General features: G+C 49.3%; 1 protein-coding gene across 2 annotated transcripts; it reads right to left on the reverse strand.

Annotated features, from left to right (window-relative positions):
• Positions 1-29,280: 29,280 nt before the first annotated feature.
• LOC140411238 (uncharacterized) lies at positions 29,281-119,492 on the reverse strand. Of its 2 annotated transcripts, none has more exons than XM_072500352.1 (4): positions 119,282-119,492; positions 46,640-46,769; positions 32,152-32,326; positions 29,281-29,787 (listed from the first exon to the last, which is right to left on the reverse strand). In XM_072500352.1, the coding sequence occupies exons 1-4, from the start codon at positions 119,411-119,413 to the stop codon at positions 29,622-29,624; spliced, it is 603 nt and encodes a 200-aa protein (XP_072356453.1). In that variant the 5' UTR covers positions 119,414-119,492; the 3' UTR covers positions 29,281-29,621. The 2 variants fall into 2 exon arrangements, with proteins under 2 accessions (XP_072356453.1, XP_072356452.1); XM_072500351.1 differs by lacking the exons at positions 29,281-29,787; positions 32,152-32,326; positions 46,640-46,769 and adding exons at positions 106,325-107,904; positions 109,964-110,138; positions 115,932-116,061 and having other exon boundaries at positions 119,282-119,490.
• Between the last annotated feature and the right edge of the window lie 24,687 nt (positions 119,493-144,179).

Genomic DNA, 144,179 nt, shown 5'->3' on the forward strand with positions numbered 1-144,179 from the left:
ACTGCAGTACCGCTCCTGGCCACTGCAGTACTGCTCCTGGGCACTGCAGTACCGCTCCTGGCCACTGCAGTACTGCTCCTGTCCACTGCAGTACTGCTCCTGGCCACTGAAGTACCGTGCCTGGCCACTGCAGTACCGCGCCTGGCCACTGCAGCGCCGCTCCTGGCCACTGCAGTACCGCTCCTGGCCACTGCAGTACCCCTCCTGGCCACTGCAGTACCGCTCCTGTCCACTGCAGTACCGCTCCTGGCCACTGCAGCGCCACTCCGGGCCACTGCAGTACCGCTCCTGGCCACTGCAGCGCCACTCCGAGCCGGGTTGGAGATCTGGTGACCAATCCCACAGGCAGGACTTCCTTTGAAGGGTAGGACGGGAATGCCGTCCTCTACCAAGTCGGCCAAAGCTCACTGTCCAGTGGGAATTCGAGAGTCAGCGGGAGCCCCTTTCCTTAAAATCCTCCCCACTGTCTCTTTCCAGTCTGGAACTAACACAGCGAGAGCTCAGGGACAATCCAGCAGCTGGTTTAGCACAGGGCTAAATCGCGGGCTATGAAAGCAGACCAGGCCAGCAGCACGGTTCAATTCCCGTACCAGCCTCCCCGAACAGGTGCCGGAATGTGGCGACTAGGGGCTTTTCACAGTAACTTCATTTGAAGCCTCCTTGTGACAATAAGTGATTTTCATTTTTTCATTTCATCCCACACGGACCTCTCCGTGATTTCACATTGAACAACTTCGATACTCTGCGCTCTGTGTCGAGGGCAGCAAAACGCCTGCAGCCGCACACTGTGACCGTTCTATATAAACCCAGATGGAAACGGGGTAGTGTGGACACCGTGGATCCTCTCGTGGTGGCAGATTGCTTTTTCTGGGTCCAGGGGTCCCATTAATCCTTTCTTCCATCGGGAGAATTTCAGTGGGAGCACAGTTCGGGACACAGCCAGAAGCAGAAAGCGTATTCCCGCCAGTGAATTTGGATGAATCCTAATCGCAGAGGTCCTCCCACCAGTAGACAATTGGGTCCCAATTTCTTGTAGATTTTCGGGCAGAAGTGTATCAACTTTTTAAAGTACTTCCCCAAAGTCTGTCTAAATTCCTGGCTACGTTTCTCAGTGTTTTCTCTCTCCTGTGTGTGTCCACCAACTCAACTAATCCAATCAAAGAACAAAGAACAAAGAAAAGTACAGCACAGGAACAGGCCCTTCGGCCCTCCAAGCCTGTGCCGACCATGCTGCCCGTCTAAACTAAAATCTTCCACACTTCCGGGGTCCGTATCCCTCTATTCCCATCCTATTCATGTATTTGTCAAACATAAGAACATAAAAACTAGGAGCAGGAGTAGGCCATCTGGCACCTCGAGCCTCGGGCCATTCAATGAGACCATGGCTGATTTTTTGTGGACTCAGCTCCACTTTCCGGCCCGAATACCATAACCCTTAATCCCTTTATTCTTCAAAAAACTGTCTGTCTTTATCTTAAAAACATTTAATGAAGGAGCCTCTGCTGCTTCACTGGGCAAGGAATTCCATAGATTCACAACCCTTTGGGTGAAGAAGTTCCTCCTAAACTCAGTCCTAAATCTACTTCCCCTTATTTTGAGGCTATGCCCCCTAGTTCTGCTTTCACCCGCCAGTGGAAACAACCTTCCCGCATCTATCCTACCTATTCTCTTCATAATTTTATATGTTTCTATAAGATCCCCCCTCATCCTTCTAAATTCCAACGAGTACAGTCCCAGTCTACTCAACCTCTCCTCGTAATCCAACCCCTTCAGCTCTGGGATTAACCTAGTGAATCTCCTCTGCACACCCTCCAGTGCCAGTACGTCCTTTCTCAAGTAAGGAGACTAAAACTGAACACAATACTGCAGGTGTGGCCTCACTAACACCTGATACAATTGCAGCAGAACCTCCCTAGTCTTAAACTCCTTCCCTCTAGCAATGAAGGACAACACTCCATTTGCCTTCTTAATCACCTGTTGCATCTGAAAACCAACTTTTTGCGACTCATGCACGAGCACACCCAGGTCTCTCTGCACAGCAGCCTGTTTTAATATTTTATCATTTAAATAATAATCCCTTTTGCTGTTATTCCTACTAAAATGGATAACCTCACATTTGTCAACATTGTATTCCATCTGCCAGACCCTAGCCCATTCACTTAGCCTATCCAAATCCCTCTGCAGACTTCCAGTATCCTCTGCACTTTTTGCTTTACCACTTATCTTAGTGTCGTCTGCAAACTTGGACACATTGCCCTTGGTCCCCAACTCCAAATCATCTATGTAAATTGGTGAACAGTTGTGGGCCCAACACTGATCCCTGAGGGACACCACTAGCTACTGATTGCCAACCAGAGAAACACCCATTAATCCCCACTCTTTGCTTTCTATTAATTAACCAATCCTCTATCCATGCTACTACTTTCCCCTTAATGCCATGCATCTTGATCTTATGCAACAACCTTTTGTGTGGCACCTAGTCAAAGGCTTTCTGGAAATCCAGATATACCACATCCATTGGCTCCCTGTTACCTACTGCACTGTTAATGTCCTCAAAAAATTCCACTAAATTAGTTAGGCACGACCTGCCCTTTATGAACCCATGCTGCGTCTGTCCAATGGGACAATTTCCATCCAGATGCCTCGCTATTTCTTCCTTGATGATAGATTCCAGCATCTTCCCTACTACCGAAGTTAAGCTCACTGGCCTATAATTACCCGCTTTCTGCCTACCTCATTTTTTAAACAGTGGTGTCACGTTTGCTAATTTCCAATCTGCCGGGACCACCCCAGAGTCTAGTGAATTTTGGTAAATTATCACTAGTGCATTTGCAATTTCCCTAGCCATCTCTTTTAGCACTCTGGGATGCATTCCATCAGGTCCAGGAGACTTGTCTACCTTTAGCCCCATTAGCTTGCCCATCACTACCTCCTTGGTGATAACAATCCTCTCAAGGTCCTCACCTGTCATAGCCTCATTTCCATCAGTCACTGGCATGTTATTTGTGTCTTCCACTGTGAAGACCGACCCAAAAAACCTGTTCAGTTCCTCAGCCATTTCCTCATCTCCCATTATTAAATCTCCCTTCTCATCCTCTAAAGGACCAATATTTACCTTAGCCACTCTTTTTTGTTTTATGTATTTGTAGAAACTTTTACTATCTGTTTTTATATTCTGAGCAAGTTTACTCTCGTAATCTATCTTACTCTTCTTTATAGCTTTTTTAGTAGCTTTCTGTTGCCCCCTAAAGATTTCCCAGTCCTCTAGTCTCCCACTGATCTTTGCTACTTTGTATGTTTTTTCCTTCAATTTGATACTCTCCCTTATTTCCTTAGATATCCACGGTCGATTTTCCCTCTTTTTACCGTCCTTCCTTTTTGTTGGTATAAACCTTTGCTGGGCACTGTGAAAAATCACTTGGAAGGTTCTCCACTGTTCCTCAACTGTTTCACCATAAAGTCTTTGCTCCCAGTCTACCTTAGCTAGTTCTTCTCTCATCCCATTGTAATCTCCTTTCTTTAAGCACAAAACACTAGTGCTTGATTTTACCTTCTCACCCTCCATCTGTATTTTAAATTCCACCATATTGTGATCGCTCCTTCCAAGAGGATCCCTAACTATGAGATCCTGAATCAATCCTGTCTCATTACACAGGACCAGATCTAGGACCGCTTGTTCCCTCGTAGGTTCCATTACATACTGTTCAAGGAAACTATCATGGATATATTCTATAAATTCCTCCTCAAGGCTGCCTTGACCGACCTGGTTAAACCAATCGACATGTAGATTAAAATCCCCCATGATAACTGCTGTACCATTTCTACATGCATCTGTGATTTCTTTGTTTATTTCCTGCCCCACCATAATGTTACTATTTGGTGGCCTATAGATTACTCCTATCAGTGACTTTTTCACCTTACTATTCCTGATTTCCACCCAAATGGATTCAACCTTATCCTCCATAGCACCGATGTCATCCCTTACTGTTGCCCGGATGTCATCCTTAAATAACAGAGCTACACCACCTCCCTTACCATCCACTCTGTCCTTCCGAAAAGTTTGATACCCTCGGATATTTAACTCCCAGTCGTGACCATCCTTTAACCATGTTTCAGTAATGGCCATTAAATCATAGTCATTCACGATGATCAACTCATTTACCTTATTCCGAATACTACGAGCATTCAGGTAAAGTACACTTATGTTGGCTTTTTTACCTCTGTTCTTAATCTTAACACCTCGATCAGTAACCTCTCCTAAGTTATATTTCCTCTAAACCTTTCTCCTAATTTTCCTTGTCGTCGAACCCATATCTTCCTGTAACAACCTGCCGCGTCGCTTACCAATAATGTTTTCACTTCCCGTTTTATTTCTTTTAGTATTCCTGGTCCTATTCACTGAGCTCCCCTCAGTCACTGTACCTTGTACTGTCGCCCTTTTGGATTTTTGACTATGGCTTCTCTGCCTTACACTTTCCCCCTTACTGCCTTTTATTTCTGTCCCTGTTTTACTACCTTCCAACTTCCTGCATCGGTTCCCATCCCCCTGCCACATTAGTTTAAACTCTCCCCAACAGCTCTAGCAAACACCCCCCCAAGACATCGGTTCCAGTCCTGCCCAGGTGCAGACCGTCCGGTTTGTACTGGTCCCACTTAAGATGCCCCTTAAACGTCACTATCGTCCCTGCTTCCACCGCCTCCTCCGGCAGCGAGTTCCAGGCACCCACTACCCTCTGTGTAAAACACGTTAAAAAGAAGCAAAGAAAGGCCTTCCAGCATGACAGGAAAACACAAAATATCAAAATGCCTGACACCTGTAAGGCTGATAAATTTCCCAGCGATACAGATAGAACTTTGGTGAAGGGTCAGGAGGGGCTTGTTCTCTATCTGACTTTTCAAACACACACAACAAATCCCACTCCCTATTGTCAGTGTAACAGGCAGCTCCCAGTATATGAGATGGAGACAAGGTGATAAAAGGTGTGGATAAAGTAGACATGGAGCATATGCTTCCTCTTATGGGGAATTCGAAAACGAGACGTCACAGACTTTAGATCAGAGGAAGAAAGTTTAAAACAGATTTGAGGTGAAACTACTTCTCCCAAAGTGTTGTGAATCTGTGGAATTCGCTCCCACACCCAAAGATGTGCAGGTTCGGTGAATTGGCCACACTAAATTGCCTCTAAATTGGAAAAAATGAATTGGGTACTCTAAACGTATTTATTTTATTAAATTTAAGGGGGAGTTAGACAGATTTTCAATTGGTAATGGGGTGAAGGGTTATGGAGAACGGGCAGGACGGTGGAGTTGAGGTCAGGATGGCATCAGCCATGATCGAATGGCGGAACAGGTTCAAAGGGCAGATGCCCAAATTCTGCTCCTTTATATCTGATCGAATCTTATTAGCAACGCCACCCCTCAGGGAGATGAAATGAAATGAAAATCCCTTATTGTCACAAGTAGGCTTCAAATGAAGTTACTGTGAAAAGCCCCTAGTCGCCACATTCCGGCGCCTGTTTGTGGAGGCTGTTACGGGAATTGAACCGTGCTGCTGGCCTGCCTTGGTCTGCTTTAAAAGCCGGCTCTTTAGCCCTGTGCTAAACCAGCCCCAATGTGGACATTGGGGGATTGTGTGCAATGGGCTCCGTCAGCTCAGTTGCATCTCTTCAATATTCAAACTGTCTCAATGTGTCTCTGAAATCCAGCCCGGTCCCAGTTAGTGAGTTGTCCTGTGATGTGGACCAGTGTCATGGAGACCAGGATAGAGCCATGGGGAGGGGGTTGTTTTGGGCAGTACGACAGATTGGGTGATAGTGGATCAGGGCCTGATTTACACTCCAATCCATTCCACCAGAGTCAATGGGAATGAAAATGGAGCTGCTGCCCAGGATGGGTTTCAGGCCCTGCTTTACCCTCCAGCCTGTGCTGTCTTATTGGATCTCAGCTGGCCCAATAGGTGGCTGGTGTACGCTCACACATTGGTGCTCCTGTCCAAGACACATTTAAACTGCTGCTGGAATCTTCACTGAGTTATCCAATCACACCTCGCTGTCAATGAGGCTACAACAGGCAGATTAACCTCGCAGGTCTGGGAAGTGGGAACAATCCACGTTCCTCTCCAAAAACTCAATCTCCATTTTCCCACTGCCGCTGGCTTGAAATCCTGGAACTGACAACTTAACGATGTTGGTGTATCTGCACCACATGGAACGCAGCGTTTAAAAACAGGGCTCACCGCCATCTTAGAACACCAAGGAAAGGGTCATAAAAACCAACCTTGTCGACAACTCCCACATCCCAAGAAGCAATAATAAATACCATGTGACCACAATCTGCAATGACTCAACCAAATATGTTCCTGGTTAAAGTTTTTTTACAGCTTCATGTTTCTACAGGATTGAGGAGCAATGGAACAATTTCAAATATAAAAATCAGCTCCACCTATTGCTCTGAAATGTGGGCCCTGTAAATGTCCCGATGGACAATTGAAATGAGGTTTCAGATCTGCCTTTGGGGCAGTTTTACTTCAGTGGTCAGTGGGTGCCCCAGATCTCCCGGACATTTCCAATGACCTTGTTATTGAGTGAGGCACTCAGCTGATGTGATGACTTTGCATTGACAGAGCCACACACCATCGCCTGGCCTCTCTTCACAGTAACATTTACATGGTGCTTTGCAACTTCTGATGTTGAACTCATGGGAGACGAAGAAAAACATTGTCACAAGCTCAAAGTGACTTCACCTGCACCTGGACAAACTAAATTGCTGGATTTTCTACCCTGATATTCAAAATGGAGCTGTAATTCTCTCTGACTCTTTATTCCCGGGATTAGTTACACAGATTGTCACAAGCCAGTAGCTGACAGGAATGAGGAGGTGGGTGGTGGGTGTGAGTGTGATTCCTCACAGCAGAGACTGGAGGGAATGATCCCGGGCATCCGGAAAGGCGGCAGGGAAAATATCTGGAAGTTATTGCAGCTGGGAAAGGTGAAGGGAATTCTGCACCAAAGAATGGCCAAGAGTTTCGATTGTGCCCTGGAGTGACTCAAATAGACCAGGGGCTCTGATTGGACAGATAGTCGGCGGGGATTGAACTATCTGTTCCTGCCCCCCTGTCCAATAGGAGCCCTTCACAACATTAAAAAGATGTGTTGGAGGGCATTTTGTGATACTGGACTATGATATAAATTATAGGTGGCCCTGTCACTACACTTGTGCTCCTATATTACTTTTGAATAGTTCTGATGAAACAAAAGGTACTCATTGGCTTTGATGCCTGTTTAGAAGAGGCAATGTGTAGAAATAGAGAGTGTATTCACAATGCTGTTAATATCAGAAAAGACACGAAAAGGCCGTTAGCTATTTCCGCGTATCCGGTGTGACGAGGCGACTGTGCTCAGAGGCTTTACCGATCGTCCACTCCCGTTGGGTGGCGGTCCTGGCTTGGCACTGTGTCACGATAAATTTCACCACCCGTTATTCACTCAACAGTCTGTGCGCCTCGGATTCCCAACTAACTCTGGCCGTCACGTGAGAGCTCAATTGCCCCCTTAATTCAGGCTCAGCATGGGGCCTCGAGCCGCCAATTAGTACGAAAGAAAATGGTATCGCGGACCAACAAAACAAAACCATAAAAATAAATTTTAAACTGAGTCTGTTACTCACTTTGCCTTGATACCAGATTCGTTGGATGTGACCTCACCGTCCGTCCGCCTCGCCGTGTGACTCTAATTTCTGGCGGTCAACGGTTTGACTACTCGCCTTGTCCACCGGCTCGAGCGGCGTCCGGCTCAGCAACATCCCGCCAGACTACGCCAAGTGTTAGAGGTGAAAATATTCCCACGAAGGCCTGAGTATCAGTAAAAAAAAGCAGTTTATGTCAGAATTCTGGGAGACAAGGGGACAAGGGGACTCCGCAGCCTATTGACAGCACCCTTTCTCACTTGAGCTAAGGCTCACACGGGTTAATATACAGATTGAAGGGGAGGAATTAGTTGTTTTCTCATTTACATACAATCAATCAACTATATTCGTGTCACACTTATTACATGCGGTCAATCAATTTTCCAAGCATCCCCAATTATCACATATATGATTAAAGTGGGTGTTGTCTTACCCACCCCTAACTTCAGACAGAAGTCATTGAAAACTAACATCATGATGTGTCCTGTCTACAGCTGTAGACCTTGAGCTTATCAAGGATACATTGCAAGTCTTGTTCTGTGAAGCTGTTATCAGCGGCTGTTGGGACACTCTCTATACAGACCCACGCTTGGCTCTCATGAGACAGTTTACAGGGAATGAGGCTTGTTCAGCCATTTTATATCAGGGTGACAGAGACGACACGGTTAACACATCATGGAAAATAGAGGCACAAGGCCGCTTTTCTGGGGTCCCCCCGGGGAGCCATGAGTCTGGCGTTCGGGTAAGAGCAAAATACTCTGGTAGAAAATAAACACTGGTGAAAGACGGGTGGGATCCCGTGCAGCCCCTGTGGAACAGAGACAATGGTGAGATACACAGAAGTGAGATCAGACAAATAAAACAGGAGTCATCTTAGTTCACCAGTTAGAAGAACAAATGACTGAAATGAAGCCTTCACACCGTTGGGAAAACAGGCTAGTTTCAAGGAATTGAGCTCTGACTCCTTTAAGCACAGCAATAAAGCGAGTAAAGATAGCGGCAGTACAGACTGTGCAAACTGGCAACGACATCACAGAAAACTGCTCCAATTACGGCTAAAGACTGTCCTGGAATGTCTCAAGGAGAGGGGAAAGAATTAGGCTCCCTGGAAATGGACATTTTAAATCAACTAAAAGTTTAGACATGTCCAAAGGACAGGGAGGGGAAAAAATCAAATAAAGTAAAGTCCAAAAGATCAGAAAGGGGCTGAAACGCTCAATCAGCTTTTGTTCAGAAATATCTGAGGTTGACAAATCCCCCTCCCAAAACGGAAAATGGGGAGTAAAGTCAATACAAGATTATGGTTCGAAACGTAACAATGGATTCTTGTCCAGAATAACTTCAGATCGTTTCGAGCCGTCCAGATAAACTCGGCAGTAACTCAATTCAATTGAAGCAAAAATAACCATCCAGTCACATCTCTTTCAAACACTGGTTAAATAGCGAACATTGAAAATTGAATTCAGTTTGAAGACCAAGAAAGAAATTTGAGTAACATTGAAGGAAAGAATAAATAAAATTTGAGGTCACGTACCAGATAAAAATGGCATCATGCCAAGTTCTCCGCCTCTTTCGATTCTGCACAAAAATGTAACCATTTCAGCAAGCAGGTCACCTGTACAAAGAAATATACGTCTCTAAGAATAGCTAATGCCCAGAAAGTTAATCAGTGGCAATCGACTGAAATGGAATAACATAGATAAAGTTTCATGCCGAATGAGAATGGTAGATTTTGTTCAGTATTTTAATGAAGCGATTGTGAAATTGCTGTCTCTTTACGCTGATATTTGCGACCTGCGAGAATGTGTGTGTTTGGTCTGTGAATGTTAATTTCTCTCTGCTAAGGTTTATCTTCGAAGAAAGTAACCTTGGGTTTATAATCTGGAATTTTAGAATAGGCTCCAGAAGGATTGTTACCTAACTTATTTTGGTGTGTCGGCTGACATTGTGATTTAAAAGATCATAGTTTGAGTGTAGTTAGCAATGACATTTCCAGGGTAATTTTGATACACAAGGGATTTTAATCAGGGTACAAAATCAAGTATGTAAGAATAATATTAGTTTTATGGTGTTCATTGGAAGTTCGGACAGTTGAAATACATATGACAGCTGCAATACATATGACATATGACCAAGCCGGTGTTTCATTAGTTCAGGGTTAAAACTTCCCTGACACAAATACTTTGTGATCATCAGTAGGGTGAAACTAACCTGTCTCACAACGGAGATGTTTTAATTCTGAGACTGCAGGATTAGGTGTAAAGGACAGATGGGTAAATAAAATATGTCCATGATCATGTTTCTTGTTTAAACAAAAGTAGGCTGGTGACAACATGCCGTCTGGTAGAGAGCCCCGATACAGCGCAAAATTGGTTCAGTCATATATTCAACAACTTACTGTGTTTGATAATTTAAAATAAATGTTTAAAATTAGCTTGGAAATTAAAACTGCAGACAATGTGGAAGCTGGTTTTAAAAGGAAAAACACCCAACTCTGATTGAAAGCAAATCTATATTCCAAAAAACACATCGTTCTCAGATACTTGATCGCAGGAACTTGGCAGCAATCCAACTTTTACTCCACCCCCTTTTCAAACCAGCAGAGAATTGCCCCGGGCTGGGTTTGCCTGTCCACACTCTGAGCTCAGGCTTCGTCATTCTGATAAAGTAATAAAAGACAAAACAGCTGAAGATGTATTTTTAACTGGAACTGACAAATCTTAAGTTTTGAATTGTCAGATATATTCAGATGAGTTAAGCCACTCTGTCCCATGCAGAATGGATCTTTGGTGTTAGAACATAGACACAGAACATGCAGTGCGGAACTTTACAAGTAACTATAAGTGCCTGGATATTTGCAGCAGCTTCAGGAATTTGAGACAGTTGAGTTATTGTAAACGGGCTAATTAACCAGGCAAATGCACGTCAACGTTGGGTTCAAACCCAACAGAACGAGGAAAATGGATATGAACGGGTTGGAATATATATAAGGACAACTAACCCCTGCATAACCCACGTGTTCGCCCAGACAGGAAAAGCTTTATACGGACAACACCTGGTGACGACCAGGACACTTTTCCACTTTTCCTTTAAATTTTGAGGTTAAACATTCAAGAAGGGCTGGAACGGCAGCAGCAGCTGTGGGGACTCGTGAGGGCTCTTGAGACCTCAGAACAACTACAAGCACTTCAAGGCGCTTGAACATCATTGGCTTGACAACGTACACAGGATGCACGTAGATATATGAACTATGGTGCTTTATATAATTTTATTGACGGGATGTGCATCCCAGCAGCCAGAGACTGGACCAATGATATAGTTTATTTGAATGTTTGGTTACAGCTACATTCGGGGAAAGACATCAGATGCGAATACAACTTGTGTCTGTACTTCTCGCGCGTTCCGGTATTGTTTATAACATGAAATAAATCTGCGCAGTGTTTTTAGTAAGGTTGGTATGAAGCAGGCTGCCAATGACACGGGCTAGATTTTTCGGGCATGACAACCTACACAGGGTTAGAAGAGGCAGAATCAACGATGCAGTGACTTGACTGAACACAGAAACTTCGATGGTAAAGTCACCGGACAGACGGAGGTTAAATGCGAAGGTGGAACAACTTACAGGAATAAAGAAGAGAATATTAGGGAAAGCAGAGAAAGGTCTAGCCAGCTTGGGGAAGAGGGCCTGGATATACAATTGAATAGGACAACAGTGTTAGGTACACACACTGAGACATTCAACAATAATTAACAAACACATCGACCGAGAGAGGGAGACAGCCGGAAGGCTCTGACAGGGGCAGCTAAGACACAACCTTGATCTGATCTAAAGGGGGGAGGTGCCTGATTGAATAGACAGCCCGCTACTGGCTAAGCTAGCCAAATGACAAGGGACGCTGGACAACCGTACTCTGAAGGGAGTAACCAGAGTATACTCAGCGATCCCCGACTGTAAAATGGACGAGATGACGGGGGTACAGATGGTCCTGATGATCCCGATCATCACACTGGACTCAGGGCCATACCCTCACAACCAACTGGAGGACATTGGAATGGTACAGGCTAACCCCTCCCTCAGGTACTATCTCATCGAGACCATAAAACCATGAGACATAGGAATGGAAGTAAGGCCATTCGGCCCATTCAGTCCACTCCACCATTCAATCATGGCTGATTTCAACTCCATTTACCCGCTCTCTCTCCGTTGCCCTTAATTCCTCGAGAAATCAAGAATTTATCAACTTCTGTCTTAAAGACACTCAACATCCCGGCCTCCACCGCCCTCTGTGGCAATGAATTCCACAGACCCACCACTCTCTGGCTGAAGAAATTTCTCCTCATCTCTGTTCTAAAGTGACTCCCTTTTATTCTCAGGCTGTGCCTTCGGGTCCTAGTCTCCCCTGCTAATGGAAACAACTTCCCTACGTCCATCCTATCTAAGCCATTCATTATCTTGTAAGTTTCTATTAGATCTCCCCTCAACCTCCTAAACTCCAATGAATATAATCCCAGGATCCTCAGACATTCATCGTATGTTAGGCCTACCATTCCTGGGATCATCCGTGTGAATCTCCGCTGGACCCGCTCCAGTGCCAGTATGTCCTTCCTGAGGTGTGGGGCCCAAAATTGCTCACCGTATTCTAAATGGGGCCGAACTAATGCCTTATAAAGCTTCAGAAGTACATCCCTGCTTTTATATTCCAAGCCTCTTGAGATAAATTACAACATTGCATTTGCTTTCTTAATTACAGACTCAACCTGCAAGTTTACCTTTAGAGAATCCTGGACTAGGACTCTCAAGTCCCTTTGCACTTCAGCATTATGGTGGTATACAAAGAACAAAGAACAAAGAAATGTACAGCACAGGAACAGGCCCTTCGGCCCTCCAAGCCCGTGCCGACCATGCTGCCCGACTAAACTTCCTGGGTCCGTATCCCTATATTCCCATCCTATTCATGTATTTGTCAAGATGCCCCTTAAATGTCACTATCGTCCCTGCTTCCACCACCTCCTCCGGTAGCGGGTTCCAGGCACCCACTACCCTCTGCGTAAAAAACTTGCCTCGTACATCTACTCTAAACCTTGCCCCTCTCACCTTAAACCTATGCCCCCTAATAATTGACCCCTCTACCCTGGGGAAAAGCCTCTGACTATCCACTCTGTCTATGCCCCTCATAATTTTGTATACCTCTATCAGGTCTCCCCTCAACCTCCTTCGTTCCATGAGAACAAACCAAGTTTATTCAACCGCTCCTCATAGCTAATGCCCTCCATACCAGGCAACATTCTGGTAAATCTCTTCTGCACCCTCTCTAAAGCCTCCACATCCTTCTGGTAGTGTGGCGACCAGAATTGAACACTATACTCCAAGTGTGGCCTAACTAAGGTTCGATACAGCTGCAACATGACTTGCCAATTCTTATACTCAATGCCCCGGCCAATGAAGGCAAGCATGCCGTATGCCTTCTTGACTACCTTCTCCACCTGTGTTGCCCCTTTCAATGACCTGTGGACCTGTACTCCTAGATCTCTTTGACTTTCAATACTCTTGAGGGTTCTACCATTCACTGTATATTCCCTACCTGCATTAGACATTCCAAAATGCATTACCTCACATTTGTCCGGATTAAACTCCATCTGCCATCTCTCCGCCCAAGTCTCCAAACAATCTTAATCCTGCTGTATCCTCTGACAGTCCTCATCGCTATCCGCAATTCCACCAACCTTTGTGTCATCTGCAAACTTATTAATCAGACCAGTTACATTTTCCTCCAAATCATTTATATATACTACAAAAAGCAAAGGTCCCAGCACTGATCCCTGTGGAACACCACTGGTCACAGCCCTCCAATTAGAAAAGCATCCTTCCATTGCTACGCTCTACCTTCTATGACCTAGCCAGTTCTGTATCCACCTTGCCAGCTCACCCCTGATCCCGTGTGACTTCACCTTTTGACTAGTCTACCATGCGGGACCTTGTCAAAGGCCTTACTGAAGTCCATATAGACAACATCCACTGCCCTACCTGCATCAATCATCTTAGTGACCTCCTCGAAAAACCCTATCAAGTTAGTGAGACACGACCTCCCCTTCACAAAACCATGCTGCCTCTCACTAATACGTCCATTTGCTTCCAAATGGGAGTAGATCCTGTCTCGAAGAATTCTCTCCAGTAATTTCCCTACCACTGAAGTAAGGCTCACCGGCCTGTAGTTCCCTGGATTAACCTTGCTACCCTTCTTAAACAGAGGAACAACATTGGCTATTCTCCAGTCCTCCGGGACATCCCCTGAAGACAGTGAGGATCCAAAGATTTCTGTCAAGGCCTCAGCAATTTCCTCTCCAGCCTCCTTCAGTATTCTGGGGTAGATCCGATCAGGCCCTGGGGACTTATCTACCTTAATATTTTTTAAGACACCCAACACCTCGTCTTTTTGGATCTCAATGTGACCCAGGCTATCTACACACCCTTCTCCAGACTCAACATCTACCAATTTCTTCTCTTTGGTGAATACTGATGCAAAGTATTCATTTAGTACCTCGCCCATTTCCTCTGGCTCCACACATAGATTCCCTTGCCTATCCTTCAGTGGGCCAACCCTTTCCCTGGCTACCCTCTTGCTTTTTATGTACGTGTAAAAAGCCTTTGGATTTTCCTTAACCCTATTTGCCAATGACTTTTTGTGACCCCTTCTAGCCCTCCTGACTCCTTGCTTAAGTTCCTTCCTACTTTCCTTATATTCCACGCAGGCATCGTCTGTTCCCAGCCTTTTAGCCCTTGACAAATGCCTCCTTTTTCTTTTTGACAAGGCCTACAATATCTCTCGTTATCCAAGGTTCCCGAAAATTGCCGTATTTATCCTTCTTCCTCACAGGAACATGCCGGTCCTGAATTCCTTTCAACTGCCACTTGAAAGCCTCCCACATGTCAGATGTTGATTTGCCCTCAAACATCTGCCCCCAATCTATGTTCTTCAGTTCCCGCCTAATATTGTTATAATTAGCCTTCCCCCAATTTAGCACATTCATCCTAGGACCACTCTTATCCTTGTCCACCAGTACTTTAAAACTTACTGAATTGTGGTCACTGTTACCGAAATGCTCCCCTACTGAAACATCTACCACCTGGCCGGGCTCATTTCCCAATACCAGGTCCAGTACCGCCCCTTCCCTAGTTGGACTGTCTACATATTGTTTTAAGAAGCCCTCCTGGATGCTCCTTACAAACTCCGCCCTGTCTAAGCCCCGGGACTAAGTGAGTCCCAGTCAATGTTGGGGAAGTTGAAGTCTCCCATCACCACAACCCTGTTGTTTTTACTCTTTTCCAAAATCTGTCTACCTATCTGCTCCTCTATCTCCCGCTGGCTGTTGGGAGGCCTGTAATAAACCCCCAACATTGTGACTGCACCCTTCTTATTCCTGATCTCTACCCATATAGCCTCACTGCCCTCTGAGGTGTCCTCCCGCAGTACAGCTATGATATTCTCCCGAACCAGTAGCGCAACTCCGCCTCCCCTTTTACATCCCCCTCTATCCCGCCTGAAACATCTAAATCCTGGAACGTTTAGCTGCCAATCCTACCCTTCCCTCAACCAGGTCTCTGTAATGGCAACATCATAGTTCCAAGTACTAATCCAAGCTCTAAGTTCATCTGCCTTACCCGTAATACTTCTTGCATTAAAACATATGCACTTCAGGCCACCAGACCCGCTGTGTTCAGCAACTTCTCCCTGTCTTCTCTGCCTCAGAGCCACACTGTCCCTATTCCCCAGTTCTCCCTCAATGCTCTCACCTGCTGACCTATTGCTCCCGTACCCACCTCCCTGCCATACTAGTTTAAACCAGTATGGTATGTATTAGGGGTAATACGGTACACGACGAGTCGACAGGCTATTGGTGGAGGGATGCCAGGTCCTGATAGGATCTGCCACCTACTGGACTCCACCCACAAATGCCGGTATAAGAATCCAGTTTTTCCCTCCATTTCCCTCAGCAGTTGCATTCTGTAACCACGCTGCTGGGGATAAAGTTCTGCTTAATAAAGCCTTCAATTGACATAACCTCAACCAGCCTCGCGTCATATTGATGGTGCTACAAGCATTATGAATTTTGTCACCGTTTAGAAAATAGTCCATGCCTCTATTCTTTTTTCCAAAGTGCAAGACCTCGCACTTGCCCACGTTGAATTTCATCAGCCATTTCTTGGACCACTCTCCTAAACTGTCTAAATCTTTCTGAAGACTCCCCACCCCCTCCATACTACCTGCCCCTCCACCTATCTTTGTATCATCGGCAAACTTAGCCAGAATGCCCCCAGTCCCGTCATCTAGATCGTTAATATATAAAGAGAACAGGTGCGGCCCCAACACTGAACCCTGCGGGACACCACTAGTCACCGGTTGCCATTCCGAAAAAGAACCTTTTATCCCAACTCTCTGCCTTCTGCCTGACAGCCAATCGTCAATCCATGTTAGTACCTTGCCTCGAATACCATGGGCCCTTATTTTACTCAGCAGTCTCCCGTGAGGCACCTTATCAAAGGCATTTTGGAAGTCAAGATCGATAACATCCATTGGCTCTCCTTGGTCTAACCTATTTGTTATCTCTTCAAAGAACTCTAACAGGTTTGTCAGGCACGACCTCCCCTTACTAAATCCATGCTGACTTGTCCTAATCCGACCCTGGGCGTCCAAGAATTTAGAAACCTCATCCTTAACAATGGATTCTAGAATCTTGCCAACATCCGAGGTTAGGCTAATTGGCCTATAATTTTCCATCTTGTTCCTTGTTCCCTTCTTGAACAGGGGGGTTACAACAGCGATTTTCCAATCCTCTGGGACTTTCCCTGACTCCTGTGACTTTTGAAAGATCATAACTAACGCCTCCACTATTTCTTCAGCTATCTCCTTTACAACTCTAGGATGTAGCCCATCTGGGCCCGGAGATTTATCAATTTTTGGACCTCTTAGTTTCTCTAGCACTTTCTCCTTTGTGATGGCTACCATATTCAACTCTGCCCCCTGACTCTCCTGAAATGTTGGGATATTACTCATGTCTTCTACTGTAAAGACTGACGCAAAGTACTTATTTAGTTCCTCAGCTATTTCCTTGTCTCCCATCACAAGATTACAAGCGTCATTTTGGAGTGGCCCAATGTCTACTTTTGCCTCCCGTTTGTTTTTAATGTATTTAAATAAACTTTTACGATCATTCCTAATGTTACTGGCTAGCCTACCTTCATATTTGATCCTCTCTTTCCTTATTTCTCTCTTTGTTATCCTCTGTTTGTTTTTGTAGCCTTCCCAATCTTCTGACTTCCCACTACTCTTTGCCACATTATAGGCTTTCTCTTTTGCTTTGATGCATTCCCTAACTTCCTTTGTCAGCCATGGCTGCCTAATCCCCCCTCTGATAACCTTTCTTTTCTTTGGGATGAACCTCTGTACTATGTCCTCAATTACTCCCAGAAACTCCTGCCATTGCTGTTCTACTGTCTTTCCCACTAGGGTCTGCTCCCAGTCGATTTTTGTCAGTTCCTCCCTCATGCCCCTGTAGTTACCTTTATTTAACTGTAACTCCTTTACATCTGATTCTACCTTCTTTCTTTCAAATTGGAGATTGAATTTCGACCATAATATGATCACTGCCTCCTAAGTGCTCCCTTACTTTTACATAACACTAAGTCCAGAATGGCCTGTTCCCTCGTGGGCTCCATCACAAGCTGTTCCAAAAAGCCCTCCTGTAAACATTCAATGAATTCCCTTTCCTTGGGTCCACTGGCAGCATTATTTACCCAGTCCACCTGCATACTGAAGTCCCCCATGATCACTGTGACCTTGCCTTTCTGACATGCACTTTCTATTTCGTGGTGCATTTTGTGCCCCTGATCCTGACCACTGTTAGGAGGCCTGTACATAACTCCCATTATGGTTTTTTTGCCTTTGTGGTTCCTCAACTCTACCCACACAGACTCCACATCATCTGACCCTATGTCGTTTAGTGCTATTGATTTAATTTCATTCCTAATTAACAAGGCAACCCCGCCCCCTCTGCCCACCTCTCTGTCTTTTTGATAGGTTGTGAATCTCTGGATGTTTAAATGCCAGTCCTGAACCCCCTGCAACCACGTCTCTGTGATGCGAACCACATCATACCTGCCAGTCACAATCTGGGCCACAAGCTCATCTATTATTTTGTGTCTTTCATGTTTTTTCTTTTCTTGAAAATAAATGTTCAAATTTAGTTTTCAAAATAGTGGCAAGTGGTTTGAAATGCGTCCTCTGACTTCAGACACCTTCTCAGTAAATACAAATTAAAAATTGTTGTGATAACTTGTTCAAGTTTCCCTTTGGGATTTGGGTAGCCTGGCACTTACTACCTGTCACATCATAACAAGAGAAAGAAGCATCAAACATCATCAGTTTCTGAATGAGGGAAGACTCCAATCATTTGGGTGATGTTACTATGAAAATTCAATTACCAGAGTCCCCACATCCGATCTCGGGACTTAATCCTGGAATTCTATGTCTGTCTCCCAGGGGAGGAACATCACAGAGCAGGACACCTGCCTCTATATTGGTTACACAGTTGGCCCCATCTCAAATCCCAGGATCTGGAAGATTAGAATGTTTTGAGGATGTGGTTGCGATTGTATATCTAATTGAGCTGTCGGACTGAGAGAGGTTTGGAGGGATGTCACTGTGTTATCTTGCTGCAATATCAGTGGGACCACGGATGGATCTCTGTGTCTATTCGGAACTCCAGATATGCGTTATCCCTTCTTAGTTCCCAAATAATAGAGATTCAAACTGCTTTTTGGCAAAGTTTTGTTGAACTTTATTGTCAGCTTTAGTGTCCACTGGTAAACTTTGGTTCCAATACAGACTGAGGTCAGGTTAATTGTCTTTAGCGAATACAGTGGTTGAGTTTAAAATACAAATCGTGGTAATTCTTCAAATCATCATACACAGTACAAAATGAGGGATTGATTTAAACAAAAGAAAATTGGCGATTGAGCAAAAGCAAGCAGCAAAGAAATAGGTTTCAGAAAGAGATTGACTGATCCCGGAATGGATTATTCCATCCCGACAAGTGATTTTTAAGGAGATTATGATCTTAAAGTCTCACCTTCTTTTCATCTCTGATTGGTTTTACCTAATTTATAATCCACTCAATTCGACCGAAGTGTCTGTCTGTCAATTTTGAGAGAGAGATATGTATTTAGTCAGTTGGTGTGAATTTTCCATTCCATCGCCTGCCAATTTTCCAACTTATCCACAAACACATCCCAACATTATTGGAGAACATATTGTTTGCTGAGAAAGTATCTCTCTCGACTGGCTGTTTCCACAGAAATGGACCGGCCGGTTCTTTCACACAATGGGGCCTTTCAGCCAGCTGACGTCACTGCTCCTTCAGTCTCCAGTGATTCTCGAGCAATTTGCTAAATGTTCCCAGCTATTCGGCTTTCCTCCCTCTCATGGTTAATATGATTCAGTTAATTACTCTCAATGAGTTCTCAATTAAACCTTTTATCTCTGTCATCGATAGCTCACAAAATATTTTCTGAAACGTTTTCCTACATGTGATTTAAATGTTGTGTTTTTGGGGAAGCGTCCTTTCGATGGGCAGCAGGTCTGACTTCAGCCAGGACCTGCCCCTGGAACGCTGGTCTCCCAGTTTCCTGCAGGTAGAAGCAGCTTTCACACCATGGAGAGGCAACTGGCAGCAATCCCGCTCAGCGACATTACCCCCTCAGTTCACCCTCTTCCTGTCACCCCCTGCAATGTAAAGTGTGGAGCGAAGGAGTTCCCCATCCCCCTGAGTGGAAATTAGAAGGTGTGAGGAAAGGAGAATGAGACCCGGGTCGGCACGGTGACACAGTGGTTAGCACTGCTGCCTCACAGCACCAGGGACCCGGGTCAGCACGGTGACACAGTGGTTAGCACTGCTGCCTCACAGCACCAGGCACCTGGGTCGGCACGGTGACACAGTGGTTAGCACTGCTGCCTCACAGCACCAGGACCCGGGTCAGCACAGTGACACAGTGGTTAGCACTGCTGTTACACAGTGGCAGGGACCCGGGTCAGCACGGTGACACAGTGGTTAGCACTGCTGCCTCACAGCGCCAGCGACCCGGGTCAGCACGGTGACACAGTGGTTAGCACTGCTGCCACAAGGCACCAGGGACCCGGGTCAGCACGGTGACACAGTGGTTAGCACTGCTGCCTCACAGCACCAGGGCCCCGGGTCAGCACGGTGACACAGTGGTTAGCACTGCTGCCTCAAAGCACCAGTGACCCGGGTCAACACGGTGACACAGTGGTTAGCACTGCTGTCTCACAGCACCAGGGACCCGGGTCGGCACGGTGACACAGTGGTTAGCACTGCTGCCTCACAGAACCAGGGACCCGGGGCTGCACGGTGGCACAGTGGTTAGCACTGCTGCCTCACAGCACCAGCGACCCGGGTCAGCACGGTGACACAGTGGTTAGCACTGCTGCCTCACAGCACCAGGGACACGGGGCAGCACGGTGGCACAGTGGTTAGCACTGCTGCCTCACAGTGCCAGGGACCCGGGTCAGCACGGTGACACAGTGGTTAGCACTGCTACCCCACAGCACCAGGGACCCGGGGCAGCACAGTGACACAGTGGTTAGCACTGCTGCCTCACATCACCAGGGACCCGGGTCAGCACGGTGACACAGTGGTTAGCACTGCTGCTTCACAGCACCAGGGACCCGGGTCAGCACGGTGACACAATGGTTAGCACTGCTGCCTCACAGCACCAGGACCCGGGTCAACACGGTGACACAGTGGTTAGCACTGCTGCCTCACAGCACCAGGGACCTGGGTCGGCACGGTGACACAGTGGTTAGCACTGCTGCCTCACAGCACCAGGGACCTGGGTCCGCATGGTAACACAGTGGTTAGCACTGCAGCTTCACAGCGCCAGGGACCCGAGTTCAATTCCGACATTGGGTGTCTGTGCGGAGTCTGCGCGTTCTCCCTGTGTCTGCGTGGGTTTCCTCCGGGTGCTCCGGTTTCCTCCCACAGTCCAAAGATGTGCAGCTTAGTTGGATTGGCCGTGCTAAATTGCCCCTTATTGTCCGAAGGTTAGGTGCGGTTACATGTTTGCCGGGCCTGGGACTAGCCAGATAGGGTGCTCTGTCAGAGGGTCGGTACAGACTCGGTGGGCCGAATGGCCTCCTTCTGACTTGTAGATGGGGGAACAGATAGCCATTTCTGTGGCAGCAAACGGGAATCCAGCAGAGTGTGTTGCCTCCTTGGTGCTGGGGGCAAGGGTGTCTCGGAGTGGGTACAGGACATTCTGGAGGGGGCGGGGGAACAGTCAGTGGCCGTGGTGCACATCGGTACCAGCGTCATAGGTACAAACAGGGATGAGGGCCTGGAATGTGAGCTTCAAAGCAGAATGTAGGGAGTTAGGAAGCAAGTTGAGAAATCGGACCTCAAAGGCAGTGATCTCAGGATTACTCCCAGTACCACGTGCTCGTCAGAGTCGAAATAGCAGGATATATCGGATAAATCTGTGGCTGGAGAGATGGTGTCAGGGGGAGGGGTTCAGATTCCTGGGGCATTGGGACTGGTTCTGGGGGAGGTGGGACCTGTACAAACTGGATGGGTGACACCTGGGCAGGACTGGGACTGATGTCCTTGTGGGGGGTACTTGCTGGAGCGGTTGGGGAGGGTTTAAGCTAATATGCCAGGGTATTGGGAACCTCTGGTCAGATTCAGAGCAGGGGGAAATCAAGGACTAGGGAGAAAGGCAGCAAGGTGAATAAGGAAACAATCGGCATTGAAATCAAGGGCCTGTATCAGATAATAAATATAATTATTAATAATAATCTTTATTATTGTCACAAGCTGGCTTACACTAACACTGCAATGAAGTTACTGTGTAACCCCCTCGTCGCCACATTCCGGCGCCTGTTCGGGTCACAGAGGGAGAATTCAGAATGTCCGATTCACCTAACAGCACGTCTTTCGGGACTTGTGGGAGGAAACCGGAGCACCCGGAGGAAACCCACGCAGACACGAGGAGAACATAGAACATAGAACATTACAGCGCAGTACGGGCCCTTCGGCCCTCGATGTTGCGCCAACCTGGGAAACCACTCTAAATCCCATCTACACTATTCCCTTATCATCCATATGTCTATCAAATGACCATTTAAATTATCTTAATGTTGGCGAGTCCACTACTGTTGCAGGCAGGACATTCCACGCCCTTACTACTCTCGGAGTAAAGAACCTACCTCTGACATCTGCCATATATCTATCTCCCCTCAATTTGAAGCTATGTCCCCTCGTGCGAGACATCACCATCCGAGGAAAAAGGCTCTCACTGCCCACCTGTGCAGACTCCACACAGACAGTGACCCAAGTCAGGAAACGAACCTGGGTCCCTGGCGCTGTGAAACAACTGTGCTAACCACTGTGCTACCGTGCTGCCCGGCGTCAGGCTCACCATAAGACCATAAGACATCGGAGCAGAATTAGGCCACTCGGCCCATCGAGTCTGCTCCGCCATTCTATCATGGCTGATATTTTCTCATCCCCATTCTCCTGCCTTCTCCCCCAATCCGCTGATCCCCTTATTAATCAAGAACCTATCTATCTCTGTCTTAAAGACACTCAGTGATTTGGCCTCCACAGCCTTCTGCAGCAAAGAGTTCCACAGATTCACCACCCTCTGGCTGAAGAAATTCCTCCTCATCTCTGTTTTAAAGGATCGTCCCTTTAGTCTGAGATGGTGTCCTCTGGTTCTGGTTTTTCTGACAAGTGGAAACATCCTCTCCATGTCCACTCTATCCAGGTCTCGCAGTATCCTGTAAGTTTCAATAAGAACAAAGAACAAAGAAAAGTACAGCACAGGAACAGGCCCTTCGGCCCTCCAAGCCTGTGCCGACCATGCTGCCCGTCTAAACTAAAATTTTCTACACTTCCTGGGTCCGTATCCCTCTATTCCAATCCTATTCATGTATTTGTCAAGATGCCCCTTAAATGTCACTATTGTCCCTGCTTCCACCACCTCCTCCGGCAGCGAGTTCCAGGCACCCACTACCCTCTGTGTCATAATCCCTCCTCATCCTTCTAAACTCCAACGAGTACAGACCCAGAGTCCTCAACCGTTCCTCATACGACAAGTTCTACATTCCAGGGGTCATTCTTGTGAATCTCCTCTGGACCCTTTCCAAGGTCAGCATATCCTTCCTTAGATACGGGGTCCAAAACTGATCCCAATACTCCAAATGGGGTCTGACCAGAGCCTTATATAGCCTCAGAAGTACATCCCTGGTCTTGTATTCTAGCCCTATTGACAGGAATGCTAACATTGCATTTGCCTTCCTACCTGCCGACTGAACCTGCACGTTAACCTTAAGAGAATTGTGAACAAGGACTCCCAAGTCCCTTTGTGCTTCTGATTTCCGAAGCATTTCTCCATTTAGAAAATAGACTGCCAAAATTCCCCCTTCCAAAGTGCTTAACCTCACACTTTTCCACATTGTATTTCATCTGCCACTTCATTGCCCGCTCTCCTAGCCTGTCCAAGTCCTTCTGCAGTCCCCTTGCTTCCTCAATACTACCTGTCCCTCTACAGATCTTTGCATCATCTGCAAACTTAGCAACAGAGCCTTCAGTTCCTTCTTCCAGATCATTAATGTATATTGTGAAAAGTTGTGGTCCCAGCACAGACCCCTGAGGCACACCACTAGTCACCGGCTGCCATCCTGAAAAAGACCCCTTTATCCCCACTCTCTGCATTCTGCCAGTCAGCCAATCCTCTATCCATGCCAGAATCTTACCCTGAACACCACGGGCTCTTAACTTATTTAACAGTCTCCTATGTACAACCTTGTCAAAAGCCTTCTGGAAATCTAAATAAATCATGTCCACTGGTTCTCCTTTGTCTAACTTCCTTGTTACCTCCTCAAAGAACTCTAACAGATTTGTCAGACATGACCTTCCCTTGACGAAGCTGTGCTGACTCAGTCCTATTTTACCATGCACTTCCAAGTACTCCGCGATCTCATCTTTAATAACAGACCAATCTTACCAATGGCCGAAGTCAGGCTAACCGGCCTATAATTTCCCATCTTCTGCCTCCCTCCCTTCTTAAACACGGTGTTACATTAGCCACTTTCCAGTCCTCTGGGACCCTTCCTGCTCCACAATCTCCTCAGCTATCTCTTTTAGAATCCTGGGGTGTAGTCCATCCGGGCCAGGTGACTTATCCACCTTCAGACCTTTCAGTTTCCCCAGAACCTTCTCCTTAGTAATGGTCACTGCACTCACCTCTGCCCCCTGGTTCTGGAGCTCCGGCATCCCACTGGTGTCTTCCACTGTGAAGACTGATGCAAAGTAACTATTCAGTTCCTCTGCCATTTTTTTGTTTCCTATTATCACTTCTCCAGCCACGTTTTCAATGGTCCAATGTCTATTTTTGCTTCACTCTTACCTTTTATATATTGAAAGAAACTCTTCCTATCTTCTTTTATATTACTAGCTAACTTGCACTCATATTTCATCTTCTTTCCTCTTATTGCATTTTTAGTTGTCCTCTGCTCGCTTTTAAATGATTCCCAATCCTCTGGCTTCCCCTAATACTTGCCACTTTGTCTGCTTTTTCTTTAGCTTTTATGCTGTCCTTGACTTCCCTCGTCAACCATGGATGCCTTGTCCTCCCCTGAGCATGTTTCCTCCTCCTTGGGATGAATTTCTGTTGTGCCTCCCTCATAACCCCCAAAAACTCCTGCCATTGCTGTTCCACTGTCTTCCCTGCTCGGCTCCTTTTCCAATCAACTCTGGCCAGCTCCTCCCTCATGTCTTTGTAGTTACCCTTATTTAATTGTCATCCCGTTACATCTGATTGCAGCTTCTCCCTCTCAAACTTCAGGGTAAATTCTATCATATTGTGGTCACTGCTCCCTAAGAGTTCCTTCACCTTAAGTTCCCGAATCAAGTCTGCCTCACTACACATCACCAAATCCAGAATTGCCTGTTCCCTAGTGGTCTCTGTCACAAGCTGCTCAAAAAACCCATCTCTTAAACATTCCACAAATTCCTTTTCTTGGGATCCACGACCAACCTGATTTCCCAGTCCGCCTGCATATTGAAGTCCCCATGATTATTGTAATATTGCCTTTTTTACATGCTTTCTCTATCTCTTGATTTATTTTCTGCCCCACATCCTGACTACTGCTCGGGGGCCTGTACATAACTCCCATCAGGGTCTTTTTACCTTTGCGATTCCCCAACTCTACCCACAGAGATTCTATGCCTTCTGATCCTATATCGCTCCTTGCTATCGATTTAACTTCACTCCTTACTAACAATGCAACCCCGCTCCCTTTGCCCATCTGCCTGTCCTTTCGATAGGACACATATCTTGGATATTTAGATCCCAGCCCTGATCCCCTTGCAGCCACGTCTCTGTGATGCCCACAACATCGTACCGGCCAATTTCAATATGTGCAACAAGCTCATTTACCATGTTCCGTATACTGCGCGCATTTAGGTCCAACATCCTCAGTCCTGCATTGACCACCTCCCGTCTCACACTCGTCACCTTTTCTGCTCTGCCTGAGGGTGATGTTCTATTATTTTTGTTCTCTATTTCCCCTTCAGTTATGACACCTTCTAAGCTCACGCTCTGGTTCCCGCCCCCCATAATAGTTTAAATGATGTGGAGATACCGCCGTTGGACTGGGGTGAGCACAGTGAGAAGTCTTACAGCACAAGGTTAAAGTCCAACAGGTTTGTTTCAAATCACTAGCTTTCGGAGCACTGCTCCTTCCTCAGGTGAATATTAGTTTAAATCCTCCCGAGTGACACTAGCAAACCTCCCAGCCAGGATATTGTTGCCTCCTGAGTTTAGATGTAACCCGTCCTTCTTGTAGGTCATACCTACCCCAGAAGAGATCCCAATGGTCCAGAAATCTGAATCACACTGGTCTATACTTCCCTGTTTTCTCTCTACCTCCCGTTTTGAATAGCGCTGGAGTGTGGTGACTAGGGGCTTTTCACAGTAATATCATTGCAGTGTTAATGTAAGCCTACTTGTGACAATAAAGATTATTATTATTATCATTATAGTAGCGAAGTTGCTGGAGTCCATTCTCAAGGATTTGATAGCACAGCATTTGGAAAGCAGTGGTGTAATCAGACAAAGTCAGCATGGATTTACAAAAGGGAAATCAGGCTTGACAAATCTACCAGAATTCTTTGAGGACGTAATGAGAAGGGTTGACCAGGGAGAACTGGTGGATGTGGTTTATTTAGATTTTCAGAAGACTTTCTACAACGTTTCACAAAGCAGATTACTATGTATAGTTTTTGCCCATGGGATTATGGGTAGTGCCTTGAGATGGATAGAAAGCTGGTCAGCAGACAGGAAGCAAAAAGTTGGAACGAATGGGTCTTTTTCTGATTGTCAGGCAGTGACTAGTGGGGTATCGCAGGGATCTGTGCTCAGACCCCAACTGTTCACATTGTATATTAATGATTTGGACAAGAGAAAGAAATGTTTTATCTCAACATTTACAGCTGATAATTAGTTACAGGGGGGGAGAGTGAGCTGTGAGGAGGATACAGAGATACTTCAGCGGGATTTGGACAGGCTGAGTGAGTGGCCACATGCACGGCCGATGCAGTATAATGTGGACAAATGTGAGACTATCCGCTTCGGGAGCAAAAATAGGAAGGCAGATTATTATTTGAATGGGTGTAAATTGAGAGAGGCGGACACTCAGCGAGACCTTGCTGTCTTCGTGCATCAGTCGCTGAAAGTAAGCGCGCAGGTACAGCAGGCAGTAAAGAAGGCAAATGGTATGTTGGCCTTCATAGCGAGAGGATTGGAGTCTAGGAATAGAGATGTTTTACTGCAATTGTATCGGGCATTGGTGAGGCCACACCTGGAGTATTGTGCCCAGTTTTGGTGCCCTGATCTGAGGAAGGATGTTCTTGCTATGGAGGGAGAGCAGTGAAGGTTAACCAGGCTGATTCCTGGGATGGCGGGACTGTCATATGAGGAGAGACTGAGTCGGTTAGGATTATATTCATTTGAGTTTAGAGAATGAGGGGGTCTCATAGAAACGTACAAAATTCTAACAGGATTAGACTGGGTAGATTCAGAAAGAACGTTCCCGATGGTGGGGGAGTCCAGAACTAGGGGTCATAGTTTGAGGATAAGGGGTAAACCTTTTAGGACTGAGGTGAGGAGACATTTCTTCACCCAGAGAGCGGTGAATCTGTGGAATTCACTCCCACAGAAAGTAGTTGAGGCCAAAACGTTGTGTAATTTGAGGAAGGAATTAGATTTGCTCTCGGGGCGAAAGGGCTCGAGGGATATGGGGGAAGGCGGGATCAGGGTATTGAACTTGATGATCAGCCATGATCACAATGATTAGCGGAGCAGGCTCGAAGGGCCGAATGGCCTCCTCCTGGATCTCTGTCTGTTTCTATGTCGGAATTCTATGAACCAGATCCCAAATTAAATTCCTCCCCGCCCCACCCAGATTGGGAAGATTTTCCAAACAGGGAAGAAATTCCCAACACCAGGTCGATGATTGATCCATGAATTGTTGAGTGTTAGCCTCTATCTCTCCAGTGATATCCCATTGACAGAGTTAGAAAGACTGCTCAGAGTGGAGTGTGACAGATTGAAGTGTCGGACTGCACGCGGTGTGAGCTGTCACCTGACCAATATGGAGCTCGCTCTCCAAGTGTCACATCTCCCAATAAATTACTCTCCGTCTCTTCATTCTTTCTCATTCTTTAACTTTACATCTCAACATCTTCACAGAATCATTTCATTGAAATGTGGAGAGTTTATCTGATTTGAAAGTAGTGATGTGATCAGTGACCCAGATTTATTTGTGAGGAAGAATCTAACACGAGACCAAATGTGTAAATGCATCACCCTCTTTATTTCACAGTGAGAATCCATTCCCAGCAGTTTGAAAAACAAAAGACAAACAAAGACTCGAAGACGATGGATTATTTACTGCACCAGACAAACCTGTGAATGGGTCACCTGTTAACGGGAGTCAGATCTGAATCGATCATTTTCTCAGTCACAGATTCAGTCTGTCGATATTCCCAAAGTCAGCTCCCAGTGTGGGTTTGAGGAGATCTGAATGGAAACTTTATTCCATCTTCAGTCTCTGGATTCTAATTTTAAACTGGGATTCTTTCTCCGGTTTAAGGACCAGTTTTCAGCTGCTTCACACCTGGGTCACAAAACTCCCACTTTCACTTTCCTGACCTGGGCCCATCTGTTTCCTGAACTTGGACTGATCTGAGTCAGACCAAACCGGATTGAGAAACAACCTTTTTAATCATCCCCACCACAATGTCCAGTGTTTGATTCTCAGGACTGGCAGGAAAAGGGAATATTTTACTGCCCACACAGGGTGTGGTCTCCATTAGCAGGTTTCTCCAGCGAGTGACGTGTTCTTCCTACAGTGTCCAGTGTCTATTCCACACAGTCTGTTATATGGTCCATTCCCATTATATTTCAGAGCACAGGACACAGAACTATTCAAACATTGAAGGAAAATCTTCCAGATGATGTGATGAAAATCTCATTATTTTACAAATGGTGAACACACTGTCTCTTTACAGTTTAAACATTCCCTTGTAAATAAATAATTCCATCTGGAACTAACTCCGAGTGAGAGAGCCCGGGAACAGTCCCACATCTGATCACTCCATGATTTCACATTTAACAGCTTCAATACTCTGTGCTCTGTAACAAATCCCAACTCTTTTCACATCAACTTGAAACATTCTCGGCAGTATGATGGATAAGTATGAATATTCTCCATGGCTGTGTGAAGATAGAAAATTCTGGAACTATATCTGTCACTAGGACCATCTCAGTCTCAGTCTCACAATTCATTGAAAGCAAGATTACAGAAAAAGCAAATTAGTGCAGTGATTAATCTCCGTTCCCCAATAGAGGGCCCACCACCCGGTACAATTGAGTTTTGCCCTGTATCTGTGCAGTGTGGAGACGTGTTCAGCAATGAATTTCAGACGTTGAAGGGAGACTTAATTATAAATAATATTAACGGGAAATAGAGCAGGCGGGACTCAGAGACAGTCAAATATATCAGGGCTGGAGTCACATGTACGGTTCACGTGTGGGTGGACGATCACGTGTTTGCTCCACATTTGGTTGGTTAAGTGAGTGGTTAAGAACATGGCAGGTAGAATATGATGTGGTGATGTTTGGGCTCCTTAGTTAAGGGTGGATGAACCGAGTTTTGTGGGAGTGCATTCCCTGTTTATCAGACAGATTACACACTCGAGGGACAGTGTGGGAAGGTGGAGTTCAGGTCGAAGATCAGCCATGATCTTCCTGAATGGTGGGGTGGATTGACGAGTCTCTGTTTTTATTTAATTTTGAGCAGACAAAACGGCCCAGCCCCAGGTGAGAACCAAGATGACCGAACAATGTGGGGAGAAACTGGTTATGAAAAGAACATTGTTTAGAATCATTGAGCTAAATAATCAATGGGACAGTGTATGGAAATGAGGAAGAAATGTTCACTGTTGATATGAATGTCGCTGAATAATTTTGAATCGAGAATAAATGCTGCAGTGTGTGTGTGGGAGTCATAATTACTAACTGCCAGTAGAGGGCAATATTTCTAAACAGGGTCACAGGGATTTGGAGATGGACATTGGTGGAATTGTCCAAAATGCCAATATTGACTCAGAGACGTAACCTGTCTGATGAGCAGACATTGCGTTCCCTCAAAGGTAAATATAACCGTCTTGAGGTAAGGAGATTAAAACTATGCTCAGTATTCCAGATTAAACCCAATGGAAAGTTAAACAGTTTTAGAATAGAGTGAAGCACATCTCACTGTTTCATGTTCAGAACGGTAACAGAACGTTCCAGAAAACCTTCATTCTCCTATCTTTTCAAAACCCATTCCCATTAGCCCGTCTATGGTAAAAATATCCATGATGAAATATGTGCTATCGAAGGATTGGTTGTCCTGTTCCAGATCCTTCATTATTTGAAACAGGTGTTCTTCCATTTGTTGTTCATCAACTTTCGTGTCAAAAGCCCTGCAACAGGATTAAGAACAGAGGAATTTAATTTTTACCCTCCTGACAAAACCTGTTTGGAAAGACGGTTGCCAGGACAACAGGGACAGGAGTTGACCATTCAGCCCATTGAGGCGTCTGCACCAGTCAGTTAGTCCACAGCTGGGGTAAGACCATCGAGAAGCTGGCCAAATGGGCAGACAAGTGGCAGATAGAGTTTAACACAGAGAAATGTGAGGTGATGCATTTTACAGAAAGGGTGGAGAGAGTCTATTCAGACTTATTGGCTCAGTTCTAAAGAGAGTGCAGTAGCAGAGGGACCTCGGGGTGCCCCCCCAGGATAGATTCTCTGCCATTCCGGCGGGAAAAACGCCAGTGTGAGAAACATTCTTCACAATGTAGTGTGCCAAAGTCCGGATGCCTGGCGCTGCCCACAGAGTTGAGGATGGAGAGCGCCCACAACCCTGGACCCTGGAGCACCACAGCAGTGGGTTGGGGGAGATTGGGACCATGGATCTTCCGTATTATGTGTTCTGGAGGGGGTCCTTCTGCTGGCCTGTTTCTGGGTGACCAATGTTGCTGGAAATCGATCTGCATTTTCAGGAGGTCCACCTTCTTTTGTCAACATGGCTCAGTGTTGTTGGACATCTTTTCAATATGACACCCGGGCAGGAGGGCGGACTACACACCATCCAGGCCTGACCCACTGCTGAAAACAGTGGAAAACACCCAGGGGAATAATTAATGATGGGTGGGAAGATTCGGAGTGTTTTCCGGCAAGCGGCCATGTTCCTGCCCACGTTCCTGCCCACGCTCCTGCCCACGCTCCTGCCCACGTTCCTGCCCACATTCCTGCCCACATTCCTGCCCATTTTCCTGCCCACATTCCTGCCCCAGATCCTGCCCACGTTCCTGCTCACGCTCCTGCCCACGTTCCTGCCCACGTTCCTGCCCACGCTCCTGCCCACGTTCCTGCCCACATTCCTACCCACGCTCCTGCGCACGCTCCTGCTCACGCTCCTGCCCACGTTCCTGCCCATGTTCCTGCCCACGCTCCTGCCCATGTTCCTGCCCATTTTCCTGCCCACGTTCCTGCCCACGTTCCTGCCCTCGTTCCTGCCCACATTCCAGCCCCTGTTTAGCACAGGGCTAAATCGCTGGCTTTGTACGCAGACGAAGGCAGGCCAGCAGCACAGTTCAATTCCCGTTACAACCTCCCCGAACAGGCGCCATAATGTGGCGACTAGGGGCTTTTCACAGTAACTTCATGAAGAATACTTGTGACAATAAGCGATTTTCATTTTATTTCATTTCATTTCCTGCCAATGTTCCTACCCACATTCCTGCCCACATTCCTGCCCACATTCCTGCCCTCGTTCCTGCCCACGGTCCTGCCCACATTCCTGCCCACATTCCTGCCCACATTCATAAGAACATAAGAACTAGGAGCAGGAGTAGGCCATGTGGCCCCTCGAGCCTCGGGCCATTCAATGAGATCATGGCTGATCTTTTGTGGACTCAGCTCCAATTTCCGGCCCAAACACCATAACCCTTAATCCTTTTATTCTTCAAAAAACTATCGACCTTTATCTTAAAAACATTTAATGAAGGAGCCTCTACTGCTTCACTGGGCAAGGAATTCCATAGATTCACAACCCTTTGGGTGAAGAAGTTCCTCCTAAACTCAGTCCTAAATCTACTTCCCCTTATTTTGAGGCTATGCCCCTAGTTCTGCTTTCACCCGCCAGTGGAAACAACCTGCCCGCATCTATCCTATCTATTCCCTTCATAATTTTATATATTTCTATAAGATCCCCCCTCATCCTTCTAAATTCCAACGAGTACAGTCCCAGTCTACTCAACCTCTCCTCGTAATGCAACCCCTTCAGCTCTGGGATTAAGCTTGTGCCCACATTCCTGTCCCAGTTCCTGCCCACGTTCCTGCCCACATTCCTGCCCCAGTTCCTGCTCATGTTCCTGCCCCATTTCCTGCCCACATTACTGCCCATGCATTCCCACACTCCTGCCCCAGTTCCTGCCCACGTACAAGCCCCAGATCCTGCCCACATTCCTGCCCCAGTTCCTGCCCACGTTCCTGCCCTCGTTCCTGCCAATGTTGCTGTCCCAGTTCCTGCCCATGTTCCTGCCCCAGTTCATACCCACATTCCTGCCCACGCTCCTGCCCCCATTCCTGCCCCAGTTCCTGCCCACGTTCCTGCCCCAGTTCCTGCCCAAGTTCCTGCCCCAGTTCCTGCCCATGTTCCTCTCCCAGTTCCTGCCCACAGCACTTAGTCTCAAAATGGGAGAATTGCTCCCCGGGCTGATGTTGCTACAAGATCTGACAGAAAGGAACATCAATCACAATATATCAGTCACTAAACCCACCTGCCATAGTACCAAACAGGAGGGGCTGTCACTATTTCAACTGTTGGATCTGTTGGTTGAGGCGGGTTGATGACTTGAGGAACTATCACAAGAAATACTCGGAATCTCTGCTGTATTTTGCCATTTTTCAAGTATCCAAAAACTCCCCAAGGTGCAGAGAGAGGAACAATAGTACCTGTGGACAGAGACACTGTTACAGCATTTAACTGGGTGATCAGCTGATAGATAGTCAGAGGTTACAGGTCAGGGGGCAGGGTCACTTTGGTGACATGTGGAAAATGTTGTGATGTCACTTTAAGGGAATATGCAAATGCCCAAGTTGCCAGGATGGAGAGCAGCATGTGACCAGCATGGTCCCACTTGCAGTGTGAGTGCCGACTGTTGTGTTCTGCTTCTTCATGTAGCATAAGCTGCTTCCTTGATGTCGGCTCTGACAAAGGAAGGTTCAGACTTGGAGATGGTTTAACACATTTATTGAACGGTTAACAATTCTCCTACTTGAGTTTGACTCTCCTGCTAATCTTGCTATAGGAACTCAGTCTAACTAACCAGTCTGCTCTCAGCCATGCGGTGAGTGTGATGCTTCCTGATCTGCCCCTGTCTCTCTGAGTGTCCTTTTATATGGGTACCTTGTGGTAGTGTCACCTCTGGGTGTCTTGACTGCTCATTGGACGTGTCCTATCTTATTGACCTATCGGTTGAATGTCTGTGTGTCATGATGTCTCTGGTGCTCCCTCTAGTGTTTATTTAGTTGCAGTGTGTTTACATTAACCCCTTGTGTATTTACAGTGATGCACATCACCACACCGACACCATATTGAAATGTCCGTCCCGCTCACTCATATCACTCTGTGCAGCCCCCTCCCTTCACCAGACTGTGCAGCACGTTAACACCACTCTGGGAAAGTCTCACAGCCTCGAGGGACAGTCTGTTCCTCAATCTACCCCCTGCTGCCCCCCTCCCGTGGCCTATCCCCCACAAACTCGTCACTGCCGCCCGAGCGCTACCGCCCCCACAATCCCCCTGCCAACACGAGCCCTTACACCCCCCCGACACCCGTTGCACAACCCTCCTTCCACATTGCCCCTCTCGTCTTTGTCAAGCCATCAGGACTCTCTGGACAGCACAGAGCTGTCCAGATAGACACTGGTGTGTGTCACTGCTGGAAGGGACAGACAGCACAGAGCTGTCCAGATAGACACTGGTGTGTGTCACTGCTGGAAGGGACAGACAGCACAGAGCTGTCCAGATAGACACTGGTGTGTGTCACTGCTGGAAGGGACAGACAGCACAGAGCTGTCCAGATCGACACTGGTGTGTGTCACTGCTGGAAGGGACAGACAGCACAGAGCTGTCCAGATAGACACTGGTGTGTGTCACTGCTGGAAGGGACAGACAGCACAGAGCTGTCCAGATAGACACTGGTGTGTGTCACTGCTGGAAGGGACAGACAGCACAGAGCTGTCCAGATAGACACTGGTGTGTGTCACTGCTGGAAGGGACAGACAGCACAGAGCTGTCCAGATCGACACTGGTGTGTGTCACTGCTGGAAGGGACAGACAGCACAGAGCTGTCCAGATAGACACTGGTGTGTGTCACTGCTGGAAGGGACAGACAGCACAGAGCTGTCCAGATAGACACTGGTGTGTGTCACTGCTGGAAGGGACAGACAGCACAGAGCTGTCCAGATCGACACTGGTGTGTGTCACTGCTGTAAGGGACAGACAGCACAGAGCTGTCCAGATAGACACTGGCGTGAGTCACTGCTGGAAGGGACAGACAGCACAGAGCTGTCCAGATAGACACTGGTGTGTGTCACTGCTGGAAGGGACAGACAGCACAGAGCTGTCCTGATAGACACTGGTGTGTGTCACTGCTGGAAGGGGGAGACAGCACAGAGCTGTCCAGATAGACACTGGTGTTTGTCACTGCTGGAAGGGACAGACAGCACAGAGCTGTCCAGATAGACACTGGTGTGTGTCACTGCTGGAAGGGACAGACAGCACAGAGCTGTCCAGATAGACACTGGTGTGTGTCACTGCTGGAAGGGACAGACAGCACAGAGCTGTCCTGATAGACACTGGTGTGTGTCACTGCTGGAAGGGGGAGACAGCACAGAGCTGTCCAGATAGACACTGGTGTTTGTCACTGCTGGAAGGGACAGACAGCACAGAGCTGTCCAGATCGACACTGGTGTGTGTCACTGCTGGAAGGGACAGACAGCACAGAGCTGTCCAGATAGACACTGGTGTGTGTCACTGCTGGAAGGGACAGACAGCACAGAGCTGTCCAGATAGACACTGGTGTGTGTCACTGCTGTAAGGGACAGACAGCACAGAGCTGTCCAGATAGACACTGGTGTGTGTCACTGCTGGAAGGGACAGACAGCACAGAGCTGTCCAGATAGACACTGGTGTGTGTCACTGCTGGAAGGGACAGACAGCACAGAGCTGTCCAGATAGACACTGGTGTGTGTCACTGCTGGAAGGGACAGACAGCACAGAGCTGTCCAGATCGACACTGGTGTGTGTCACTGCTGTAAGGGACAGACAGCACAGAGCTGTCCAGATAGACACTGGTGTGTGTCACTGCTGGAAGGGGGAGACAGCACAGAGCTGTCCAGATAGACACTGGCGTGAGTCACTGCTGGAAGGGACAGACAGCACAGAGCTGTCCAGATAGACACTGGTGTGTGTCACTGCTGGAAGGGGGAGACAGCACAGAGCTGTCCAGACAGACACTGGTGTGTGTCGCTGCTGGAAGGGACAGACAGCACAGAGCTGTCCAGATAGACACTGGTGTGTGTCGCTGCTGGAAGGGACAGACAGCACCGATCTGTCCAGATAGACACTGGTGTGTATCACTGCTGGAAGGGGGAGACAGCACAGAGCTGTCCAGATAGACACTGGTGTGTGTCACTGCTGGAAGGGACAGACAGCACAGAGCTGTCCTGATAGACACTGGTGTTTGTCACGGCTGGAAGGGACATACAGCACAGAGCTGTCCAGATAGACACTGGTGTGTGTCGCTGCTGGAAGGGACAGACAGCACAGAGCTGTCCAGATAGACACTGGTGTGTGTCGCTGCTGGAAGGGACAGACAGCACAGAGCTGTCCAGATAGACACTGGTGTGTGTCGCTGCTGGAAGGGACAGACAGCACAGAGCTGTCCAGATAGACACTGGTGTGTGTCGCTGCTGGAAGGGACAGACAGCACAGAGCTGTCCAGATAGACACTGGTGTGTGTCACTGCTGGAAGGGACAGACAGCACAGAGCTGTCCAGATAGACACTGGTGTGTGTCGCTGCTGGAAGGGACAGACAGCACCGATCTGTCCAGATAGACACTGGTGTGTATCACTGCTGGAAGGGGGAGACAGCACAGAGCTGTCCAGATAGACACTGGTGTGTGTCACTGCTGGAAGGGACAGACAGCACAGAGCTGTCCAGATAGACACTGGTGTGTATCACTGCTGGAAGGGACAAACAGCACAGAGCTGTCCAGATAGACACTGGTGTGTGTCACTGCTGGAAGGGACAGACAGCACCGAGCTGTCCAGATAGACACTGGTGTGTGTCACTGCTGGAGGGGGAGACAGCACAGAGCTGTCCAGATAGACACTGGTCTATGTCACTGCTGGAAGGGGGAGACAGCACAGAGCTGCCCAGATAGACACTGGTGTGTGTCACTGCTGGAAGGGACAGACAGCACAGAGCTGTCCAGATAGACACTGGTGTGTGTCACTGCTGGAAGGGGGAGACAGCACAGAGCTGTCCAGATAGACACTGGTGTGTGTCACTGCTGGAAGGGACAGACAGCACAGAGCTGTCCTGATAGACACTGGTATGTGTCACTGCTGGAAGGGACAGACAGCACAGAGCTGTCCAGATAGACACTGGTGTGTGTCACTGCTGGAAGGGACAGACAGCACAGAGCTGTCCTGATAGACACTGGTGTGTGTCACTGCTGGAAGTGGGAGACAGCACAGAGCTGTCCAGATAGACACTGGTGTGTGTCACTGCTGGAAGGGACAGACAGCACAGAGCTGTCCAGATAGACACTGGTGTGTGTCACTGCTGGAAGGGACAGACAGCACAGAGCTGTCCTGATAGACACTGGTGTGTGTCACTGCTGGAAGGGACATACAGCACAGAGCTGTCCAGATAGACACTGGTGTGTGTCACTGCTGGAAGGGACAGACAGCACAGAGCTGTCCAGATAGACACTGGTATGTGTCACTGCTGGAAGGGACATACAGCACAGAGCTGTCCAGATAGACACTGGTGTGTGTCACTGCTGGAAGGGACAGACAGCACAGAGCTGTCCAGATAGACACTGGTATGTGTCACTGCTGGAAGGGACAGACAGCACAGAGCTGTCCAGATAGACACTGGTGTGTGTCACTGCTGGAAGGGACAGACAGCACAGAGCTGTCCTGATAGACACTGGTGTGTGTCACTGCTGGAAGTGGGAGACAGCACAGAGCTGTCCAGATAGACACTGGTGTGTGTCACTGCTGGAAGGGACAGACAGCACAGAGCTGTCCAGATAGACACTGGTGTGTGTCACTGCTGGAAGGGACAGACAGCACAGAGCTGTCCTGATAGACACTGGTGTGTGTCACTGCTGGAAGGGACATACAGCACAGAGCTGTCCAGATAGACACTGGTGTGTGTCACTGCTGGAAGGGACAGACAGCACAGAGCTGTCCAGATAGACACTGGTGTGTGTCACTGCTGGAAGGGACATACAGCACAGAGCTGTCCAGATAGACACTGGTGTGTGTCACTGCTGGAAGGGACAGACAGCACAGAGCTGTCCAGATAGACACTGGTGTGTGTCACTGCTGGAAGGGACGGACAGCACAGAGCTGTCCAGATAGACACTGGTGTGTGTCACTGCTGGAAGGGACAGACAGCACAGAGCTGTCCAGATAGACACTGGTGTGTGTCACTGCTGGAAGGGACAGACAGCACAGAGCTGTCCAGATAGACACTGGTGTGTGTCGCTGCTGGAAGGGACAGACAGCACAGAGCTGTCCAGATAGACACTGGTGTGTGTCACTGCTGGAAGGGACGGACAGCACAGAGCTGTCCAGATAGACACTGGTGTGTGTCACTGCTGGAAGGGACAGACAGCACAGAGCTGTCCAGATAGACACTGGTGTGTGTCACTGCTGGAAGGGACAGACAGCACAGAGCTGTCCAGATAGACACTGGTGTGTGTCGCTGCTGGAAGGGACATACAGCACAGAGCTGTCCAGATAGACACTGGTGTGTGTCACTGCTGGAAGGGACATACAGCACAGAGCTGTCCAGATAGACACTGGTGTGTGTCACTGCTGGAAGGGACGGACAGCACAGAGCTGTCCAGATAGACACTGGTGTGTGTCACTGCTGGAAGGGACAGACAGCACAGAGCTGTCCAGATAGACACTGGTGTGTGTCACTGCTGGAAGGGACAGACAGCACAGAGCTGTCCTGATAGAAACTGGTGTGTGTCACTGCTGGAAGGGACATACAGCACAGAGCTGTCCAGATAGACACTGGTGTGTGTCACTGCTGGAAGGGACAGACAGCACAGAGCTGTCCAGATAGACACTGGTGTGTGTCACTGCTGGAAGGGACAGACAGCACAGAGCTGTCCAGATAGACACTGGTGTGTGTCACTGCTGGATGGGGGAGACAGCACAGAGCTGTCCAGATAGACACTGGTGTGTGTCACTGCTGGAAGGGCCAGACAGCACAGAGCTGTCCAGATAGACACTGGTGTGTGTCACTGCTGGAAGGGACAGACAGCACAGAGCTGTACTGATAGACACTGGTGTTTGTCACTGCTGGAAGGGACAGACAGCACAGAGCTGTCGAGATAGACACTGTCCCTTCCAGCAGTGACACACACCAGACAGCACAGAGCTGTCCAGATAGACACTGGTGTGTGTCACTACTGGAAGGGGGAGACAGCACAGAGCTGTCCAGATGGACACTGGTGTGTGTCGCTGCTGGAAGTGGGAGACAGCACAGAGCTGTCCAGATAGACACTGGTGTGTGTCACTGCTGGAAGGGACAGACAGCACAGAGCTGTCCAGATAGACACTGGTGTGTTTCACTGCTGGAAGGGACAGACAGCACAGAGCTGTCCTGATAGACACTGGTGTGTGTCACTGCTGGAAGGGACAGACAGCACAGAGCTGTCCAGATAGACACTGGTGTGTGTCACTGCTGGAAGGGAAAGACAGCACAGAGCTGTCCAGATAGACACTGGTGTGTGTCACTGCTGGAAGGGACAGACAGCACAGAGCTGTCCAGATAGACACTGGTGTGTGTCACTGCTGGAAGTGACAGACAGCACAGAGCTGTCCAGATAGACACAGGTGTGTGTCACTGCTGGAAGGGACATATAGCACAGAGCTGTCCAGATAGACACTGGTGTGTGTCACTGCTGGAAGGGACAGACAGCACAGAGCTGTCCAGATAGACACTGGTGTGTGTCACTGCTGGAAGGGACAGACAGCCAGAGCTGTCCAGATAGACACTGGTGTGTGTCACTGCTGGAAGTGGGAGACAGCGCAGAGCTGTCCAGATAGACACTGGTGTGTGTCACTGCTGGAAGGGACAGACAGCACAGAGCTGTCCAGATAGACACTGGTGTGTGTCACTGCTGGAAGGGACAGACAGCACAGAGCTGTCCAGATAGACACTGGTGTGTGTCACTGCTGGAAGGGACAGACAGCACAGAGCTGTCCAGATAGACACTGGTGTGTGTCACTGCTGGAAGGGACAGACAGCACAGAGCTGTCCAGATAGACACTGGTGTGTGTCACTGCTGGAAGGGACAGACAGCACAGAGCTGTCCAGATAGACACTGGTGTGTGTCACTGCTGGAAGGGACATACAGCACAGAGCTGTCCAGATAGACACTGGTGTGTGTCACTGCTGGAAGGGACATACAGCACAGAACTGTCCAGATAGACACTGGTGTGTGTCACTGCTGGAAGGGACAGACAGCACAGAGCTGTCCAGATAGACACTGGTGTGTGTCACTGCTGGAAGGGACAGACAGCACAGAGCTGTCCAGATCGGCACTGGTGTGTGTCACTTCTGGAAGGGGGAGACAGCACAGAGCTGTCCAGATAGACACTGGTGTGTGTCACTGCTGGAAGGGGGAGACAGCACAGAGCTGTCCAGATAGACACTGGTGTGTGTCACTGCTGGAAGGGACAGACAGCCAGAGCTGTCCAGATAGACACTGGTGTGTGTCACTGCTGGAAGTGGGAGACAGCACAGAGCTGTCCAGATAGACACTGGTGTGAGTCACTGCTGGAAGGGACAGACAGCACAGAGCTGTCCAGATAGACACTGGTGTGTGTCACTGCTGGAAGGGACAGACAGCACAGAGCTGTCCAGATAGACACTGGTGTGTGTCACTGCTGGAAGGGACATACAGCACAGAGCTGTCCAGATAGACACTGGTGTGTGTCACTGCTGGAAGGGACAGACAGCACAGAGCTGTCCAGATAGACACTGGTGTGTGTCACTGCTGGAAGGGACAGACAGCACGGAGCTGTCCAGATAGGCACTGGTGTGTGTCACTGCTGGAAGGGGGAGACAGCACAGAGCTGTCCAGATAGACACTGGTGTGTGTCACTGCTGGAAGTGGGAGACAGCACAGAGCTGTCCAGATAGACACTGGTGTGTGTCCCTGCTGGAAGGGACAGACAGCACAGAGCTGTCCAGATGGACACTGGTGTGTGTCACTGCTGGAAGGGACAGACAGCACAGAGCTGTCCAGATGGACACTGGTGTGTGTCACTGCTGGAAGTGGGAGACAGCACAGAGCTGTCCAGATAGACACTGGTGTGTGTCACTGCTGGAAGGGACATACAGCACAGAGCTGTCCAGAGAGACACTGGTGTGTGTCACTGCTGGAAGGGACAGACAGCACATAGCTGTCCAGATAGGCACTGGTGTGTGTCACTTCTGGAAGGGGGAGACAGCACAGAGCTGTCCAGATAGACACTGGTGTGTGTCACTGCTGGAAGGGGGAGACAGCACAGAGCTGTCCAGATAGACACTGGTGTGTGTCACTGCTGGAAGTGGGAGACAGCACAGAGCTGTCCAGATAGACACTGGTGTGTGTCACTGCTGGAAGGGACAGACAGCACAGAGCTGTCCAAATAGACACAGGTGTGTGTCACTGCTGGAAGGGACAGACAGCACAGAGCTGTCCAGATAGACACTGGTGTGTGTCACTGCTGGAAGGGACAGACAGCACAGAGCTGTCCAAATAGACACTGGTGTGTGTCACTGCTGGAAGGGACAGACAGCACAGAGCTGTCCAGATAGACACTGGTGTGTGTCACAGCTGGAAGGGACAGACAGCACAGAGCTGTCCAGATAGACACTGGTGTGTGTCACTGCTGGAAGTGGGAGACAGCACAGAGCTGTCCAGATAGACACTGGTGTGTGTCCCTGCTGGAAGGGACAGACAGCACAGAGCTGTCCAGATAGACACTGGTGTGTGTCACTGCTGGAAGGGACAGACAGCACAGAGCTGTCCAGATAGACACTGGTGTGTGTCACTGCTGGAAGGGACAGACAGCACAGAGCTGTCCAGATAGACACTGGTGTGTGTCACTGCTGGAAGGGACAGACAGCACAGAGCTGTCCAGATAGACACTGGTTGGTGTGTGTCACTGCTGGAAGTGGGAGACAGCACAGAGCTGTCCAGATAGACACTGGTGTGTGTCCCTGCTGGAGGGGGAGACAGCACAGAGCTGTCCAGATAGACACTGGTGTGTGTCACTGCTGGAAGGGGGAGACAGCACAGAGCTGTCCAGATAGACACTGGTGTGTGTCACTGCTGGAAGGGACAGACAGCACAGAGCTGTCCAGATAGACACTGGTGTGTGTCACTGCTGGAAGGGACATACAGCACAGAGCTGTCCAGATAGACACTGGTTTGTGTCACTGCTGGAAGGGACAGACAGCACAGAGCTGTCCAGATAGACACTGGTGTGTGTCACTGCTGGAAGGGACAGACAGCACAGAGCTGACCAGATAGACACTGGTGTGTGTCACTGCTGGAAGGGACAGACAGCACAGAGCTGTCCAGATAGACACTGGTGTGTGTCACTGCTGGAAGTGGGAGACAGCACAGAGCTGTCCAGATAGACACTGGTGTGTGTCCCTGCTGGAAGGGACAGACAGCACAGAGCTGTCCAGATGGACACTGGTGTGTGTCACTGCTGGAAGTGGGAGACAGCACAGAGCTGTCCAGATAGACACTGGTGTGTGTCACTGCTGGAAGGGACAGACAGCACAGAGCTGTCCAGATAGACACTGGTGTGTGTCGCTGCTGGAAGGGACAGGCAGCACAGAGCTGTCCAGATAGACACTGGTAAGTGTCACTGCTGGAAGGGACAGACAGCACAGAGCTGTCCAGATAGACACTGCTGTGTGTCACTTCTGGAAGGGGGAGACAGCACAGAGTTGTCCAGATAGATACTGGTCTGTGTCACTGCTGGAAGTGGGAGACAGCACAGAGCTGTCCAGATAGACACTGGTGTGTGTCACTGCTGGAAGGGACAGACAGCACAGAGCTGTCCAGATAGACACTGGTGTGTGTCACTGCTGGAAGGGACAGACAGCACAGAGCTGTCCAGATAGACACTGGTGTGTGTCACTGCTGGAAGGGACAGACAGCACAGAGCTGTCCAGATAGACACTGGTGTGTGTCACTTCTGGAAGGGGGAGACAGCACAGAGTTGTCCAGATAGATACTGGTGTGTGTCACTGCTGGAAGGGGGAGACAGCACAGAGCTGTCCAGATAGACACTGGTGTGTGTCACTGCTGGAAGGGACAGTCAGCACAGAGCTGTCCTGATAGACACTGGTGTGTGTCACTGCTGGAAGGGACAGACAGCACAGAGCTGTCCAGATAGACACTGGTGTGTGTCACTGCTGGAAGGGGGAGACAGCACAGAGCTGTCCAGAAAGACACTGGTGTGTGTCACTGCTGGAAGGGACAGTCAGCACAGAGCTGTCCTGATAGACACTGGTGTGTGTCACTGCTGGAAGGGACAGACAGCACAGAGCTGTCCAGATAGACACTGGTGTGAGTCACTGCTGGAAGGGACAAACAGCACAGAGCTGTCCAGATAGACACTGGTGTGTGTCACTGCTGGAAGGGACATATAGCACAGAGCTGTCCTGATAGACACTGGTGTGTGTCACTGCTGGAAGGGGGAGACAGCACAGAGCTGTCCAGATAGACACTGGTGTGTGTCACTGCTGGAAGGGAAAGAGAGCACAGAGCTGTCCAGATAGACACTGGTGTGTGTCACTGCTGGAAGGGACAGACAGCACAGAGCTGTCCAGATAGACACTGGTGTGTGTCACTGCTGGAAGGGTGAGACAGCACAGAGCTGTCCAGATAGACACTGGTGTGTGTCACTGCTGGAAGGGACAGACAGCACAGAGCTGTCCAGATAGACACTGGTGTGTGTCACTGCTGGAAGTGGGAGACAGCACAGAGCTGTCCAGATAGACACTGGTGTGTGTCACTGCTGGAAGGGACAGACAGCACAGAGCTGTCCAGATAGACAATGGTGTGTGTCGCTGCTGGAAGGGGGAGACAGCACAGAGCTGTCCTGATAGACACTGGTGTGTGTCACTGCTGGAAGGGACATACAGCACAGAGCTGTCCAGATAGACACTGGTGTGTGTCACTGCTGGAAGGGACAGACAGCACAGAGCTGTCCAGATAGACACTGGTGTGTGTCACTGCTGGAAGTGGGAAACAGCACAGAGCTGTCCAGATAGACACTGGTGTGTGTCACTCCTGGAAGGGACAGACAGCACAGAGCTGTCCTGATAGACACTGGTGTGTGTCACTGCTGGAAGGGACATACAGCACAGAGCTGTCCAGATAGACACTGGTTTGTGTCACTGCTGGAAGGGACAGACAGCACAGAGCTGTCCAGATAGACACTGGTGTGTGTCACTGCTGGAAGGGACAGACAGCACAGAGCTGACCAGATAGACACTGGTGTGTGTCACTGCTGGAAGGGACAGACAGCACAGAGCTGTCCAGATAGACACTGGTGTGTGTCACTGCTGGAAGTGGGAGACAGCACAGAGCTGTCCAGATAGACACTGGTGTGTGTCCCTGCTGGAAGGGACAGACAGCACAGAGCTGTCCAGATGGACACTGGTGTGTGTCACTGCTGGAAGTGGGAGACAGCACAGAGCTGTCCAGATAGACACTGGTGTGTGTCACTGCTGGAAGGGACAGACAGCACAGAGCTGTCCAGATAGACACTGGTGTGTGTCGCTGCTGGAAGGGACAGGCAGCACAGAGCTGTCCAGATAGACACTGGTAAGTGTCACTGCTGGAAGGGACAGACAGCACAGAGCTGTCCAGATAGACACTGCTGTGTGTCACTTCTGGAAGGGGGAGACAGCACAGAGTTGTCCAGATAGATACTGGTCTGTGTCACTGCTGGAAGTGGGAGACAGCACAGAGCTGTCCAGATAGACACTGGTGTGTGTCACTGCTGGAAGGGACAGACAGCACAGAGCTGTCCAGATAGACACTGGTGTGTGTCACTGCTGGAAGGGACAGACAGCACAGAGCTGTCCAGATAGACACTGGTGTGTGTCACTGCTGGAAGGGACAGACAGCACAGAGCTGTCCAGATAGACACTGGTGTGTGTCACTTCTGGAAGGGGGAGACAGCACAGAGTTGTCCAGATAGATACTGGTGTGTGTCACTGCTGGAAGGGGGAGACAGCACAGAGCTGTCCAGATAGACACTGGTGTGTGTCACTGCTGGAAGGGACAGTCAGCACAGAGCTGTCCTGATAGACACTGGTGTGTGTCACTGCTGGAAGGGACAGACAGCACAGAGCTGTCCAGATAGACACTGGTGTGTGTCACTGCTGGAAGGGGGAGACAGCACAGAGCTGTCCAGAAAGACACTGGTGTGTGTCACTGCTGGAAGGGACAGTCAGCACAGAGCTGTCCTGATAGACACTGGTGTGTGTCACTGCTGGAAGGGACAGACAGCACAGAGCTGTCCAGATAGACACTGGTGTGAGTCACTGCTGGAAGGGACAAACAGCACAGAGCTGTCCAGATAGACACTGGTGTGTGTCACTGCTGGAAGGGACATATAGCACAGAGCTGTCCTGATAGACACTGGTGTGTGTCACTGCTGGAAGGGGGAGACAGCACAGAGCTGTCCAGATAGACACTGGTGTGTGTCACTGCTGGAAGGGAAAGAGAGCACAGAGCTGTCCAGATAGACACTGGTGTGTGTCACTGCTGGAAGGGACAGACAGCACAGAGCTGTCCAGATAGACACTGGTGTGTGTCACTGCTGGAAGGGTGAGACAGCACAGAGCTGTCCAGATAGACACTGGTGTGTGTCACTGCTGGAAGGGACAGACAGCACAGAGCTGTCCAGATAGACACTGGTGTGTGTCACTGCTGGAAGTGGGAGACAGCACAGAGCTGTCCAGATAGACACTGGTGTGTGTCACTGCTGGAAGGGACAGACAGCACAGAGCTGTCCAGATAGACAATGGTGTGTGTCGCTGCTGGAAGGGGGAGACAGCACAGAGCTGTCCTGATAGACACTGGTGTGTGTCACTGCTGGAAGGGACATACAGCACAGAGCTGTCCAGATAGACACTGGTGTGTGTCACTGCTGGAAGGGACAGACAGCACAGAGCTGTCCAGATAGACACTGGTGTGTGTCACTGCTGGAAGTGGGAAACAGCACAGAGCTGTCCAGATAGACACTGGTGTGTGTCACTCCTGGAAGGGACAGACAGCACAGAGCTGTCCTGATAGACACTGGTGTGTGTCACTGCTGGAAGGGACATACAGCACAGAGCTGTCCAGATAGACACTGGTGTGTGTCGCTGCTGGAATGGACAGACAGCATAGAGCTGTCCTGATAGACACTGGTGTGTGTCACTGCTGGAAGGGACATACAGCACAGAGCTGTCCAGATAGACACTGGGGTGTGTCACTGCTGGAAGGGACAGACAGCACAGAGCTGTCCAGATAGACACTGGTGTGTGACACTGCTGGAAGGGGGAGACAGCACAGAGCTGTCCAGATAGACACTGGTGTGTGTCACTGCTGGAAGGGACATACAGCACAGAGCTGTCCAGATAGACACTGGTGTGTGTCACTGCTGGAAGGGACAGACAGCACAGAGCTGTCCAGATAGACACTGGTGTGTGTCACTGCTGGAAGGGACAGACAGCACAGAGCTGTCCAGATAGACACTGGTGTGTGTCACTGCTGGAAGGGACAGACAGCACAGAGCTGTCCAGATAGACACTGGTGTGTGTCACTGCTGGAAGGGACAGACAGCACAGAGCTGCCCAGATAGACACCGGTGTGTGTCACTGCTGGAAGGGACATACAGCACAGAGCTGTCCAGATAGACACTGGTGTGTGTCGCTGCTGGAGGGGGAGAAGGAGACTCCTGTACTCGCAGCCCTGGCACAATACTGAACGGGAAACGGTGGCACAGGCGTGTCCATGTGTCCAGCAGCACGGTGCTGCCCATGAAGACGAGCTGGGCATGGAGACGGAGGGCAGGAAGTGTGGTGAACGATGCATCAGAAGCGGCGCAGCACTGTGGCAGTGTTGCATTCACCTCAAATATCGGGTGAACCGAGAGCCCCCTGTTCACGCCAGCCTTCATCACCATTAACCCGCCATTGGGAGACTTGCAACGGAATTTTACACCAGCGGCTATTCGACGGTCTGGCTCCCACCAGATTCACCGCATCCAGCCGGCACTAAGAGAATTGGGAGAATGGGGTCCCTGGTTTAACAGAGCTGTGAGTGAGGTCGGTCTCATTGCTCTATTGGACTGATCCATTTAATTGCACGGACCCTCTCTTCACTTTCCCCATTCGTTAAACATTTCTCTGTTGAATTTTAGCCTTGCATTTGTTTCCAGTTCATTCCCGTGACTTCCGGCCTCCCCAGAGTTGGATTTGGAGCGGGTTTTCCAAAGATGTTACATTCGCGCCACACAAGTGCCCGGCAATGACCATCTCCGACAAGAGAGGGTCTCACCCTCGCCCCAGAGAGCGGGGAATCTGTGGAATTTGAAGAAGGAATTAGATTTGCTCTCGGGGCGAAAGGGATCGAGGGAGATGGGGAAGATGGGATCAGGGTATTGAACTTGATGATCAGCCATGATCAGAATGAATGGCGGGGCAGGCTCGAAGGGCCGAATGGCCTCCTCCTGCTTCTATTTTCCCGGTTTGTTTCTATGTGTGTAAGTAGCCCAAATAGCGCCTCAACCCACTGGTCACATGTGACCGCGGAACGCTCTGGGATTGACAATTCTTTGCTCAGTGTGTCAGTCTGTACAGAAAGTTCCAAACGTGACAGGTTAAAGAGTGAGTGGCTGTTTTAGAATCTGTTGTTACTTTGAAGGAACATCTGACATACCTGCAACATTCCCACAACGTGCATAACTGAATAGTTTGTCCAGACCGATCGCCAGCGCACTTTTAATATCCACGGCATCAACTTCAGTTTGAACCCTCAGGCGTTTTTTGAATTGTGCCTCAAGATAATTCTAAAACAAGAAAATAAAATCCATCACCATGTGACACAACTGAACTCGCACCAAAACACATCAGTGTTGAGGGAACTGTCCTCGGTTCCCAGGTGTGGGAGCAGTATTCATGTCCTGTGATAGGGAGACCCCCACACAGATACCCCAGTGATAGGGAGACCCACCCCACGGGGACCCCAGTGATAGGGCGACCCCCCCCCACAGAGACCCCAGTGATAGGGAGACCCGCCCCACAGAGACCCCTGTGATAGGGAGACCCGCCCCACAGAGACCCCTGTGATAGGGCGAACCCCACACAGAGACCCCTGTGATAGGGAGACCCCCCCACAAAGACCCCTGTGATAGGGAGAACCCCACACAGAGACCCCTGTGAGAGGGAGACCCCCCTCAGAGATCCCTGTGATAGGGAGACCTTCACAGAGACCCCTGTGATAGGGAGAACCCCACACAGAGACCCCTGTGATAGGGAGACCCCCACAGAGACCCCTGTGATAGGGAGAACCCCACACAGAGACCCCTGTGAGAGGGAGACCCCCCCACAGAGACCCCTGTGATAGGGAGACCCCCACAGAGACCCCTGTGATAGGGAGAACCCCACACAGAGACCCCTGTGAGAGGGAGACCCCCCCACAGAGGCCCCTGTGATAGGGAGACCTCCTTAGCACAGGGCTAAATAGCGGGCTTTGAAAGCAGACCAAGGCAGGCCAGCAGCACGGTTCAATTCCCGTAACAGCCTCCCCGAACAGGCGCCGGAATGTGGCGACTAGGGGCTTTTCACAGTAACTTCATTTGAAGCCTACTTGTGACAAAAAGCGATTTTCATATTTGTCAAGAAAGACCTTCCACGCTGACTATTCCTGATTAATCCGTGTCTAAAGTACAGATAGATTCTGCTCCTCAGAATACTTTCCTGATCCCAGCCTTGAATTTAGAAATCATTAACTGTGTGAGTGCCGGGTCCCGGGATGTGTGAACCGCCCGGGGCAGATATTTCACTGTTTATTCCAGTTCACACACTCAGCATTGACAACCCTCCCTGCCTGAGTCAGACAGATGTTTGACAGTAAAGAGAGTAAAGGGGACTCTACCGAAAAACACAGGCATTAAATAATTTCCACTGGTACGAACATTACAGAATGCAGCGAACTCTGAAGGGCAGCACGGTAGCACAGTGGTTAGCACTGTTGCTTCACTGCTCCAGGGTCCTGGGTTCAATTCCCGGCCTGGGTGACCGGGTGCTCCGGTTTCCTCCCACAAGTCCCGAAAGACATGCTGTTAGGTGAATCGGACATTCTGAATTCTCCCTCTGTGACCCAAACAGGCGCCGGAATGTGGCGACTAGGGGCTTTTCACAGTAACATCATTGCAGTGTTAATGTAAGCCTACTTATGACAATAATAAAGATTATTCTTGTTCTAATTATACTTACCATGTCCTCAATGGTTTCTGCGGGTTTCTGGCAGTCATTTTCATTACAGAAACCGATCACCTCTTCTGCTACGTCGAGTGCAGCGAGTTGGTTCCAGAAGAGGACAGACACGGTTAAGAAGATTCTCAGCATCTTGGTGTCGGTACAGGTCACTGGTGAATTCACTGAATGACCCTCAGCACCTTCAGCTCGATCTGCAGTTTGAGCAGAGAGCTCTGGGATTTTTATACATTTTAAGGGGACGATTTTGAATAAAGTTCAGCTACGGGAACATCAGATGTTGAAGAAACGCCCCAGCTGATTAACTATGGAAATGTTTTTGGGTGTTTTGATCACAGCCTGGAATTTAGAAACCATGGGCAGCACGGTATCACAGTGGTTAGCACTGTTGCTTCACTGCTCCAGTGTCCCTGGTTCGATTCCCGGCTTGGGTCACTGTCTGTGTGGAGTCTGCACATTCTCCCCGTGTCTGCGTGGGTTTCCTCCGGGTGCTCCGGTTTCCTCCCACAAGTCCCGAAAGACGTGCTGTTGGTGAATTGGACATTCTGAATTCTCCCTCTGTGTACCCGAACAGGCGCAGGAATGTGGCGACGAGGGGGTTTACACAGTAACTTCATTGCAGTGTTAATGTAAGCCTGCTTGTGACAATAATAAAGATTATTATTATCTCGGTGATGCCGTTTACCAGGAAATGTGAATCGCCCGAGGCAGATATTTCACTATTGATTCCAATTCACACACTCAGCATTGATCCCCCTGCCTGAGTTAGACAGGAAATGTGAACCGCCCGGGGCAGATATTTCACTATTGATTCCAGTTCACACACTCAGCATTGACCCCCCTGCCTGAGTTAGACAGGAAATGTGAACCGCCCGGGGCAGATATTTCACTATTGATTCCAGTTCACACACTCAGCATTGACCCCCATGCCTGAGTTAGACAGGAAATGTGAACCGCCCGGGGCAGATATTTCACTATTGATTCCAGTTCACACACTCAGCATTGATCACCCTGCCTGTGTTAGACAGGAAATGTGAACCGCCCGGGGCAGATATTTCACTATTGATTCCAGTTCACACACTCAGCATCGATCCCCCTGCCTGAGTTAGACAGGAAATGTGAACCGCCCGGGGCAGATATTTCTCTATTAATTCCAGTTCACACACTCAGCATTGACCCCACTGCCTGAGTTAGACAGGAAATGTGAACCGCCCGGGGCAGATATTTCACTATTAATTCCAGTTCACACACTCAGCATTGACCCCCCCTGCCTGAGTTAGACAGGAAATGAGAACCGCCCGGGCCAGATATTTCACTATTGATTCCAGTTCACACACTCAGCATTGATTCCCCTGCCTGAGTTAGACAGGAAATGTGAACCGCCCGGGGCAGATATTTCACTATTGATTCCAGTTCACACACTCAGCATCGATCCTCCTGCCTGAGTTAGACAGGAAATGTGAATCGCCCGGGGCAGATATTTCACTATTGATTCCAGTTCACACACTCAGCATTGACTCCCCTGCCTGAGGTAGACAGGAAATGTGAACTGCCCGGGGCAGATATTTCACTATTGATTCCAGTTCACACACTCAGCATCGATCCACCTGCCTGAGTTAGACAGGAAATGTGAACCGCCCGGGGCAGATATTTCACTATTGATTCCAGTTAACATACTCAGCATTGATCACCCTGCCTGAGTTAGACAGGAAATGTGAATCGCCCGGGGCAGACATTTCACTATTGATTCCAGTTCACACACTCAGCATTGACCCCCCTGCCTGAGTTAGACAGGAAATGTGAATCGCCCGGGGCAGATATTTCACTATTGATTCCAGTTCAGACACTCAGCATTGACCCCCCTGCCTGAGTTAGACAGGAAATGTGAACCGCCTGGGGCAGATATTTCACTTTTGATTCCAGTTCACACACTCAGCATTGACCCCCCTGCCTGAGTTAGACAGGAGATGTGAACCGCCCGGGGCAGATATTTCACTATTGATTCCAGTTCACACACACAGCATTGACCCCCCTGCCTGAGTTAGACAGGAAATGTGAACCGCCCGGGGCAGATATTTCACTATTGATTCCAGTTCACACACTCAGCATTGATCCCCCTGCCTGAGTTAGACAGGAAATGTAAACCGCCCGGGGCAGATATTCCACTATTGATTCCAGTTCACACACTCAGCACTGATCCCCCTGCCTGAGTTAGACAGGAACTGTGAACCGCCCGGGGCAGATATTTCAATATTGATTCCAGTTCACACACTCAGCATTGATCCCCCTGCCTGAGTTAGACAGGAAATGTGATCCGCCCGGGGCAGATATTTCACTATTGATTCCAGTTCACACACTCAGCATTGATCCCCCTGCCTGAGTTAGACAGGAAATGTGAACCGCCCGGGGCAGATATTTCACTATTGATTCCAGTTCACACACTCAGCATTGATCCCCCTGCCTGAGTTAGACAGGAAATGTGAACCGCCCGGGGCAGATATTTCACTATTGATTCCAGTTCACACACTCAGCATTGACCCCCTTACTTGAGTTAGACAGGAAATGTGAACCGCCCGAGGCAGACATTTCACTATTGATTCCAGTTCACACACTCAGCATTGATTCCCCTGCCTGAGTTAGACAGGAAATGTGAACCGCCCGGGACAGATATTTCACTATTGATTCCAGTTCACACACTCAGCATTGACCCCCCTATCTGAGTTAGACAGGAAATGTGAACCGCCCGGGGCAGATATTTCACTATTGATTCCAGTTCACACACTCAGCATTGACCCCCCTGCCTGAGTTAGACAGGAAATGTGAACCGCCCGGGGCAGATATTTCACTATTGATTCAAGTTCACACACTCAGCATTGACCCCCCTGCCTGAGTTAGACAGGAAATGTGACTCGCCCGGGGCAGATATTTCACTATTGATTCCAGTTCACACACTCAGCATTGACCCCCCTATCTGAGTTAGACAGGAAATGTGAACCGCCCGGGGCAGATATTTCACTATTGATTCCAGTTCACACACTCAGCATTGACCCCCCTGCCTGAGTTAGACAGGAAATGTGAACCGCCCGGGGCAGATATTTCACTATTGATTCCAGTTCACACACTCAGCATTGACCCCCCTGCCTGAGTTAGACAGGAAATGTGAACCGCCCGGGGCAGATATTTCACTATTGATTCAAGTTCACACACTCAGCATTGATCCCCCTGCCTGAGTGAGACAGGAAATGTGAACCGTCCAGGGCAGATATTTCAATATTGATTCCAGTTCACACACTCAGCATTGACCCCCCTGCCTGAGTTAGACAGGAAATGTGAACCGCCCGGGGCAGATATTTCACTATTAATTCCAGTTCACACACTCAGCACTGACCCCCCTGCCTGAGTTAGACAGGAAATGTGAACCGCCCGGGGCAGATATTTCACGATTGAATCCAGTTCACACACTCAGCATTGACCCCCCTATCTGAGTTAGACAGGAAATGTGAACCGCCCGGGGCAGACATTTCACTATTGATTTCAGTTCACACACTCAGCACTGATCCCCCTGCCTGAGTTAGACAGGAAATGTGAACCGCCCGGGGCAGATATTTCACTATTGATTCCAGTTCACACACTCAGCATTGACCCCCCTGCCTGAGTTAGACAGGAAATGTGAACCGCCCGGGGCAGATACTTCACTATTGATTCCAGTTCACACACTCAGCATTGACCCCCCTGCCTGAGTTAGACAGGAAATGTGAACCGCCCGGGGCAGATATTTCACTATTAATTCCAGTTCACACACTCAGCATTGACCCCCCTGCCTGAGTTAGACAGGAAATGTCAACCGACGGGACAGGTATTTCACTATCGATTCCAGTTCACACACTCAGCATTGATCACCCTGCCTGTGTTAGACAGGAAATGTGAACCGCCCGGGGCAGATATTTCACTATTGATTCCAGTTCACACACTCAGCATCGATCCCCCTGCCTGAGTTAGACAGGAAATGTGAACCGCCCGGGGCAGATATTTCTCTATTAATTCCAGTTCACACACTCAGCATTGACCCCACTGCCTGAGTTAGACAGGAAATGTGAACCGCCCGGGGCAGATATTTCACTATTAATTCCAGTTCACACACTCAGCATTGACCCCCCCTGCCTGAGTTAGACAGGAAATGAGAACCGCCCGGGCCAGATATTTCACTATTGATTCCAGTTCACACACTCAGCATTGATTCCCCTGCCTGAGTTAGACAGGAAATGTGAACCGCCCGGGGCAGATATTTCACTATTGATTCCAGTTCACACACTCAGCATCGATCCTCCTGCCTGAGTTAGACAGGAAATGTGAATCGCCCGGGGCAGATATTTCACTATTGATTCCAGTTCACACACTCAGCATTGACTCCCCTGCCTGAGGTAGACAGGAAATGTGAACTGCCCGGGGCAGATATTTCACTATTGATTCCAGTTCACACACTCAGCATCGATCCACCTGCCTGAGTTAGACAGGAAATGTGAACCGCCCGGGGCAGATATTTCACTATTGATTCCAGTTAACATACTCAGCATTGATCACCCTGCCTGAGTTAGACAGGAAATGTGAATCGCCCGGGGCAGACATTTCACTATTGATTCCAGTTCACACACTCAGCATTGACCCCCCTGCCTGAGTTAGACAGGAAATGTGAATCGCCCGGGGCAGATATTTCACTATTGATTCCAGTTCAGACACTCAGCATTGACCCCCCTGCCTGAGTTAGACAGGAAATGTGAACCGCCTGGGGCAGATATTTCACTTTTGATTCCAGTTCACACACTCAGCATTGATCCCCCTGCCTGAGTTATACAGGAAATGTGAACCGCCCGGGGCAGATATTTCACTATTGATTCCAGTTCACACACACAGCATTGACCCCCCTGCCTGAGTTAGACAGGAAATGTGAACCGCCCGGGGCAGATATTTCACTATTGATTCCAGTTCACACACTCAGCATTGACCCCCTTACTTGAGTTAGACAGGAAATGTGAACCGCCCGAGGCAGACATTTCACTATTGATTCCAGTTCACACACTCAGCATTGATTCCCCTGCCTGAGTTAGACAGGAAATGTGAACCGCCCGGGACAGATATTTCACTATTGATTCCAGTTCACACACTCAGCATTGACCCCCCTATCTGAGTTAGACAGGAAATGTGAACCGCCCGGGGCAGATATTTCACTATTGATTCCAGTTCACACACTCAGCATTGACCCCCCTGCCTGAGTTAGACAGGAAATGTGAACCGCCCGGGGCAGATATTTCACTATTGATTCAAGTTCACACACTCAGCATTGACCCCCCTGCCTGAGTTAGACAGGAAATGTGACTCGCCCGGGGCAGATATTTCACTATTGATTCCAGTTCACACACTCAGCATTGACCCCCCTATCTGAGTTAGACAGGAAATGTGAACCGCCCGGGGCAGATATTTCACTATTGATTCCAGTTCACACACTCAGCATTGACCCCCCTGCCTGAGTTAGACAGGAAATGTGAACCGCCCGGGGCAGATATTTCACTATTGATTCCAGTTCACACACTCAGCATTGACCCCCCTGCCTGAGTTAGACAGGAAATGTGAACCGCCCGGGGCAGATATTTCACTATTGATTCAAGTTCACACACTCAGCATTGATCCCCCTGCCTGAGTGAGACAGGAAATGTGAACCGTCCAGGGCAGATATTTCAATATTGATTCCAGTTCACACACTCAGCATTGACCCCCCTGCCTGAGTTAGACAGGAAATGTGAACCGCCCGGGGCAGATATTTCACTATTAATTCCAGTTCACACACTCAGCACTGACCCCCCTGCCTGAGTTAGACAGGAAATGTGAACCGCCCGGGGCAGATATTTCACGATTGAATCCAGTTCACACACTCAGCATTGACCCCCCTATCTGAGTTAGACAGGAAATGTGAACCGCCCGGGGCAGACATTTCACTATTGATTTCAGTTCACACACTCAGCACTGATCCCCCTGCCTGAGTTAGACAGGAAATGTGAACCGCCCGGGGCAGATATTTCACTATTGATTCCAGTTCACACACTCAGCATTGACCCCCCTGCCTGAGTTAGACAGGAAATGTGAACCGCCCGGGGCAGATACTTCACTATTGATTCCAGTTCACACACTCAGCATTGACCCCCCTGCCTGAGTTAGACAGGAAATGTGAACCGCCCGGGGCAGATATTTCACTATTAATTCCAGTTCACACACTCAGCATTGACCCCCCTGCCTGAGTTAGACAGGAAATGTCAACCGACGGGACAGGTATTTCACTATCGATTCCAGTTCACACACTCAGCATTGATCACCCTGCCTGTGTTAGACAGGAAATGTGAACCGCCCGGGGCAGATATTTCACTATTGATTCCAGTTCACACACTCAGCATCGATCCCCCTGCCTGAGTTAGACAGGAAATGTGAACCGCCCGGGGCAGATATTTCTCTATTAATTCCAGTTCACACACTCAGCATTGACCCCACTGCCTGAGTTAGACAGGAAATGTGAACCGCCCGGGGCAGATATTTCACTATTAATTCCAGTTCACACACTCAGCATTGACCCCCCCTGCCTGAGTTAGACAGGAAATGAGAACCGCCCGGGCCAGATATTTCACTATTGATTCCAGTTCACACACTCAGCATTGATTCCCCTGCCTGAGTTAGACAGGAAATGTGAACCGCCCGGGGCAGATATTTCACTATTGATTCCAGTTCACACACTCAGCATCGATCCTCCTGCCTGAGTTAGACAGGAAATGTGAATCGCCCGGGGCAGATATTTCACTATTGATTCCAGTTCACACACTCAGCATTGACTCCCCTGCCTGAGGTAGACAGGAAATGTGAACTGCCCGGGGCAGATATTTCACTATTGATTCCAGTTCACACACTCAGCATCGATCCACCTGCCTGAGTTAGACAGGAAATGTGAACCGCCCGGGGCAGATATTTCACTATTGATTCCAGTTAACATACTCAGCATTGATCACCCTGCCTGAGTTAGACAGGAAATGTGAATCGCCCGGGGCAGACATTTCACTATTGATTCCAGTTCACACACTCAGCATTGACCCCCCTGCCTGAGTTAGACAGGAAATGTGAATCGCCCGGGGCAGATATTTCACTATTGATTCCAGTTCAGACACTCAGCATTGACCCCCCTGCCTGAGTTAGACAGGAAATGTGAACCGCCTGGGGCAGATATTTCACTTTTGATTCCAGTTCACACACTCAGCATTGACCCCCCTGCCTGAGTTAGACAGGAGATGTGAACCGCCCGGGGCAGATATTTCACTATTGATTCCAGTTCACACACACAGCATTGACCCCCCTGCCTGAGTTAGACAGGAAATGTGAACCGCCCGGGGCAGATATTTCACTATTGATTCCAGTTCACACACTCAGCATTGATCCCCCTGCCTGAGTTAGACAGGAAATGTAAACCGCCCGGGGCAGATATTCCACTATTGATTCCAGTTCACACACTCAGCACTGATCCCCCTGCCTGAGTTAGACAGGAACTGTGAACCGCCCGGGGCAGATATTTCAATATTGATTCCAGTTCACACACTCAGCATTGATCCCCCTGCCTGAGTTAGACAGGAAATGTGATCCGCCCGGGGCAGATATTTCACTATTGATTCCAGTTCACACACTCAGCATTGATCCCCCTGCCTGAGTTAGACAGGAAATGTGAACCGCCCGGGGCAGATATTTCACTATTGATTCCAGTTCACACACTCAGCATTGATCCCCCTGCCTGAGTTAGACAGGAAATGTGAACCGCCCGGGGCAGATATTTCACTATTGATTCCAGTTCACACACTCAGCATTGACCCCCTTACTTGAGTTAGACAGGAAATGTGAACCGCCCGAGGCAGACATTTCACTATTGATTCCAGTTCACACACTCAGCATTGATTCCCCTGCCTGAGTTAGACAGGAAATGTGAACCGCCCGGGACAGATATTTCACTATTGATTCCAGTTCACACACTCAGCATTGACCCCCCTATCTGAGTTAGACAGGAAATGTGAACCGCCCGGGGCAGATATTTCACTATTGATTCCAGTTCACACACTCAGCATTGACCCCCCTGCCTGAGTTAGACAGGAAATGTGAACCGCCCGGGGCAGATATTTCACTATTTATTCAAGTTCACACACTCAGCATTGACCCCCCTGCCTGAGTTAGACAGGAAATGTGACTCGCCCGGGGCAGATATTTCACTATTGATTCCAGTTCACACACTCAGCATTGACCCCCCTATCTGAGTTAGACAGGAAATGTGAACCGCCCGGGGCAGATATTTCACTATTGATTCCAGTTCACACACTCAGCATTGACCCCCCTGCCTGAGTTAGACAGGAAATGTGAACCGCCCGGGGCAGATATTTCACTATTGATTCCAGTTCACACACTCAGCATTGACCCCCCTGCCTGAGTTAGACAGGAAATGTGAACCGCCCGGGGCAGATATTTCACTATTGATTCAAGTTCACACACTCAGCATTGATCCCCCTGCCTGAGTGAGACAGGAAATGTGAACCGTCCAGGGCAGATATTTCAATATTGATTCCAGTTCACACACTCAGCATTGACCCCCCTGCCTGAGTTAGACAGGAAATGTGAACCGCCCGGGGCAGATATTTCACTATTAATTCCAGTTCACACACTCAGCACTGACCCCCCTGCCTGAGTTAGACAGGAAATGTGAACCGCCCGGGGCAGATATTTCACGATTGAATCCAGTTCACACACTCAGCATTGACCCCCCTATCTGAGTTAGACAGGAAATGTGAACCGCCCGGGGCAGACATTTCACTATTGATTTCAGTTCACACACTCAGCACTGATCCCCCTGCCTGAGTTAGACAGGAAATGTGAACCGCCCGGGGCAGGTATTTCACTATTGATTCCAGTTCACACACTCAGCATTGACCCCCCTGCCTGAGTTAGTCAGGAAATGTGAACCGCCCGGGGCAGATATTTCACTATTGATTTCAGTTCACACACTCAGCATCGATCCCCCTGCCTGAGTTAGACAGGAAATGTCAACCGACGGGACAGGTATTTCACTATCGATTCCAGTTCACACACTCAGCATTGATCACCCTGCCTGTGTTAGACAGGAAATGTGAACCGCCCGGGGCAGATATTTCACTATTGATTCCAGTTCACACACTCAGCATCGATCCCCCTGCCTGAGTTAGACAGGAAATGTGAACCGCCCGGGGCAGATATTTCTCTATTAATTCCAGTTCACACACTCAGCATTGACCCCACTGCCTGAGTTAGACAGGAAATGTGAACCGCCCGGGGCAGATATTTCACTATTAATTCCAGTTCACACACTCAGCATTGACCCCCCCTGCCTGAGTTAGACAGGAAATGAGAACCGCCCGGGCCAGATATTTCACTATTGATTCCAGTTCACACACTCAGCATTGATTCCCCTGCCTGAGTTAGACAGGAAATGTGAACCGCCCGGGGCAGATATTTCACTATTGATTCCAGTTCACACACTCAGCATCGATCCTCCTGCCTGAGTTAGACAGGAAATGTGAATCGCCCGGGGCAGATATTTCACTATTGATTCCAGTTCACACACTCAGCATTGACTCCCCTGCCTGAGGTAGACAGGAAATGTGAACTGCCCGGGGCAGATATTTCACTATTGATTCCAGTTCACACACTCAGCATCGATCCACCTGCCTGAGTTAGACAGGAAATGTGAACCGCCCGGGGCAGATATTTCACTATTGATTCCAGTTAACATACTCAGCATTGATCACCCTGCCTGAGTTAGACAGGAAATGTGAATCGCCCGGGGCAGACATTTCACTATTGATTCCAGTTCACACACACAGCATTGATCCCCCTGCCTGAGTTAGACAGGAAATGTGAACCGCCCGCGGCAGATATTTCACTATTGATTCCAGTTCACACACTCAGCATTGACCCCCCTGCCTGAGTTAGACAGGAAATGTGAATCGCCCGGGGCAGATATTTCACTATTGATTCCAGTTCAGACACTCAGCATTGACCCCCCTGCCTGAGTTAGACAGGAAATGTGAACCGCCTGGGGCAGATATTTCACTTTTGATTCCAGTTCACACACTCAGCATTGATCCCCCTGCCTGAGTTAGACAGGAAATGTGAACCGCCCGGGGCAGATATTTCACTATTGATTCCAGTTCACACACACAGCATTGACCCCCCTGCCTGAGTTAGACAGGAAATGTGAACCGCCCGGGGCAGATATTTCACTATTGATTCCAGTTCACACACTCAGCATTGACCCCCTTACTTGAGTTAGACAGGAAATGTGAACCGCCCGAGGCAGACATTTCACTATTGATTCCAGTTCACACACTCAGCATTGATTCCCCTGCCTGAGTTAGACAGGAAATGTGAACCGCCCGGGACAGATATTTCACTATTGATTCCAGTTCACACACTCAGCATTGACCCCCCTATCTGAGTTAGACAGGAAATGTGAACCGCCCGGGGCAGATATTTCACTATTGATTCCAGTTCACACACTCAGCATTGACCCCCCTGCCTGAGTTAGACAGGAAATGTGAACCGCCCGGGGCAGATATTTCACTATTGATTCAAGTTCACACACTCAGCATTGACCCCCCTGCCTGAGTTAGACAGGAAATGTGACTCGCCCGGGGCAGATATTTCACTATTGATTCCAGTTCACACACTCAGCATTGACCCCCCTATCTGAGTTAGACAGGAAATGTGAACCGCCCGGGGCAGATATTTCACTATTGATTCCAGTTCACACACTCAGCATTGACCCCCCTGCCTGAGTTAGACAGGAAATGTGAACCGCCCGGGGCAGATATTTCACTATTGATTCCAGTTCACACACTCAGCATTGACCCCCCTGCCTGAGTTAGACAGGAAATGTGAACCGCCCGGGGCAGATATTTCACTATTGATTCAAGTTCACACACTCAGCATTGATCCCCCTGCCTGAGTGAGACAGGAAATGTGAACCGTCCAGGGCAGATATTTCAATATTGATTCCAGTTCACACACTCAGCATTGACCCCCCTGCCTGAGTTAGACAGGAAATGTGAACCGCCCGGGGCAGATATTTCACTATTAATTCCAGTTCACACACTCAGCACTGACCCCCCTGCCTGAGTTAGACAGGAAATGTGAACCGCCCGGGGCAGATATTTCACGATTGAATCCAGTTCACACACTCAGCATTGACCCCCCTATCTGAGTTAGACAGGAAATGTGAACCGCCCGGGGCAGACATTTCACTATTGATTTCAGTTCACACACTCAGCACTGATCCCCCTGCCTGAGTTAGACAGGAAATGTGAACCGCCCGGGGCAGATATTTCACTATTGATTCCAGTTCACACACTCAGCATTGACCCCCCTGCCTGAGTTAGACAGGAAATGTGAACCGCCCGGGGCAGATACTTCACTATTGATTCCAGTTCACACACTCAGCATTGACCCCCCTGCCTGAGTTAGACAGGAAATGTGAACCGCCCGGGGCAGATATTTCACTATTAATTCCAGTTCACACACTCAGCATTGACCCCCCTGCCTGAGTTAGACAGGAAATGTCAACCGACGGGACAGGTATTTCACTATCGATTCCAGTTCACACACTCAGCATTGATCACCCTGCCTGTGTTAGACAGGAAATGTGAACCGCCCGGGGCAGATATTTCACTATTGATTCCAGTTCACACACTCAGCATCGATCCCCCTGCCTGAGTTAGACAGGAAATGTGAACCGCCCGGGGCAGATATTTCTCTATTAATTCCAGTTCACACACTCAGCATTGACCCCACTGCCTGAGTTAGACAGGAAATGTGAACCGCCCGGGGCAGATATTTCACTATTAATTCCAGTTCACACACTCAGCATTGACCCCCCCTGCCTGAGTTAGACAGGAAATGAGAACCGCCCGGGCCAGATATTTCACTATTGATTCCAGTTCACACACTCAGCATTGATTCCCCTGCCTGAGTTAGACAGGAAATGTGAACCGCCCGGGGCAGATATTTCACTATTGATTCCAGTTCACACACTCAGCATCGATCCTCCTGCCTGAGTTAGACAGGAAATGTGAATCGCCCGGGGCAGATATTTCACTATTGATTCCAGTTCACACACTCAGCATTGACTCCCCTGCCTGAGGTAGACAGGAAATGTGAACTGCCCGGGGCAGATATTTCACTATTGATTCCAGTTCACACACTCAGCATCGATCCACCTGCCTGAGTTAGACAGGAAATGTGAACCGCCCGGGGCAGATATTTCACTATTGATTCCAGTTAACATACTCAGCATTGATCACCCTGCCTGAGTTAGACAGGAAATGTGAATCGCCCGGGGCAGACATTTCACTATTGATTCCAGTTCACACACTCAGCATTGACCCCCCTGCCTGAGTTAGACAGGAAATGTGAATCGCCCGGGGCAGATATTTCACTATTGATTCCAGTTCAGACACTCAGCATTGACCCCCCTGCCTGAGTTAGACAGGAAATGTGAACCGCCTGGGGCAGATATTTCACTTTTGATTCCAGTTCACACACTCAGCATTGACCCCCCTGCCTGAGTTAGACAGGAGATGTGAACCGCCCGGGGCAGATATTTCACTATTGATTCCAGTTCACACACACAGCATTGACCCCCCTGCCTGAGTTCGACAGGAAATGTGAACCGCCCGGGGCAGATATTTCACTATTGATTCCAGTTCACACACTCAGCATTGATCCCCCTGCCTGAGTTAGACAGGAAATGTAAACCGCCCGGGGCAGATATTCCACTATTGATTCCAGTTCACACACTCAGCACTGATCCCCCTGCCTGAGTTAGACAGGAACTGTGAACCGCCCGGGGCAGATATTTCAATATTGATTCCAGTTCACACACTCAGCATTGATCCCCCTGCCTGAGTTAGACAGGAAATGTGATCCGCCCGGGGCAGATATTTCACTATTGATTCCAGTTCACACACTCAGCATTGATCCCCCTGCCTGAGTTAGACAGGAAATGTGAACCGCCCGGGGCAGATATTTCACTATTGATTCCAGTTCACACACTCAGCATTGATCCCCCTGCCTGAGTTAGACAGGAAATGTGAACCGCCCGGGGCAGATATTTCACTATTGATTCCAGTTCACACACTCAGCATTGACCCCCTTTCCTGAGTTAGACAGGAAATGTGAACCGCCCGAGGCAGACATTTCACTATTGATTCCAGTTCACACACTCAGCATTGATTCCCCTGCCTGAGTTAGACAGGAAATGTGAACCGCCCGGGACAGATATTTCACTATTGATTCCAGTTCACACACTCAGCATTGACCCCCCTATCTGAGTTAGACAGGAAATGTGAACCGCCCGGGGCAGATATTTCACTATTGATTCCAGTTCACACACTCAGCATTGACCCCCCTGCCTGAGTTAGACAGGAAATGTGAACCGCCCGGGGCAGATATTTCACTATTGATTCAAGTTCACACACTCAGCATTGACCCCCCTGCCTGAGTTAGACAGGAAATGTGACTCGCCCGGGGCAGATATTTCACTATTGATTCCAGTTCACACACTCAGCATTGACCCCCCTATCTGAGTTAGACAGGAAATGTGAACCGCCCGGGGCAGATATTTCACTATTGATTCCAGTTCACACACTCAGCATTGACCCCCCTGCCTGAGTTAGACAGGAAATGTGAACCGCCCGGGGCAGATATTTCACTATTGATTCCAGTTCACACACTCAGCATTGACCCCCCTGCCTGAGTTAGACAGGAAATGTGAACCGCCCGGGGCAGATATTTCACTATTGATTCAAGTTCACACACTCAGCATTGATCCCCCTGCCTGAGTGAGACAGGAAATGTGAACCGTCCAGGGCAGATATTTCAATATTGATTCCAGTTCACACACTCAGCATTGACCCCCCTGCCTGAGTTAGACAGGAAATGTGAACCGCCCGGGGCAGATATTTCACTATTAATTCCAGTTCACACACTCAGCACTGACCCCCCTGCCTGAGTTAGACAGGAAATGTGAACCGCCCGGGGCAGATATTTCACGATTGAATCCAGTTCACACACTCAGCATTGACCCCCCTATCTGAGTTAGACAGGAAATGTGAACCGCCCGGGGCAGACATTTCACTATTGATTTCAGTTCACACACTCAGCACTGATCCCCCTGCCTGAGTTAGACAGGAAATGTGAACCGCCCGGGGCAGATATTTCACTATTGATTCCAGTTCACACACTCAGCATTGACCCCCCTGCCTGAGTTAGACAGGAAATGTGAACCGCCCGGGGCAGATACTTCACTATTGATTCCAGTTCACACACTCAGCATTGACCCCCCTGCCTGAGTTAGACAGGAAATGTGAACCGCCCGGGGCAGATATTTCACTATTAATTCCAGTTCACACACTCAGCATTGACCCCCCTGCCTGAGTTAGACAGGAAATGTCAACCGACGGGACAGGTATTTCACTATCGATTCCAGTTCACACACTCAGCATTGGTCCCCCTGCCTGAGTTAGTCAGGAAATGTGAACCGCCCGGGGCAGATATTTCACTATTGATTTCAGTTCACACACTCAGCATCGATCCCCCTGCCTGAGTTAGACAGGAAATGTGAACCCCCCGGGGCAGATATTTCACTATTCATTCCAGTTCACACACTCTGCATTGACCCCCCTGCCTGAGTTAGACAGGAAATGTGAACCGCCCGGGGCAGATATTTCACTATTGATTCCAGTTCACACACTCAGCAGTGACCCCCCTGCCTGAGTTAGACAGGAAATGTGAACCGCCCGGGGCAGATATTTCACTATTGATTCCAGTTCACACACTCAGCATTGATCCCCCTGCCTGAGTTAGACAGGAAATGTGAACCGCCCGGGGCAGATATTTCACCATTAATTCCAGTTCACACACTCAGCATTGACCCCCCTGCCTGAGTTAGACAGGAAATGTCAACCGCCCGGGCCTGATATTTCACTATTGATTCCAGTTCACACACTCAGCATTGACCCCCTTTCCTGAGTTAGACAGGAAATGTGAACTGCGCGGGACAGGTATTTCACTATTGATTCCTATTCACACACTCAGCATTGACCCCCCCTGCCTGAGTTAGACAGGAAATGTGAACCGCCCGAGATAGAATTTCACTATTGTTTCCAGTTCACACACTCAGCATTGACCCCCCCTGCCTGAATTAGACAGGAAATGTGAACCGCCCGGGGCAGATATTTCACTCTTGATTCCAGTTCACACACTCAGCATCGATCCCGCTGCCTGAGTTAGATAGGAAATGTGAACCGCTCGGTGCAGATATTTCACTGTTGATTCCAGTTCACAAACTCAGCATCGATCACCCTGCCTGTGTTAGACTTAAATGTGAACCGCCCGGGGCAGATATTTCACTATTGATTCCAGTTCACACACTCAGCATTGACCCCCCTGCCTGAGATAGACAGGAAATGTAACTCGCCCGGGGCAGATATTTCACTATTGATTCCAGTTCACACTCTCAGCATTGGTCCCCCTGCCTGAGTTAGACAGGAAATGTGAACCGCCCGGGGTATATATTTCATTATTGATTCCAGTTCACACACTCAGCATTGATCACCCTGCCTGAGTTAGACAGGAAATGTGAACCGCCCGGGGCAGATATTTCACTATTGATTCCAGTTCACACACTCAGCATTGATCACCCTGCCTGAGTTAGACAGGAAATGTGAACCACCTGGGGCAGATATTTCACTCTTGATTCCAGTTCACACACTCAGCATTGACCCCCCTGCCTGAGTTAGACAGGAAATGTGAACCGCCCGGGGCAGATATTTCACTATTGATTCCAGTTCACACACTCAGCACTGACACCCCTGCCTGAGTTAGACAGGAAATGTGAACCGCCCGGGGCAGATATATCACTATTGATTCCAGTTCACACACTCAGCATTGATCCCCCTGCCTGAGTTAGGCAGGAAATGTGAACCGCCCGGGGCAGATATTTCACTATTGATTCCAGTTCACACACTCAGCATTGACCCCCCTGCCTGTGTTAGACAGGAAATGTGAACCGCCCGGGGCAGATATTTCACTATTGATTACAGTTCACACACTCAGCATTGACCCCCCTGCCAGAGTTAGACAGGAAATGTGAACCGCCCGGGGCAGATATTTCACTATTGATTCCAGTTCACACACTCAGCATTGACCCCCATGCCTGAGTTAGACAGGAAATATGAACCGCCCGGGGCAGATATTTCACTATTGATTCCAGTTCAAACACTCAGCATTGACCCCCCTGCCTGAGTTAGACAGGAAATGTGAACCGCCCGGGCCAGATATTTCACTATTGATTCCAGTTCACACACTCAGCATTGACACCCCTGCCTGAGTTAGACAGGAAATGTGAACATCCCGGGGCAGATATTTCACTATTGATTCCAGTTCACACACTCAGCATTGATCCCCCTGCCTGAGTTAGACAGGAAATGCGAACCGCCCGGGGCAGATATTTCACTATTGATTCCAGTTCACACACTCAGCAGTGACCCCCCTGCCTGAGTTAGACAGGAAATGTGAACCGCCCGGGGCAGATACTTCACTATTGATTCCAGTTCACACACTCAGCATTGACCCCCCTGCCTGAGTTAGACAGGAAATGTGAACCGTCCGGGGCAGATATTTCACTATTAATTCCAGTTCACACACTCAGCATTGACCCCCCTGCCTGAGTTAGACAGGAAATGTCAACCGACGGGACAGATATTTCACTATCGATTCCAGTTCACACACTCAGCATTGGTCCCCCTGCCTGAGTTAGTCAGGAAATGTGAACCGCCCGGGGCAGATATTTCACTATTGATTTCAGTTCACACACTCAGCATCGATCCCCCTGCCTGCGTTAGACGGGAAATATGAACCGCCCGGGGCAGATATTTCACTATTGATTCCAGTTCACACAATGAGCATCGATCCCCCTCCCTGTGTTAGACTTAAATGTGAACCGCCCGGGGCAGATATTTCACTATTGATTCCAGTTCACACACTCAGCATTGACCCCCCTGCCTGAGATAGACAGGAAATGTGACTCGCCCGGGGCAGATATTTCACTATTGATTCCAGTTCACACACTCAGCATTGGTCCCCCTGCCTGAGTTAGACAGGAAATGTGAACCGCCCGGGGTATATATTTCATTATTGATTCCAGTTCACACACTCAGCATTGATCACCCTGCCTGAGTTAGACAGGAAATGTGAACCGCCCGGGGCAGATATATCACTATTGATTCCAGTTCACACACTCAGCATTGATCCCCCTGCCTGAGTTAGGCAGGAAATGTGAACCGCCCGGGGCAGATATTTCACTATTGATTCCAGTTCACACACTCAGCATTGACCCCCCTGCCTGTGTTAGACAGGAAATGTGAACCGCCCGGGGCAGATATTTCACTATTGATTACAGTTCACACACTCAGCATTGACCCCCCTGCCAGAGTTAGACAGGAAATGTGAACCGCCCGGGGCAGATATTTCACTATTGATTCCAGTTCAAACACTCAGCATTGACCCCCCTGCCTGAGTTAGACAGGAAATGTGAACCGCCCGGGCCAGATATTTCACTATTGATTCCAGTTCACACACTCAGCATTGACACCCCTGCCTGAGTTAGACAGGAAATGTGAACATCCCGGGGCAGATATTTCACTATTGATTCCAGTTCACACACTCAGCATTGATCTCCCTGCCTGAGTTAGACAGGAAATGCGAACCGCCCGGGGCAGATATTTCACTATTGATTCCAGTTCACACACTCAGCATCGACCCCCACTGCCTGAGTTAGACAGGAAATGTGAACCGCCCGGGACAGATATTTCACTATTGATTCCAGTTCACACACTCAGCATCGATCCCCCTGCCTGAGTTAGACAGGAAATGTGAACCGCCCGGGGCAGATATTTCACTATTAATTCCAGTTCACATACTCAGCATTGACCCCCCTGCCTGAGTTAGAGAGGAAAAGTGAACCGCCCGGGCCAGATATTTCACTATTGATTCCAGTTCACACACTCAGCATTGACCCCCCTGCCTGAGTTAGACAGGAAATGTGAACCGCCCGAGGCAGATATTTGACTGTTGATTCCAGTTCACACACTCAGCACTGATCCCCCTGCCTGAGTTAGACAGGAAATGTGAACCGCCCGGGGCAGATATTTCACTATTGATTCCAGTTCACACACTCAGCATTGACCCCCCTGCCTGAGTTGGACAGGAAATGTGATCCGCCCGGGGCAGATATTTCACTATTAATTCCAGTTCACACACTCAGCACTGATCCCCCTGCCTGAGTTAGACAGGAAATGTGAACCGCCCGGGCAGATATTTCACTATTGATTCCAGTTCACACACTCAGCATTGACCCCCCTGCCTGAGTTAGACAGGAAAAGTGAACCGCCCGGGCCAGATATTTCACTATTGATTCCAGTTCACACACTCAGCACTGATCCCCCTGCCTGAGTTAGACAGGAAATGTGAACCGCCCGGGGCAGATATTTCACTATTGATTCCAGTTCACAAACTCAGCATTGACCCCCCTGCCTGAGTTAGAAAGGAAATGTGAACCGCCCGGGGCAGATATTTCACTATTGATTCCAGTTCACACACTCAGCATTAGTCCCCCTGCCTGAGTTAGACAGGAAATGTGAACCGCCCGGGGCAGAGATTTCACTATTGATTCCAGTTCACACACTCAGCATTGATCACCACTGCCTGAGTTAGACCGGAAATGTGAACCGCCCGGGGCAGATATTTCACTTGTGATTCCAGTTCACACACTCAGCATTGACCCCCCTGCCTGAGTTAGACAGGAAATGTGAACCGCCCGGGGCAGATATTTCACTATTGATTCCAGTTCACACACTCAGTATTGATCCCCCTGCCTGAGTTAGACAGGAAATATGAACCGCCCAGGGCAGATATTTCACTATTGATTCCAGTTCACACACTCAGCATTGATCCCCCTGCCTGAGTTAGACAGGAAATGTGAACCGCCCGCGGCAGATATTTCACTATTGATTCCAGTTCACACACTCAGCTTTGACCCCCTGCCTGCGTTAGACAGGAAATGTGAACCGCCGGGGCAGATATTTCACTATTAATTCCAGTTCACACACTCAGCATTGACCCCCCTGCCTGAGTTAGACAGGAAAAGTGAACCGCCCGGGGCAGATATTTCACTATTGATTCCAGTTCACACACTCAGCACTGACACCCCTGCCTGAGTTAGACAGGAAATGTGAACCGCCCGGGGCAGATATATCACTATTGATTCCAGTTCACACACTCAGCATTGATCCCCCTGCCTGAGTTAGGCAGGAAATGTGAACCGCCCGGGGCAGATATTTCACTATTGATTCCAGTTCACACACTCAGCATTGACCCCCCTGCCTGTGTTAGACAGGAAATGTGAACCGCCCGGGGCAGATATTTCACTATTGATTACAGTTCACACACTCAGCATTGACCCCCCTGCCAGAGTTCGACAGGAAATGTGAACCGCCCGGGGCAGATATTTCACTATTGATTCCAGTTCACACACTCAGCATTGACCCCCATGCCTGAGTTAGACAGGAAATGTGAACCGCCCGGGGCAGATATTTCACTATTGATTCCAGTTCAAACACTCAGCATTGACCCCCCTGCCTGAGTTAGACAGGAAATGTGAACCGCCCGGGCCAGATATTTCACTATTGATTCCAGTTCACACACTCAGCATTGACACCCCTGCCTGAGTTAGACAGGAAATGTGAACATCCCGGGGCAGATATTTCACTATTGATTCCAGTTCACACACTCAGCATTGATCTCCCTGCCTGAGTTAGACAGGAAATGCGAACCGCCCGGGGCAGATATTTCACTATTGATTCCAGTTCACACACTCAGCATCGACCCCCACTGCCTGAGTTAGACAGGAAATGTGAACCGCCCGGGACAGATATTTCACTATTGATTCCAGTTCACACACTCAGCATCGATCCCCCTGCCTGAGTTAGACAGGAAATGTGAACCGCCCGGGGCAGATATTTCACTATTAATTCCAGTTCACATACTCAGCATTGACCCCCCTGCCTGAGTTAGAGAGGAAAAGTGAACCGCCCGGGCCAGATATTTCACTATTGATTCCAGTTCACACACTCAGCATTGACCCCCCTGCCTGAGTTAGACAGGAAATGTGAACCGCCCGCGGCAGATATTTCACTATTGATTCCAGTTCACACACTCAGCTTTGACCCCCTGCCTGCGTTAGACAGGAAATGTGAACCGCCGGGGCAGATATTTCACTATTAATTCCAGTTCACACACTCAGCATTGACCCCCCTGCCTGAGTTAGACAGGAAAAGTGAACCGCCCGGGCCAGATATTTCACTATTAATTCCAGTTCACACACTCAGCATTGACCCCCCTGCCTGAGTTAGACAGGAAAGGTGAACCGCCCGGGGCAGATATTTCACTATTGATTCCAGTTCACACACTCAGCATTGATCCCCCTGCCTGCGTTAGACAGGAAATGTGAACCGCCCGGGACAGATATTTCACTATTGATTCCAGTTCACACACTCAGCATTGACCCCCCTGCCTGAGTTAGACAGGAAATGTGAACCGCCCGGGGCAGATATTTCACTATTGATTCCAGTTCACACACTCAGCATTGACCCCCCTGCCTGAGTTAGACAGGAAATGTGAACCGCCCGGGGCAGATATTTCACTATTGATTCCAGTTCACACACTCAGCATTGACCCCCCTGCCTGAGTTGGACAGGAAATGTGAACCGCCCGGGGCAGATATTTCACTATTGATTCCAGTTGACAGACTCAGCAGTGACCCCCCTGCCTGAGTTAGACCGGAAATGTGAACCGCCCGGGGCAGATATTTCAATATTGATTCCAGTTCACACACTCAGCATTGATCTCCCTGCCTGAGTTAGACAGGAAATGTGAACCGCCCGGGGCAGATATTTCACTATTGATTCCAGTTCACACACTCAGCATAGACCCCCTGCCTGAGTTAGACAGGAAATGTGAACCGCCCGGGGCAGATATTTCAATATTGATTCCAGTTCACACACTCAGCATTGACCCCCCTGCCTGAGTTAGACAGGAAATGTGAACCGCCCGGGGCAGATATTTCACTATTGATTCCAGTTCACACACTCAGCATTAGTACCCCTGCCTGAGTTAGACAGGAAATGTGAACCGCCCGGGGCAGAGATTTCACTATTGATTCCAGTTCACACACTCAGCATTGATCCCACCTGCCTGAGTTAGACAGGAAATGAGAACCGCCCGGGGCAGATATTTCACTAGTGATTCCAGTTCACACACTCAGCATTGACCCCCCTGCCTGAGTTAGACAGGAAATGTGAACCGCCCGGGGCAGATATTGCACTATTGATTCCAGTTCACACACTCAGCATTGATCCCCCTGCCTGAGTTAGACAGGAAATGTGAACCGCCCGGGGCAGATATTTCACTATTGATTCCAGTTCACACATTCAGCATTGATGCCCCTGCCTGAGTTAGACAGGAAAAGTGAACCGCCCGGGCCAGATATTTCACAATTGATTCCAGTTCACACACTCAGCATTGATGCCCCTGCCTGAGTTAGACAGGAAATGTGAACCGCCCGGGGCAGATATTTCACTATTGATTCCAGTTCACACACTCAGCATTGATCCCCTGCCTGCGTTAGACAGGAAATGTGAACCGCCCGGGGCAGATATTTGACTATTAATTCCAGTTCACACACTCAGCATTGACCCCCCTGCCTGAGTTAGACAGGAAAAGTGAACCGCCCGGGCCAGATATTTCACTATTGATTCCAGTTCACACACTCAGCATTGACCCCACTGCCTGAGTTAGTCAGGAAATGTGAACCGCCCGGGGCAGATATTTCACTATTGATTCCAGTTCACACACTCAGCATTGACCCCCCTGCCTGATTTAGACAGGAAATGTGAACCGCCCGGGGCAGATATTTCACTATTGATTCCAGTTCACACACTCAGCAGTGACCCCCCTGCCTGAGTTAGACCGGAAATGTGAACCGCCCGGGGCAGATATTTCAATATTGATTCCAGTTCACACACTCAGCATTGACCACCCTGCCTGAGTTAGACAGGAAATGTGAATCGCCCGGGGCAGATATTTCACTACTAATTCCAGTTCACACACTCAGCATTGATCCCCCTGCCTGAGTTAGACAGGAAATTTGAACCGCCCGGGGCAGACATTTCACTATTGATTCCAGTTCACACACTCAGCATTGACCCCCCCTGCCTGAGTTAGACAGGAAATGTGAACCGCCCGGGGCAGATATTTCACTATTAATTCCAGTTCACACACTCAGCATTGACCCCCCTGCCTGAGTTAGACAGGAAATGTGAACCGCCCGGGGCAGATATTTCACTATTGATTCCAGTTCACACACTCAGCATTGATCCCCCTGCCTGAGTTAGACAGGAAATGTGAACCGCCCGGGCCAGATATTTCACTATTGATTCCAGTTCACACACTCAGCATTGATCCCCCTGCCTGAGTTAGACAGGAAATGTGAACCGCCCGGGGCAGATATTTCAATATTGATTCCACTTCACACACTCAGCATTGACCCCCCTGCCTGAGTTAGACAGGAAATGTGAACCGCCCGGGGCAGATATTTCACTATTGATTCCAGTTCACACACTCAGCATTGACCACCCTGCCTGAGTTAGACAGGAAATGTGAATCGCCCGGGGCAGATATTTCACTATTGATTCCAGTTCACACATCAGCATTGATGCCCCTGCCTGAGTTAGACAGGAAAAGTGAACCGCCCGGGCCAGATATTTCACAATTGATTCCAGTTCACACACTCAGCATTGATGCCCCTTCCTGAGTTAGACAGGAAATGTGAACCGCCCGGGGCAGATATTTCACTATTGATTCCAGTTCACACACTCAGCAGTGACCCCCCTGCCTGAGTTAGACAGGAAATGTGAACCGCCCGGGGCAGATATTTCACTATTGATTCCAGTTCACACACTCAGCATTGATCCCCTGCCTGCGTTAGACAGGAAATGTGAACTGCCCGGGGCAGATATTTGACTATTAATTCCAGTTCACACACTCAGCATTGACCACCCTGCCTGAGTTAGACAGGAAAAGTGAACCGCCCGGGCCAGATATTTCACTATTGATTCCAGTTCACACACTCAGCATTGACCCCACTGCCTGAGTTAGTCAGGAAATGTGAACCGCCCGGGGCAGATATTTCACTATTGATTCCAGTTCACACACTCAGCATTGACCCCCCTGCCTGATTTAGACAGGAAATGTGAACCGCCCGGGGCAGATATTTCACTATTGATTCCAGTTCACACACTCAGCATTGATCCCCCCTGCCTGAGTTAGACAGGAAATGTGAACCGCCCGGGACAGATATTTCACTATTGATTCCAGTTCACACACTCAGCATTAACCCCCCTGCCTGAGTTAGACAGGAAATGTGAATCGCCCGGGGCAGATATTTCACTATTGATTCTAGTTCACACACTCAGCAGTGACCCCCCTGCCTGAGTTAGACCGGAAATGTGAACCGCCCGGGGCAGATATTTCACTATTGATTCCAGTTCACACACTCAGCATTGATCCCCCCTGCCTGAGTTAGACAGGAAATGTGAACCGCCCGGGACAGATATTTCACTATTGATTCCAGTTCACACACTCAGCAGTGACCCCCCTGCCTGAGTTAGACCGGAAATGTGAACCGCCCGGGGCAGATATTTCAATATTGATTCCAGTTCACACACTCAGCATTGACCACCCTGCCTGAGTTAGACAGGAAATGTGAATCGCCCGGGGCAGATATTTCACTATTGATTCCAGTTCACACACTCAGCATTGACCCCCCTGCCTGAGTTAGACAGGAAATGTGAACCGCCCGGGGCAGATATTTCACTACTAATTCCAGTTCACACACTCAGCATCGATCCCCCTGCCTGAGTTAGACAGGAAATGTGAACCGCCCGGGCCAGATATTTCATTATTGATTCCAGTTCACACACTCAGCATTGATCCCCCTGCCTGAGTTAGACAGGAAATGTGAACCGCCCGGGGCAGATATTTCAATATTGATTCCACTTCACACACTCAGCATTGACCCCCCTGCCTGAGTTAGACAGGAAATGTGAACCGCCCGGGGCAGATATTTCACTCTTGATTCCAGTTCACACACTCAGCAGTGACTCCCCCTGCCTGAGTTATACCGGAAATGTGAACCGCCCGGGGCAGATATTTCACTATTGATTCCAGTTCACACACTCAGCATTGACCCCCCTGCCTGAGTTAGACAGGAAAGTGAACCGCCCGGGGCAGATATTTCACTATTGATTCCAGTTCACACACTCAGCAGTGACTCCCCCTGCCTGAGTTGTACCGGAAATGTGAACCGCCCGGGGCAGATATTTCACTATTGATTCCAGTTCACTCACTCAGCATTGACCCCCCTGCCTGAGTTAGACAGGAAATGTGAACCGCCCCGGGGCAGATTTTTCACTCTTGATTCCAGTTCACACACTCAGCATTGACCCCCCCTGCCTGAGTTAGACAGGAAATGTGAACCGCCCATGCCAGATATTTCAATCTTGATTCCAGTTCACAAACTCAGCATTGACCCCCTGCCTGAGTTAGACAGGAAATGTGAATCGCCCGGGGCAGATATTTCACTATTGATTCCAGTTCACACACTCAGCATTGACCCCCCTGCCTGAGTTAGACAGGAAAGGTGAAATGGCCGGGGCAGATATTTCACTATTTATTCCAGTTCACACACTCAGCAGTGACTCCCGCTGCCTGAGTTAGACAGGAAATGTGAACCGCTCGGGGCAGATATTTCACTATTGATTCCAGTTCACACACTCAGCATTGACCCCCCTGCCTGAGTTAGATAGGAAATGTGAACCGCCCAGGGCAGATATTTCACTATTGATTCCAGTTCACACACTCAGCACTGATCCCGCCTGCCTGAGTTGGACAGGAAATGTGAACCGCCCGGGGCAGATATTTCAATATTGATTCCAGTTCACACACTCAGCATTGACCCCCCTGCCTGAGTTAGACAGGAAATGTGAACCGAACGAGGCAGATATTTCACTGTTGATTCCAGTTCACACACTCAGCACTGATCCCCCTGCCTGAGTTAGACAGGAAATGTGAACCGACCGGGGCCGATATTTCACTATTGATTCCAGTTCACACACTCAGCACTGATCCCCCCTGCCTGAGTTAGACAGGAAATGTGAACCGACCGGGGCAGATATTTCAATATTGATTCCAGTTCACACACTCAGCATTGACCCCCCTGCCTGAGTTAGACAGGAAATGTGAACCGCCCGAGGCAGATATTTCACTATTGATTCCAGTTCACACACTCAGCTTTGACCCCCCCTGCCTGAGTTAGAAAGGAAATGTGAGCCGCCCGGGGCAGATATTTCACTATTGATTCCAGTTCACACACTCAGCATTGACCCCCTGCCTGAGTTAGACAGGAAATGTGAACCGCCCGAGGCAGATATTTCACTGATGATTCCAGTTCACACACTCAGCATTGACCCCCCTGCCTGAGTTAGACAGGAAATGAGAACCGCCCGGGGCAGATATTTCAATCTTGAGTCCAGTTCACACACTCAGCATCGATCCCGCTGCCTGAGTTAGACAGGAAATGAGAACCGCCCGGGGCAGATATTTCACTATTGATTCCAGTTCACACACTCAGCATTGACTCCCCCTGCCTGAGTTAGACAGGAAATGTGAACCGCCCGGAGCAGATATTTCACTATTGATTCCAGTTCACACACTCAGCACTGATCCCCCCTGCCTGAGTTAGACCGGAAATGTGAACCGCCCGGGGCAGATATTTCACTATTGATTCCAGTTCACACACTCAGCATTGACCCCCCTGCCTGAGTTAGACAGGAAATGCGAACCACCCGGGGCAGATATTTTACTATTGATTCCAGTTCACACACTCAGCATTGATCCCCCTGCCTGAGTGAGACAGGAAATGTGAATCGCCCGGGGTAGATATTTCACTATTGATTCCAGTTCACACACTCAGCACTGACACCCCTGCCTGAGTTCGACAGGAAATGTGACTCGCCCGGGGCAGATATTTCACTATTGATTCCAGTTCACACACTCAGCAGTGACTCCCCCTGCCTGAGTTTGACCGGAAATGTGAACCGCCCGGGGCAGTTATTTCACTATTGATTCCAGTTCACACACTCAGCACTGACCCCCCTGCCTGAGTTAGACAGAAAATGTGTACCGCCCGGGGCAGATATTTCACTCTTGATTCCAGTTGACACACTCAGCTTTGACTCCCCCTGCCTGAGTTAGACCGGAAATGTGAACCGCCCGGGGCAGATATTTCACTATTGATTCCAGTTCACACACTCAGCATTGACCCCCCTGCCTGAGTTAGACAGGAAATGTGAACCGCCCGGGGCAGATATTTCACTATTGATTCCAGTTCACACACTCAGCATTGACCCCCCTGCCTGAGATAGACAGGAAATGTGTACCGCCCGGGAGAGAGCAGAGAGATCTCGGTGTCCATGTACATAGATCCCTGAAAGTTGCCACCCAGGTTGAGAGGATTGTTAAGAAGGCGTACGGTGTGTTAGCTTTTATTGGTAGAGGGATTGAGTTTCGGAGCCATGAGGTCATGTTGCAGCTGTATAAAACTCTGGTGCGGCCGCATTTGGAGTATTGCGTGCAATTCTGGTCGCCGCTTTATAGGAAGGATGTGGAAGCATTGGAAAGGGTGCAGAGGAGATTTACCAGAATGTTGCCTGGTGTGGAGCGAAGACCTTATGAGGAAAGACTGAGGGACTTGAGGCTGTTTTCGTTAGAGAGAAGAAGGTTAAGAGGTGACTTAATTGAGGCATACAAGATGATCAGAGGATTGGATAGGGTGGACAGTGAGAGACTTTTTCCTCGGATGGTGATGTCTAGCACGAGGGGACATAGCTTTAAATTGAGGGGAGATAGATACAAGACAGATGTCAGAGGTAGGTTCTTTACTCAGAGAGTAGTAAGGACGTGGAATGCCCTGCCTGCAACATAGTGGTCTCACCAACACTAAGGACATTCAAATGATCATTGGATAGACATATGGACGATAAGGGAATAGTGTAGATGAGCTTTAGAGTGGTTTCACAGGTGGGCGCAACATCAAGGGGCCTGTACTGCGCTGTAATGTTCTATGTTCTAAGAGGAAACCACACTGCTGTGGGTCTGGAGTCACGTGTAGGCCAGACCGGATAAGGGCGGCAGATTTCCTTCCCTAAAGGACATGAGTGAACCAGGTGAGATTTTATCAATCATTAGACTTTAAATTCCAGATTTTCTTTCTTGAATTAAAATGTCACCAGCTGCCAGAGTGGGATTCGATCCGGGGATCCCAGAGCATTCCCCTGGATTACTTGTCCAGTGACAAGGCCACTGTGCCACCTCCTCCTCTAATGATTTGATGCCAGCACCTGTTGTGATGCAGCATCCTCTGTATTTAGCCGTGAGAATCCATTCCCAGCCTTTTGAAAAACAAGACAGATAAAGTGAGAAGACATTGTTTAATTTACTCCACAAGAAATACCTGGCAATGGGCTGCCTTTTATCGGAGCATTGACCACACAGAGAATCCCTATAGTGCAGAATAAGGCTATTCGGCCCATTGAATCTGCACCCACCCTACCGAGGCCCACTCCCCACCATATCCCCATAACCCCAGCTAATCTTTGGACACTAAGGGACAATTAACATGACCAATCCCCCCAACCTGCACATCTTTGGACTGTGGGAGGAAACCGGAGCACCCGGAGGAAACCCACGCTGACACGGGGAGAACGTTCAGACTCCACAGTCACCCGAGGCTGGAAATGAACCCGGGTCCCTGGCTCTGTGAGACAGCAGTGTTAACCCAGGTCCCTGGCTCTGTGAGACAGCAGTGTTAACCCGGGTCCCTGGCACTGTGAGGCAGCAGTGTTAACCCAGGTCCCTGGCTCTGTGAGACAGCAGTGTTAACCCGGGTCCCTGGCACTGTGAGACAGCAGTGTTAACCCGGGTCCCTGGCACTGTGAGACAGCAGTGTTAACCCGGGTCCCTGGCACTGTGAGACAGCAGTGTTAACCCGGGTCCCTGGCACTGTGAGACAGCAGTGTTAACCCGGGTCCCTGGCACTGTGAGACAGCAGTGTTAACCCGGGACCGTGGCCACTGCAGTACCGCTCCTGGCCACTGCAGTACCGCTCCTGGCCACTGCAACATCGCTCCTGGCCACTGCAGTACCGCTCCTGACCACTGCAGTACTGCTCCTGGCCACTGCAGTACCGCTCCTGGCCACTGCAGTAACCGCTCCTGGCCACTGCAGTACCGCTCCTGGCCACTGCAACATCGCTCCTGGCCACTGCAGTACCGCTCCTGGCCACTGCAACATCGCTCCTGGCCACTGCAGTATGACTCCTGGTCTCTGCAGTACCGCTCCTGGCCACTGCATTACCGCTCCTGGCCACTGCAACATCGCTCCTGGCCACTGCAGTACCGCTCCTGACCACTGCAGTACTGCTCCTGGCCCCTGCAGTACTGCTCCTGGCCACTGCAGTACCGCTCCTGGCCACTGCAGTACCGCGCCTGGCCACTGCAGTACTGCTCCTGGGCACTGCAGTACTGCTCCTGGGCACTGCAGTACCGCTCCTGGCCACTGAAGTACCGTGCCTGGCCACTGCAGTACCGCGCCTGGCCACTGCAGCGCCGCTCCTGGCCACTGCAGTACCGCTCCTGGCCACTGCAGTACCCCTCCTGGCCACTGCAGTACCGCTCCTGTCCACTGCAGTACCGCTCCTGGCCACTGCAGCACCACTCCGGGCCACTGCAGTACCGCTCCTGGCCACTGCAGCGCCACTCCGAGCCGGGTTGGAGATCTGGTGACCAATCCCACAGGCAGGACTTCCTTTGAAGGGTAGGACGGGAATGCCGTCCTCTACCAAGTCGGCCAAAGCTCACTGTCCAGTGGGAATTCGAGAGTCAGCGGGAGCCCCTTTCCTTAAAATCCTCCCCACTGTCTCTTTCCAGTCTGGAACTAACACAGCGAGAGCTCAGGGACAATCCAGCAGCTGGTTTAGCACAGGGCTAAATCGCGGGCTATGAAAGCAGACCAAGGCAGGCCAGCAGCACGGTTCAATTCCCGTACCAGCCTCCCCGAACAGGTGCCGGAATGTGGCGACTAGGGGCTTTTCACAGTAACTTCATTTGAAGCCTCCTTGTGACAATAAGTGATTTTCATTTTTTCATTTCATCCCACACGGACCTCTCCGTGATTTCACATTGAACAACTTCGATACTCTGCGCTCTGTGTCGAGGGCAGCAAAACGCCTGCAGCCGCACACTGTGACCGTTCTATATAAACCCAGATGGAAACGGGGTAGTGTGGACACCGTGGATCCTCTCGTGGTGGCAGATTGCTTTTTCTGGGTCCAGGGGTCCCATTAATCCTTTCTTCCATCGGGAGAATTTCAGTGGGAGCACAGTTCGGGACACAGCCAGAAGCAGAAAGCGTATTCCCGCCAGTGAATTTGGATGAATCCTAATCGCAGAGGTCCTCCCACCAGTAGACAATTGGGTCCCAATTTCTTGTAGATTTTCGGGCAGAAGTGTATCAACTTTTTAAAGTACTTCCCCAAAGTCTGTCTAAATTCCTGGCTACGTTTCTCAGTGTTTTCTCTCTCCTGTGTGTGTCCACCAACTCAACTAATCCAATCAAAGAACAAAGAACAAAGAAAAGTACAGCACAGGAACAGGCCCTTCGGCCCTCCAAGCCTGTGCCGACCATGCTGCCCGTCTAAACTAAAATCTTCCACACTTCCGGGGTCCGTATCCCTCTATTCCCATCCTATTCATGTATTTGTCAAACATAAGAACATAAAAACTAGGAGCAGGAGTAGGCCATCTGGCACCTCGAGCCTCGGGCCATTCAATGAGATCATGGCTGATTTTTTGTGGACTCAGCTCCACTTTCCGGCCCGAATACCATAACCCTTAATCCCTTTATTCTTCAAAAAACTGTCTATCTTTATCTTAAAAACATTTAATGAAGGAGCCTCTACTGCTTCACTGGGCAAGGAATTCCATAGATTCACAACCCTTTGGGTGAAGAAGTTCCTCCTAAACTCAGTCCTAAATCTACTTCCCCTTATTTTGAGGCTATGCCCCCTAGTTCTGCTTTCCCCGACCAGTGGAAACAACCTGCCCGCATCTATCCTACCTATTCTCTTCATAATTTTATATGTTTCTATAAGATCCCCCCTCATCCTTCTAAATTCCAACGAGTACAGTCCCAGTCTACTCAACCTCTCCTCGTAATCCAACCCCTTCAACTCTGGGATTAACCTAGTGAATCTCCTCTGCACACCCTCCAGTGCCAGTACGTCCTTTCTCAAGTAAGGAGACCAAAACTGAACACAATACTGCAGGTGTGGCCTCACTAACACCTGATACAATTGCAGCAGAACCTCCCTAGTCTTAAACTCCTTCCCTCTAGCAATGAAGGACAACACTCCATTTGCCTTCTTAATCACCTGTTGCATCTGAAAACCAACTTTTTGCGACTCATGCACGAGCACACCCAGGTCTCTCTGCACAGCAGCCTGTTTTAATATTTTATCATTTAAATAATAATCCCTTTTGCTGTTATTCCTACTAAAATGGATAACCTCACATTTGTCAACATTGTATTCCATCTGCCAGACCCTAGCCCATTCACTTAGCCTATCCAAATCCCTCTGCAGACTTCCAGTATCCTCTGCACTTTTTGCTTTACCACTTATCTTAGTGTCGTCTGCAAACTTGGACACATTGCCCTTGGTCCCCAACTCCAAATCATCTATGTAAATTGGTGAACAGTTGTGGGCCCAACACTGATCCCTGAGGGACACCACTAGCTACTGATTGCCAACCAGAGAAACACCCATTAATCCCCACTCTTTGCTTTCTATTAATTAACCAATCCTCTATCCATGCTACTACTTTCCCCTTAATGCCATGCATCTTTATCTTATGCAACAACCTTTTGTGTGGCACCTAGTCAAAGGCTTTCTGGAAATCCAGATATACCACATCCATTGGCTCCCTGTTACCTACTGCACTGTTAATGTCCTCAAAAAATTCCACTAAATTAGTTAGGCACGACCTGCCCTTTATGAACCCATGCTGCGTCTGTCCAATGGGACAATTTCCATCCAGATGCCTCGCTATTTCTTCCTTGATGATAGATTCCAGCATCTTCCCTACTACCGAAGTTAAGCTCACTGGCCTATAATTACCCGCTTTCTGCCTACCTCATTTTTTAAACAGTGGTGTCACGTTTGCTAATTTCCAATCTGCCGGGACCCCCCCAGAGTCTAGTGAATTTTGGTAAATTATCACTAGTGCATTTGCAATTTCCCTAGCCATCTCTTTTAGCACTCTGGGATGCATTCCATCAGGTCCAGGAGACTTGTCTACCTTTAGCCCCATTAGCTTGCCCATCACTACCTCCTTGGTGATAACAATCCTCTCAAGGTCCTCACCTGTCATAGCCTCATTTCCATCAGTCACTGGCATGTTATTTGTGTCTTCCACTGTGAAGACCGACCCAAAAAACCTGTTCAGTTCCTCAGCCATTTCCTCATCTCCCATTATTAAATCTCCCTTCTCATCCTCTAAAGGACCAATATTTACCTTAGCCACTCTTTTTTGTTTTATGTATTTGTAGAAACTTTTACTATCTGTTTTTATATTCTGAGCAAGTTTATTCTCGTAATCTATCTTACTCTTCTTTATAGCTTTTTTAGTAGCTTTCTGTTGCCCCCTAAAGATTTCCCAGTCCTCTAGTCTCCCACTGATCTTTGCTACTTTGTATGTTTTTTCCTTCAATTTGATACTCTCCCTTATTTCCTTAGATATCCACGGTCGATTTTCCCTCTTTTTACCGTCCTTCCTTTTTGTTGGTATAAACCTTTGCTGGGCACTGTGAAAAATCACTTGGAAGGTTCTCCACTGTTCCTCAACTGTTTCACCATAAAGTCTTTGCTCCCAGTCTACCTTAGCTAGTTCTTCTCTCATCCCATTGTAATCTCCTTTCTTTAAGCACAAAACACTAGTGCTTGATTTTACCTTCTCACCCTCCATCTGTATTTTAAATTCCACCATATTGTGATCGCTCCTTCCAAGAGGATCCCTAACTATGAGATCCTGAATCAATCCTGTCTCATTACACAGGACCAGATCTAGGACCGCTTGTTCCCTCGTAGGTTCCATTACATACTGTTCAAGGAAACTATCATGGATATATTCTATAAATTCCTCCTCAAGGCTGCCTTGACCGACCTGGTTAAACCAATCGACATGTAGATTAAAATCCCCCATGATAACTGCTGTACCATTTCTACATGCATCTGTGATTTCTTTGTTTATTTCCTGCCCCACCATAATGTTACTATTTGGTGGCCTATAGATTACTCCTATCAGTGACTTTTTCACCTTACTATTCCTGATTTCCACCCAAATGGATTCAACCTTATCCTCCATAGCACCGATGTCATCCCTTACTGTTGCCCGGATGTCATCCTTAAATAACAGAGCTACACCACCTCCCTTACCATCCACTCTGTCCTTCCGAAAAGTTTGATACCCTCGGATATTTAACTCCCAGTCGTGACCATCCTTTAACCATGTTTCAGTAATGGCCATTAAATCATAGTCATTCACGATGATTTGCGCCATCAACTCATTTACCTTATTCCGAATACTACGAGCATTCAGGTAAAGTACACTTATGTTGGCTTTTTTACCTCTGTTCTTAATCTTAACACCTCGATCAGTAACCTCTCCTAAGTTATATTTCCTCTAAACCTTTCTCCTAATTTTCCTTGTCGTCGAACCCATATCTTCCTGTAACAACCTGCCGCGTCGCTTACCAATAATGTTTTCACTTCCCGTTTTATTTCTTTTAGTATTCCTGGTCCTATTCACTGAGCTCCCCTCAGTCACTGTACCTTGTACTGGCGCCCTTTTGGATTTTTGACTATGGCTTCTCTGCCTTACACTTTCCCCCTTACTGCCTTTTATTTCTGTCCCTGTTTTACTACCTTCCAACTTCCTGCATCGGTTCCCATCCCCCTGCCACATTAGTTTAAACTCTCCCCAACAGCTCTAGCAAACACCCCCCCAAGACATCGGTTCCAGTCCTGCCCAGGTGCAGACCGTCCGGTTTGTACTGGTCCCACTTAAGATGCCCCTTAAACGTCACTATCGTCCCTGCTTCCACCGCCTCCTCCGGCAGCGAGTTCCAGGCACCCACTACCCTCTGTGTAAAACACGTTAAAAAGAAGCAAAGAAAGGCCTTCCAGCATGACAGGAAAACACAAAATATCAAAATGCCTGACACCTGTAAGGCTGATAAATTTCCCAGCGATACAGATAGAACTTTGGTGAAGGGTCAGGAGGGGCTTGTTCTCTATCTGACTTTTCAAACACACACAACAAATCCCACTCCCTATTGTCAGTGTAACAGGCAGCTCCCAGTATATAAGATGGAGACAAGGTGATAAAAGGTATGGATAAAGTAGACATGGAGCAGATGCTTCCTCTTATGGGGAATTCGAAAACGAGACGTCACAGACTTTAGATCAGAGGAAGAAAGTTTAAAACAGATTTGAGGTGAAACTACTTCTCCCAAAGTGTTGTGAATCTGTGGAATTCGCTCCCACACCCAAAGATGTGCAGGTTCGGTGAATTGGCCACACTAAATTGCCTCTAAATTGGAAAAAATGAATTGGGTACTCTAAACGTATTTATTTTATTAAATTTAAGGGGGAGTTAGACAGATTTTCAATTGGTAATGGGGTGAAGGGTTATGGAGAACGGGCAGGACGGTGGAGTTGAGGTCAGGATGGCATCAGCCATGATCGAATGGCGGAACAGGGTCAAAGGGCAGATGCCCAAATTCTGCTCCTTTATATCTGATCGAATCTTATTAGCAACGCCACCCCTCAGGGAGATGAAATGAAATGAAAATCCCTTATTGTCACAAGTAGGCTTCAAATGAAGTTACTGTGAAAAGCCCCTAGTCGCCACATTCCGGCGCCTGTTTGTGGAGGCTGTTACGGGAATTGAACCGTGCTGCTGGCCTGCCTTGGTCTGCTTTAAAAGCCGGCTCTTTAGCCCTGTGCTAAACCAGCCCCAATGTGGACATTGGGGGATTGTGTGCAATGGGCTCCGTCAGCTCAGTTGCATCTCTTCAATATTCAAACTGTCTCAATGTGTCTCTGAAATCCAGCCCGGTCCCAGTTAGTGAGTTGTCCTGTGATGTGGACCAGTGTCATGGAGACCAGGATAGAGCCATGGGGAGGGGGTTGTTTTGGGCAGTACGACAGATTGGGTGATAGTGGATCAGGGCCTGATTTACACTCCAATCCATTCCACCAGAGTCAATGGGAATGAAAATGGAGCTGCTGCCCAGGATGGGTTTCAGGCCCTGCTTTACCCTCCAGCCTGTACTGTCTTATTGGATCTCAGCTGGCCCAATAGGTGGCTGGTGTACGCTCACACATTGGTGCTCCTGTCCAAGACAAATTTAAACTGCTGCTGGAATCTTCACTGAGTTATCCAATCACACCTCGCTGTCAATGAGGCTACAACAGGCAGATTAACCTCGCAGGTCTGGGAAGTGGGAACAATCCACGTTCCTCTCCAAAACCTCAATCTCCATTTTCCCACTGCCGCTGGCTTGAAATCCTGGAACTGACAACTTAACGATGTTGGTGTATCTGCACCACATGGAACGCAGCGTTTAAAAACAGGGCTCATCGCCATCTTAGAACACCAAGGAAAGGGTCATAAAAACCAACCTTGTCGACAACTCCCACATCCCAAGAAGCAATAATAAATACCACGTGACCACAATCTGCAATGACTCAACCAAATATGTTCCTGGTTAAAGTTTTTTTACAGCTTCATGTTTCTACAGGATTGAGGAGCAATGGAACAATTTCAAATATAAAAATCAGCTCCACCTATTGCTCTGAAATGTGGGCCCTGTAAATGTCCCGATGGACAATTGAAATGAGGTTTCAGATCTGCCTTTGGGGCAGTTTTACTTCAGTGGTCAGTGGGTGCCCCAGATCTCCCGGACATTTCCAATGACCTTGTTTTTGAGTGAGGCACTCAGCTGATGTGATGACTTTGCATTGACAGAGCCACACACCATCGCCTGGCCTCTCTTCACAGTAACATTTACATGGTGCTTTGCAACTTCTGATGTTGAACTCATGGGAGACGAAGAAAAACATTGTCACAAGCTCAAAGTGACTTCACCTGCACCTGGACAAACTAAATTGCTGGATTTTCTACCCTGATATTCAAAATGGAGCTGTAATTCTCTCTGACTCTTTATTCCCGGGATTAGTTACACAGATTGTCACAAGCCAGTAGCTGACAGGAATGAGGAGGTGGGTGGTGGGTGTGAGTGTGATTCCTCACAGCAGAGACTGGAGGGAATGATCCCGGGCATCCGGAATGGCGGCAGGGAAAATATCTGGAAGTTATTGCAGCTGGGAAAGGTGAAGGGAATTCTGCACCAAAGAATGGCCAAGAGTTTCGATTGTGCCCTGGAGTGACTCAAATAGACCAGGGGCTCTGATTGGACAGATAGTCGGCGGGGATTGAACTATCTGTTCCTGCCCCCCTGTCCAATAGGAGCCCTTCACAACATTAAAAAGATGTGTTGGAGGGCATTTTGTGATACTGGACTATGATATAAATTATAGGTGGCCCTGTCACTACACTTGTGCTCCTATATTACTTTTGAATAGTTCTGATGAAACAAAAGGTACTCATTGGCTTTGATGCCTGTTTAGAAGAGGCAATGTGTAGAAATAGAGAGTGTATTCACAATGCTGTTAATATCAGAAAAGACACGAAAAGGCCGTTAGCTATTTCCGCGTATCCGGTGTGACGAGGCGACTGTGCTCAGAGGCTTTACCGATCGTCCACTCCCGTAGGGTGGCGGTCCTGGCTTGGCACTGTGTCACGATAAATTTCACCACCCGTTATTCTCTCAACAATCTGTGCGCCTCGGATTCCCAACTAACTCTGGCCGTCACGTGAGAGCTCAATTGCCCCCTTAATTCAGGCTCAGCATGGGGCCTCGAGCCGCCAATTAGTACGAAAGAAAATGGTATCGCGGACCAACAAAACAAAACCATAAAAATAAATTTTAAACTGAGTCTGTTACTCACTTTGCCTTGATACCAGATTCGTTGGATGTGACCTCACCGTCCGTCCGCCTCGCCGTGTGACTCTAATTTCTGGCGGTCAACGGTTTGACTACTCGCCTTGTCCACCGGCTCGAGCGGCGTCCGGCTCAGCAACATCCCGCCAGACTACGCCAAGTGTTAGAGGTGAAAATATTCCCACGAAGGCCTGAGTATCAGTAAAAAAAAGCAGTTTATGTCAGAATTCTGGGAGACAAGCCCTGGGGACTCCGCAGCCTATTGACAGCACCCTTTCTCACTTGAGCTAAGGCTCACACGGGTTAATTTCCAGATTGAAGGGGCGGAATTCGTTGTTTTCTCATTTACATACAATCAATCAACTATATTCGTGTCACACTTATTACATGCGGTCAATCAATTTTCCAAGCATCCCCAATTATCACATATATGATTAAAGCGGGTGTTGTCTTACCCACCCCTAACTTCAGACAGAAGTCATTGAAAACTAACATCATGATGTGTCCTGTCTACAGCTGTAGACCTTGAGCTTATCAAGGATACATTGCAAGTCTTGTTCTGTGAAGCTGTTATCAGCGGCTGTTGGGACACTCTCTATACAGACCCACGCTTGGCTCTCATGAGACAGTTTACAGGGAATGAGGCTTGTTCAGCCATTTTATATCAGGGTGACAGAGACGACACGGTTAACACATCATGGAAAAGCGAGGCACAAGGCCGCTTTTCTGGGGTCCCCCCGGGGAGCCATGAGTCTGGCGTTCGGGTAAGAGCAAATACTCTGGTAGAAAATAAACACTGATGAAAGACGGGTGGGATCCCGTGCAGCCCCCGTGGAACAGAGACAATGGTGAGATACACAGAAGTGAGATCAGACAAATAAATCAGGAGTCATCTTAGTTCACCAGTTAGAAGAACAAATGACTAAAATGAAGCCTTCACACCGTTGGGAAAACAGGCTAGTTTCAAGGAATTGAGCTCTGACTCCTTTAAGCACAGCAATAAAGCGAGTAAAGATAGCGGCAGTACAGACTGTGCAAACTGGCAACGACATCACAGAAAACTGCTCCAATTACGGCTAAAGACTGTCCTGGAATGTCTCAAGGAGAGGGGAAAGAATTAGGCTCCCTGGAAATGGACATTTTAAATCAAATAAAAGTTTAGACATATCCAAAGGACAGGGAGGGAAAAAAATCAAATCAAGTAAAGTCCAAAAGATCAGAAAGGGGCTGAAACGCTCAATCAGCTTTTGTTCAGAAATATCTGAGGTTGACAAATCCCCCTCCCAAAACGGAAAATGGGGAGTAAAGTCAATACAAGATTATGGTTCGAAACTTAACAATGGATTCTTGTCCAGAATAACTTCAGATCGTTTCCAGCCGTCCAGATAAACTCGGCAGTAATTCAATTCAATTGAAGCAAAAATAACCATCCAGTCACATCTCTTTCAAACACTGGTTAAATAGCGAACATTGAAAATTGAATTCAGTTTGAAGACCAAGAAAGAAATTTGAGTAACATTGAAGGAAAGAATAAATAAAGTTTGAGGTCACGTACCAGATAAAAATGGCATCATGCCAAGTTCTCCGCCTCTTTCGATTCTGCACAAAAATGTAACCATTTCAGCAAGCAGGTCACCTGTACAAAGAAATATACGTCTCTCAGAATAGCTAATGCCTAGAAAGTTCATCAGTGGCAATCGACTGAAATGGAATAACATAGATAAAGTTTCATGCCGAATGAGAATGGTAGATTTTGTTCAGTATTTTAATGAAGCGATTGTGAAATTGCTGTCTCTTTACGCTGATATTTGCGACCTGTGAGAATGTGTGTGTTTGGTCTGTGAATGTTAATTTCTCTCTGCTAAGGTTTATCTTCGAAGAAAGTAACCTTGGGTTTATAATCTGGAATTTTAGAATAGGCTCCAGAAGGATTGTTACCTAACTTATTTTGGTGTGTCGGCTGACATTGTGATTTAAAAGATCATAGTTTGAGTGTAGTTAGCAATGACATTTCCAGGGTAATTTTGATACACAAGGGATTTTAATCAGGGTACAAAATCAAGTATGTAAGAATAATATTAGTTTTATGGTGTTCATTGGAAGTTCGGACAGCTGCAATACATATGACATATGACCAAGCCGGTGTTTCATTAGTTCAGGGTTAAAACTTCCCTGACACAAATACTTTGTGATCATCAGTAGGGTGAAACTAACCTGTCTCACAACGGAGATGTTTTAATTCTGAGACTGCAGGATTAGGTGTAAAGGACAGATGGGTAAATAAAATATGTCCATGATCATGTTTCTTGTTTAAACAAAAGTAGGCTGGTGACAACATGCCGTCTGGTAGAGAGCCCCGATACAGCGCAAAATTGGTTCAGTCATATATTCAACAACTTACTGTGTTTGATAATTTAAAATAAATGTTTAAAATTAGCTTGGAAATTAAAACTGCAGACAATGTGGAAGCTGGTTTTAAAAGGAAAAACACCCAACTCTGATTGAAAGCAAATCTATATTCCAAAAAACACATCGTTCTCAGATACTTGATCGCAGGAACTTGGCAGCAATCCAACTTTTACTCCACCCCCTTTTCAAACCAGCAGAGAATTGCCCCGGGCTGGGTTTGCCTGTCCACACTCTGAGCTCAGGCTTCGTCATTCTGATAAAGTAATAAAAGAAACAGCTGAAGATGTATTTTTAACTGGAACTGACAAATCTTAAGTTTTGAATTGTCAGATATATTCAGATGAGTTAAGCCACTCTGTCCCATGCAGAATGGATCTTTGGTGTTGGAACATAGACATAGAACATGCAGTGCGGAACTTTACAAGTAACTATAAGTGCCTGGATATTTGCAGCAGCTTCAGGAATTTGAGACAGTTGAGTTATTGTAAACGGGCTAATTAACCAGGCAAATGCACGTCAAGGTCGGGTTCAAACCCAACAGAACGAGGAAAATGGATATGAACGGGTTGGAATATATATAAGGACAACTAACCCCTGCATAACCCACGTGTTCGCCCAGACAGGAAAAGCTTTATACGGACAACACCTGGTGACGACCAGGACACTTTTCCACTTTTCCTTTAAATTTTGAGGTTAAACATTCAAGAAGGGCTGGAACGGCAGCAGCAGCTGTGGGGACTCGTGAGGGCTCTTGAGACCTCAGAACAACTACAAGCACTTCAAGGCGCTTGAACATCATTGGCTTGACAACGTACACAGGATGCAGGTAGATATATGAACTATGGTGCTTTATAGAATTTTAGTGACGGGATGTGCATCCCAGCAGCCAGAGACTGGACCAATGATATAGTTTATTTGAATGTTTGGTTACAGCTACATTCGGGGAAAGACATCGGATGCGAATACAACTTGTGTCTGTACTTCTCGCGCGTTCCGGTATTGTTTATAACATGAAATAAATCTGCGCAGTGTTTTTAGTAAGGTTGGTATGAAGCAGGCTGCCAATGACACGGGCTAGATTTTTCGGGCATGACAACCTACACAGGGTTAGAAGAGGCAGAATCAACGATGCAGTGACTTGACTGAACACAGAAACTTCGATGGTAAAGTCACCGGACAGACGGAGGTTAAATGCGAAGGTGGAACAACTTACAGGAATAAAGAAGAGAATATTAGGGAAAGCAGAGAAAGGTCTAGCCAGCTTGGGGAAGAGGGCCTGGATATACAATTGAATAGGACAACAGTGTTAGGTACACACACTGAGACATTCAACAATAATTAACAAACACATCGACCGAGAGAGGGAGACAGCCGGAAGGCTCTGACGGGGGCAGCTAAGACACAACCTTGATCTGATCTAAAGGGGGGAGGTGCCTGATTGAATGGACAGCCCGCTACTGGCTAAGCTAGCCAAATGACAAGGGACGCTGGACAACCGTACTCTGAAGGGAGTAACCAGAGTATACTCAGCGATCCCCGACTGTAAAATGGACGAGATGACGGGGGTACAGATGGTCCTGATGATCCCGATCATCACACTGGACTCAGGGCCATGCCCTCACAACCAACTGGAGGACATTGGAATGGTACAGGCTAACCCCTCCCTCAGGTACTATCTCATCGAGACCATAAAACCATGAGACATAGGAATGGAAGTAAGGCCATTCGGCCCATTCAGTCCACTCCACCATTCAATCATGGCTGATTTCAACTCCATTTACCCGCTCTCTCTCCGTTGCCCTTAATTCCTCGAGAAATCAAGAATTTATCAACTTCTGTCTTAAAGACACTCAACATCCCGGCCTCCACCGCCCTCTGTGGCAATGAATTCCACAGACCCACCACTCTCTGGCTGAAGAAATTTCTCCTCATCTCTGTTCTAAAGTGACTCCCTTTTATTCTCAGGCTGTGCCTTCGGGTCCTAGTCTCCCCTGCTAATGGAAACAACTTCCCTACGTCCATCCTATCTAAGCCATTCATTATCTTGTAAGTTTCTATTAGATCTCCCCTCAACCTCCTAAACTGCAATGAATATAATCCCAGGATCCTCAGACATTCATCGTATGTTAGGCCTACCATTCCTGGGATCATCCGTGTGAATCTCCGCTGGACCCGCTCCAGTGCCAGTATGTCCTTCCTGAGGTGTGGGGCCCAAAATTGCTCACCGTATTCTAAATGGGGCCGAACTAATGCCTTATAAAGCTTCAGAAGTACATCCCTGCTTTTATATTCCAAGCCTCTTGAGATAAATTACAACATTGCATTTGCTTTCTTAATTACAGACTCAACCTGCAAGTTTACCTTTAGAGAATCCTGGACTAGGACTCTCAAGTCCCTTTGCACTTCAGCATTCTGGTGGTATACAAAGAACAAAGAACAAAGAAATGTACAGCACAGGAACAGGCCCTTCGGCCCTCCAAGCCCGTGCCGACCATGCTGCCCGACTAAACTTCCTGGGTCCGTATCCCTATATTCCCATCCTATTCATGTATTTGTCAAGATGCCCCTTAAATGTCACTATCGTCCCTGCTTCCACCACCTCCTCCGGTAGCGGGTTCCAGGCACCCACTACCCTCTGCGTAAAAAACTTGCCTCGTACATCTACTCTAAACCTTGCCCCTCTCACCTTAAACCTATGCCCCCTAATAATTGACCCCTCTACCCTGGGGAAAAGCCTCTGACTATCCACTCTGTCTATGCCCCTCATAATTTTGTATACCTCTATCAGGTCTCCCCTCAACCTCCTTCGTTCCATGAGAACAAACCAAGTTTATTCAACCGCTCCTCATAGCTAATGCCCTCCATACCAGGCAACATTCTGGTAAATCTCTTCTGCACCCTCTCTAAAGCCTCCACATCCTTCTGGTAGTGTGGCGACCAGAATTGAACACTATACTCCAAGTGTGGCCTAACTAAGGTTCGATACAGCTGCAACATGACTTGCCAATTCTTATACTCAATGCCCCGGCCAATGAAGGCAAGCATGCCGTATGCCTTCTTGACTACCTTCTCCACCTGTGTTGCCCCTTTCAATGACCTGTGGACCTGTACTCCTAGATCTCTTTGACTTTCAATACTCTTGAGGGTTCTACCATTCACTGTATATTCCCTACCTGCATTAGACATTCCAAAATGCATTACCTCACATTTGTCCGGATTAAACTCCATCTGCCATCTCTCCGCCCAAGTCTCCAAACAATCTTAATCCTGCTGTATCCTCTGACAGTCCTCATCGCTATCCGCAATTCCACCAACCTTTGTGTCATCTGCAAACTTATTAATCAGACCAGTTACATTTTCCTCCAAATCATTTATATATACTACAAAAAGCAAAGGTCCCAGCACTGATCCCTGTGGAACACCACTGGTCACAGCCCTCCAATTAGAAAAGCATCCTTCCATTGCTACGCTCTACCTTCTATGACCTAGCCAGTTCTGTATCCACCTTGCCAGCTCACCCCTGATCCCGTGTGACTTCACCTTTTGACTAGTCTACCATGCGGGACCTTGTCAAAGGCCTTACTGAAGTCCATATAGACAACATCCACTGCCCTACCTGCATCAATCATCTTAGTGACCTCCTCGAAAAACCCTATCAAGTTAGTGAGACACGACCTCCCCTTCACAAAACCATGCTGCCTCTCACTAATACGTCCATTTGCTTCCAAATGGGAGTAGATCCTGTCTCGAAGAATTCTCTCCAGTAATTTCCCTACCACTGAAGTAAGGCTCACCGGCCTGTAGTTCCCTGGATTAACCTTGCTACCCTTCTTAAACAGAGGAACAACATTGGCTATTCTCCAGTCCTCCGGGACATCCCCTGAAGACAGTGAGGATCCAAAGATTTCTGTCAAGGCCTCAGCAATTTCCTCTCCAGCCTCCTTCAGTATTCTGGGGTAGATCCGATCAGGCCCTGGGGACTTATCTACCTTAATATTTTTTAAGACACCCAACACCTCGTCTTTTTGGATCTCAATGTGACCCAGGCTATCTACACACCCTTCTCCAGACTCAACATCTACCAATTTCTTCTCTTTGGTGAATACTGATGCAAAGTATTCATTTAGTACCTCGCCCATTTCCTCTGGCTCCACACATAGATTCCCTTGCCTATCCTTCAGTGGGCCAACCCTTTCCCTGGCTACCCTCTTGCTTTTTATGTACGTGTAAAAAGCCTTTGGATTTTCCTTAACCCTATTTGCCAATGACTTTTTGTGACCCCTTCTAGCCCTCCTGACTCCTTGCTTAAGTTCCTTCCTACTTTCCTTATATTCCACGCAGGCATCGTCTGTTCCCAGCCTTTTAGCCCTTGACAAATGCCTCCTTTTTCTTTTTGACAAGGCCTACAATATCTCTCGTTATCCAAGGTTCCCGAAAATTGCCGTATTTATCCTTCTTCCTCACAGGAACATGCCGGTCCTGAATTCCTTTCAACTGCCACTTGAAAGCCTCCCACATGTCAGATGTTGATTTGCCCTCAAACATCTGCCCCCAATCTATGTTCTTCAGTTCCCGCCTAATATTGTTATAATTAGCCTTCCCCCAATTTAGCACATTCATCCTAGGACCACTCTTATCCTTGTCCACCAGTACTTTAAAACTTACTGAATTGTGGTCACTGTTACCGAAATGCTCCCCTACTGAAACATCTACCACCTGGCCGGGCTCATTTCCCAATACCAGGTCCAGTACCGCCCCTTCCCTAGTTGGACTGTCTACATATTGTTTTAAGAAGCCCTCCTGGATGCTCCTTACAAACTCCGCCCTGTCTAAGCCCCGGGACTAAGTGAGTCCCAGTCAATGTTGGGGAAGTTGAAGTCTCCCATCACCACAACCCTGTTGTTTTTACTCTTTTCCAAAATCTGTCTACCTATCTGCTCCTCTATCTCCCGCTGGCTGTTGGGAGGCCTGTAATAAACCCCCAACATTGTGACTGCACCCTTCTTATTCCTGATCTCTACCCATATAGCCTCACTGCCCTCTGAGGTGTCCTCCCGCAGTACAGCTATGATATTCTCCCGAACCAGTAGCGCAACTCCGCCTCCCCTTTTACATCCCCCTCTATCCCGCCTGAAACATCTAAATCCTGGAACGTTTAGCTGCCAATCCTACCCTTCCCTCAACCAGGTCTCTGTAATGGCAACATCATAGTTCCAAGTACTAATCCAAGCTCTAAGTTCATCTGCCTTACCCGTAATACTTCTTGCATTAAAACATATGCACTTCAGGCCACCAGACCCGCTGTGTTCAGCAACTTCTCCCTGTCTTCTCTGCCTCAGAGCCACACTGTCCCTATTCCCCAGTTCTCCCTCAATGCTCTCACCTGCTGACCTATTGCTCCCGTACCCACCTCCCTGCCATACTAGTTTAAACCAGTATGGTATGTATTAGGGGTAATACGGTACACGACGAGTCGACAGGCTATTGGTGGAGGGATGCCAGGTCCTGATAGGATCTGCCACCTACTGGACTCCACCCACAAATGCCGGTATAAGAATCCAGTTTTTCCCTCCATTTCCCTCAGCAGTTGCATTCTGTAACCACGCTGCTGGGGATAAAGTTCTGCTTAATAAAGCCTTCAATTGACATAACCTCAACCAGCCTCGCGTCATATTGATGGTGCTACAAGCATTATGAATTTTGTCACCGTTTAGAAAATAGTCCATGCCTCTATTCTTTTTTCCAAAGTGCAAGACCTCGCACTTGCCCACGTTGAATTTCATCAGCCATTTCTTGGACCACTCTCCTAAACTGTCTAAATCTTTCTGAAGACTCCCCACCCCCTCCATACTACCTGCCCCTCCACCTATCTTTGTATCATCGGCAAACTTAGCCAGAATGCCCCCAGTCCCGTCATCTAGATCGTTAATATATAAAGAGAACAGGTGCGGCCCCAACACTGAACCCTGCGGGACACCACTAGTCACCGGTTGCCATTCCGAAAAAGAACCTTTTATCCCAACTCTCTGCCTTCTGCCTGACAGCCAATCGTCAATCCATGTTAGTACCTTGCCTCGAATACCATGGGCCCTTATTTTACTCAGCAGTCTCCCGTGAGGCACCTTATCAAAGGCATTTTGGAAGTCAAGATCGATAACATCCATTGGCTCTCCTTGGTCTAACCTATTTGTTATCTCTTCAAAGAACTCTAACAGGTTTGTCAGGCACGACCTCCCCTTACTAAATCCATGCTGACTTGTCCTAATCCGACCCTGGGCGTCCAAGAATTTAGAAACCTCATCCTTAACAATGGATTCTAGAATCTTGCCAACATCCGAGGTTAGGCTAATTGGCCTATAATTTTCCATCTTGTTCCTTGTTCCCTTCTTGAACAGGGGGGTTACAACAGCGATTTTCCAATCCTCTGGGACTTTCCCTGACTCCTGTGACTTTTGAAAGATCATAACTAACGCCTCCACTATTTCTTCAGCTATCTCCTTTACAACTCTAGGATGTAGCCCATCTGGGCCCGGAGATTTATCAATTTTTGGACCTCTTAGTTTCTCTAGCACTTTCTCCTTTGTGATGGCTACCATATTCAACTCTGCCCCCTGACTCTCCTGAAATGTTGGGATATTACTCATGTCTTCTACTGTAAAGACTGACGCAAAGTACTTATTTAGTTCCTCAGCTATTTCCTTGTCTCCCATCACAAGATTACAAGCGTCATTTTGGAGTGGCCCAATGTCTACTTTTGCCTCCCGTTTGTTTTTAATGTATTTAAATAAACTTTTACGATCATTCCTAATGTTACTGGCTAGCCTACCTTCATATTTGATCCTCTCTTTCCTTATTTCTCTCTTTGTTATCCTCTGTTTGTTTTTGTAGCCTTCCCAATCTTCTGACTTCCCACTACTCTTTGCCACATTATAGGCTTTCTCTTTTGCTTTGATGCATTCCCTAACTTCCTTTGTCAGCCATGGCTGCCTAATCCCCCCTCTGATAACCTTTCTTTTCTTTGGGATGAACCTCTGTACTATGTCCTCAATTACTCCCAGAAACTCCTGCCATTGCTGTTCTACTGTCTTTCCCACTAGGGTCTGCTCCCAGTCGATTTTTGTCAGTTCCTCCCTCATGCCCCTGTAGTTACCTTTATTTAACTGTAACTCCTTTACATCTGATTCTACCTTCTTTCTTTCAAATTGGAGATTGAATTTCGACCATAATATGATCACTGCCTCCTAAGTGCTCCCTTACTTTTACATAACACTAAGTCCAGAATGGCCTGTTCCCTCGTGGGCTCCATCACAAGCTGTTCCAAAAAGCCCTCCTGTAAACATTCAATGAATTCCCTTTCCTTGGGTCCACTGGCAGCATTATTTACCCAGTCCACCTGCATACTGAAGTCCCCCATGATCACTGTGACCTTGCCTTTCTGACATGCACTTTCTATTTCGTGGTGCATTTTGTGCCCCTGATCCTGACCACTGTTAGGAGGCCTGTACATAACTCCCATTATGGTTTTTTTGCCTTTGTGGTTCCTCAACTCTACCCACACAGACTCCACATCATCTGACCCTATGTCGTTTAGTGCTATTGATTTAATTTCATTCCTAATTAACAAGGCAACCCCGCCCCCTCTGCCCACCTCTCTGTCTTTTTGATAGGTTGTGAATCTCTGGATGTTTAAATGCCAGTCCTGAACCCCCTGCAACCACGTCTCTGTGATGCGAACCACATCATACCTGCCAGTCACAATCTGGGCCACAAGCTCATCTATTATTTTGTGTCTTTCATGTTTTTTCTTTTCTTGAAAATAAATGTTCAAATTTAGTTTTCAAAATAGTGGCAAGTGGTTTGAAATGCGTCCTCTGACTTCAGACACCTTCTCAGTAAATACAAATTAAAAATTGTTGTGATAACTTGTTCAAGTTTCCCTTTGGGATTTGGGTAGCCTGGCACTTACTACCTGTCACATCATAACAAGAGAAAGAAGCATCAAACATCATCAGTTTCTGAATGAGGGAAGACTCCAATCATTTGGGTGATGTTACTATGAAAATTCAATTACCAGAGTCCCCACATCCGATCTCGGGACTTAATCCTGGAATTCTATGTCTGTCTCCCAGGGGAAGAACATCACAGAGCAGGACACCTGCCTCTATATTGGTTACACAGTTGACCCCATCTCAAATCCCAGGATCTGGAAGATTAGAATGTTTTGAGGATGTGGTTGCGATTGTATATCTAATTGAGCTGTCGGACTGAGAGAGGTTTGGAGGGATGTCACTGTGTTATCTTGCTGCAATATCAGTGGGACCACGGATGGATCTCTGTGTCTATTCGGAACTCCAGATATGCGTTATCCCTTCTTAGTTCCCAAATAATAGAGAATCAAACTGCTTTTTGGCAAAGTTTTGTTGAACTTTATTGTCAGCTTTAGTGTCCACTGGTAAACTTTGGTTCCAATACAGACTGAGGTCAGGTTAATTGTCTTTAGCGAATACAGTGGTTGAGTTTAAAATACAAATCGTGGTAATTCTTCAAATCATCATACACAGTACAAAATGAGGGATTGATTTAAACAAAAGAAAATTGGCGAGTTAGCAAAAGCAAGCAGCAAAGAAATAGGTTTCAGAAAGAGGTCGACTGATCCCGGAATGGATTATTCCATCCCGACAAGTGATTTTTAAGGAGATTATTATCTTAAAGTCTCACCTTCTTTTCATCTCTGATTGGTTTTACCTAATTTATAATCCACTCAATTCGACCAAAGTGTCTGTCTGTCAATTTTGAGAGAGATATGTATTTAGTCAGTTGGTGTGAATTTTCCATTCCATCGCCTGCCAATTTTCCAACTTATCCACAAACACATCCCAACATTATTGGAGAACATATTGTTTGCTGAGAAAGTATCTCTCTCGACTGGCTGTTTCCACAGAAATGGACCGGCCGGTTCTTTCACACAATGGGGCCTTTCAGCCAGCTGACGTCACTGCTCCTTCAGTCTCCAGTGATTCTCGAGCAATTTGCTAAATGTTCCCAGCTATTCGGCTTTCCTCCCTCTCATGGTTAATATGATTCAGTTAATTACTCTCAATGAGTTCTCAATTAAACCTTTTATCTCTGTCATCGATAGCTCACAAAATATTTTCTGAAACGTTTTCCTACATGTGATTTAAATGTTGTGTGTTTGGGGAAGCGTCCTTTCGATGGGCAGCAGGTCTGACTTCAGCCAGGACCTGCCCCTGGAACGCTGGTCTCCCAGTTTCCTGCAGGTAGAAGCAGCTTTCACACCATGGAGAGGCAACTGGCAGCAATCCCGCTCAGCGACATTACCCCCTCAGTTCACCCTCTTCCTGTCACCCCCTGCAATGTAAAGTGTGGAGCGAAGGAGTTCCCCACCCCCCTGAGTGGAAATTAGAAGGTGTGAGGAAAGGAGAATGAGACCCGGGTCGGCACGGTGACACAGTGGTTAGCACTGCTGCCTCACAGCACCAGGGACCCGGGTCGGCACGGTGACACACTGGTTAGCACTGCTGCTTCACAGCACCAGGGACCCGGGTCAGCACGGTGACACAGTGGTTAGCACTGCTGCCTCACAGCACCAGGGACCCGGGTCAGCACGGTGACACAGTGGTTAGCACTGCTGCCTCACAGCGCCAGAGACCCGGGTCAGCACAGTGACACACTGGTTAGCACTGCTGCCTCACAGCGCCAGGACCCGGGTCAACACGGTGACACAGTGGTTAGCACTGCTGCCTCACAGCGCCAGGGGCCCGGGGCAGCACGGTGACACAGTGGTTAGCACTGCTGCCTCACAGCGCCAGGGACCCGGGTCAGCACGGTGACACAGTGGTTAGCACTGCTGCTTCACAGCACCAGGGACCCGGGTCGGCACGGTGACACAGTGGTTAGCACTGTTGCCTCACAGTGCCAGAGACCCGGGTCAGCACAGTGACACACTGGTTAGCACTGCTGCCTCACAGCGCCAGGGACCCGGGTCAGCACGGTGACACAGTGGTTAGCACTGCTGCCTCACAGCACCAGGACCCGGGTCAGCACGGTGACACAGTGGTTAGCACTGCTGCCTCACAGCACCAGGGACCCGGGACAGCACGGTGACACAGTGGTTAGCACTGCTGCCTCACAGCGCCAGGGACCCGGGTCAGCACGGTGACACAGTGGTTAGCACTGCTGCCTCACAGCGCCAGGGACCCGGGGCAGCACGGTGACACAGTGGTTAGCACTGCTGCCTCACAGCACCAGGGACCCGGGACAGCACGGTGACACAGTGGTTAGCACTGCTGCCTCACAGCACCAGGACCCGGGTCAACACGGTGACACAGTGGTTAGCACTGCTGCCTCACAGCGCCAGGGACCCAGGTCAGCACGGTGACACAGTGGTTAGCACTGCTGCCTCACAGCACCAGGGACCCGGGTCAGCACGGTGACACAGTGGTTAGCACTGCTGCCTCACAGTGCCAGAGACCCGGGTCAGCACAGTGACACAGTGGTTAGCACTGCTGCTTCACAGCACCAGGGACCCGGGTCGGCACGGTGACACAGTGGTTAGCACTGCTGCTTCACAGCACTAGGGACCCGGGTCGGCACGGTGACACAGTGGTTAGCACTGTTGCCTCACAGTGCCAGAGACCCGGGTCAGCACAGTGACACACTGGTTAGCACTGCTGCCTCACAGCGCCAGGGACCCGGGTCAGCACGGTGACACACTGGTTAGCACTGCTGCCTCACAGCACCAGGGACCCGGGTCAGCACAGTGACACACTGGTTAGCACTGCTGCCTCACAGCGCCAGGGACCCGGGTCAGCACGGTGACACAGTGGTTAGCACTGCTGCTTCACAGCACCAGGGACCCGGGTCGGCACGGTGACACAGTGGTTAGCACTGTTGCCTCACAGTGCCAGAGACCCGGGTCAGCACAGTGACACACTGGTTAGCACTGCTGCCTCACAGCGCCAGGGACCCGGGTCAGCACGGTGACACAGTGGTTAGCACTGCTGCCTCACAGCGCCAGGGACCCGGGTCAGCACGGTGACACACTGGTTAGCACTGCTGCCTCACAGCACCAGGGACCCGGGTCAGCACAGTGACACACTGGTTAGCACTGCTGCCTCACAGCGCCAGGGACCCGGGTCAGCACGGTGACACAGTGGTTAGCACTGCTGCCTCACAGCGCCAGGGACCCGGGTCAGCACGGTGACACACTGGTTAGCACTGCTGCCTCACAGCACCAGGGACCCGGGTCAGCACAGTGACACACTGGTTAGCACTGCTGCCTCACAGCGCCAGGGACCCGGGTCAGCACGGTGACACAGTGGTTAGCACTGCTGCCTCACAGCACCAGGGACCCGGGACAGCACGGTGACACAGTGGTTAGCACTGCTGCCTCACAGCGCCAGGGACCCGGGTCAGCACGGTGACACAGTGGTTAGCACTGCTGCCTCACAGCGCCAGGGACACGGTTCAGCACGGTGACACAGTGGTTAGCACTGCTGCCTCACAGCGCCAGGGACCCGGGTCAGCACAGTGACACAGTGGTTAGCACTGCTGCCTCACAGCACCAGGGACCCGGGTCAACACGGTGACACAGTGGTTAGCACTGCTGCCTCACAGCACCAGGGACCCGGGTCAGCACGGTGAAACAGTGGTTAGCACTGCTGCCTCACAGCACCAGGGACCCGGGACAGCACGGTGACACAGTGGTTAGCACTGCTGCCTCACAGCACCAGGGACCCGGGGCGGCACGGTGACACAGTGGTTAGCACTGCTGCCTCACAGCACCAGGGACCCGGGGCGGCACGGTGACACAGTGGTTAGCACTGCTGCCTCACAGCACCAGGGACCCGGGTCAGCACGGTGACACAGTGGTTAGCACTGCTGCCTCACAGCGCCAGGGACCCGGGTCAGCACAGTGACACAGTGGTTAGCACTGCTGCCTCACAGCACCAGGGACCCGGGACAGCACGGTGACACAGTGGTTAGCACTGCTGCCTCACAGTGTCAGCGACCCGGGACAGCACAGTGGCTTTCAGTTCAGTTCCGACATTGGGTGTCTGTGCAGAGTCTGCACGTTCTCCCTGTGACTGCGTGGGTTTCCTCCGGGTGCTCCGGTTTCCTCCCACAGTCCAAAGATGTGCAGCTTAGTTGGATTGGCCGTGCTAAATTGCCCCTTATTGTCCGAAGGTTAGGTGGGGTTACATGTTTGCCGGACCTGGGACGAGCCAGATAGGGTGCTCTGTCAGAGGGTCGGTGCAGACTCGGTGGGCCGAATGGCCTCCTACTGACTTGTAGATGGGGGAACAGATCGCCATTTCTGTGGCAGCAAACGGGAATCCAGCAGAGTGTGTTGCCTCCTTGGTGCTGGGGGCAAGGGTGTCTCGGAGCGGGTACAGGACATTCTGGAGGGGGAGGGGGAACAGTCAGTGGCCGTGGTGCACATCGGTACCAGCGTCATAGGTACAAACAGGGATGAGGGCCTGGAATGTGAGCTTCAAAGCAGAATGTAGGGAGTTAGGAAGCAAGTTGAGAAATCGGACCTCAAAGGCAGTGATCTCAGGATTACTCCCAGTACCACGTGCTAGTCAGAGTCGAAATAGCAGGATATATCGGATAAATCTGTGGCTGGAGAGATGGTGTCAGGGGGAGGGGTTCAGATTCCTGGGGCATTGGGACTGGTTCTGGGGGAGGTGGGACCTGTACAAACTGGATGGGTGACACCTGGGCAGGACTGGGACTGATGTCCTTGTGGGGGGTACTTGCTGGAGCGGTTGGGGAGGGTTTAAGCTAACATGCCAGGGTATTGGGAACCTCTGTAAGGATTCAGAGCAGGGGGAGAATCAAGGACTAGGAAGAAAGGCAGCAAGGAGAATAAGGAAAGCAATCGGCATTGAAATCAAGGGCCTGTATCAGATAATAAATATAATTATTAATAATAATCTTTATTATTGTCACAGGTAAGTTTACACTAACACTGCAATGAAGTTACTGTGTAAATCCCCTCGTCGCCACATTCCGGCGCCTGTTCGGGTCACAGAGGGAGAATTCAGAATGTCCAATTCAAAAACAGCACGTCTTTCGGGACTTGTGGGAGGAAACCGGAGCACCCGGAGGAAACCCACGCAGACACGGGGAGAACATAGAACATAGAACATTACAGCGCAGTACAGGCCCTTCGGCCCTCGATGTTGTGCCGACCTGTGAAACCACTCTAAAGCCCATCTACACTATTCCCTTATCGTCCATATGCCTATCCAATGACCATTTAAATGCCCTGAATGTTGGCGAGTCCACTACTGTTGCAGGCAGGGCATTCCACACCCTTACTACTCTCGGAGTAAACAACCTACCTCTGACATCTGTCCTATATCTATCTCCCCTCAATTTGAAGCAATGTCCCCTCGTGCGAGACATCACCATCCGAGGAAAAAGGCTCTCACTGTCCACCTGTGCAGACTCCACACAGACAGTGACCCAAGTCGGGAATCGAACCTGGGACCCTGGCGCTGTGAAACAACAGTGCTAACCACTGTGCTACTGTGCTGCCTGGCGTCAGGATCACAAGCCAAAGAAGCAGAATTAGGCCACTCGGCCCATCTAGTCTGCTCCGCCATTCTATCATGGCTGATATTTTCTCATCCCCATTCTCCTGCCTTCTACCCATAACCCCTGATCCCCTTATTAATCAAGAACCTATCTATCTCTGTCTGAAGACACTCAGTGATTTGGCCTCCACAGCCTTCTGCGGCAAAGAGTTCCACAGATTCACCGCCCTCTGGCTGAAGAAATTCCTCCTCATCTCTGTTTTAAAGGATCGTCCCTTTAGTCTGAGATGGTGTCCTCTGGTTCTAGTTTTTCCTACAAGTGGAAACATCCTCTCCATGTCCACTCTATCTAGGACTCGCAGTATCTTGTAAGTTTCAATAAGAACAAAGAACAAAGAAAAGTACAGCACAGGAACAGGCCCTTCGGCCCTCCAAGCCTGTGCCGACCATGCTGCCCGTCTAAACTACAATCTTCTACACTTCCTGGGCCCGTATCCCTCTATTCCCATCCTATTCATGTATGTGTCAAGATGCCCCTTAAATGTCACTATTGTCCCTGCTTCCACCACCTCCTCCGGCAGCGAGTTCCAGGCACCCACTCCCCTCTGTGTAATCATCCCTCCTCATCCTTCTAAACTCCAACGAGTACAGACCCAGAGTCCTCAACCGTTCCTCCAACGACAAGTTCTTCATTCCAGGGATCATTCTTGTGAACCTCCTCTGGACCCTTTCCAAGGCCAGCACATCCTTCCTTAGATACGGGGCCCAAAACTGCTCACAATACTCCAAATGGGGTCTGACCGGAGCCTTATACAGCCTCAGAAGTACATCCCTGGTCTTGTATTCTCGCCCTCTTGACATGAATGCGAACATTGCATTTGCCTTCCTAACTGCCGACTGAACTGCACGTTAACCTAAAGAGAATCGTGAACAAGGACTCCCAAGTCCCTTTGTGCTTCCGATTTCCTGAGCATTTCCCCATTTAGAAAATAGTCTCTGCCTAAATTCCTCCTTCCACAGTGCATAACCTCACACTTTTCCACATTGTATTCCATCTGCCACTTCATTGCCCACTCTCCTAGCTCGTCCAAGTCCTTCTGCAGCCCCCCTGCTTCCTCAATACTACCTTTCCCTCGACAGATCTTTGTATCATCTGCAAACTTAGCAACAGAGCCTTCAGTTCCTTCTTCCAGATCATTAATGTACATTGTGAAAAGTTGTGGTCCCAGCACAGACCCCTGAGGCACACCACTAGTCACCGGCTGCCATCCTGAAAAAGACCCCTTTAGCCCCACTCTCTGCCTTCTGCCAGTCAGCCAATCCTCTATCCATGCCAGGATCTTACCCTGAACACCACGGGCTCTTAACTTATTTAACAGTCTCCTATGCGGCACATTGTCAAAAGCCTTCTGGAAATCTAAATAAATCATGTCCACTGGTTCTCCTTTGTCTAACTTCCTTGTTACCTCCTCAAAGAACTCTAACAGATTTGTCAGACATGACCTTCCCTTGATGAAGCCGTGCTGACTCAGTCCTATTTTACCGTGCACTTCCAAGTACTCCGCGATCTCATCTTCAATAACAGACTCTAAAATCTTACCAATGGCCAAAGTCAGGCTAACCGACCTATAATTTCCCGTCTTCTGTCTCCCTCCCTTCTTAAACACGGTGTTACATTAGCCACTTTCCAGTCCTCTGGGACCCTTCCTGCTCCACAATTTCCTCAGCTATCTCTTTTAGAACCCTGGGGTGTAGTCCATCTGGGCCAGGTGACTTATCCACCTTCAGACATTTCAGTTTCCCCAGAACCTTCTCCTTAGTAATGGTCACTGCATCACCTCTGCCCCCTGGATCTGGAGCTCTGACATCCCACTGGTGTCTTCCACCGTGAAGACTGATGCAAAGTAACTATTTAGTTCCTCTGCCATTTTTTTGTTCCCTATTATTACTTCTCCAGCCACGTTTTCAATGGTCCAATGTCTATTTTTGCTTCACGCTTACCTTCTATATATTGAAAGAAACTCTTCCTATCTTCTTTTATATTACTAGCTAACTTGCACTCATATTTCATCTTCTTTCCTCTTATTGCTTTTTTAGTCGTCCTCTGCTCACTTTTAAATGATTCCCAATCCTCTGGCTTCCCACTAATACTCGCCACTTTGTCTGCTTTTTCTTTAGCTTTTATGCTGTCCTTGACTTCTCTTGTCAGCCATGGATGCCTTGTCCTCCCCTTAGCATGTTTCCTCCTCCTTGGAATGAATTTCTGCTGTGCCTCCCGAATAACCGCCAAAAACTCCTGCCATTGCTGTTCCACTGTCTTCCCTGCTCGGCTCCTTTTCCAATCAACTCTGGCCAGCTCCTCCCTCATGTCTTTGTAGTTACCCGTATTTAATTGTAATCCCGTTACATCTGATTGCAGCTTCTCCCTCTCAAAATGCAGGGTGAATTCTATCATATTGTGGTCACTGCTCCCTAAGGGTTCCTTCACCTTAAGTTCCCTAATCAAGTCTGCCTCACTACACATCACCAAATCCAGAATTGCCTGTTCCCTAGTGGGCTCTGTGACAAGCTGCTCCAAAAAAACATCTCTTAGACATTCCACAAATTCCTTTTCTTGGGATCCACGGCCAACCTGATTTCCCAGTCCACCTCCATATTGAAGTCCCCATGATTATTGTAATATTGCCTTTTTTACATGCTTTCTCTATCTCGATTTATTTTCTGCCCCACATCCTGACTACTGCTCGGGGGCCTGTACATAACTCCCATCAGGGTCTTTTTACCTTTGCGATTCCTCAACTCTACCCACAGAGATTCTCTGCCTTCTGATCCTATATCGCTCCTTGCTATCGATATAATTTCATTCCTTACTAACAATGTGACCCCGCTCCCTTTGCCCATCTGCCTGTCCTTTCGATAGGACACATATCTTGGATATTTAGATCCCAGCCCTGATCCCCTTGCAGCCACGTCTCTGTGATGCCCACAACATCGTACCGGCCAATTTCAATATGTGCAACAAGCTCATTTACCATGTTCCGTATACTGCGCGCATTTAGGTCCAACACCCTCAGTCCTGCATTGACCACCTCCCGTCTCACACTCGTCACCTTTTCTGCTCTGCCTGAGGGTGATGTTCTATTATTTTGGTTCTCTATTTCCCCTTCAGTTATGACACCTTCTAAGCTAACGTTCTGGTTCCCGCCCCCCATAATAGTTTAAATGATGTGGAGATACCGGCGTTGGACTGGGGTGAGCACAGTGAGAAGTCTTACAACACAAGGTTAAAGTCCAACAGGTTTGTTTCAGATCAGTAGCTTTCGGAGCACTGCTCCTTCCTCAGGTGAATATTAGTTTAAATCCTCCCAAGTGACACTAGCAAATCTCCCAGCCAGGATATTGGTGCCTCCTGAGTTTAGATGTAACCCGTCCTTCTTGTAGGTCCCACCTACCCCAGAAGAGATCCCAATGGTCCAGAAATCTGAAACTCACTGGTCTATACTTCCCTGTTTTCTCTCTACCTCCCGTTTTGAATAGCGCCGGAATGTGGTGACTAGGGGCTTTTCACAGTAACATCATTGCAATGTCAATGTAAGCCTACTTGTGACAATAAAGATTATTATTATCATTCTAGTAGCGAAGTTGCTGGAGTCCATTCTCAAGGATTTGATAGCACAGCATTTGGAAAGCAGTGGTGTAATCAGACAAAGTCAGCATGGATTTACAAAAGGGAAATCAGGCTTGACAAATCTACCAGAATTCTTTGAAGACGTAATGAGAAGGGTTGACCAGGGAGAACTGGTGGATGCGGTTTATTTAGATTTTCAGAAGACTTTCTACAATGTTTCACAAAGCAGATTACTATGTATAGTTAACGCCCATGGGATTATGGGTAGTGCCTTGAGATGGATAGAAAGCTGGTCAGCAGACAGGAAGCAAAAAGTTGGAACGAATGGGTCTTTTTCTGATTGTCAGGCAGTGACTAGTGGGGTATCGCAGGGATCTGTGCTCAGACCCCAACTGTTCACATTATATATTGATGATTTGGACAAGAGAAAGAAATGTTTTATCTCAACATTTACAGCTGATAATTAGTTACAGGGGGGGAGAGTGAGCTGTGAGGAGGATACAGAGATACTTCAGCGGGATTTGGACAGGCTGAGTGAGTGGCCACATGCACGGCCGATGCAGTATAATGTGGATAAATGTGAGGTTGTCCGCTTCGGGAGCAAAAATAGGAAGGCAGATTATTATTTGAGTGGGTGTAAATTGAGAGAGGCGGATACTCAGCAAGACCTTGCTGTCCTCGTGCATCAGTCGCTGAAAGTAAGCGCGCAGGTACAGCAGGCAGTAAAGAAGGCAAATGGTATGTTGGCCTTCATAGCGAGAGGATTGGAGTCTAGGAATAGAGATGTTTCACTGCAATTGTATTGGGCATTGGTGAGGCCACACCTGGAGTATTGTGCCCAGTTTTGGTGTCCTGATCTGAGGAAGGATGTTCTTGCTATGGAGGGAGAGCAGTGAAGGTTAACCAGGCTGATTCCTGGGATGGCGGGACTGTCATATGAGGAGAGACTGAGTCGGTTAGGATTATATTCATTGGAGTTTAGAGAATGAGGGGGTCTCATAGAAACTTACACAATTCTACCAGCATTAGACAGATTCAGAAAGAACGTTCCCGATGGTGGGGGAGTCCAGAACTAGGGGTCATAGTTTGAGGATAAGGTGTAACCTTTTAGGACTGAGGTGAGGAGACATTTCTTCACCCAGAGAGCGGTGAATCTGTGGAATTCACTCCCACAGAAAGTAGTTGAGGCCAAAACGTTGTGTAATTTGAAGAAGGAATTAGATTTGCTCTCAGGGCGAAAGGGCTTGAGGGAGATGGGGGAAGGCGGGATCAGGGTGTTGAACTTGATGATCAGCCATGATCACAATGATTAGCGGAGCAGGCTCGAAGGGCCGAATGGCCTCCTCCTGTATCTCTATATGTTTCTATGTCAGAATTCTATGAACCAGATCCCAAATTAAATTCCTCCCCGCCCCACCCAGATTGGGGAGATTTTCCAAACAGGGAAGAAATTCCCAACACCAGGTCGATGACTGATCCATGAATTGTTGAGTGTTGGCCTCTATCTCTCCAGTGATATCCCATTGACAGAGTTAGAAAGACTGCTCAGAGTGGAGTGTGACAGATTGAAGTGTCGGACTGCACGCGGTGTGAGCTGTCACCTGACCAATATGGAGCTCGCTCTCCAAGTGTCACATCTCCCAATAAATTACTCTCCGTCTCTTCATTCTTTCTCATTCTTTAACTTTACACCTCAACATCTTCACAGAATCATTTCACTGAAATGTGGAGAGTTTATCTGATATGAAACTAGTGATGTGATCAGTGACCCAGATTTATTTGTGAGGAAGAATCTAACACGAGACCAAATGTGTAAATGCATCACCCTCTTTATTTCACAGTGAGAATCCATTCCCAGCAGTTTGAAAAACAAAAGACAAACAAAGACTAGAAGACGATGGATTATTTACTGCACCAGACAAACCTGTGAATGGGTCACCTGTTAACGGGAGTCAGATCTGAATCGATCATTTTCTCAGTCACAGATTCAGTCTGTCGATATTCCCAAAGTCAGCTCCCAGTGTGGGTTTGAGGAGATCTGAATGGAAGCTTTATTCCACCTTCAGTCTCTGGATTCTAATTTTAAATTGGGATTCTTTCTCCGGTTTAAGGACCAGTTTTAAGCTGCTTCACACCTGGGTCACAAAACTCCCACTTTCACTTTCCTGACCTGGGCCCATCTGTTTCCTGAACTTGGACTGATCTGAGTCAGACCAAACCGGGTTGAGAAACAACCTTTTTAATCATCCCCACCACAATGTCCAGTGTTTGATTCTCAGGACTGGCAGGAAAAGGGAATATCTTACTGCCCACACAGGGTGTGGTCTCCATTAGCAGGTTTCTCCAGTGAGTGACGTGTTCTTCCTACAGTGTCCAGTGTCTATTCCACACAGTCTGTTATATGGTCCATTCCCATTATATTTCAGAGCACAGGACACAGAACTATTCAAACATTGAAGGAAAATCTTCCAGATGATGTGATGAAAATCTCATTATTTTACAAATGGTGAACACACTGTCTCTTTACAGTTTAAACATTCCCTTGTAATTAAATAATTCCATCTGGAACTAACTCCGAGTGAGAGAGCCCAGGAACAGTCCCACATCTGATCACTCCATGATTTCACATTTAACAGCTTCAATACTCTGTGCTCTGTAACAAATCCCAACTCTTTTCACGTCAACTTGAAACAATCTGGGCAGTATGATGGATAAATATGAATATATTCCATGGCTGTGTGAAGATAGAAAATTCTGGAACTATATCTGACACTAGGACCATCTCAGTCTCAGTCTCACAATTCATTGAAAGCAAGATTACAGAAAAAGCAAATTAGTGCAGTGATTAATCTCCGTTCCCCAATAGAGGGCCCACCACCCGGTACAATTGAGTTTTGCCCTGTATCTGTGCAGTGTGGAGACGTGTTCAGCAATGAATTTCAGACGTTGAAGGGAGACCTAATTATAAATAATATTAACGGGAAATAGAGCAGGCGGGACTCAGAGACAGTCAAATATATCAGGGCTGGAGTCACATGTACGGTTAACGTGTGGGTGGACGATCACGTGTTTGCTCCACATTTGGTTGGTTAAGTGAGTGGTTAAGAGCATGGCAGGTAGAATATGATGTGGTGATGTTTGGGCTCCTTAGTTAAGGGTGGATGAACCGAGTTTAGTGGGAGTGCATTCCCTGTTTATCAGACAGATTACACACTCGAGGGACAGTGTGGGAAGGTGGAGTTAAGGTCGAAGATCAGCCATGATCTTCCTGAATGGTGAGCGGACTTGAAGAGTCTCTGTTTTTATTTAATTTTCACAACAGACATTGCGTTCCCTCAAAAGGTCCTTCTTGAGGTAAGGAGATTAAAACTATGCTCAGTATTCCAGATTAAACCCAATGGAAAGTTAAACAGTTTTAGAATAGAGTTCAGCACATCTCACTGTTTGATGCCATGAAAGGTACAGAACCTTCCAGAAGACCTTCATTCTTCTGTCTTCATAAAACCCATTGCCATTAACCCTTGTGTGTCAAAATAAGCGATGTCAAAAAATGTGCTATTGAAGGGCTGGTTGTCTTGTTCCAAATCCTTCAGGAATTGAATCACAAGTTCTTCAGTTTGTTGTTCATCAACTTTCTTGTTAAAACCCCTGCAACAAAATTAAGAACAGAGGATTTAATTTTTATCCCCCTGACAAATCCTGTTTGGAAAGTCGGTTGCCAGGACAACAGGGACAGGAGTTGACCATTCAGCCCATTGAGCCGCCTGCACCAGTCAGTTAGTCCACAGCTGGAGTAAGACCATCGAGAAGCTGGCCAAATGGGCAGACAAGTGGCAGATAGAGTTTAACACAGAGAAATGTGAGGTGATGCATTTTACAGAAAGGGTGGAGAGAGTCTATCCAGACTTAATGGCTCAGTTCTAAAGAGAGTGCAGTAGCAGAGGGACCTCGGGGTGCCCGCCCAGGATAGATTCTCCGCCATTCCGGCGGGAAAAACGCCAGTGTGAGAAACATTCTTCACAATGTAGTGTACCAAAGTCAGGATGCGTGGCGCTGCCCACAGAGTTGAGGATGGAGAGCGCCCACAACCCTGGACCCTGGAGCACCACAGCAGTAGGTTGGGGGAGATTGGACCCTTGGATCTTCCGGAAGTCTGCAGAAGGATTTGGCTAGGTTAGGTGAATGGGCTAGGGTCTGGCAGGTGGAATTCAACGTTGCCAAGTGTGAGGCTATCCATTTTGCGAGGAATAACAGCAGAATGGATTATTATTTAAACGGTAAGATGTTAAAACATGCTGCTGTGCAGAGGGACCTGGGTGTGCTGGTGCACGAGTCGCAAAAAGTTGGTGTGCAGGTGCAACAGGTGATTAAGAAGGATAATCGAGTTTTGTCTTTCGTTGCTAGAGGGATGGAGTTCAAGACTAGTGAGGTTATGCTGCAATTGTATAGGGTGTTGGTGAGGCCGCATCTGGAGTATTGTGTTCAATTTTGGTCTCCTTACCTGAGAAAGGACATATTGGCACTGGAGGGAGTGCAGAGGAGATTCACTAGGTTGATCCCAGAATTGAGGGGATTAGATTATGACGAGAGTTTGAGTAGAGTGGGACTGTACTCATTGGAGTTTAGAAGGATGCGGGGGAATCTTATTGAGACATATAAAATTATGAAGGGAATAGATAGGATAGATGCGGGCAGGTTGTTTCCACTGGTCGGGGAAAGCAGAACTAGGGGGCATAGCCTCAAAATAAGGGGAGGTAGATTTAGGACGGAGTTTAGGAGGAACTTCTTCACCCAAAGGGTTGTGAATCTCTGGAATTCCTTGCCCAGTGAAGTAGTTGAGGCTCCTTCTTTAAACGTTTTTAAGAAAAAGATAGATGCCTTTCTAAAGAATAATGGGATTCGGGGATATGGTGTACGGGCCGGAGAGTGGAGCTGAGTCCACAAAGATCAGCCATGATCTCATTGAATGGTGGAGCAGGCTCGAGGGGCCAGATGGCCTACTCCTGTTCCTAGTTTTTATCTTATGTTATCTTATGTAATATGTGTTCTGGAGGGGGTCCTTCTGCTGGCCTGTTTCTGGGTGACCAATGTTGCTGGAAATCGATCTGCATTTTCAGGAGGTCCACCTTCTTTTGTCAACATGGCTCAGTGTTGTTGGACATCTTTTCAATATGACACCCGGGCAGGAGGGCGGACTACACACCATCCAGGCCTGACCCACTGCTGAAAACAGCGGAAAACACCCAGGTGAATAATTAATGATGGGTGGCAAGATTCAGAGTGTTTTCCGGCAAGCGGCCACGTTCCTGCCCACGTTCCTGCCAACTTTCCTGCCCACATTCCTGCCCACGCTCCTGACCACGTCCCTGCCCACACTCCTGCCCACGCTCCTGCCCAAATTACTGCCCACGTTTCTGCCCTCGTTCCTGCCCTCGTTCCTGCCCACGTTCCTGCCCACGTTCCTGCCCACGTTCCTGCCCACGTTCCTGCCCCTGTTCCTGCCCACATTCCTCCCCACGTTCCTGCCCTCGTTCCTCCCCACGCTTCTGCCACGTTCCTGACCATGCTTTTGCCCGCATTCCTGCCCACGTTCCCGTCCACACCACAGCACTTAGTCTCAAAATGGGAGAATTGCTCCCCGGCTGATGTTGATACAAGAGCTGACAGAAAGGAACATCAATCACAATATATAAGTCACTAAACTCACCTGCCATAGTACCAAACAGGAGGGGCTGTCACTATTTCAACTGTTGGATCTGTTGGTTCAGGCGGGTTGGTGACTTGAGGAACTATCTCAAGAAATACCCGGAATCTCTGCTGTATTTCGCCATTTTTCACGTATCCAAAAACTCCCCAAGGTGCAGAGAGAGGAACAATAGTACCTGTGGACAGAGACACTGTTACAGCATTTAACTGGGTGATCAGCTGATAGATAGTCAGAGGTTACAGGTCAGGGGGCAGGGTCACTTTGGTGACATGTGGAAAATGTTGTGATATCACTTTAAGGGAATATGCAAATGCCCAAGTTGCCAGGATGGAGAGCAGCATGTGACCAGCATGGTCCTACTCGCAGTGTGAGTGCCGACTGTTGTGTTCTGCTTCTTCATGTAGCATAAGCTGCTTCCTTGGTGTCGGCTCTGACAAAGGAAGGTTCAGACTTGGAGATGGTTCAACACATTTATTGAACGGTTAACAATTCTCCTCCTTGAGTTTGACTCTCCTGCTAATCTTGCTATAGTAACTCAGTCTAACTAACCAGTCTGCTCTCAGCCATGCGGTGAGTGTGATGCTTCCTGATCTGCCCCTGTCTCTCTGAGTGTCCTTTTATACGGGTACCTTGTGGTAGTGCCACCTCTGGGTGTCTTGACTGCCCATTGGACGTGTCCTATCTTACTGACCTATCGGTTGAATGTCTGTGTGTCATGATGTCTCTGATGCTCCCTCTAGTGTTTATTTAGTTGCAGTGTGTTTACATTAACCCCTTGTGTATTTACAGTGATGCACATCACCACACCGACACCACATTGAAATGTCCGTCCCGCTCACTCATATCACTCTGTGCAGCCCCCTCCCTTCACCAGACTGTGCAGCACATTAACACCCAGCTGGGAAAGTCTCACAGCCTCGAGGGACAGTCTGTTCCTCAATCTACCCCCTGCTGCCCCCCGAGCCCTACCCCCACACCCCCCTCCCTGCCCCCCGAGCCCTACTCCCACACCCCCCTCCCTGACCCCCGAGCCCTACCCCCCACACCCCCCTCCCTACCCCCCGAGCCCTACCCCCACACCCCCTCCCTGCCCCCTTCCCGAGACCTACCCCCCAAACCCCCCTCCCTGCCCCCCCGAGACCTACCCCCCAAACCCCCGTCCCTGCCCCGAGCCCTACACCCCCCTCCCTGCCCCGAGCCGTACACCCCCCTCCCTTCCCCCCGAGCCCTACCTCCCCACACACCCCTCCCTGCCCCCCTGAACCCTACCCCCCCACACCACCCTCCCTGCCCCCCGATCACTCCCCCCCTCCCTGCTCCCCGATCACTACCCACCTCCCTGTCCCCCGAGCCCTACCCCTCAAGCACCCCTCCCTGCCCCTGAGCCCTACACCCCCACACCACCCTCCCTGCCCCCGATCACTACCCCCCTCCCTGCCCCCCCGAGCCCTACCCCCCTACACCCCCCTCCCTGCCCCCGAGCCCTACCCCCTACACCCCCCTCCCTGCCCCCCGATCACTACCCCCCTCCCTGCCCCCCGAGCCCTACCCCCCTCCCTGCCCCCCGAGCCCTACCCGCAGACCACTCCCCCTTCCCCCGATCACTACCACCCTCCCTGTCCCCCCGAGCCCTATCCCCCCTCCCTGCCCCCCGAGTCTACACCCCCTCCCTGCCCCCGAGCCTACCCCCCACACCACCCTCCCTGCCCCCTGATCACTACCCCCCTCCCTGCCCCCCCGAGCCCTACCCCCTCCCTGCCACCCGAGCCTACCCCCCACACCACCCTCACTGCCCTCCGAGCCCTACCCCCCCTCCCTGTCCCCCAAGCCCTACCCCCCACGCTCCCCTTCCTGCCCCCCTCTCCCTACCCCCCACACCACCCTCCCTGCCCCCCGAGCCCTACCCCCCCCACACCCCCTATCCCTACCCCCCACGCTCCCCTTCCTGCCCCCCTCTCCCTACCCCCCCACACCCCCTATCCCTACCCACCCACATACCCCCTTCCCTGCCCCCCGAGCCCATCTCCTGTCAGGCACTGATGCCCCACATGGATCTCCACCCACAGCCTCTGGTGTTTTTGTCCTTGGCCTTCCCGTGAATTGTGTGCTTGCCCTTTGACCCCATTGTTTGTGAACATTTCACCATCGTTATCGAGCTCCAGCCTCCCTCCCATTGGCTCCCCTCTGCCTGCCAGTCTTCACTTTCCTCATCCACCTCCTTCCCCTCTGCCTGGAATCGTGACCCCCTCAACCTACCCCCCTACACACGTTGCACAACCCTCCTTCCACATTGACCCTCTCGTCTACGTCAGCCCATCAGTAACCCCCCTCCCTCTGACCCCACAGCTCACCTCACACTCCGCCCCTTGTCAAACTTTGTACCTTTATTGTGGTGGATGCTGAGGGTCACAGAGCTGTCCAGATAGACACTGGTGTGTGTCCCTGCTGGAAGGGACAGACAGCACAGAGCTGTCCAGATAGACACTGGAGTGTGTCACTGCTGGAAGGGACAGACAGCACAGAGCTGTCCAGATAGACACTGGTGTGTGTCACTGCTGGAAGGGACAGACAGCACAGAGCTGTCCAGATAGAGACTGGTGTGTGTCACTGCTGGAAGGGACAGACAGCACAGAGCTGTCCAGATGGACACTGGTGTGTGTCACTGCTGGAAGGGACATACAGCACAGAGCTGTCCAGATAGACACTGGTGTGTGTCACTGCTGGAAGGGACAGACAGCACAGAGCTGTCCAGATAGACACTGGTGTCTGTCACTGCTGGAAGGGACAGACAGCACAGAGCTGTCCAGATGGACACTGGTGTGTGTCACTGCTGGAAGGGACAGACAGCACAGAGCTGTCCAGATAGACACTGGTGTCTGTCACTGCTGGAAGGGACAGACAGCACAGAGCTGTCCAGATAGACACTGGTGTCTGTCACTGCTGGAAGGGACAGACAGCACAGAGCTGTCCAGATAGACACTGGTGTGTGTCACTGCTGGAAGGGACAGACAGCACAGAGCTGTCCAGATAGACACTGGTGTCTGTCACTGCTGGAAGGGACAGACAGCACAGAGCTGTCCAGATGGACACTGGTGTGTGTCACTGCTGGAAGGGACAGACAGCACAGAGCTGTCCAGATGGACACTGGTGTGTGTCACTGCTGGAAGGGACAGACAGCACAGAGCTGTCCAGATAGACACTGGTGTGTGTCACTGCTGGAAGGGAGAGACAGCACAGAGCTGTCCAGATAGACACTGGTGTGTGTCACTGCTGGAAGGGGGAGACAGCACAGAGCTGTCCAGATAGACACTGGTGTGTGTCACTGCTGGAAGGGGGAGACAGCACAGAGCTGTCCAGATAGACACTGGTCTGTGTCACTGCTGGAAGGGACAGACAGCACAGAGCTGTCCAGATAGACACTGGTGTGTGTCACTGCTGGAAGGGACAGACAGCACAGAGCTGTCCAGATAGACACTGGTGAGTGTCACTGCTGGAAGGGACAGACAGCACAGAGCTGTCCAGATAGACACTGGTGTGTGTCACTGCTGGAAGGGGGAGACAGCACAGAGCTGTCCAGATAGACACTGGTGTGTGTCACTGCTGTAAGGGACAGACAGCACAGAGCTGTCCAGATAGACACTGGTGTGTGTCACTGCTGGAAGGGACAGACAGCACAGAGCTGTCCAGATAGACACTGGTGTGTGTCGCTGCTGGAAGGGACAGACAGCACAGAGCTGTCCAGATAGACACTGGTGTGTGTCACTGCTGGAAGGGAAAGACAGCACAGAGCTGTCCAGATAGACACTGGTGTGTGTCACTGCTGGAAGGGACAGACAGCACAGAGCTGTCCAGATAGACACTGGTGTGTGTCACTGCTGGAAGGGACAGACAGCACAGAGCTGTCCAGATAGACACTGGTGTGTGTCACTGCTGGAAGGGACAGACAGCACAGAGCTGTCCAGATAGACACTGGTGTGTGTCACTGCTGGAAGGGACAGACAGCACAGAGCTGTCCAGATAGACACTGGTGTGTGTCGCTGCTGGAAGGGACAGACAGCACATAGCTGTCCAGATAGACACTGGTGTGTGTCACTGCTGGAGGGGGAGACAGCACAGAGCTGTCCAGATAGACACTGGTGTGTGTCACTGCTGGAAGGGGCAGACAGCACAGAGCTGTCCAGATAGACACTGGTGTGTGTCACTGCTGGAAGGGACAGGCAGCACAGAGCTGTCCAGATAGACACTGGTGTGTGTCACTGCTGGCAGGGACAGACAGCACAGAGCTGTCCAGATAGATACTGGTGTGTGTCGCTGCTGGAAGGGACAGACAGCACAGAGCTGTCCAGATAGACACTGGTGTGTGTCGCTGCTGGAAGGGACAGACAGCACAGAGCTGTCCAGATAGACACTGGTGTGTGTCACTGCTGGAAGGGACAGACAGCACAGAGCTGTCCAGATAGACACTGGTGTGTGTCACTGCTGGAAGGGACAGACAGCACAGAGTTGTCCAGATAGACACTGGTGTGTGTCACTGCTGGAAGGGACAGACAGCACAGAGCTGTCCAGATAGACACTGGTGTGTGTCACTGCTGGAAGGGACAGACAGCACAGAGCTGTCCAGATAGACACTGGTGTGTGTCACTGCTGGAAGGGACATACAGCACAGAGCTGTCCAGATAGACACTGGTGTGTGTCACTGCTGGAAGGGACAGACAGCACAGAGCTGTCCAGATAGACACTGGTGTGTGTCGCTGCTGGAAGGGACAGACAGCACAGAGCTGTCCAGATAGACACTGGTGTGTGTCGCTGCTGGAAGGGACAGACAGCACAGAGCTGTCCAGATAGACACTGGTGTGTGTCACTGCTGGAAGGGACAGACAGCACAGAGCTGTCCAGATAGACACTGGTGTGTGTCACTGCTGGAAGGGACAGACAGCACAGAGCTGTCCAGATAGACACTGGTGTGTGTCGCTGCTGGAGGGGGAGACGGAGACTCCTGTACTCGCAGCCCTGGCACAATACTGAACGGGAAACGGTGGCACAGGCGTGTCCATGGGTCCAGCAGCACGGTGCTGCCCATGAAGACTAGCTGGGCATGGAGACGGAGGGCAGGAAGTGTGGTGAACGATGCATCAGGAGCGGCGCAGCACTGTGGCAGTGTTGCATTCACCTCAAATATCGGGTGAACCGTGAGCCCCCTGTTCACGCCAGCCTTCATCGCCATTAACCCGCCATTGGGAGACTTGTAACGGAATTTTACACCAGCGGGTATTCGACGGTCTGGCTCCCACCAGATTCACCGCATCCAGCCGGCACTAAGAGAATTGGGAGAATGGGGTCCCTGGTTTAACAGAGCTGTGAGTGAGGTCGGTCTCATTGCTCTATTGGACTGATCCATTTAATTGCACGGACCCTCTCTTCACTTTCCCCATTCGTTAAACATTTCTCTGTTGAATTTTAGCCTTGCATTTGTTTCCAGTTCATTCCCGTGACTTCCGGCCTCCCCAGAGTTGGATTTGGAGAGGGTTTTCCAAAGATGTTACATTCGCGCCACACAAGTGCCCGGCAATGACCATCTCCGACAAGAGGGGATCTCACCCTCGCCCCAGAGAGCGGGGAATCTGTGGAATTTGAAGAAGGAATTAGATTTGATCTTGGGGTGAAAGGGATCGAGGGAGATGGGGGAAGGTGGGAACTTGATGATCAGCCATGATCACAATGAATGGCGGGGCAGGCTCGAAGGGCCGAATGGCCTCCTCCTGCTTCTATTTTCTCGGTTTGTTTCTATGTGTGTAAGTAGCCCAAACAGCGCCTCAACCCACTGGTCACATGTGACCGCGGAACGCTCTGGGATTGACAATTCTTTGCTCAGTGTGTCAGTCTGTACAGAAAGTTTGAAACGTGACAGGTTAAAGAGTGAGTGGCTGTTTTAGAATCTGTTGTTACTTTGAAGGAACATCTGACATACCTGCAACATTCCCACAACGTGCATAACTGAATAGTTTGTCCAGACCGATCGCCAGCGCACTTTTAATATCCACGGCATCAACGTCAGTTTCAATCCTCCGGCGTTCTTTGAATTGCACCTCAAGGTAATTCTAAAACAAGAAAATAAAATCCATCACCATGTGACACAACTGAACTCGCACCAAAACACATCAGTGTTGAGGGGACTGTCCTCGGTTCCCAGGTGTGGGAGCAGTATTCATGTCCTGTGATAGGGAGACCCCCCCTCACAGAGACCCCTGTGACAGGGAGACCCCCACAGAGACCCCTGTGACAGGGAGACCCCCCCTCACAGAGACCCCTGTGATAGGGAGACCCCCACAGAGACCCCTGTGATAGGGAGACCCCCACAGAGACCCCTGTGATAGGGAGACCCCCACGGAGACCCCTGTGATAGGGAGACCCCCACAGTGACCCCAGTGATAGGGAGACCCCCACAGAGACCCCTGTGATAGGTGAACCCCCACAGAAACCCCTGTGATAGGGACACCCCCCCCACAGAGACCCCTGTGATAGGGACACCCCCCCCCCACAGAGACCCCTGTGATAGGTGAACCCCCCGAACGACCCCCTTCCTGCAGGAACCCCCTCCACAGGCGACTGCCCACACAAAGGCCCCCCCCCACATACAAACACAGAGCCTTCCCAGAAGATGAACCACCCCTACCTGGAAGCTTAGAGCAGTCCAGACAGGGTCAGTTAGTGCCACCTATTACAGGGGTCCCTGTGGGGAGGGGTTCCGTATCACAGGGGTCTCTGTGCGGGGCGGAGCTATCAGGGGGCCCTCTGTGGGGGGGGGGGTCTCCCTATCACACGGGTCCCTGTGGGGAGGGGTTTCCTATCACAGGGTCTCTGTGGGGTGGGGTCTCCCTAACCCAGGGGTCTCTGTGCAGGGGGGGTGCTATCAGATGGGTCTCTGTTGGGGGGGGGGGGTCTCCCTATCATAAGGGGTCTCTGTGGGGGGGGGATCTCCCTATCACAGGTGTCTCTGTGGGGAGGGGTCTCCCTAACCCAGGGGTCTCTGTGCAGGGGGGGTGCTATCAGATGGGTCTCTGTGGGTGGGGGGATCTCCCTATCACAGGTGTCTCTGTGGGGGGGTGGGTCTCCCTATCACAGGGGTCTCTATGGGGAGGGGTCTCCTTATCAGAGTGGTCTCTGTGGGGGGGTCTCCCTATCACAGGGGTCTCTATGGGGAGGGGTCTCCCTATCACAGGGGTCTCTCTGGGGAGGGGTCTCCCTAACACAGGGGTCTCTGTGGGGGGTCTCTCTTTCACAGGGGCCTCTGTGGGGCGGGGTCTCCCTATCACAGGGGTCTCTGTGGGGAAGGATCTCCCTATCACACAGGGTCACTGTGGGGGTCTCCCTATCACAGGAATCTCTGTGGGGAGAGTCTCACTATCACAGGGGTCTCTGTGGGGGGGAGGGGGGCTCCCTATCACAGGGGTCGCTGTGGGGAAGGTCTCACTATCACAGGGGTCTCTGTGGGGGTCTCCCTATCACAGGGGTCTCTGTGGGGGGGGGGGGGGGGTCCCTATCACACGGGTCTCTGTGGGTGGTTCCCGTATTACTTTGCCCCCTGTTGGGGATTCCTCCTATTACAAGTGTCCAAGGATTGGGTCAACCCTGTACGTGTGGGTCAGGAGAGTCCGGATTCAACCCAGGTGGTTGGGGGCTGCTGTGCGGTGTGGTGGTTGAGAGGGGTCAGTGCTGATTTGCGGTCCGGGGGGTGGGCGGGAATGGGGGTGGGGGCTGTGTGGTGTGGTGGTTGAGAGGGGTCAGGGCTGATTTGCGGTCCGGGGTGTGGGTGGGAATGGGGGTTGGGGCTGTGTGGTGTGGTGGGGAGGGAGGGGTCAGGGCTGATTTGCGGTCCGGGGGGTGGGCGGGAATGGGGGTGGGGGCTGTGTGGTGTGGTGGGGAGGGAGGGGGTCAGGGCTGATTTGCGGTCCGGGGGGTGGGCGGGAATGGGGGTGGGGGCTGTGTGGTGTGGTGGGGAGGGAGGGGTCAGGGCTGATTTGTGGTCTGGGGGGTGGGCGGGAATGGGGGTGGGGGCTGTGTGGTGTGGTCGGGAGGGAGGGGTCAGGGCCGATTTGTGGTCCGGGGGGGGTGGGCGAGGATGGGGGTGGGGGCTGTGTGGTATGGTGGGGAGGGAGGGGTCAGGGCTGACGTGTGGTCTGGGGGGTGGGTTGGGCTGTGGGTGGGCTCAGTTGGTCACTACAATCTCGGCCCAGGTGTGGTGGGCCTCACCAATGGGGCAAACGCTCCGATGTGACTCCCGGGGACAGAGAATCCCGGGAGTGCGGAGCAAAGGGGTCATTCCCATCCATTCCCATTTATTTATGCTCCCGCTGGCGTGCGACATGGAACCCGTTCCCGCCGTCACTGAGGGGTCAGAGCATCGCGTTCCCGTTGTCACCAATCCCAATGTTACCCCAATTCTCCGTCCCATTGGGGAACACATCCCGGATATCCCGGGCCGCAGAATCCAGCCCTTCAAGTCACAGAATCATCCCTACACCACCCTCAGCTTTCTGCCCCTCAGCCAATTGTGGGTCCAATGTGTCTCTTTGCCTTGGGTGCCATGGGCCCTGACTGGATCAGTCTGCCACGAGGGACCCTATCAAAAGCCTGGCTAAAGCCCATATCGACCACTCCAAATGCATTCCCCTCATCAACACTCCTGCTCACCGCCTCAAATAATTCAACTGTATTTGTCAAGAAAGACCTTCCACGCTGACTGTCCCTGATTAATCCGTGTCTAAAGGACAGATAGATTCTGTCCCTCAGAATACTTTCCTGATCCCAGCCTTGAATTTAGAAATCATTAACTGTGTGAGTGCCGGGTCCCGGGATGTGTGAACCGCCCGGGGCAGATATTTCACTGTTTATTCCAGTTCACACACTCAGCATTGACAACCCTCCCTGCCTGAGTCAGACAGATGTTTGACAGTAAAGAGAGTAAAGGGGACTCGACCCAAAAACACAGACATTAAATAATTTCCACTGGTACGAACGTTACACAATGCAGTAAACTCTGAAGTGCAGCACGGTATCACAGTGGTTAGCACTGTGGCTTTACTGCTCCAGGGTCCTGGGTTCAATTCCCGGCTTGGGTCTCCGGATGCTCCGGTTTCCTCCCACAAGTCCCGAAAGACATGCTGTTAGGTGAACTGGCCATTCTGAATTCTCCCTCTGTGACCCAAACAGGCGCCGGAATGTGGCGACGAGGGGATTTTCACAGGAACATCATTGCAGTGTTAATTTAAGCCTACTTGTGACAACAATAAAGATTATTCTTTTTCTAATTATACTTACCTTGTCCTCAATGATTACTGCGGGTGTAAGGCAGTCCTCTTTTTCACAGAGGCCGAGCCCCTCGGCTACCGCATCCTGTGCAGCGAGTTGGTTCCAGATGAGGACAGACACGGTTAAGAAGATTCTCAGCATCTTGGTGTCGGTACAGGTCACTGGTGAATTCACTGAATGACCCTCAGCACCTTCAGCTCGATCTGCAGTTTGAGCAGAGAGCTCAGAGATTTTTATACAGTTTTAAGGGGACGATTTTGAATAAAGTTTAGCTACGGGAACATCAGATGTTGAAGAAACGCCCCAGCTGATTAACTATGGAAATGTTTTTTGGTGTTTTGATCACAGCCTGGAATTTAGAAACCATTTAGAAATCACGGGCAGCACGGTAGCACAATGGTTAGCACTGTTGCTTCAGTGCTCCAGGGTCCCTGCTTTGATTCCCGGCTTGGGTCTCTGTCTGTGTGGAGTCTGCACGTTCTCCCCGTGTCTGCGTGGGTTTCCTCCGGGTGCTCCGGTTTCCTCCCACAAGTCCAGAAACAAGTGCAGTTGGTGAATTGGACATTCTGAATTCTCCCTCTGTGTACCTAAACAGGCGCAGGAATGTGGCGACCAGGGGCTTTTCACAGTAACTTCATTGCAGTGTTAATGTAAGCCTGTATGTAACAATAATAAAGATTATTATTATCTCTGTGATGCCGTTTACCGGGAAATGTGAACCGCCCGGGGCAGATATTTCACTATTGATTCCAGTTCACACACTCAGCATTGACCTCCCTGCCTGAGTTAGACAGGAAATGTGAACCGCCCGGGGCAGATATTTCACTATTGATTCCAGTTCACACACTCAGCATTGACCCCCCTGCCTGAGTTAGACAGGAAATGTGAACCGCCCGGGGCAGATATTTCACTATTGATTCCAGTTCACACACTCAGCATTGACCCCCCTGCCTGAATTAGACAGGAAATGTGAACCGTCCGGAGCAGATATTTCACTATTGATTCGAGTTCACACACTCAGCATTGTCCCCCCCTGCCTGAGTTAGACAGGGAATGTGAACCGCCCGGGACAGATATTTCACTATTGATTCCAGTTCACACACTCAGCATTAACCCCCCTGCCTGAGTTAGACAGGAAATGTGAACCGCCCGGGGCAGATATTTCACTATTGATTCCAGTTCACACACTCAGCATTGTCCCCGCTGCCTGAGGTAGACAGGAAATGTGAACCGCCCGGGACAGATATTTCATTATTGATTCCAGTTCACACACTCAGCATTGACCCTCCTGCCTGAGTTAGGCAGGAAATGTGAACCGCCCGGGGCAGATATTTCACTATTGATTCCAGTTCACACACTCAGCATTGACCCCCTGCCTGAGTTAGACAGGAAATGTGAACCGCCCGGGACAGATATTTCACTATTGATTCCAGTTCACACACTCAGCATTGATCCCCCTGCCTGAGTTAGACAGGAAATGTGAACCGCACGGGGCAGATATTTCACTATTGATTCCAGTTCACACACTCAGCATTGACCCCCATGGCTGAGTTAGACAGGAAATGTGAACCGCACGGGGCAGATATTTCACTATTGATTCCAGTTCACACACTCAGCATTGACCCGCCTGCCTGAATTAGACAGGAAATGTGAATCGCCCGGGGCAGATATTTCACTATTGATTCCAGTTCACACACTCAGCATTGACCCCCCTGCCTGAGTTAGACAGGAAATGTGAACCGCCCGGGGCAGATATTTCACTATTGATTCCAGTTCACACACTCAGCATTGACCCCCATGCCTGAGTTAGACAGGAAATGTGAACCGCCCGGGGCAGATATTTCACTATTGATTCCAGTTCACACACTCAGCATTGACCCCCCTGCCTGAGTTCGACAGGAAATGTGAACCGCCCGGTTCAGATATTTCACTATTGATTGCAGTTCACACACTCAGCATTGACCCCCCTGCCTGAGTTAGACAGGAAATGTGAATCGTCCGGGGCAGATATTTCACTATTGATTCCAGTTCACACACTCAGCATTGTCCCCGCTGCCTGAGGTAGACAGGAAATGTGAACCGCACGGGACAGATATTTCATTATTGATTCCAGTTCACACACTCAGCATTGATCCCCCTGCCTGAGTTAGACAGGAAATGTGAACCGCACGGGGCAGATATTTCACTATTGATTCCAGTTCACACACTCAGCATTGACCCCCATGGCTGAGTTAGACAGGAAATGTGAACCGCACGGGGCAGATATTTCACTATTGATTCCAGTTCACACACTCAGCATTGACCCGCCTGCCTGAATTAGACAGGAAATGTGAATCGCCCGGGGCAGATATTTCACTATTGATTCCAGTTCACACACTCAGCATTGACCCCCCTGCCTGAGTTAGACAGGAAATGTGAACCGCCCGGGGCAGATATTTCACTATTGATTCCAGTTCACACACTCAGCATTGATCCCCCTGCCTGAGTTAGACAGGAAATGTGAACCGTCCAGGGCATATATTTCACTATTGATTCCAGTTCACACACTCAGCATTGACCCGCCTGCCTGAATTAGACAGGAAATGTGAATCGCCCGGGGCAGATATTTCACTATTGATTCCAGTTCACACACTCAGCATTGACCCCCATGCCTGAGTTAGACAGGAAATGTGAACCGCCCGGGGCAGATATTTCACTATTGATTCCAGTTCACACACTCAGCATTGACCCCCCTGCCTGAGTTCGACAGGAAATGTGAACCGCCCGGTTCAGATATTTCACTATTGATTGCAGTTCACACACTCAGCATTGACCCCCCTGCCTGAGTTAGACAGGAAATGTGAACCGCCCGGGGCAGATATTTCACTATTGATTCCAGTTCACACACTCAGCATTGATCCCCCTGCCTGATTTATACAGGAAATTTGAACCGCCCGGGGCAGATATTTCACTATTGATTCAAGTTCACACACTCAGCATTGTCCCCCCCTGCCTGAGTTAGACAGGTAATGTGAACCGCCCGGGGCAGATATTTCACTATTGATTCCAGTTCACACACTCAGCATTAACCCCCCTGCCTGAGTTGGACAGGAAATGTGAACCGCCCTGGGCAGATATTTCACTCTTGAATCCAGTTGACACACTCAGCATTCACCCCCCCTGCCTGAGTAAGACAGGAAAAGTGAACCGCCCGGGGCAGATATTTCACTATTGATTCCAGTTCACACACTCAGCATTGATCACCCTGTCTGAGTTAGACAGGAAATGTGAACCGCCCGGGGCAGATATTTCACTATTGATTCTAGTTCACACACTCAGCATTGACCCCCCTGCCTGAGTTAGACAGGAAATGTGAACCGCCCGGGGCAGTATTTCACTATTGATTCCAGTTCACACACTCAGCATTGACCCCCCTGCCTGAGTTAGACAGGAAATGTGAACCGCACGGGGCAGATATTTCACTATTGATTCCAGTTCACACACTCAGCATTGACCCCCCTGCCTGAGTTAGACAGGAAATGTGAACCGCCCGGGGCAAAAATTTCAATATTGATTCCAGTTCACACACTCAGCATCGTTCCCCCTGCCTGAGTCAGACAGGAAATGTGAACCGCCCGGGGCAGATATTTCACTATTGATTCCAGTTCACACACTCAGCATTGACCCCCCTGCCTGAGTTAGACAGGAAATGTGAACGGCCCGGGACAGATTTTTCACTATTGATTCCAGTTCACACACTCAGCATCGTTCCCCCTGCCTGAGTCAGACAGGAAATGTGAACCGCCCGGGGCAGATATTTCACTATTGATTCCAGTTCACACACTCAGCATTGACCCCCATGCCTGAGTTAGACAGGAAATGTGAACCGCCCGGGGCAGATATTTCACTATTGATTCCAGTTCACACACTCGGCATTGACCCCCCTGCCTGAGCTAGACAGGAAATGTGAACCGCCCGGGGCAGATATTTCACTATTGAATCCAGTTCACACACTCAGCATTGACCCCCCTGCCTGAGCTAGACAGGAAAAGTGAACTGCCCGGGGCAGATATTTCAATATTGATTCCAGCTCACACACTCAGCATTGACCCCCCTGCCTGAGTTAGACAGGAAATGTGAACCGCACGGGGCAGATATTTCACTATTGATTCCAGTTCACACACTCAGCCTTGACCCCCCTGCCTGAGTTTAACAGGAAATGTGAACCGCCCGGGGCAGATATTTCACTATTGATTCCAGTTCACACACTCAGCATTGACCCCCCTGCCTGAGTTCGACAGGATATGTGAACCGCCCGGTTCAGATATTTCACTGTTGATTCCAGTTCACACACTCTGCATTGACCCCGCTGCCTGAGTTAGACAGGAAATGTGAACCGCCCGGGGCAGATATTTCACTATTGAATCCCGTTCACACACTCAGCATTGTCCCCCCCTGCCTGAGTTAGACAGGTAATGTGAACCGCCCGGGACAGATATTTCACTATTGATTCCAGTTCACACACTCAGCATTGATCCCCCTGCCTGAGTTAGACAGGAAATGTGAACCGCCCGGGGCAGTATTTCACTATTGATTCCAGTTCACACACTCAGCATTGACCCTCCTGCCTGAGTTAGACAGGAAAAGTGAACCGCACGGGGCAGATATTTCACTATTGATTCCAGTTCACACACTCAGCATTGACTCCCTGCCTGAGTTAGACAGGAAATGTGAACCGCCAGGGGCAGATATTGCACTATTGATTCCAGTTCACACACTCAGCATTGACCCGCCTGCCTGAGTTAGACAGGAAATGTGAACCGCCCGGGGCAGATATTTCACTATTGATTCCAGTTCACACACTCAGCATTGACCCCCCTGCCTGAGTTAGGCAGGAAATGTGAACCGCCCGGGGCAGATATTTCACTATTGATTCCAGTTCACACACTCAGCATTGACCCCCTGCCTGAGTTAGACAGGAAATGTGAACCGCCCGAGGCAGATATTTCACTATTGATTCCAGTTCACACACTCAGCATAGACCCCACTGCCTGAGTTAGACAGGAAATGTGAACCGCACGGGGCAGATATTTCACTATTGATTCCAGTTCACACACTCAGCATTGACGCCCCTGCCTGAGTTAGACAGGAAATGTGAACCGCACGAGGCAGATATTTCACTATTGATTCCAGTTCACACACTCAGCATTGACCCCCCTGCCTGAGTTAGACAGGAAATGTGAACCGCCCGGGGCAGATGTTTCACTAGTGATTCCAGTGCACACACTCAGCATTGATCACCCTGTCTGAGTTAGACAGGAAATGTGAACCGCCCGGGGCAGATATTTCACTGTTGATTCCAGTTCACACACTCAGCATTGACCCCCCTGCCTGAGTTCGACAGGAAATGTGAACCGCCCGGTTCAGATATTTCTCTATTGAATCCAGTTCACACACTCAGCATTGACCCCCCTGCCTGAGTTAGACAGGAAATGTGAACCGCCCGGGGCAGATATTTCACTATTGATTCCAGTTCACACACTCAGCATTGGCCCCCCTGCCTGAGTTAGACAGGAAATGTGAACCGCCTGGGCTGATATTTCAATATTGATTCCAGTTCACACACTCAGCATTGATCCCCCTGCCTGAGTTAGACAGGAAATGTGAACCGTCCGGGGCAGATATTTCACTATTGATTCCAGTTCAAACACTCAGCATTGTCCCCCCCTGCCTGAGTTAGACAGGAAATGTGAACCGCCCGGGGCAGATATTTCAATATTGATTCCAGTTCACACACTCAGCATTGACCCCCCTGCCTGAGTTAGACAGGAAATGTGAACCGCACGGGGCAGATATTTCACTATTGATTCCAGTTCACACACTCAGCATTGACCCCCCTGCCTGAGTTAGACAGGAAATGTGAACCGCCCGGGGCAAAAATTTCAATATTGATTCCAGTTCACACACTCAGCATCGTTCCCCCTGCCTGAGTCAGACAGGAAATGTGAACCGCCCGGGGCAGATATTTCACTATTGATTCCAGTTCACACACTCAGCATTGACCCCCCTGCCTGAGTTAGACAGGAAATGTGAACGGCCCGGGACAGATTTTTCAATATTGATTCCAGCTCACACACTCAGCATTGACCCCCCTGCCTGAGTTAGACAGGAAATGTGAACCGCACGGGGCAGATATTTCACTATTGATTCCAGTTCACACACTCAGCCTTGACCCCCATGCCTGAGTTAGACAGGAAATGTGAACCGCCCGGGGCAGATATTTCACTATTGATTCCAGTTCACACACTCAGCATTGACCCCCCTGCCTGAGTTCGACAGGATATGTGAACCGCCCGGTTCAGATATTTCACTGTTGATTCCAGTTCACACACTCTGCATTGACCCCGCTGCCTGAGTTAGACAGGAAATGTGAACCGCCCGGGGCAGATATTTCACTATTGAATCCCGTTCACACACTCAGCATTGTCCCCCCCTGCCTGAGTTAGACAGGTAATGTGAACCGCCCGGGACAGATATTTCACTATTGATTCCAGTTCACACACTCAGCATTGATCCCCCTGCCTGAGTTAGACAGGAAATGTGAACCGCCCGGGGCAGTATTTCACTATTGATTCCAGTTCACACACTCAGCATTGACCCTCCTGCCTGAGTTAGACAGGAAAAGTGAACCGCACGGGGCAGATATTTCACTATTGATTCCAGTTCACACACTCAGCATTGACTCGCTGCCTGAGTTAGACAGGAAATGTGAACCGCCAGGGGCAGATATTGCACTATTGATTCCAGTTCACACACTCAGCATTGACCCGCCTGCCTGAGTTAGACAGGAAATGTGAACCGCCCGGGGCAGATATTTCACTATTGATTCCAGTTCACACACTCAGCATTGACCCCCCTGCCTGAGTTAGGCAGGAAATGTGAACCGCCCGGGGCAGATATTTCACTATTGATTCCAGTTCACACACTCAGCATTGACCCCCTGCCTGAGTTAGACAGGAAATGTGAACCGCCCGAGGCAGATATTTCACTATTGATTCCAGTTCACACACTCAGCATAGACCCCACTGCCTGAGTTAGACAGGAAATGTGAACCGCACGGGGCAGATATTTCACTATTGATTCCAGTTCACACACTCAGCATTGACCCCCATGCCTGAGTTAGACAGGAAATGTGAACCGCACGAGGCAGATATTTCACTATTGATTCCAGTTCACACACTCAGCATTGACCCCCCTGCCTGAGTTAGACAGGAAATGTGAACCGCACGGGGCAGATATTTCACTATTGATTCCAGTTCACACACTCAGCATTGACCCCCATGCCTGATTTAGACAGGAAATGTGAACCGCCCGGGGCAGATGTTTCACTAGTGATTCCAGTGCACACACTCAGCATTGATCACCCTGTCTGAGTTAGACAGGAAATGTGAACCGCCCGGGGCAGATATTTCACTGTTGATTCCAGTTCACACACTCAGCATTGACCCCCCTGCCTGAGTTCGACAGGAAATGTGAACCGCCCGGTTCAGATATTTCTCTATTGAATCCAGTTCACACACTCAGCATTGACCCCCCTGCCTGAGTTAGACAGGAAATGTGAACCGCCCGGGGCAGATATTTCACTATTGATTCCAGTTCACACACTCAGCATTGGCCCCCCTGCCTGAGTTAGACAGGAAATGTGAACCGCCTGGGCTGATATTTCAATATTGATTCCAGTTCACACACTCAGCATTGATCCCCCTGCCTGAGTTAGACAGGAAATGTGAACCGTCCGGGGCAGATATTTCACTATTGATTCCAGTTCAAACACTCAGCATTGTCCCCCCCTGCCTGAGTGAGACAGGAAATGTGAACCGCCCGGGGCAGATATTTCACTATTGATTCCAGTTCACACACTCAGCATTGACCCGCCTGCCTGAGTTAGACAGGCAATGTGAACCTCCCGGGGCAGATATTTCACTATTGATTCCAGTTCACACACTCAGCATTGATCCCCCTGCCTGAGTTAGACAGGAAATGTGAACCGCCCGGGGCAGATATTTCACTATTGATTCCAGTTCACAGACTCAGCATTGACCCCCCTGCCTGAGTTAGACAGGAAATGTGAACCGACCGGGGCAGATATTTCACTATTGATTCCAGTTCACACACTCAGCAATGACCCCCCTGCCTGAGTTAGACAGGAAATGTGAACCGCCCGGGGCAGATATTTCAATATTGATTCCAGTTCACACACTCAGCATTGATCCCCCTGCCTGAGTTAGACAGGAAATGTGAACCGCCCGGGGCAAAAATTTCAATATTGATTCCAGTTCACAGACTCAGCATTGACCCCCCTGCCTGAGTTAGACAGGAAATGTGAACCGCCCGGGGCAGATATTTCACTATTGATTCCAGTTCACACACTCAGCAATGACCCCCCTGCCTGAGTTAGACAGGAAATGTGAACCGCCCGGGGCAGATATTTCAATATTGATTCCAGTTCACACACTCAGCATTGTCCCCCCCTGCCTGAGTTAGACAGGTAATGTGAACCGCCCGGGACAGATATTTCACTATTGATTCCAGTTCACACACTCAGCATTAACCCCCCTGCCTGAGTTAGACAGGAAATGTGAACCGCCCGTGGCAGATATTTCACTATTGATTCTAGTTCACACACTCAGCATTGATCCCCCTGCCTGAGTTAGACAGGAAATGTGAACCGCCCGGGGCAGATATTTCACTATTGATTCCAGTTCACACACTGAGCATTGACCCTCCTGCCTGAGTTAGACAGGAAATGTGAACCGCACGGGGCAGATATTTCACTCTTGATTCCAGTTCACACACTCAGCATTGACCCCCTGCCTGAGTTAGACAGGAAATGTGAACCGCCCGGGGCAGATATTTCACTATTGATTCCAGTTCACACACTCAGCATTGACCCGCCTGCCTGAGTTAGACAGGAAATGTGAACCGCCCGGGGCAGATATTTCACTATTGATTCCAGTTCACACACTCCGCATTGACCCCCCTGCCTGAGTTAGGCAGGAAATGTGAACCGCCCGGGGCAGATATTTCACTATTGATTCCAGTTCACACACTCAGCATTGACCCCCTGCCTGAGTTAGACTGGAAATGTGAACCGCCCGGGGCAGATATTTCACTATTGATTCCAGTTCACACACTCAGCATTGATCCCCCTGCCTGAGTTAGACAGGAAATGTGAACCGCCCGGGGCAGATATTTCACTATTGAATCCAGTTCACACACTCAGCATAGACCCCACTGCCTGAGTTAGACAGGAAATGTGAACCGCCCGGGGCAGATATTTCAGTATTGATTCCAGTTCACACACTCAGCATTGACCCCCCTGCCTGAGTTAGACAGGAAATGTGAACCGCCCGGTGCAGATATTTCAATATTGATTCCAGTTCACACACTCAGCATTGACCCCCCTGCCTGAGTTACACAGGAAATGTGAACCGCACGGGGCAGATATTTCACTATTGATTCCAGTTCACACACTCAGCATTGATCCCCCTGCCTGAGTGAGACAGGAAATGTGAACCGCCCGGGGCAGATATTTCACTATTGATTCCAGTTCACACACTCAGCATTGACCCGCCTGCCTGAGTTAGACAGGCAATGTGAACCTCCCGGGGCAGATATTTCACTATTGATTCCAGTTCACACACTCAGCATTGATCCCCCTGCCTGAGTTAGACAGGAAATGTGAACCGCCCGGGGCAGATATTTCACTATTGATTCCAGTTCACAGACTCAGCATTGACCCCCCTGCCTGAGTTAGACAGGAAATGTGAACCGCCCGGGGCAGATATTTCACGATTGATTCCAGTTCACACACTCAGCAATGACCCCCCTGCCTGAGTTAGACAGGAAATGTGAACCGCCCGGGGCAGATATTTCAATATTGATTCCAGTTCACACACTCAGCATTGATCCCCCTGCCTGAGTTAGACAGGAAATGTGAACCGCCCGGGGCAAAAATTTCAATATTGATTCCAGTTCACAGACTCAGCATTGACCCCCCTGCCTGAGTTAGACAGGAAATGTGAACCGCCCGGGGCAGATATTTCACTATTGATTCCAGTTCACACACTCAGCAATGACCCCCATGCCTGAGTTAGACAGGAAATGTGAACGGCCCGGGACAGATTTTTCACTATTGATTCCAGTTCACACACTCAGCATCGTTCCCCCTGCCTGAGTCAGACAGGAAATGTGAACCGCCCGGGGCAGATATTTCACTATTGATTCCAGTTCACACACTCAGCATTGACCCCCATGCCTGAGTTAGACAGGAAATGTGAACCGCCCGGGGCAGATATTTCACTATTGATTCCAGTTCACACACTCGGCATTGACCCCCCTGCCTGAGCTAGACAGGAAATGTGAACCGCCCGGGGCAGATATTTCACTATTGAATCCAGTTCACACACTCAGCATTGACCCCCCTGCCTGAGCTAGACAGGAAAAGTGAACTGCCCGGGGCAGATATTTCAATATTGATTCCAGCTCACACACTCAGCATTGACCCCCCTGCCTGAGTTAGACAGGAAATGTGAACCGCACGGGGCAGATATTTCACTATTGATTCCAGTTCACACACTCAGCCTTGACCCCCCTGCCTGAGTTTAACAGGAAATGTGAACCGCCCGGGGCAGATATTTCACTATTGATTCCAGTTCACACACTCAGCATTGACCCCCCTGCCTGAGTTCGACAGGATATGTGAACCGCCCGGTTCAGATATTTCACTGTTGATTCCAGTTCACACACTCTGCATTGACCCCGCTGCCTGAGTTAGACAGGAAATGTGAACCGCCCGGGGCAGATATTTCACTATTGAATCCCGTTCACACACTCAGCATTGTCCCCCCCTGCCTGAGTTAGACAGGTAATGTGAACCGCCCGGGACAGATATTTCACTATTGATTCCAGTTCACACACTCAGCATTGATCCCCCTGCCTGAGTTAGACAGGAAATGTGAACCGCCCGGGGCAGTATTTCACTATTGATTCCAGTTCACACACTCAGCATTGACCCTCCTGCCTGAGTTAGACAGGAAAAGTGAACCGCACGGGGCAGATATTTCACTATTGATTCCAGTTCACACACTCAGCATTGACTCCCTGCCTGAGTTAGACAGGAAATGTGAACCGCCAGGGGCAGATATTGCACTATTGATTCCAGTTCACACACTCAGCATTGACCCGCCTGCCTGAGTTAGACAGGAAATGTGAACCGCCCGGGGCAGATATTTCACTATTGATTCCAGTTCACACACTCAGCATTGACCCCCCTGCCTGAGTTAGGCAGGAAATGTGAACCGCCCGGGGCAGATATTTCACTATTGATTCCAGTTCACACACTCAGCATTGACCCCCTGCCTGAGTTAGACAGGAAATGTGAACCGCCCGAGGCAGATATTTCACTATTGATTCCAGTTCACACACTCAGCATAGACCCCACTGCCTGAGTTAGACAGGAAATGTGAACCGCACGGGGCAGATATTTCACTATTGATTCCAGTTCACACACTCAGCATTGACGCCCCTGCCTGAGTTAGACAGGAAATGTGAACCGCACGAGGCAGATATTTCACTATTGATTCCAGTTCACACACTCAGCATTGACCCCCCTGCCTGAGTTAGACAGGAAATGTGAACCGCCCGGGGCAGATGTTTCACTAGTGATTCCAGTGCACACACTCAGCATTGATCACCCTGTCTGAGTTAGACAGGAAATGTGAACCGCCCGGGGCAGATATTTCACTGTTGATTCCAGTTCACACACTCAGCATTGACCCCCCTGCCTGAGTTCGACAGGAAATGTGAACCGCCCGGTTCAGATATTTCTCTATTGAATCCAGTTCACACACTCAGCATTGACCCCCCTGCCTGAGTTAGACAGGAAATGTGAACCGCCCGGGGCAGATATTTCACTATTGATTCCAGTTCACACACTCAGCATTGGCCCCCCTGCCTGAGTTAGACAGGAAATGTGAACCGCCTGGGCTGATATTTCAATATTGATTCCAGTTCACACACTCAGCATTGATCCCCCTGCCTGAGTTAGACAGGAAATGTGAACCGTCCGGGGCAGATATTTCACTATTGATTCCAGTTCAAACACTCAGCATTGTCCCCCCCTGCCTGAGTTAGACAGGAAATGTGAACCGCCCGGGGCAGATATTTCAATATTGATTCCAGTTCACACACTCAGCATTGACCCCCCTGCCTGAGTTAGACAGGAAATGTGAACCGCACGGGGCAGATATTTCACTATTGATTCCAGTTCACACACTCAGCATTGACCCCCCTGCCTGAGTTAGACAGGAAATGTGAACCGCCCGGGGCAAAAATTTCAATATTGATTCCAGTTCACACACTCAGCATCGTTCCCCCTGCCTGAGTCAGACAGGAAATGTGAACCGCCCGGGGCAGATATTTCACTATTGATTCCAGTTCACACACTCAGCATTGACCCCCCTGCCTGAGTTAGACAGGAAATGTGAACGGCCCGGGACAGATTTTTCAATATTGATTCCAGCTCACACACTCAGCATTGACCCCCCTGCCTGAGTTAGACAGGAAATGTGAACCGCACGGGGCAGATATTTCACTATTGATTCCAGTTCACACACTCAGCCTTGACCCCCATGCCTGAGTTAGACAGGAAATGTGAACCGCCCGGGGCAGATATTTCACTATTGATTCCAGTTCACACACTCAGCATTGACCCCCCTGCCTGAGTTCGACAGGATATGTGAACCGCCCGGTTCAGATATTTCACTGTTGATTCCAGTTCACACACTCTGCATTGACCCCGCTGCCTGAGTTAGACAGGAAATGTGAACCGCCCGGGGCAGATATTTCACTATTGAATCCCGTTCACACACTCAGCATTGTCCCCCCCTGCCTGAGTTAGACAGGTAATGTGAACCGCCCGGGACAGATATTTCACTATTGATTCCAGTTCACACACTCAGCATTGATCCCCCTGCCTGAGTTAGACAGGAAATGTGAACCGCCCGGGGCAGTATTTCACTGTTGATTCCAGTTCACACACTCAGCATTGACCCTCCTGCCTGAGTTAGACAGGAAAAGTGAACCGCACGGGGCAGATATTTCACTATTGATTCCAGTTCACACACTCAGCATTGACTCGCTGCCTGAGTTAGACAGGAAATGTGAACCGCCAGGGGCAGATATTGCACTATTGATTCCAGTTCACACACTCAGCATTGACCCGCCTGCCTGAGTTAGACAGGAAATGTGAACCGCCCGGGGCAGATATTTCACTATTGATTCCAGTTCACACACTCAGCATTGACCCCCCTGCCTGAGTTAGGCAGGAAATGTGAACCGCCCGGGGCAGATATTTCACTATTGATTCCAGTTCACACACTCAGCATTGACCCCCTGCCTGAGTTAGACAGGAAATGTGAACCGCCCGAGGCAGATATTTCACTATTGATTCCAGTTCACACACTCAGCATAGACCCCACTGCCTGAGTTAGACAGGAAATGTGAACCGCACGGGGCAGATATTTCACTATTGATTCCAGTTCACACACTCAGCATTGACCCCCATGCCTGAGTTAGACAGGAAATGTGAACCGCACGAGGCAGATATTTCACTATTGATTCCAGTTCACACACTCAGCATTGACCCCCCTGCCTGAGTTAGACAGGAAATGTGAACCGCACGGGGCAGATATTTCACTATTGATTCCAGTTCACACACTCAGCATTGACCCCCATGCCTGATTTAGACAGGAAATGTGAACCGCCCGGGGCAGATGTTTCACTAGTGATTCCAGTGCACACACTCAGCATTGATCACCCTGTCTGAGTTAGACAGGAAATGTGAACCGCCCGGGGCAGATATTTCACTGTTGATTCCAGTTCACACACTCAGCATTGACCCCCCTGCCTGAGTTCGACAGGAAATGTGAACCGCCCGGTTCAGATATTTCTCTATTGAATCCAGTTCACACACTCAGCATTGACCCCCCTGCCTGAGTTAGACAGGAAATGTGAACCGCCCGGGGCAGATATTTCACTATTGATTCCAGTTCACACACTCAGCATTGGCCCCCCTGCCTGAGTTAGACAGGAAATGTGAACCGCCTGGGCTGATATTTCAATATTGATTCCAGTTCACACACTCAGCATTGATCCCCCTGCCTGAGTTAGACAGGAAATGTGAACCGTCCGGGGCAGATATTTCACTATTGATTCCAGTTCAAACACTCAGCATTGTCCCCCCCTGCCTGAGTGAGACAGGAAATGTGAACCGCCCGGGGCAGATATTTCACTATTGATTCCAGTTCACACACTCAGCATTGACCCGCCTGCCTGAGTTAGACAGGCAATGTGAACCTCCCGGGGCAGATATTTCACTATTGATTCCAGTTCACACACTCAGCATTGATCCCCCTGCCTGAGTTAGACAGGAAATGTGAACCGCCCGGGGCAGATATTTCACTATTGATTCCAGTTCACAGACTCAGCATTGACCCCCCTGCCTGAGTTAGACAGGAAATGTGAACCGCCCGGGGCAGATATTTCACTATTGATTCCAGTTCACACACTCAGCAATGACCCCCCTGCCTGAGTTAGACAGGAAATGTGAACCGCCCGGGGCAGATATTTCAATATTGATTCCAGTTCACACACTCAGCATTGATCCCCCTGCCTGAGTTAGACAGGAAATGTGAACCGCCCGGGGCAAAAATTTCAATATTGATTCCAGTTCACAGACTCAGCATTGACCCCCCTGCCTGAGTTAGACAGGAAATGTGAACCGCCCGGGGCAGATATTTCACTATTGATTCCAGTTCACACACTCAGCAATGACCCCCCTGCCTGAGTTAGACAGGAAATGTGAACCGCCCGGGGCAGATATTTCAATATTGATTCCAGTTCACACACTCAGCATTGTCCCCCCCTGCCTGAGTTAGACAGGTAATGTGAACCGCCCGGGACAGATATTTCACTATTGATTCCAGTTCACACACTCAGCATTAACCCCCCTGCCTGAGTTAGACAGGAAATGTGAACCGCCCGTGGCAGATATTTCACTATTGATTCTAGTTCACACACTCAGCATTGATCCCCCTGCCTGAGTTAGACAGGAAATGTGAACCGCCCGGGGCAGATATTTCACTATTGATTCCAGTTCACACACTGAGCATTGACCCTCCTGCCTGAGTTAGACAGGAAATGTGAACCGCACGGGGCAGATATTTCACTCTTGATTCCAGTTCACACACTCAGCATTGACCCCCTGCCTGAGTTAGACAGGAAATGTGAACCGCCCGGGGCAGATATTTCACTATTGATTCCAGTTCACACACTCAGCATTGACCCGCCTGCCTGAGTTAGACAGGAAATGTGAACCGCCCGGGGCAGATATTTCACTATTGATTCCAGTTCACACACTCCGCATTGACCCCCCTGCCTGAGTTAGGCAGGAAATGTGAACCGCCCGGGGCAGATATTTCACTATTGATTCCAGTTCACACACTCAGCATTGACCCCCTGCCTGAGTTAGACTGGAAATGTGAACCGCCCGGGGCAGATATTTCACTATTGATTCCAGTTCACACACTCAGCATTGATCCCCCTGCCTGAGTTAGACAGGAAATGTGAACCGCCCGGGGCAGATATTTCACTATTGAATCCAGTTCACACACTCAGCATAGACCCCACTGCCTGAGTTAGACAGGAAATGTGAACCGCCCGGGGCAGATATTTCAGTATTGATTCCAGTTCACACACTCAGCATTGACCCCCCTGCCTGAGTTAGACAGGAAATGTGAACCGCCCGGTGCAGATATTTCAATATTGATTCCAGTTCACACACTCAGCATTGACCCCCCTGCCTGAGTTACACAGGAAATGTGAACCGCACGGGGCAGATATTTCACTATTGATTCCAGTTCACACACTCAGCATTGATCCCCCTGCCTGAGTGAGACAGGAAATGTGAACCGCCCGGGGCAGATATTTCACTATTGATTCCAGTTCACACACTCAGCATTGACCCGCCTGCCTGAGTTAGACAGGCAATGTGAACCTCCCGGGGCAGATATTTCACTATTGATTCCAGTTCACACACTCAGCATTGATCCCCCTGCCTGAGTTAGACAGGAAATGTGAACCGCCCGGGGCAGATATTTCACTATTGATTCCAGTTCACAGACTCAGCATTGACCCCCCTGCCTGAGTTAGACAGGAAATGTGAACCGCCCGGGGCAGATATTTCACGATTGATTCCAGTTCACACACTCAGCAATGACCCCCCTGCCTGAGTTAGACAGGAAATGTGAACCGCCCGGGGCAGATATTTCAATATTGATTCCAGTTCACACACTCAGCATTGATCCCCCTGCCTGAGTTAGACAGGAAATGTGAACCGCCCGGGGCAAAAATTTCAATATTGATTCCAGTTCACAGACTCAGCATTGACCCCCCTGCCTGAGTTAGACAGGAAATGTGAACCGCCCGGGGCAGATATTTCACTATTGATTCCAGTTCACACACTCAGCAATGACCCCCATGCCTGAGTTAGACAGGAAATGTGAACCGCCCGGGGCAGATATTTCAATATTGATTCCAGTTCACACACTCAGCATTGTCCCCCCCTGCCTGAGTTAGACAGGTAATGTGAACCGCCCGGGACAGATATTTCACTATTGATTCCAGTTCACACACTCAGCATTAACCCCCCTGCCTGAGTTAGACAGGAAATGTGAACCGCCCGTGGCAGATATTTCACTATTGATTCTAGTTCACACACTCAGCATTGATCCCCCTGCCTGAGTTAGACAGGAAATGTGAACCGCCCGGGGCAGATATTTCACTATTGATTCCAGTTCACACACTGAGCATTGACCCTCCTGCCTGAGTTAGACAGGAAATGTGAACCGCACGGGGCAGATATTTCACTATTGATTCCAGTTCACACACTCAGCATTGACCCCCTGCCTGAGTTAGACAGGAAATGTGAACCGCCCGGGGCAGATATTTCACTATTGATTCCAGTTCACACACTCAGCATTGACCCGCCTGCCTGAGTTAGACAGGAAATGTGAACCGCCCGGGGCAGATATTTCACTATTGATTCCAGTTCACACACTCAGCATTGACCCCCCTGCCTGAGTTAGGCAGGAAATGTGAACCGCCCGGGGCAGATATTTCACTATTGGTTCCAGTTCACACACTCAGCATTGACCCCCTGCCTGAGTTAGACTGGAAATGTGAACCGCCCGGGGCAGATATTTCACTATTGATTCCAGTTCACACACTCAGCATTGATCCCCCTGCCTGAGTTAGACAGGAAATGTGAACCGCCCGGGGCAGATATTTCACTATTGAATCCAGTTCACACACTCAGCATAGACCCCACTGCCTGAGTTAGACAGGAAATGTGAACCGCCCGGGGCAGATATTTCAGTATTGATTCCAGTTCACACACTCAGCATTGACCCCCCTGCCTGAGTTAGACAGGAAATGTGAACCGCCCGGTGCAGATATTTCAATATTGATTCCAGTTCACACACTCAGCATTGACGCCCCTGCCTGAGTTACACAGGAAATGTGAACCGCCCGGAGCAGATATTTCACTATTGATTCCAGTTCACACACTCAGCATTGATCCCCCTGCCTGAGTTAGACAGGAAATGTGAACCGCACGGGGCAGATATTTCACTATTGATTCCAGTTCACACACTCAGCATTGACCCCCCTGCCTGAGATAGACAGGAAATGTGAACCGCACGGGGCAGATATTTCACTATTGATTCCAGTTCACACACTCAGCATTGACCCCCATGCCTGATTTAGACAGGAAATGTGAACCGCCCGGGGCAGATATTTCACTAGTGATTCCAGTGCACACACTCAGCATTGATCTCCCGTCTGAGTTAGACAGGAAATGTGAACCGCCCGGGGCAGATATTTCACTATTGATTCCAGTTCACAGACTCAGCATTGACCCCCCTGCCTGAGTTCGACAGCAAATGTGAACCGCCCGGTTCAGATATTTCTCTATTGATTCCAGTTCACACACTCAGCATTGACCCCCCTGCCTGAGTTAGACAGGAAATGTGAACCGCCTGGGCAGATATTTCAATATTGATTCCAGTTCACACACTCAGCATTGATCCCCCTGCCTGAGTTAGACAGGAAATGTGAACCGTCCGGGGCAGATATTTCACTATTGATTCCAGTTCAAACACTCAGCATTGTCCCCCGCTGCCTGTTTTACACAGGAAATGTGAACCGCCCGGGGCAGATATTTCACTATTAATTCCAGTTCACACACTCAGCATTGTCCCCCTGCCTGAGTTAGACAGGAAATGTGAACCGTCCGGAGCAGATATTTCACTATTGATTCCAGTTCACACACTCAGCATTGACCCCCCTGCCTGAGTTAGACAGGAAATGTGAACCGCCCGGGGCAGATATTTCACTATTGATTCCAGCTCACACACTCAGCATTGACCCCCCTGCCTGAGTTAGACAGGAAATGTGAACCGCACGGGGCAGATATTTCACTATTGATTCCAGTTCACACACTCAGCCTTGACCCCCCTGCCTGAGTTAGACAGGAAATGTGAACCGCCCGGGGCAGATATTTCACTATTGATTCCAGTTCACACACTCAGCATTGACCCCCCTGCCTGAGTTCGACAGGATATGTGAACCGCCCGGTTCAGATATTTCACTGTTGATTCCAGTTCACACACTCTGCATTGACCCCGCTGCCTGAGTTAGACAGGAAATGTGAACCGCCCGGGGCAGATATTTCACTATTGAATCCCGTTCACACACTCAGCATTGTCCCCCCCTGCCTGAGTTAGACAGGTAATGTGAACCGCCCGGGGCAGATATTTCACTATTGATTCCAGTTCACACACTCAGCATTGATCCTCCTGCCTGAGTTAGACAGGAAATGTGAACCGCACGGGGCAGATATTTCACTATTGATTCCAGTTCACACACTCAGCATTGACCCCCTGCCTGAGTTAGACAGGAAATGTGAACCGCCCGGGGCAGATATTTCACTATTGATTCCAGTTCACACACTCAGCATTGACCCGCCTGCCTGAGTTAGACAGGAAATGTGAACCGCCCGGGGCAGATATTTCACTATTGATTCCAGTTCACACACTCAGCATTGACCCCCCTGCCTGAGTTAGGCAGGAAATGTGAACCGCCCGGGGCAGATATTTCACTATTGATTCCAGTTCACACACTCAGCATTGACCCCCTGCCTGAGTTAGACTGGAAATGTGAACCGCCCGGGGCAGATATTTCACTATTGATTCCAGTTCACACACTCAGCATTGATCCCCCTGCCTGAGTTAGACAGGAAATGTGAACCGCCCGGGGCAGATATTTCACTATTGAATCCAGTTCACACACTCAGCATAGACCCCACTGCCTGAGTTAGACAGGAAATGTGAACCGCCCGGGGCAGATATTTCAGTATTGATTCCAGTTCACACACTCAGCATTGACCCCCCTGCCTGAGTTAGACAGGAAATGTGAACCGCCCGGTGCAGATATTTCAATATTGATTCCAGTTCACACACTCAGCATTGACCCCCCTGCCTGAGTTACACAGGAAATGTGAACCGCCCGGAGCAGATATTTCACTATTGATTCCAGTTCACACACTCAGCATTGATCCCCCTGCCTGAGTTAGACAGGAAATGTGAACCGCACGGGGCAGATATTTCACTATTGATTCCAGTTCACACACTCAGCATTGACCCCCCTGCCTGAGATAGACAGGAAATGTGAACCGCACGGGGCAGATATTTCACTATTGATTCCAGTTCACACACTCAGCATTGACCCCCATGCCTGATTTAGACAGGAAATGTGAACCGCCCGGGGCAGATATTTCACTAGTGATTCCAGTGCACACACTCAACATTGATCTCCCTGTCTGAGTTAGACAGGAAATGTGAACCACCCGGGGCAGATATTTCACTATTGATTCCAGTTCACAGACTCAGCATTGACCCCCCTGCCTGAGTTCGACAGGAAATGTGAACCGCCCGGTTCAGATATTTCTCTATTGATTCCAGTTCACACACTCAGCATTGACCCCCCTGCCTGAGTTAGACAGGAAATGTGAACCGCCTGGGCAGATATTTCAATATTGATTCCAGTTCACACACTCAGCATTGATCCCCCTGCCTGAGTTAGACAGGAAATGTGAACCGTCCGGGGCAGATATTTCACTATTGATTCCAGTTCAAACACTCAGCATTGTCCCCCGCTGCCTGTTTTACACAGGAAATGTGAACCGCCCAGGGCAGATATTTCACTATTAATTCCAGTTCACACACTCAGCATTGTCCCCCTGCCTGAGTTAGACAGGAAATGTGAACCGTCCGGAGCAGATATTTCACTATTGATTCCAGTTCACACACTCAGCATTGACCCCCCTGCCTGAGTTGGACAGGTAATGTGAATCGCCCGGGACAGATATTTCACTATTGATTCCAGTTCACACACTCAGCATTAACCCCCCTGCCTGAGTTAGACAGGAAATGTGAACCGCCCGTGGCAGATATTTCACTATTGATTCTAGTTCACACACTCAGCATTGACCCCCCTGCCTGAGTTAGACAGGAAATGTGAACCGCCCGGGGCAGATATTTCACTATTGATTCCAGTTCACACACTCAGCATTGATCCCCCTGCCAGAGTTAGACAGGAAATGTGAACCGCCCGGGGCAGATATTTCACTATTGATTCCAGTTCACACACTCAGCATTGACCCTCCTGCCTGAGTTAGACAGGAAATGTGAACCGCCCGGGGCAGATATTTCACTATTGATTCCAGCTCACACACTCAGCATTGACCCCCCTGCCTGAGTTAGACAGGAAATGTGAACCGCACGGGGCAGATATTTCACTATTGATTCCAGTTCACACACTCAGCCTTGACCCCCCTGCCTGAGTTAGACAGGAAATGTGAACCGCCCGGGGCAGATATTTCACTATTGATTCCAGTTCACACACTCAGCATTGACCCCCCTGCCTGAGTTCGACAGGATATGTGAACCGCCCGGTTCAGATATTTCACTGTTGATTCCAGTTCACACACTCTGCATTGACCCCGCTGCCTGAGTTAGACAGGAAATGTGAACCGCCCGGGGCAGATATTTCACTATTGAATCCCGTTCACACACTCAGCATTGTCCCCCCCTGCCTGAGTTAGACAGGTAATGTGAACCGCCCGGGGCAGATATTTCACTATTGATTCCAGTTCACACACTCAGCATTGATCCCCCTGCCTGAGTTAGACAGGAAATGTGAACCGCCCGGGGCAGTATTTCACTATTGATTCCAGTTCACACACTCAGCATTGACCCTCCTGCCTGAGTTAGACAGGAAATGTGAACCGCACGCGGCAGATATTTCACTATTGATTCCAGTTCACACACTCAGCATTGACTCCCTGCCTGAGTTAGACAGGAAATGTGAACCGCCCGGGGCAGATATTTCACTATTGATTCCAGTTCACACACTCAGCATTGACCCGCCTGCCTGAGTTAGACAGGAAATGTGAACCGCCCGGGGCAGATATTTCACTATTGATTCCAGTTCACACACTCAGCATTGACCCCCCTGCCTGAGTTAGGCAGGAAATGTGAACCGCCCGGGGCAGATATTTCACTATTGATTCCAGTTCACACACTCAGCATTGACCCCCTGCCTGAGTTAGACAGGAAATGTGAACCGCCCGAGGCAGATATTTCACTATTGATTCCAGTTCACACACTCAGCATAGACCCCACTGCCTGAGTTAGACAGGAAATGTGAACCGCACGGGGCAGATATTTCACTATTGATTCCAGTTCACACACTCAGCATTGACCCCCCTGCCTGAGTTAGACAGGAAATGTGAACCGCACGGGGCAGATATTTCACTATTGATTCCAGTTCACACACTCAGCATTGACCCCCCTGCCTGAGTTAGACAGGAAATGTGAACCGCACGGGGCAGATATTTCACTATTGATTCCAGTTCACACACTCAGCATTGACCCCCATGCCTGATTTAGACAGGAAATGTGAACCGCCCGGGGCAGATGTTTCACTAGTGATTCCAGTGCACACACTCAGCATTGATCACCCTGTCTGAGTTAGACAGGAAATGTGAACTGCCCGGGGCAGATATTTCACTGTTGATTCCAGTTCACACACTCAGCATTGACCCCCCTGGCTGAGTTCGACAGGAAATGTGAACCGCCCGGTTCAGATATTTCTCTATTGAATCCAGTTCACACACTCAGCATTGACCCCCCTGCCTGAGTTAGACAGGAAATGTGAACCGCCCGGGGCAGATATTTCACTATTGATTCCAGTTCACACACTCAGCATTGGCCCCCCTGCCTGAGTTAGACAGGAAATGTGAACCGCCCGGGGCAGATATTTCACTATTGATTCCAGTTCACACACTCAGCATTGACCCTCCTGCCTGAGTTAGACTGGAAATGTGAACCGCACGGGGCAGATATTTCACTATTGATTCCAGTTCACACACTCAGCATTGACGCCCTGCCTGAGTTAGACAGGAAATGTGAACCGCCCGGGGCAGATATTTCACTATTGATTCCAGTTCACACACTCAGCATTGACCCGCCTGCCTGAGTTAGACAGGAAATGTGAACCGCCCGGGGCAGATATTTCACTATTGATTCCAGTTCACACACTCAGCATTGACCCCCCTGCCTGAGTTAGGCAGGAAATGTGAACCGCCCGGGGCAGATATTTCACTATTGATTCCAGTTCACACACTCAGCATTGACCCCCTGCCTGAGTTAGACTGGAAATGTGAACCGCCCGGGGCAGATATTTCACTATTGATTCCAGTTCACACACTCAGCATTGATCCCCCTGCCTGAGTTAGACAGGAAATGTGAACCGCCCGGGGCAGATATTTCACGATTGAATCCAGTTCACACACTCAGCATAGACCCCACTGCCTGAGTTAGACAGGAAATGTGAACCGCACGGGGCAGATATTTCACTATTGATTCCAGTTCACACACTCAGCCTTGACCCCCCTGCCTGAGTTAGACAGGAAATGTGAACCGCCCGGGGCAGATATTTCACTATTGATTCCAGTTCACACACTCAGCATTGACCCCCCTGCCTGAGTTCGACAGGATATGTGAACCGCCCGGTTCAGATATTTCACTGTTGATTCCAGTTCACACACTCTGCATTGACCCCGCTGCCTGAGTTAGACAGGAAATGTGAACCGCCCGGGGCAGATATTTCACTATTGAATCCCGTTCACACACTCAGCATTGTCCCCCCCTGCCTGAGTTAGACAGGTAATGTGAACCGCCCGGGGCAGATATTTCACTATTGATTCCAGTTCACACACTCAGCATTGATCCCCCTGCCTGAGTTAGACAGGAAATGTGAACCGCCCGGGGCAGTATTTCACTATTGATTCCAGTTCACACACTCAGCATTGACCCTCCTGCCTGAGTTAGACAGGAAATGTGAACCGCACGCGGCAGATATTTCACTATTGATTCCAGTTCACACACTCAGCATTGACTCCCTGCCTGAGTTAGACAGGAAATGTGAACCGCCCGGGGCAGATATTTCACTATTGATTCCAGTTCACACACTCAGCATTGACCCGCCTGCCTGAGTTAGACAGGAAATGTGAACCGCCCGGGGCAGATATTTCACTATTGATTCCAGTTCACACACTCAGCATTGACCCCCCTGCCTGAGTTAGGCAGGAAATGTGAACCGCCCGGGGCAGATATTTCACTATTGATTCCAGTTCACACACTCAGCATTGACCCCCTGCCTGAGTTAGACAGGAAATGTGAACCGCCCGAGGCAGATATTTCACTATTGATTCCAGTTCACACACTCAGCATAGACCCCACTGCCTGAGTTAGACAGGAAATGTGAACCGCACGGGGCAGATATTTCACTATTGATTCCAGTTCACACACTCAGCATTGACCCCCCTGCCTGAGTTAGACAGGAAATGTGAACCGCACGGGGCAGATATTTCACTATTGATTCCAGTTCACACACTCAGCATTGACCCCCATGCCTGATTTAGACAGGAAATGTGAACCGCCCGGGGCAGATGTTTCACTAGTGATTCCAGTGCACACACTCAGCATTGATCACCCTGTCTGAGTTAGACAGGAAATGTGAACTGCCCGGGGCAGATATTTCACTGTTGATTCCAGTTCACACACTCAGCATTGACCCCCCTGGCTGAGTTCGACAGGAAATGTGAACCGCCCGGTTCAGATATTTCTCTATTGAATCCAGTTCACACACTCAGCATTGACCCCCCTGCCTGAGTTAGACAGGAAATGTGAACCGCCCGGGGCAGATATTTCACTATTGATTCCAGTTCACACACTCAGCATTGGCCCCCCTGCCTGAGTTAGACAGGAAATGTGAACCGCCTGGGCTGATATTTCAATATTGATTCCAGTTCACACACTCAGCATTGATCCCCCTGCCTTAGTTAGACAGGAAATGTGAACCGTCCGGGGCAGATATTTCACTATTGATTCCAGTTCAAACACTCAGCATTGTCCCCCCCTGCCTGAGTGAGACAGGAAATGTGAACCGCCCGGGGCAGATATTTCACTATTGATTCCAGTTCACACACTCAGCATTGACCCGCCTGCCTGAGTTAGACAGGCAATGTGAACCTCCCGGGGCAGATATTTCACTATTGATTCCAGTTCACACACTCAGCATTGATCCCCCTGCCTGAGTTAGACAGGAAATGTGAACCGCCCGGGGCAGATATTTCACTATTGATTCCAGTTCACAGACTCAGCATTGACCCCCCTGCCTGAGT

This window comes from Scyliorhinus torazame, chromosome 4 (assembly GCF_047496885.1).
Source record: "Scyliorhinus torazame isolate Kashiwa2021f chromosome 4, sScyTor2.1, whole genome shotgun sequence".
Taxonomy (NCBI): Eukaryota; Metazoa; Chordata; class Chondrichthyes; order Carcharhiniformes; family Scyliorhinidae; genus Scyliorhinus; species Scyliorhinus torazame.

Bases quoted from the DNA above. Each gene is read 5' to 3' on its own strand.
- LOC140411238 (XM_072500352.1), bottom strand. From the start codon at position 119,413: ATGCTGAGAATCTTCTTAACCGTGTCTGTCCTCATCTGGAACCAACTC. The intron at 32,327-46,639 runs GTATGTCAGATG...CTCTGTCCACAG, and splicing joins ACGTTGTGGGAATGTTGCAG to GTACTATTGTTCCTCTCTCT. The intron at 29,788-32,151 runs GTGGGTTTAGTG...ATCCTGTTGCAG, and splicing joins CCTGTTTGGTACTATGGCAG to GGCTTTTGACACGAAAGTTG.